This window comes from Stylophora pistillata, chromosome 5 (assembly GCF_964205215.1).
Source record: "Stylophora pistillata chromosome 5, jaStyPist1.2, whole genome shotgun sequence".
In the NCBI taxonomy this organism is placed as follows: Eukaryota; Metazoa; Cnidaria; class Anthozoa; order Scleractinia; family Pocilloporidae; genus Stylophora; species Stylophora pistillata.
This window is the reverse complement of record NC_142523.1, coordinates 26,895,677-27,039,855: the sequence shown is the minus strand read 5'-3', so window position 1 is coordinate 27,039,855 and position 144,179 is coordinate 26,895,677. Positions and strand designations below refer to the sequence as shown.

General features: G+C 38.1%; 3 protein-coding genes, 3 long non-coding RNA genes, 1 other non-coding gene and 1 pseudogene across 11 annotated transcripts in view; 3 read left to right on the top strand and 5 right to left on the bottom strand.

Annotated features, from left to right (window-relative positions):
* Positions 1 to 10,709: 10,709 nt before the first annotated feature.
* Positions 10,710 to 10,782, bottom strand: Trnan-auu (transfer RNA asparagine (anticodon AUU)). The gene has a single exon. It is a non-coding gene; the product is annotated as a tRNA-Asn (tRNA).
* A 33,234-nt stretch (positions 10,783 to 44,016) lies between these two features.
* Positions 44,017 to 45,059, bottom strand: LOC148731162 (uncharacterized). Its single transcript, XR_016002079.1, has 2 exons — positions 44,838 to 45,059; positions 44,017 to 44,278 (listed from the first exon to the last, which is right to left on the bottom strand). It is a non-coding gene; the product is annotated as an uncharacterized LOC148731162 (long non-coding RNA).
* Positions 45,060 to 45,844: 785 nt separating this feature from the next.
* On the top strand, positions 45,845 to 88,902 carry LOC148731161 (TNF receptor-associated factor 5-like). Its single transcript, XM_088759495.1, has 4 exons — positions 45,845 to 46,066; positions 47,300 to 47,773; positions 86,390 to 86,564; positions 86,678 to 88,902. The coding sequence occupies exons 2-4, from the start codon at positions 47,373 to 47,375 to the stop codon at positions 86,915 to 86,917; spliced, it is 816 nt and encodes a 271-aa protein (XP_088615621.1). The 5' UTR covers positions 45,845 to 46,066; positions 47,300 to 47,372; the 3' UTR covers positions 86,918 to 88,902.
* Positions 88,903 to 100,771: 11,869 nt separating this feature from the next.
* On the bottom strand, positions 100,772 to 104,042 carry LOC148731160 (uncharacterized; annotated as a pseudogene).
* A 7,443-nt stretch (positions 104,043 to 111,485) lies between these two features.
* On the top strand, positions 111,486 to 112,731 carry LOC148731159 (uncharacterized). The gene is made up of 3 exons (XR_016001791.1): positions 111,486 to 111,796; positions 112,422 to 112,459; positions 112,592 to 112,731. It is a non-coding gene; the product is annotated as an uncharacterized LOC148731159 (long non-coding RNA).
* Positions 112,732 to 115,540: 2,809 nt separating this feature from the next.
* Positions 115,541 to 128,731, top strand: LOC148731158 (inactive serine protease PAMR1-like). Of its 3 annotated transcripts, XM_088760938.1 has the most exons (7): positions 115,541 to 115,697; positions 116,076 to 116,185; positions 117,640 to 117,704; positions 118,854 to 119,099; positions 119,377 to 126,131; positions 126,491 to 126,562; positions 127,129 to 128,731. In XM_088760938.1, exons 3-5 carry the CDS (start codon positions 117,662 to 117,664, stop codon positions 119,391 to 119,393), a joined length of 306 nt encoding a protein of 101 aa, XP_088617064.1. In that variant the 5' UTR covers positions 115,541 to 115,697; positions 116,076 to 116,185; positions 117,640 to 117,661; the 3' UTR covers positions 119,394 to 126,131; positions 126,491 to 126,562; positions 127,129 to 128,731. The 3 variants fall into 3 exon arrangements, 2 of the variants coding, with proteins under 2 accessions (XP_088617064.1, XP_088617063.1); XR_016001548.1 differs by having other exon boundaries at positions 118,857 to 119,099; positions 119,377 to 126,562; XM_088760937.1 differs by having other exon boundaries at positions 119,377 to 126,562.
* Positions 117,574 to 129,725, bottom strand: LOC148731157 (uncharacterized). 3 transcript variants are annotated; one of them, XR_016001549.1, is made up of 3 exons: positions 129,441 to 129,725; positions 121,363 to 121,563; positions 117,574 to 119,688 (listed from the first exon to the last, which is right to left on the bottom strand). It is a non-coding gene; the product is annotated as an uncharacterized LOC148731157 (long non-coding RNA). The 3 variants fall into 3 exon arrangements; XR_016001550.1 differs by having other exon boundaries at positions 117,574 to 119,541; XR_016001551.1 differs by lacking the exon at positions 129,441 to 129,725 and adding an exon at positions 122,395 to 122,507.
* A 12,318-nt stretch (positions 129,726 to 142,043) lies between these two features.
* LOC148731156 (methylglutaconyl-CoA hydratase, mitochondrial-like) overlaps positions 142,044 to 144,179 on the bottom strand; it is a 5,594-nt gene continuing 3,458 nt past the window's right edge. Inside the window, exons 5-7 of the mRNA XM_088760074.1 lie at positions 143,695 to 143,933; positions 142,694 to 142,741; positions 142,044 to 142,460 (exon numbers count right to left, since the gene is read on the bottom strand). Coding sequence (XP_088616200.1) covers positions 142,383 to 142,460; positions 142,694 to 142,741; positions 143,695 to 143,933 — 365 coding nt within the window. The 3' untranslated portion in view covers positions 142,044 to 142,382. The remainder of the gene's footprint in view (positions 142,461 to 142,693; positions 142,742 to 143,694; positions 143,934 to 144,179) is intronic.

The window sequence follows — 144,179 nt, the reverse complement described above, 5'->3', positions numbered from 1 at the left end:
TTCAAAATTTCCTCCAAGATTTTAATGTTCTTGCGGGCTGCAAAAACAATAGCATCATCGGCGTATAATAATGTATTACATTTGCTGATAGCAGTAGGTAAATCATTGATGAACAGCACTAACTACAATGGTCCAAGAATTGAACCTTGCGGCACACCAAAAGCAACATCACAAGGGTCTCACAAAGGAATGGCTAAGCGTAACGTAGAACTCTCAGTTTACGCTGGGCTAAGTGTCAACAATCATGAGGCGTTGGTTGGCACGATTTGATTCTGATCACTTTTCTTTGAGGAAATTTAAATTCACCTGCACGGCGACTGATAGGAAATTACCCATCATTTTCTTGTCTCAATCTTAAGGTCTTCCTTTACTACAGATTCACTCGCATTCGACGGGCGATCACTAAGCACATGGTTTGTCCAAATTGGGAAGTGTCAATCACACACATGACATGCCTTTCCTCAAATTTGATTGTTTCCCCTTAACTTCGGCGAAATCTATCTCGCCATGAACGAAATATTAAGCCTGCAAACAGAAGCGTATGGGTCATTGTGTGAAATGGTTGTATCAACATCCTGAAGGTCTCAAAATCCAACAGTCTGGAATCTGGAATGAGTTTTGACATATCAGGACCTCGGCACATTAGATTACAGAGGTACACAAAGGGAAAAAGGGTGATTAGCATGGTAACGGCACAACAAAACTATTCCTACATTGTACAAGACATGACGCTATCGACATTGCCGATCCTCGGTGGCGAGCAGTTTCCAAAACTGCTGCTGTGAAACCGTGTTTTCACAAATAGATGTACATTAAGGTATCGGATAGACAATATCCAGAAGAACAAAAAGTGTCAGAAGTCAGCTTTGCAGTTTTAGCCATGTCATCAGAATTGTAACAGACTAGGAACGGCACTTCCATTGAATAAACTGGAAGTGAACTCATGCGGTATCAAAAGTAATTTATGGGCGGTGTAACTAATCGCAAAATTATAAAGTTGCAGACAACCACCCCTATATAAGGCACATGTCAGCTGGCGCGTCGACGAATCCATTAAAGGAAAGAAAAAGAAGAAGGAAAAGAGGCAAGAAGAGACGAAATTGATGACCCTTGTTCTGCCCGTATCGTAATTAAATGTGTTCTTGAATAAAATTAATAAAATAACCAAAAACAAAAAAAAACAGATTTAAATAACGCTAAAAATTATGCGCATGTTTAAAAGCGCCTTATCATTTATCGAGAACTAGAAACCAAAGCTTTCCTACAAAGAAAAGCTTTGAGTTCTTTCTTAAAAGTAGCTACGCGGCTAAAGGATCTGGTTGGTAACGTACGGCAACGAATGTCATAGGGCAGGAGCAGCAGGAGCAAAAGCGCGATCCCCCGAGTCTAGAGCAGGTCACAAGGAAACGAACAGAAGAGATTTTGTAGGTTAGCGAAGAGCATAGTTGGAGGCAGGTTGTAGAGATAACAGATCTTAGATTGTTTAACGACTTAAAAGTAGAAACAAACAGATTTTAAATTGAGCTCTGAATGATACAGGAATAATAATAATAATAATAATAATAATAAAATCTTTATTACCGTGTCAATGTATTTAGCTCATAGAGCTAATTGGGGACACCTACTTTTACAAAATTAATAAAAAAAACTATGTACAGTATCATAATAAGTAACAATACAGCCGATAAACTATGCATTAAAATTTTAAAATATTTAGAAATATCAACAGTGTTCAGATAACATAAAAATACTTGTACCATGCAGATAATTTAAAAAAAAAAAAAAAAAAAAAAAAAAAATCACGTGCTGCAAAGATTGCAGCAGTTGCCACTGTCTTCCACTAGGCTTACCAGGTCAACTCTACGGATTCTAGTTTTAAAGATACTAAGGCTTGGTAGTTCACGCATACCATTTTCTAATTTGGACCAAATATATGGTCCTTGATACCTTAGTGTGTGTTTACCATAGCGTATAGTGTTAAATCGTGGAAGCCGGCAAGAGTAAGTCTAGGAGAGCTGGTGTAATGTGTTCAAATTTCTTAGTTTGTGCAATTATCCTGGTTGTGGCATTCTGAAATTTCTGTTAACGATCAAATTGATACCTAGGTAGACCGTGATCTGGGGATCTTAGACCGTTACGCAATACTGTTGAAACTTTTCCTTAAAATCTGTCTAGAACGATGTCAGCCTTACAAATCCTTCAAGCTCATCACAATGCTCTGTTCGGCGGCTCAGGGACTCGAGTTTTATACACAGTAGTGGAAAAGTCCTCTTAGCTTAAATAACTACAATTGGTCACGCGAAAAGGTGCATTACAAAAGGAAATATAAACATCGTTTGTGCCGCAAATGAACAAAAAAGTCTTCTTCAAGGGGAGTCAAAGTAAAATCGATCACAAGACTTTTAGGGAGAAAATAGTCCAAAGAGCAAAATATTACTTCACCACAGTTAACGGTGAGAGACTATCAACTGAGATGATTAAAAGTACAGCGTAAAGGTAATTTTCTTCCGATATATGTCACTGATGTATCTCTACAGCAATGTAACAATGAGCGCCCAGCGCTTTATCGCGATTTATGGCTTAAGCAAAATATATCACTTGGACTCGATAAGGTACCTGCTGGGAACACTTGCAATGCGACAAGGAGCTTCGACGACTTTCTTGATTTCACTTTTGATGTTAAAACTGGGCCTAATGCCAAATATATGCTGTTCGAGTGAATGGAAAATCAAATCGACGAATATGAACTCGTAAGTTACTTTAATGCATGATGGCAGTCCGATGGTTAAAAGGAAAAAAAGATGAATTCAGTTGTATTGGAATAGTCTTTAGTTATTGCAGTAAGTCCAGTTAATTCCTTTCCCATCTTGATCGATATCTCAGGACGAATGAAGTTCGGGTGCCGTACGAATATAACCTTACTATGACACTTTTTAAAATGTTAGACCGGGTTTGAAAGATCAGAGTATGCCATTTAATTACATTTGTGCAAGTGTTTCTCACAATTTTTAGCGATTGTCATTCATGAAGCAACACATTCGATTTGAGGTTATAGAATGGAAAATCCAAACCGCCGCAGCTTCATTGTCTGTTTTTGATTTTGTTTGTTTTTCTTTTTTGTTTTTTTTTTTAATTGTGGCTGATTGACAACCTTCCTCACCGAAATATTAGTTGGAGTCTCTTATTTGCTAAAATTAGTAATTCCTTGGAAAAGGAAATAGAAATGAAAAAAAAAGAGAGACTCGCTTATTCTAGTGATTTTTCCGTCTTGACTGTTTCACTTTTGAAGACTACCAAAGGCTGAGAAAGTCAGATAGCATAAGGTTTCTTTAATTTTGACCGCTGACGTAAACCCCTTTACGACTTCTTACACCCGGCGTGGGCTATTAAGCCAGTAAAGCGATAGAAAGTGTGGTCTTTTGCTTTAATAATTAACTCGCTTGGACCATTTAGAATCAGTTGTTCACGTTGGGTATAATCATATAATATCAAAAAAGTAAATGTGTGAAAAACGATGTGTGAAAAGCTTCAGTTTACCTAATAATCCGTTATCAAGTCTTTGGTGAGCTTTACAAAATGTTGCTCAATTTTCGTTGTCTGCGACGTAGATTTTATCGATGGGATTTTAACCATTCTAGCTTCCCACTTCATATTCATCGAAAAAGCCTTCCTTCAAACCTAATCGATCAATGTTATTTGTCTCAGATGAGATAGGAAATCATAGTTAGCTGGAATTTGTTAAGGTTAAGGCCCATCCTTACTCATGTATTTCAAGATGAAAATTAAATCAGCAGCTTTTTTGAGTCCTCTCCACCCGGTAAGAGACATATAGAGTTCTACGCGTTTTCTGACATTGCAAATCTGGCCATCTGACGTGATGAATGACATCTTGTTGACAGGGACTTATCCAATAATCAGTTAAAGAACTTACCCGTGGGAGTTTTCGACAGGACTACAGAGCTCGCAATACTGTAAGTACCAAACGACATAAAATCTTTATTTATCGCTGTAACGTTGGAGGGACTGAAAAAGTCTCACGCAGAATTGTACAAATATAACCTGACAGTGACATTCCGATGACAGTCCGATATGTGATGGCGAAAGAAAAAGGTGAACTGATTCAGTTGTATTTGAATAATCTCGATCGCTATATCAGAAATAATTTAGTTCGGGTGCCGCACGAATATAACCTGACAATGACGTCTATAGAAGTCTTAGACCGGGCTTCGAAGATCAGAGTTTTTCATTGAATTACATTTGTACGAGTGTTTCTCGCACTTTTAGCGATCGCCATTTATCCAGCAACAAATTCGTTTAGAAGCGATTTGAGGTAATAGAATGGAGAATCCAAACCGCCAGCAACTCTACTGTCCTTCATAATACACTGACGCCTGGTTTTTAAACTGGGGCGGACTGACACACGTCTGGCACCCGTCCTTACCGAAATATTAGTTGGAGCCTCTTGTTGGCTAAAGTCAGCAATCCTACAAGAGGAATCTTGCTGACTCTTGGAATTTGTACGTCGTGACTGTTTCGGTTCTTAAGACTAGCAAAAAGCTGATTCGACCGGATAGCCAGACGTTTCTTTTAATATCCTAGAGACACGTGCTACTTTATTCGCTGAGAGAATGATATACTCCCAGTCTGAGCGATTCTCTCATATGCTAAGCAGAGAACATTCCAATTGCCAGGAGCGAAGAGACGGTGTGTTTCTCAATGAAATATGTGTTTGGGCGAAAATTGTAACACGGAGAATGATTTTTAGTTAGCATATTTTGAAACATTTGGAGACTGGCCACCCAGTCTTCAGATCCAAGGAGCCCTTGAGATCCAGAACTGATGAGCAGTAAAAATAGTGAGATCTGATAGACTTTCATTGAAGCTATTTGACGGTCACTGATATGTTCAGATAAACCATACCGGCATAATTTTTTGCGTAATACTGTAGTCAGAGGATCGAGCATGATTCCGGCATGATTACCAAAATTCTTGGGCGTAAATGCGTCAAACTGCATTGCACAAACTCTGTGAAATCTTGAACTATTTGTAAATGTAATAGTCCTATCAGAAAAACTTATTTTGAGAAGTTGCATGGCCTCTTTCAAACCTAATCAACCAATTCTGCTTAATGTACTTCCTCAAATAAGCGCTTGGGCACTTCTGCAAAATATCGGCGGAGAAAAGGGGAGCTTATTGGAATGAGGGTGCTTTATAGGAGTGGAAACTTATTAAGTAGATATTAGCCTGTTCTCATTCAGCCGTAATTAGAAAGCTGTAGATAAAGTGGCAATAGAAACAGGTTTTATTTGTGTTCAAGATAGCGAGGGAGGGGGTGGGGAGCAAGTTAAAAGCCTTATGTAACAGTGCATTTGAAACTTTTTCACTTGATGATGCCTTTTTAATTGGGTACATAAAATTGAGAACTAAATAGGTTTCGGGCGCATTCAACTTTATAGGAATCGATTTAATTCGTCTTGGTCACAAAAGTCTCTGTTTCGCTAATTATAAAGATAATCGTTAATTGACATCATTCAATTTTTCGCGTCCACTTAATTAGCACTCTACTGTAATGTCTATCGGTTTTTGTCATCCCGATCCTATTGTGTAACAAAAGGCAAGATTCGCTGGTTCGTCTTTTGTTTCTGTTGAAGAGCTAATTTCCTGTTTTTCAATTCACTTCTGAGAGGGTTTTGCTAATGAGTGATTTCTGGGTAGCCTCTCTTTAGCAAATGCGCTTCATTTGTAATTTTCTCCTCGAATATTTAAGAGGAGTTTGTTCTTAGAAGTCTAAGGGTCTCCCCTTTTAAGAAGTCTTTTTTTAGTTACCTTGGCAACGCAATATATCTGATAACTCAATCACTATGAACAATAAAGTGTCTGCTCCGAACGCGCAGCATCGCAGGCTCATTTGACCATCATTCAGATGATCATTGTCAAACCCGCTTTGTTCTATATGCCAAAAAAGAGAACTCTTTTCAATATGCTTATCTAATTAATTCATATCTTACAACGCGAGGTCTGTCACGTATGTAATACTAATTGAATTCCACTAAATTCTTCCACTTGTTGGCTATTCATTTTTATTAAAAAGTGGATCATTGGATAATGTAATTCAAGACCTTTTATTGGCTTAGCCACTATGGTATACGAGCCAATATACCACAATCTCATATCTGTACATCGTCACATCCGGTTTCTTCTGACAAAATAAAGTCGAGAAGACTTCTCTTCTATCTTGGGGGCGTTATTTTAAATAAAAAAATTATTCCACTCGCGCTTGTTGGATATGACATTATTCTAGCCAACTTGGTGCTACGCGTCTCGTTGGCTATCTATCATCTCATATCCAACGCGCGCTCGTGGAATAACTGTTAAATACATGTCTAAAACCAAAATATTGTTCCGAACCTCATTTTCAACGTTCCGAGAACTATAAGACAATTCACCTCTCATAATATGAATTATCTTATTATTTTTTATTATATGAACGTTACGAGACAAACTACAATTTCTGCAGTTTGTCTCGTAGCGTTTTCCCACAGCTACCCCAAACAATGTCACAGTAATCAAAGTGAGGTTTTACTAAAGCTTGGTAGATGAGATGTAAGGTTGATGCTGGGATCAGGTGCCTAATTCGCTTTAGGGCCCCGATACCAGAGGCGATCTTTTTCGTTAGTTTTTCGATGTGACTATGCCAATCGAGTTTATCGTCTATTATTACACCAAGCGATTTTGTAGCTGTAACCTGGCTCACTTGAGTATTATTCATTCTAATTGTTGGTGAAGCTGTGAGAGTATTCATTCTCTGCCTCGACCCTATTAGCATGAATTCGGTTTTAGTCATGTTCAACGTGAGTTTGTTGGCTTGTATCCAGTTGAAGACGTTTTCTAGGTCTTTATTTAGACAAAACTGAACGTTCTCAAGATTGCTTCTCGCATATGTGAGGTGCGTGTCATAGGTATACATTCTCGGTTTACAATTTGATAAGCAATTTGGAAGATCGTTGATATATAATAAGAACAATAATGGACCGAGGATGGTCCCTTGAGGGACGCCGCAAGTCAACGAGTACCTACTGGATAGCGACCCGTTCACAGAGCATTTTTGTGTTCGGTTTTCCAAATATGACTGAAACCATCTGAAAGATTTTCCATGTATACCATAACAGTTTAGTTTCGATAGAAGGATCTGATGATCAACAGTGTCAAAAGCTTTTTTCAAATCTAGAAAAATGACTCCATTGATTTTCTCGTTATCAATATGATATGCCCAAAAATCTGTCGCTTCCAACAAAGCTGTTACAGTTGAATGATTAGCACGAAACCCTGATTGGTTTTGATATAGAATATCGTGCTCTTCCAAAGAGGTATATAACTGTTCATAAACTATCCTTTCAAACACCTTTGCCATTATTGGAATCACCGATATTGGGCGGTAATTGTTAGCATCACCGCAGTCACCCTGTTTATAAAGAGGGGTAATCCTTGCATATTTCCAGTCGTCTGGGAACGTCCCTTGGCTAATAGACTGATTGAAAATATCACATATCGGCACACAAATAAGATCAGCACATTCCCTGATAAACCTAGCAGATATTTTGTCAAGGCCCGTTGCCTTTGGCTTGTCTAGTTTATTTAAAAGTGAAAATACTTTAGTTGGATTGGTGGGTTGGAGCTTAGACCGTTTATCTGTTGTGGTAAGATATCTTTGATAGCTGCCACTATCACAATTTATCTCACTGGCAAGTTTTGGACCAATATTAGCAAAGTGGTTATTGAATTCGTTTGATAGCTCCAACGGATTAGTTATCGTTAATCCGTTCACTTTTAGTGACGCCACTGGCGTTTTGCCAGATTTTCGAGAGGTTAGCTCGTTTATAGTCTGCAAGGTCTTTCGGGAGTCGCTGGTTTGCTTATTAAAACTATTTTGGTAATAAACTTGCTTAGCTGAGCCACAAGGATTTACAAAGTCGAAAAAAGCTCTCTCGACAGGGTAAATACATCTGCATTTTTAATAAGATAGCACACACACCTTAGAAGTGCTTCTCAAGGCAAATGATTGTGATATGGTACCTTCTCTCATATCGATGTCTAATCACAACTGAACCCCCATAGCTAGTTTACCCATTTTCATATGTTGCAATTTCATTACTCGTGAGCTTTTATGAAGGGTTTGAAATGATATGAGGAAGTCGCGTGTCAAGTATTCAACGAATAAATGAGTTAACACTGCACCCTTATCAGTAATTTTTGTTAATTAGGTTAAGAATTTTGTTAATTGATTTTGACTGCACACCCTGGCACTTTGAGGAAAGCCTAATTTATAAAACACTTCTAGGGAACAGTATAAACATTTACCTCAAGAGATAAAGAATGTTAAAAGAACGTTAACAAAATGTTAAAATTTCTGTACAGAATTGTGAAGAAATATCGAAATATGTCCTATTCTCGTCATTTGTGGAGCGCGACCGATGAAAACTTTAAGGAGAAATACAGCGTAACGCCAAAGCGATAATGTACATAGTGATTGAAAGTGATTGGTTTTACGAAAATGACTAAAAGTTTAAGAAACTGAGACAGCCCACACAATCCAAACTATTACATTTCGACGAGGAACGCTTAAGCGATACTGAAGAGATTTATAGCTTTTATATATAACGCTCAGGTTACGCTGGACTAAGTCTCAGCAATAAGGCGTTGGTTGGCACGATTTCATTCTAATCACTGTTCTTTGAGAAAGTTCCAATTTACCTGCATGGCGACTTATAAGAAATGATTCATCACTTTTATGTTTCAATCTTTAAGGGTTTTCTTTCTACAGATTCACTCACATTCAATAAGCGATCAGTAAGCACGTAACATAACCAAATTGGGAAATGTCAAACCTTTCTTCAAATCTGACTATTTCCTCCTAACTTCGACGAAATCTGTCTCGATATGAACGAAATATTTAACCTTCGAACAGGAGCGTATGGGTCAGTGTGTAAAATGGTTGTATCAGCATCCTGAAGGCGTCAAAAGCCCAAGCGTCTAGAATCTGGAATGAACATTAGCATTTAGGGGACCTCAGCGCATTGTAACACAGAGCTACACAGATGAAAGGACTATCTTTTGCGGCTGATTGCCACGGTAACGGCACAACAGTATTATTCTATTCACACTGTACGCTATCGACATTGTCGATCCTCGGAGCGAGCAATTTCCCACCCGCTCCTGTGAAACGGTATTTTTACAAAAAAGAGTTACATTTAGGTAATCCTTTCTCGCAGATTGGTATCGGATAGACAATATCCGCAAGAACGAAAACTGTCTGATGTCAGTCTTGCAGTTTTAACCGTGTCACCAGCGTTGTAACAGATTAGGAACGGCACTTTTATTGCGTAAACTGGAAGTGAACTCATGCGGTATCAAAAGTAATTTATGGGCGGTGTAACTAATCGCCAAATTATAAAGTTGCAGACAACCACATATCAACTGGCGCATCGACAAATCCATTAAAAGGAGAGAAAAAGAAGAAGGAAAAGAAGCAGGAAAGGGTGAAACAAACTTTGGTTCTGATGAGCCTTGTTCTGCCCGTATCGTAAATGGGTTCTTTCTTATAATTAATAAAATAAACCAAAAAACATTTAAGTAATGCTTAAAACTATGCATACATTTAAAAGCGCTTTATCGTATATTATAAACTGAGTTATTTCAGTCTTACAGATTCCCTCACATTCAAAGGGTGATCAATAAGCACATGGGATGTCCACATTGGGAAGTGTCAATCACACGCATGATATACCTTTTATTTAAATTTGGTTGTTTCCTCCTAACTTAGGCGAAATCTCGCTGTGAACAAAATGTTCAACCTACAAACAGAAGTGTCTGGGTCATTGTGTAAAAGGGTTGTAACAGCATCCTTAAGGCCTTCAAATCCAACAGTCTGGGATCTGGAATGACATTTGGCGTATAGGGACCTCGGCTCACTGAAACACAGAGCTACACGGAGAGAAAGGACTATTACGTATGATGCACGATCCTCGCAGTAGAGAGCGCTATTTATGCAATAGCGAAAATCGGACCTGAAAAAAATCAGGCCTGCACGAGATTCGAACCACTGACTTTTTTTTTTTTTTTTTTTTTTTTCAGGTCTGATTTTCGCTATTGCATAAATAGCGCTCTCTACTGCGAGGATCGTGCATCATACGTATCTACAACCACAGTTCAAAATATATGAACTTCATATATTCATTGCATCACAAAGGACTATTGTTTGGGGCTGATTACCATGTTAACAGCATAACAAAATTGTTCGTACATTGTACAAGACATGAAGCTATCGACATTGCCCATCCACGGAGCGAGCAAATTCCAAACCCGCTCCTGTGAAACGATGTTTTCATAAATAGATGTACATTTAGGTATCGGATAGACAATATCCAGAAGAACAAAAATTGTCTGAGGTCAGCTTTGCAGCCTTAGCCATGTCATCAGCGTTCTAATAGACTTGGAACGGCACTTCTATTAAATAAACGGGAAGCGAACTCATGCACTATCGAAAGTAATTTATGAGCGGCGTAACTAATCGCCAAATGAGGTGCAATGAATATATGAAGTTCATATATTTTTTTTTTTTTTGAACTGCGGTATTAGATACGTATGATGTGCGATCCTCGCAGTAGATAGCGCTATTTATGCAATAGCGAAAATCAGACCTGAAAAAAATCAGGCCTGTACGGGACTCGAACCACTGACCTCTGCGATAATAGTGCAGCGCTCTACCAATTGAGCTAACAAGCCAACTGGGAGCAGGCCGTTAAGTGGATTCGTAATAAACCCGTGAAAGTGGTTAATGAGATGCAATGAATATATGAAGTTCATATATTTTGAACTGCGGTATTAGATACGTATGATGTGCGATCCTCGCAGTAGATAGCGCTATTTATGCAATAGCGAAAATCAGACCTGAAAAAAAAATCAGGCCTGTACGGGACTCGAACCACTGACCTCTGCGATACTAGTGCAGCGCTTTACCAATTGAGCTAACAAGCCAACTGGGTGCAGGCCGTTAAGTTGATTCTTAATAAACCCGTGAAAGTGATAAATGAGATGCAATGAATATATGAAGTTCATATATTTATTGCATCTTCATTGCATCGCCAGTAACTAATCGCCAAATCATAAAGTTGCAAACAAGCACCCTCACGCAAGGCACATGTCAACTGGCGCGTCGACGAATCCATGAAAAGGAACGAAAAAGAAGAAGGAAAAAAGGCAGAAAGGGGTGAAACTCAGACTTTGGTCCTGATAAGCTTTGTTCTGCTCATATCATAAAAAAAAAACATTTAAATAACGCTAAAAACTATGCGCACGTTTAAAAGCGGTTTATCATTTATCACAAAGTAGAAACGAACGGTTTCCTACAAAGAAACGTTTTGAGTTGTTTCTTAAAAGTAGCTACGCAGCTAAAGGATCTGATTGGTAACACACGGCAACAAGTGCCTTAAGGCAGGAGCGGCATGAGAAAAAGCGCGGTCCCCAAGTCTAGAGCAGGTGACCAGCGAAGAACATAGTTGGAGGCAGGTTTTAGAGATAACACATCTCAGATTGTTTAAAGACTTAAGAACAGAGAGAAGCAGATTTTAAATTCAACCCTGAATGTTACAGGAAGCAAGTGCAGGTCTATGAGAGCTGGTGTAATGTGTTCAAATTTCGTAATCTGGACAATCATCCTAGCTGTGACGTTCGGAACGTTCTGTAAACGCTCAAACTGATATTTAGGTAGACCGCGATCTTGGGATCTTTGACCGTTACGCAATACTGTTGAAAATTTTCCTTAAAATCTGTCTAGAACGGTATTAACATTCAAGCTCATCAGAATGTTCTGTTCGGCAACTCCGCGACTCGAATTTTATATATAGTTGTGGAAAAGGCCTCCCAGCTTAAGTAAATACAATTGGTTACACGAAAAGGTGCATTACATGGGGAATGTTAACATCGCTTGTGCGATGAGTCAAATTAAAATCGATCATAACTCCTTTATGAGGATTATAGTGCAAAGGGCAAAAAATTACCTCGGCTCATGTAACGGTAAGAGACGATCAACTAAGACGATTTAAAGTACAGCGTAAAGGTAATTTTCTTGCGATATATGTCACTGGCATGTCTCTGCAGCAATATAACTAAGAGCGCAAGGCACGTTATCGCGATCTATAGCTTAAGCGAAATATATCACTTGGACTCGATAAGCTACCTGATGGGAACACTTGCAATGCGACAAGGAGCTTCAACGGCCTTCTTGATTTCACTTATGACGTATAAATTGGACCCAATGCGAGATAAATGCTTTTTAGAGTGGATTGAAAATCAAATCGACGATCTTATGAATATCATAAGTTACTTTAATACATGATGGCAGTCCGATAATTAAAAGGAAAAAAAGTTGAATTCAGTTGTATTAGAATAATATTATTATTCATCTTTTTTTCCTAATATTAATAATATTATTATTAATATTGGAATAGGTATTGTAGTTAGTCCAGTTAATTCCTTCTCCATCTTGATCAATATCTCAGTAAGAATTAAGTTCGGGTACCGTGCGAATATAACCCGACTGTGACATCTATTGAAATGTTAGACCGGGTTTGTTCAAGTGCTTCTCACAATTTTATCAATTGCCATTTATTGAGCAACACATTCTATTTAAGGTTATAGAATGGAAAATCCAAACCACCGCAATTTCATTGTCTCTTTTTTTTTAATTGTGGCTGATTGACCCCCGTCCTAACCCAAATATTAGTACGTTGGAGTCTCTTGTTTGCTCAAACCAGCAATCCTATGATAAAAAAAGACTCGCTTATTCTAGGTATTTGTCTGTCTTGACTGTTTAACTTTAGAAGACTAGCAAAGGCTGAGAAAATCAGAGAGCATAAGGTTTTTTTAATTTTGACCGCTGACGTAAACCTCTTTACGAGTTCTTATACCCCGCGCGGGTTATTAGACCAGTAAACCGATAGTAGGTGTGGTCTTTTGCTTTAATAACGGACTCGCTTGGACCATTCAGAATCAGTTAATAATCCGTTATTAACTTTTTGATAAGCCTTAGATAGTGTTGGTTTAATTTCATTGTCAGCGACGTAAATTTTATTGATGGGATTGTAACCATTCTGGCGAAAGTGGTGGCAATAAAATATTTCACAGAGGAGGGATAGGCTTTTAAAGTGGACTATGATCTCTAACACATTGTCGACTTACTTATTATTGTAGCTTATTCAAAAAGTCGTCGATCACGAGTGAGGGGGGAGGGGAGGAGGGTAATGGAGAGCCGGTTAAACTATTACCTTTTGTTGCACCAGTCTAGAAAAATCTTGAATAATCTATCTATATACTTCTACCAAAGAGTTTTATCTTGGCTAGTTATTTGGAGAGTCTCACTTCAAAATTCATCGAAGAAACCTTCCTTCAAACCTCATCGACCGATGTTATTTGTCTCCGATGAGAAAGGTAACCAAAGTTAACTGATATTTGTTCACTTTAAGGCAATTCTTACCTATGTATTCTGAGGCGAAAATCAAATCAGGAACTTTTTGAGCCCCCTCCACCCGGTAGGAATCCTACAAAGTTCTAAGCTTTATCTAACAATGCAAATCCAACTATCCGATGTAATGATTTCTTGTTTACAGGGTCTTGTCCAATAATCAGTTAAACAACCTATCCCATGGAGTTTTCTGGAGTAATTCGCGCCTCGAAAGACTGTAAGTGCCAACGTTATTCATTATTTACTACTGTAACATCCATGCAAGCAATGGGAAGGACTGAAGCAGTTTCACGCAGAATTCCACTCTTTGTAAAGGAAAAATGTAAATTCGGTGGACAAAACAATCTATGGCGAGAAATAAAACACCGCCGGTCTAATTCTACATCCTCACCCCCATGCCTCTGGAAAGAAACTCTGCACTATAAACGCTCGCAGTACGGACTGCATGCAACAGCTTAGAGTCTGGTAGTTCTGGATTGTTGAATCCCGATGTTTAAATTTGCCTGAAAACAATCGTTTTTATGTGGAGAAAGTTAGCACTTTTTCAGGTTTTATCAAGACGAGAGCAATCGATAAAAAAGTATCGTATTTATCGCTTGATTTGTAAAAAGAATATCATAACGGTGATTTTCATGGAGTTTTGCAGTTTCTAAAACTAAGTTTTATTGAACGTAGAATTGCCGGAAGCGATTACTGATTGTAATCATACACTGGATATGACCTTCACTAGAAATGATAACTACAGCGTTTGTTCGGTACATGTCGATCGCGATCTTGGGATCTCGGGCAATATATAACAGAGTGCAGAACACGTTATTACGATTTATAGCTAAAGCGAAACATCACTTGAACTCGATAAAGAATCTGATGGAAACAATTGCACTGAGACATGGCGCTTCGACAGCTCTCTTGATTTTATGGACAATATTTAATGAGCAGGTGGACGGTGTGGCCATGGGCTCGCCCCTGGGACCCCTTATGGCAAACGCTTTCCTGTGCTCCATTGAAGAACAACTGGATCGCAACAACAAGTTACCAAGTTTCTACAAAAGGTACGTCGATGACACATTGGCCACGATGCCAAATATTCAAGCCGCAACAGCTTTCCTTTCAACATTGAACGAATGCCATCCTGCCATACAGTTCACAATGGAAATTGCTGAAAACAACAAGCTTCCATTCCTCGGTATGATGATTGAGAAAAACGGTTGCCACCTGACAACAAGCGTATATCATAAACCAACTGATACAGGACTGCTCTTACATTACCAGAGCCATGTCGATCAGCGTTACAAAAGATCTCTGCTGAATACAATGCTGAACCGAGCTTACCGCCTGTCATCAACGAAATAATCTTTTACGAAGGAATGCCAGCATCTCAAGCGGATGTTTACTAAGCTTAAGTACCCAGTGAAACTCATCAACTCAGCTATCACCTGGTACACGAGTTCTACGATCCAAAGCCGTCACGAAACCCCAACTGAACTTGACGCGGCTACACAAAAACCTGTCAGAATAACTTTACCATTTAAAGACCAAAAATCGGCCGACACAGTAAGACATCAGCTGAAAGATCTTGGCCGGAAAATCGGAACTGACCTACAACCAGTTTTCACGAGTCGTAAGATCGAGGGAAAGCTCAAGATACAAGAAGAGAAGCCCGCTTTAATTAACCACCAATGCGTTGTTTACACTTTTAAATGTGATTCGTGCGATGCGGATTATATCGGTTATACCACACGCCATCTTCATCAACGCATAGAAGAACATAAAGCCTCTGTCATTGGCAGGCATCTGAAAGAAGCCCACGGTGTAGAGTCCGCTGGCCTGGGGGAAATGTTTTCCGTTCTCAAGAAATGCCGCGGGAAAATGGACTGCCTAATTCACGAAATGTTATTCATTCGCGAACAAAAACCAAAGCTAAACACGCAGTCTGACTCAATACGTGCAAAAGTATTTATTTAAACATATACTGCACGATCTGACATGCTAAACACCAATAACAATGAACGCTCATTATTCTAATGAAGTTATCACATTTTATTTGTATATAATCTCTGAGCTACAATTTTACATCAGTTTTAACATTTTACTTGATAATGAGGTCATGCAGACTTCGAAACGTCGTAGTTTTTTACCGTTAATTTTTATTATCAAATATTTAGATAGTTACAGATGGGAACGCATCCCAAATAATTGCTTTGAAGGTAAGTGGAACCTCCAATTGACGACCTTAGGAATTTCATAAGAAACTTTAATACACGATGACAGTCCGACATGCAAAAGTGAAGAGATAAAGGGAACTGTTCTAGTTGTATTTGAGTAATCTCTAGTTATTTGAGTCTGATGAATTCCTTTCTCATCTTGATCGCCATCTCAGGAATAATTAAGCACGGGTGCATTAAAAATATAACCTGACGGTGACATTCCGTTGACAGTCCGATATGCAAAGGCAAATAAAAAAAAGGTGAACTGATGCAGTTGTATTTGAATAATCTCTAGTTCTTGATCACTATCTCAGAAATGATTAAAAACTGGATCATTGGATAATGCAATTCAAAACTTTTTATTGGCTTAGCCATTATAGTATACGAGCCAATATACCATAATCTACAAATATGTTAAGCGTACAGGTCAGCTTAAAATCAAACGGGAGCTAAAAAATCCGGTTTCTTCTTACAAAATAATAATTACTTGGGGGCGTTTTTAATAAAACAATTATTCAGTTCGGGTGTCATACGAATATAACCTGACAGTAATATCCATTGAAATGTTGGACCAGGCTTCAAAGATCACAGTTTTACATTTCATGACACTTTTGCGAGTGTTTCTCGCACTTTTAACGATCGCTATTTATCTAACAGAAAATTCGTATGGATGCAATTTGAGGTTATAGAATAAAGAATGCAAATCACCGGCAACTCTTTTAATTTGTCCTTCATAATATACTGACACCTGATTTTTAAATAGTAGCTGATTGACACCCGTGATAGGCTCAAATGAATAAAAGTTTGTATGTAATACTGTAGTCAGAGGATCGAGCATGGGTCCAGCATAATTACCAAAATTCTTGAGCGTAGATGTATGAAACTGTGTTGCAAAAGCTCAGAGCAATCTTGAATTATTTGTAAATGCAATAATCCTATCAGGGAATCTGATCTTGACAAGTTCAATGGCTTCTGTTAACCAAGTCTGTCGAACGTACCTCCTCGAGTAAGCGCTTGGGCACTTCTTCAAAGTCTCGGCTGAAGAAAAGGGGAGCTAATTGGAATGAGGGTGCTTTATAGGAGTGGCAACTTATTAAGAAATTATTGACTTGTACTGTTTCAGCTGCAAAAAGTTGTAGATAAAGTTTCGCGCGTTAATCATTATGTGAATCGGTCTAGTTCGTCTTGGTCCCAAAAGTTTCTGTTTTGCGAAAGGTAATCGTTAATTGATATCATTCAACCTCAGTTGTGCGTCAGCTCAATGTGCACTCTATTGTAATGTCTATCGGTTTTCGTCATCCCGATCCGGCCCTTCTCTTTACTAGAATTGTTATAATCCTTTAAATTGAAAAAATTAACATCACGTGAGTAAGGTATTTGACACCCCCGGCAGACAGCTATGGCGAGTCTCGACTTAAACCTATGGTTAGGGTTGGAGTTGCAGAAATCACTTGAGTTCCATTGACCTTTTTCCAGTATTTTGATGTTAGGGTTACAGTCGGGTTAGGGTTACAGTTGGGTTAGGGTTAAAAATCGACGAATATGAATCTCGTAAGTTACTTTAATGCATGATGGCAGTCCGATGGTTAAAAGGAGAAAAAGGTGAATTCAGTTGTATTGGAATAGTCTCTAGTTATTGCAGTAAGTCCAGTTAATTCTTTTCCCATCTTGATCGAAATCTCAGGACGAATGAAGTTCGGGTGCCGTACGAATATAACCTTGCTATGACACTTTTTAAAATGTTACACCAGGTTTGAAAGATCAAAGTATGCCATTTAATTACATTTGTGCAAGTGTTTCTCACAATTTTTAGCGATTGCCATTTATGAAGGAACACATTCGATTTTAGGTTATAGAATGGAAAATCCAAACCGCCTCAACTTCATTGTCTGTTTTTGATTTTGTTTGTTTATCTTTTTTTTTTTTTTAATTGTGGCTGATTGACAACCTTCCTCACCGAAATATTAGTTGGAGTCTCTTATCTGCTGAAACTAGCAATTCCTTGGAAAAGGAAAAAGAAAAGAAAAAAAAAGAGAGACTCGCTTATTCTAGTGATTTTTCCGTCTTGACTGTTTCACTTTTGAAGACTACCAAAGGCTGAGAAAGTCAGATAGCATAAGGTTTCTTTAATTTTGACCGCTGACGTAAACCCCTTTACGACTTCTTACACCCGGCGTGGGCTATTAAGCCAGTAAAGCGATAGAAAGTGTGGTCTTTTGCTTTAATAATTAACTCGCTTGGACCATTTAGAATCAGTTGTTCACGTTGGGTATAATCATATAATATCAAAAAAGTAAATGTGTGAAAAACGATGTGTGAAAAGCTTCAGTTTACCTAATAATCCGTTATCAAGTCTTTGGTGAGCTTTAGAAAATGGTGCTCTATTTTCGTTGTCCGCGACGTAGATTTTATCGATGGGATTTTAACCATTCTAGCTTCCCACTTCATATTCATCGAAAAAGCCTTCCTTCAAACCTAATCGATCAATGTTATTTGTCTCAGATGAGATAGGAAATCATAGTTAACTGGAATTTGTTAAGGTTAAGGCCCATCCTTACTTATGTATTTCAAGGTGAAAATTAAATCAGCAGCTTTTTTGAGTCCTCTCCACCCGGTAAGAGACATATAGAGTTCTATGCGTTTTCTGACATTGCAAATCTAACCATCTGACGTGATGAATGACATCTTGTTGACAGGGACTTGTCCAATCATCAGTTAAAGAACTTACCTCTGGGAGTTTTCGACAGGACTACAGAGCTCGCAATACTGTAAGTACCAAACGACATAAAATCTTTATTTATCGCTGTAACGTTGGAGGGACTGAAAAAGTCTCACGCAGAATTGTACAAATATAACCTGACAGTGACATTCCGATGACAGTCCGATATGTGAAGGCGAAAAAGAAAGGTGAACTGATTCAGTTGTATTTGAATAATCTCGATTGCTATATCAGAAATAATTTTGTTCGGGTGCCGCACGAATATAACCTGACAATGACATCTATAGAAGTCTTAGACCGGGCTTCGAAGATCAGAGTTTTTCATTGAATTACATTTGTACGAGTGTTTCTCGCACTTTTAGCGATCGCCACTTATCCAGCAACAAATTCGTTTAGAAGCGATTTGAGGTAATAGAATGGAGAATCCAAGCCGCCGGCAACTCCACTGTCCTTCATAATACACTGACGCCTGGTTTTTAAACTGCGGCGGACTGACACTCGTCCTTACCGAAATATTAGTTGGAGCCTCTTGTTGGCTAAAATCAGCAATCCTACAAAAGGAATCTTGCTGATTCTTGGAATCTGTACGTCGTGACTGTTTCGGTTTTTAAGACTAGCAAAAAGCTGATTGGCTATCTTGCTATCGACTGGATAGCAAGATGTTTTTTTTTAATATCCTAGAGACACGTGCTACTTTATTCGCTGAGAGAATGATATACTCCCAGTCTGAGCGATTCTCTCATATGCTAAGCAGAGAACATTCCAATTGCAAGGAGCGAAGAGACGGTGTGTTTCTCAATGAAATATGTGTTTGGGCGAAATTTGTAATACGGAGAATGATTTTTAGTTAGCATATTTTAAGACATTTGGAGACTGGCCACCCAGTCTTCAAATCCAAAGAGCCCTTGAGATACCGAACTGACGAGCAGTAAAAATAATGCTTATCTAATTAATTCATATCTTACAACGCGAGGTCTGTTACGTATGAATACTAATTGAATTCCACTAAATTCTTCCACTTGTTGGCTATTCATTTTCATTAAAAACTGGATCATTGGATAATGTAATTCAAGACTTTTTATTGGCTTAGCCACTATGGTATTCGAGCCAATATACCACAATCTAATGTCTGTACATCGTCAAATCCGGTTTTTTCTTACAAAATAAAGTCGAGAAGACTTCTCTAATATCTTGGGGGCGTTTTTTTAAATAAAAAAATTATTCTACTCGCGCTTGTTGGATATGACATTATTCTAGCCAACTTGGTGCTACGCGTGTCGTTGGCTATTTATCATCTCATATCCAACGCACGCTCGTGGAATAATTGTTAAATACATGTCTAAAACCAAAATATTGTTCCGAACCTCACTTTCAACTTTCCGAGAGGTATAAGAGAATTCACCTCTCATAATGTCGAAATCCTCTAGCAGGCATTAAAGAGAGGGGTCAAAAGTTTTCCTTTAACTTTTTAAATCCTGTCTATAATCTCAACAACATTCTTTTCAAGCTGCTTACTGATTCCATAAACATAACCCAGGAAAATTGTGGAAGCTATTCGGAGCCACAAGGATTTACAAAGTCGAAAAAAGATCTCTCGATGGGGTAAATACATCTGCATTTTGAATAAGATAGCACAAACACCTTAGAAGTGCTTTTTAAGGCAAATGATTGTGATATGGTACCTTCTCTCATGTCGATGTCTAATCACAACTGAACCCCCATAGCTGGTTTACCCATTTTCATATGCTGCAATTTCATTACTCGTGAGCTTTTATGAAGGGTTTGAAATTATATGAAGAAGTCGCGTGTCAATCATTCAGAGACTAAGTGAGTTAACACTGCACCCTTATCAATGATTTTTGTTAGTTAGGTAAAGAATTTTGTTAATTGATTTTGACTGCACACCCTGGCACTTTGAGGAAAGCGTCATTTATGAAACACCTCTAGACAACAGTATAAACATTCACCTCAAGAGGTAAAGAATGTTAACAGAAGGTTAACAAAATGTTAAAATTTCTGTACAGAATTGTGAAGAAATATCGAAATATTTCCTATTCTCGTCATTTGTGGAGCGCGACCGATGAAAACTTTACGGAGAAATTAAATACAGCGTAACGCCAAAGCGATAATGTACATGGTGATTGAAAGTGATTGGTTTTACGAAAATGACTAAAAGTTTAAGAAACTGAGGCAGCCCATACAATCCAAACTATTACATTTCGACGAGGAACGGTTAAGCGATACTGAGGAAATTTATAGCTTTTATATATAACGCTCAGGTTACGCTGGACTAAGTGTCAGCAATAAGGCGTTGGTTGGTACGATTTGATTGTAATCACTGTTCTTTGAGAAAGTTCCAATTCACCTTCATGGCGACTTATAAGAAATGACTCATCACTTTTATGTTTCAATCTTTAAGAGCTTCCTTTCTACAGATTCACTCACATTCAATAAGCGATCAGTAAGCCGCGTGGCATGACCAAATTGGGAAATGTCAAAACTTTCTTCAAATTTGATTATTTCGTCCTAACTTCGACGAAATCTGTCTTGATATGAGCGAAGCATTTAACCTTCTTGATACTTCTCAAACTGTATTTTATACTTCTCTTATTGTATTTTATTGTACAATAAAATACAATGCCACAGGTTTTTGATACTTCTGTTATTGTATTTTATTGTAGATTACACTTTGCGGCTTTTATTGTAGTTATCTTAGAGTAAGAGACAATTTATTCCCATTGTAAAGTAAGTCGTATTTCAGCCGGCCCGGGGGCTGCAATGATTTTACCTCCTAATAAAGCTATCTAAGCTATCTAAGCTATCTATCTATCAACCTTCGAACAGGAGCGTATGGGTCAGCTTGTAAAATGGTTGTATCAGCATCCTGAAGGCCTCAAAAGCGCAACCGTCTAGAATCTGGAATGAACCTTAGCATTTAAGGGACCTCAGCGCATTGTAACACAGAGCTACACAGATGAAAGGAATATTTTTTGCGGCTGATTGCCACGGTAACGGCACAACAGTATTATTCTATTCACACTGTACGAAATATAACGCTATCGACATTGTCGATCCTCGGAGCGAGCAATTTCCCACCCGCTCCTGTGAAACAGTGTTTTTACAAAAAAAAAGAGTTACATTTAGGTAATCCTTTCTCGCGGATTGGTATCGGATAGACAATATCCACAAGAACGAAAACTGTCAGAGGTCAGCCTTGCAGTTTTAACCGTGTCACCAGCGTTGTAACAGATTAGGAACGGCACTTTTATTGCGTAAACTGGAAGTGAACTCATGCGGTATCAAAAGTAATTTATGGGCGGCGTAACTAATCGCCAAATTATAAAGTTGTAGACAACCACATGTCAACTGGCGCATCGACAAATCCATTAAAAGGAGCGAAAAAGAAGAAGGAAAAGAAGCAGGAAGGGGTGAAACAAACTTTGGTTCTGATGAGCTTTGTTCTGCACGTATCGTATATGGGTTCTTTCTTATAATTAATAAAATAAACCAAAAAAAACCATTTAAATAACGCTAAAAACTATGCATACATTTAAAGCGCTTTATCGTGCATTATAAACTGGTACTGAACGCTTTCCTAAAAACTGAACGGTTTTGAGTTCTTTCTGAAAAGTAGCTAGGTGCCTAAAGGATCTGATTGGTAACGCATGCCAACGAGTGCCATAAGGCAGGAGCAGCATGAGCAAAAACGCGGTTCCCAAGTCTAGAGCAGATGACCGTGGAATGAACAGAAGATATTGTGTAGACAAGCGAAGAGCATAGTTGGAGGCAGGTTTTAGAGATAACAGATCTCAGATTGTCTAGTGACTTAAAGACAGACAGAAGCAGACTTTCAATTGAACTCTGAACGATACAGGTAGCAAGTGTAGGTCTGTGAGAGCCGGTGTAATGTGTTCAAATTTCGTAATCTAGAAAATGATCTCAGCTGTGGCGTTCTGAACTTTCTGTAAACGATCAAACTGATATTTAGCTAGAACAAAAAGAAGTGAGTTACAGTAATTAAGTTGCGAAGATACAAAAGCGTGGATCAGTGTCTTTGTCGATTGCACACTGAGAGAAGAATTTTTTATTTTGTCTGATGCTTGCAGAGTCCACGAAAAGCCTTGCTTGAGATCTTACTGATATGAAAATCCATCAGCTTCTGAAGCATTTTGGTCTCCCAAACACTGAAAACTGAAAATACAACAGGAATCATATTCCATAATGCCTGGTGTAGATTAACACCTTTTAGTATAATTTCAGAGCTGAGCAAAGAGTTTCCAGCAACCTGATTGCTCGAGCGGTTCCTCAGATGACGCTATATAAACGCTCCACCCGGTTTATATAAAATGTTAAAATAAAATGTTAATAAATGTTACTAAAACGTTATGATTTTAGAAATTTCTCTGTTGTTCAGCTCTGAAATTATACTAAAACAATTATTCGCCTCAGGTTCGGTGAATATATATATATCTTATTAGTCGTTTTGTTATGTAGCATCGCTGAGTATTTTTACGAGCTGTGCCGTAATTTGACGACCCGTAAGGCGGGTCAAAATGCAAATAACGAGCAAAAATACTCAGCGATACTCCACAACAAAACGTCTAATAAGTTGTTTATTATCCAACACGCCAGACTGTTATTTCAGTGTGCGCGTATTTCGCGGATATTTATTTACGAGGAGTGCGTGACAGAATTATACGAAGCGGAACGGAATTGGCGCGTTGTTGTGTCGCTGTTTCTATTTTCTTCATTAAATGAAGAGATTTTCTGGTCGTCAAGCTGTTTTTCTTCGTTCGATTCATCTAATGAACTGGGACCTATATTTTCCAGCCATTCTGACTCTTCGTAGTCGGAAATATGATTCAAATTGTCCGCCAGTTTTTTTTTTTTTTTTTTTTTTCGTCACTACAATCCAATTCTTCGCTCGCGCGATGCGAGAAAACATGTTTAACCGGTACTACAATAGACGAGTACAAATACCGCGTGATATTTGTTCTCGTCTATGGCGTTATTTGTACTCGTCTAGGTGTAGTTGGATAGTAATGTCGAAAAACCCCCTCGACTCCGTCTCGGGGATTATTCGACGATATTCACCTCGCCTTCGGTGAATAATTGTTAAGTATAAGACTCGAGCTTTATTCTGTAGTCTTGAACTTGTGAGCGATATTCCTCGGTTATTCCGTATTCAAACCACCCAATCGGAGCCTCAAGCGCCACTCTACTCAGAGATTCTTGTGTGTTTCACAGTTGTTTCACTGAAATAGCACGTCCACATGTAAAGAATTTCCGCTTTCAATATTGACCAAAGAGAGATAAAAGTCAAGTTATTGTACGCAACAAGGAGCATGTTCGTATTCGAAGTGGCGGGAAACTAGAGGACGAGTGCCTATCTTGACCAGTTTCCTATTCTATGAGATACGTTTTACGTTAAAACTACCTTTACGACCCTATTCCAGATCGTTATCATTAACACCTTGAAATATCAATAAACTCTAAAATAAGATGAAAGTGAAATCTGTTAGACACTATTTTCTATGTGAAACTAAATGTCCAGAGTAGGAATTTCGACAAATACCGTTTAAGTAGACGTACCGATTTTGAAAAACAACGCCTTGAAGGTTTGATAGGGCTGTGGATCATTTTCTCACCTTGCCTAACTCTATTCGTATGATTTTTATAAAAATAACTGTTTGTTTCTTGGCCTTCTCAGAAGGACTGGTTTAAACCAAATTGAATCATATGGCTGGCTAAAACCATAACCTGACAGTGAAATTCCGATGACAGTCCGATATGTAAAGGCCGAAAAAAGGGTGAATTGATTCACTTGTATTTGAATAATCGCTAGTTCTCGATCGCTATCTCAGAAATAATTTAGTTCGGGTGCCGCACGAATATAACCTGACAGTGACATCCCTTGAAGTCTTAGACTGGGCTTCAAAGATCAGAGTTTTTCATTTAATTACATCTGTACGAGTGTTTCTCGCAATTTTAGCGATCGCCTTTTATCCAGCAACAAATTCGTATAGAAGCGATTTGAGGTAATAGAACAGAGAATTCAAACTGCCGGTAACTCCATTGTACTTTATAATACACTGTCGCCGCCTGGTTTTTAAACTGTGGCTGATTGACACCCATCCCTGACGAAATATTAGTTAGAGCCTTTTGTTTGCTAAAACCAGAAATCCTACAAAAAAAATTCTTGCTGATTCTTGGAGTTTCTCCGTCGTGACTGTTTCAGATTTTAAATCTAGCATAGAGCTGACTCAATTTGAAAATTAGATAGCAAGACGTTTCTTTTAATATCCCTGAGACACGTGTCACTTTATTCGCTGAGGAGATGATATACACCCAGTCTGAGCGACCAGTAAAATTAGTGAGATCTGAAAGACCTTAATTGAAGCAATTTGACGGTCACGGATAGGCTCAGATGAATTATACTGGCATAAATTTGTGTATAATACCGTAGTCAGAGGATCGATTATGATTCTGGCATAATTACTAAGAAATTATTGGGCATAAATGTGTCAAACTGCGTTACAAAAAGTCAATGAAATCTTGAATTATTTGTAAATATATTAATCTTATCAGGGAATCTTATCTTGAGAAGTTGTATGGCCACTGTCCTGAACTGGTCAATCAATTCTGTTTAAGGCACTTCCTCAAATAAACGCTTGAGCACTTCTTCAAATTCTTGGCTGACTGAATGGAGAGCTTATCGGAATGAGGGTGCTTTATAGGAGTGGCAACTTATAAAGAAATTATTATTAGCTTGTGCAGATTGAGCTGTAAAACGTTGTGGATAAAGTGGTGATAGAAACAAGTTTTATTTGCGTTAAAGAAAGCGAGGGAGGAAGGGGATGGGGGAAAGTTAAAAGCTTTATGTAAGAGCGCATTTCAAACTTTCTCACTTGATGATTCCTCTTTAACTAGGTAAATAAAAGTGAGAGTGAAATAGGTTTCGGGCGCATTAATCATTACGTGAATTGGCTTCATTCGTCTTGGTAACAATAGTTTCTGTTTCGCTAAAGATAATCGTTTATTGATATCAATCAATCTTGCGCATCAGCTTAATGTGGACTCTACTGTAATGTAGACCGCCAAATAGGTCAAATGCTTCCCAATAACAGCCTTTTGCGAAACTGAAACGTATGCTTATGAGCAAGCGACAGATGAAACGGGCGGCGGTAATGGGTGAGATAAAACTATTTCTGGCGTGGATAACTTGCATCGCTCTCCTCTAGTTTCGGCTTTACTTTTTTGGAAATTGTCAGGGTCAATCCTAAAAATATACAATGTTTCACTGATTTCCCTTCCTCATTCTTTTTTTCTTTTTTTTTTTTTTGAACAAACGTAATTCCAAACTCGGAGATGCGTTTGCAGAGAAACGTTGTTTGCTTTTTTAGGACTGAGTCTGGCAATTTCTGAGGGTTTTCCCGGACTTTCGTCTAAGATCTCGATTTGCATATTTCGTTAACAGTTGTATTGCACCGCACAAAAGAAGGGAACCATGATTTGTCACGTTTCCCAAAGCATTGAGATATGAGTCATGTTCTTCAATCTCTGGGTTTCAATGCCCAGAGCCTGTGCAGCCAAGGTATAGAAGCAATCCCCGTAATCAGGCGGATTGAATGTCACTTCAAACCCTAAACTCTCAAGTTTATTTTCCATATCTAGCAACCCAGCTTTCAAAAGACATCCAACAAATCGAAACATAGATTACTTAGACAGTAACACGCTGTCAAAAATCCTTCCCCTACGAACTTTATAACGCACTGAAACATGTGCAAGTAGAAAAGAAGAGACGCGCGAGTTAACTTCCGCGAATTTCTGACATGTAAAAATAAGAAAAAATAAAGTCAATGAATAGATAATAGATAGCGATTACTCTTCTTGAACCCTTCACACTTTATCCTTGACTTTCGACAAAAACCTAAACTCAAATTTTTTGGAGGCCGCAAACTTGATGTTTGTTTCAGTTAACGAATTCAAAGTGTATGTAGTTTTCTCAGATTTTGACGAGTATTGGCTGGAATATTGGTGGAAACATTTTCTTTTGTCCGACTTCACTATTGATGGATTCTCTTTGGAACCAATAGGAATATCAAAAAAGCCTCACATCTTTTTTAGCCTTTGATCTGCTAAGGTATACAGTTTAGTTTGTTTGGATGTCCGTGAAAGCTTAAAGGCTGGTAATTCAATTAAACAAACGCAGTCAGTTTTATTAGGTTTTCACGTGCCGAACCAAAAAAAAAAACAAAACATCAAAACTCTTGTTATTTTTAAAATCTATACGTTATAAGCCTTAGTTTTGCAAGCGCGTTCAGAATTTCCTCATGCATACTGTTACTTAATAGTTTTTTTTCGCTGATTTTCCTGCCTATATGAAGAATATGTTTTCACTCCAGTCCTCTTCCTATAATCTTCGTGGCAACTACATTCTTCCACTTAGTAAACCTAAAACAACTACCTTTGGTCTTAATTCCTTTTCTTACTTCTTAGCTAAGCAGTGGAATGCACTGCCAGACTATTTTCGTAATAGTTTCTTTGCAGAGTTTAAAACCAAAAAAATACAGGATGTTACCTTTAAGTGGATTTTTTTTTTTTTCATGACATCCTTAAACCTAAGATTTAGAATTTGTAAATAATATTTTTTCCTTACTTTTATGTGTTTTTTTATCATCATTATCGTTATTATCACTATTTTGTATACATATATTTATAGATTACCTTTATATTTACATATTACCTATATATAGCTACTCTAAAATTCGAGTATAGATAAAGTTTACATATGTAGGTATCATGGTTTATTGTATAGAAGAGCACGTGGGACGATGTTTCCGGGTGGGCACCGTCTCATATTGACAGTAACCCTAAATCAGCAATCCAGCGAAAAAATCTAGCTGAGTCCCAGAAATAGTCCGTCTTGACCGTTTCACCTTTGAAGACTAGCAAAGGCTGAGATAATTTTAAAAGTTAGAGCGAATAAGGTTTTCATTAATCTTGATTGCCGGCGTAAACCACATTAAGACTTCTTACAGCCTGCGGGGGTTATCTTTTCCTTTAATAATCAACTCGCTTGGACCACTCAGAATTAGTTGTTTACGTTGGGTATATTCATATTATATGAATAAATAAAGTGACCTTCTCAAGAGAAAAATGGACACAAATCAAAAGAAAAATGTGTCATAAAACCTACGATGTTTACTGGAAAATGGCACTTCATCTAAGACGGTCTTGTGCATAGTGGCGGGTAAAAAATAAACACGTAATTGTAGCGAGAAAGTACAATAGTTAGTTCAAGGAGAACTTTCAGAGGCAAAAAAACGGATATTAGCAAGGCAGTTAACGCAGAAATTAGAAATAACTTGGTGGTCTTTTTGCCCTTTGCAGCAAGAGCAACCACGAGGCAAAAATAACATTAACAATCAAATATGGTTTATGCAAATGCTTTTCGCAACTTTTACCTGAGTCAGCAAAACTAGCCCTTCCAAAACGTTGTCTGCATTATTAGTCAAGGACCAGTGCACAAAACACGTTTTTACTTGTACTAATGGTGGACAAATTCCGGCCTGACGACCTTTCTAATCTTGACCGGTCACGTCGAAAAATTCCTCACGATGGACATGAACCATTACACTGGGTAGATGAGCTCACGATTCTTGTTAATATCACTCTTGGTGTGTGTCAATGTTGGGTTGATTTCATCGCAACCTACCCTGGTACCTTAATTTCCTGATACGATAGGCATGAGGAACAGCATTCTGAATTGTGCAAGCACACCCCAAAGCTGTGATCTAGTTGGTACGTGATTCATACCCTAATGCGGTAGTCTGATTGGTTTGTGACAGAACAAAAATGCGGCAATCTGATTGTTGCCAGCGAAATACCACTCTTTACGCTGACATATAGTTTTTTTTGGATATTTCAAAAATCATAAAAGTCTGAATTTTCACTTTTCCTTTTTGTTGCACTAATCCTGAAAAATCCTCAATTATCTGTCTATAGCATACTTCTACCAAAGAGTTTTATCTTGGCTAGTTGTATGGAGGATCCCACTTTATATTCATCGAAAAGATCTTCCCTTAAACCTAATCCATCAATGTCACTTGTCTCAAATGAGATAGGAAATCATAGTGAACTGAAATTTGTTAACGTTAGAGTCCATCCTTACCTATGTATTCCAAGCTTACCTCTGCAGAGAAAGTCTGCACCATAAACGTTCACAGTACGAATTATATGCAACAGGTTAGAGTCTTGTTGTTCTGGATTATTGAATCCCGATGCTTGAATTTGTCTGAAAACAATCCTTCTTATGTGAAGAAAGTCGGTACTTATTTCAAGATTCATCAAGGCGAGAGCAATCGATAAAAAAGTATCGTATTTCTCGTTTGGTGTGTAAAAGGCATCTCAGAAAGGTGATTTTGACGGAGTTTTGTTGTTTCGAGAGCCACGTCTTAATGAACGTAGAACTGTCGGAAGCGATCACTGATTGTAACCATACACTGGATATGACTATCACTAGAAGTGATAACCACACCGCCTGTTCGGTATATGTCGGCCGTGATCTTGGGATCTCAGACAATATATGACAAAGAGCGCACTGCACGCTACGGCGAGGTATGGCGAAACATCACTTGAACTCGATAAAGAACTTATAATAGCTTTTAAAGGTAAATGGAGCCTCAAATGAACGATCTTGTTGATTTCATAAGTTACTTTAATAGATGATGACAGTCCAATTTGCAAAAGCGAAAAAAAGTGAACTGATTCCGTTGTATTTGAATTACCTCTCGTTATTTCAGTCTAGTGAATTCCTTTCCCATCTTCATCACTATTTCCGGAAAAACGGAAAAATTGTGGAAGCACACGGATTTACAGAGTCGAAAAAACTACTCTTGACAGGGTAGATACATCTGTATTTTGAATTAGCACACACAACTTAGAAGTGCTTTTCAAGGCAAATGATTTTGATATGGTACCTTCCCTCATGTCGATGTCTAATCACAACTGAACCTCCATAGCTAGTTTAACCATTTTCATATGTTGCAATTTCATTACTCGTGAGCTTTTGTGAAGGGTTTGAAGTTATATGAAGAAGTCGCGTGTCGATCATTCAGAGCAAATGAGTTAACACTGCGCTCTTATCAATGATTTTTGTCAATTACATTAAGAATTTTGTTAGTAGATTTTGACTGCACACCCTTGAACTTTGAGGAAAGCCTAATTTATGAAACACTTCTTGAGAGCAGTACAAACAATTACCTCAAGAGGTCCTTACAAAAGAAAGAATGTTAACGGAACGTTAACAGAATGTTAATATTTCTGCACAGAAATGTGAAGAAATATCGAAATATGTCCTATTCTCGTCTATTTGGAGCGCGACCGATGAAAACTTTACGAAGAAATACAGTGTCACGCCAAAGCGATCATGTACATGGTAATTGAAAATGACTGGTGTTACGAAAATGACTAAATGTTCAAGAAACTGAGGGAACGTATACAATCCAAAATATTACAGATCGACGAGGCACGGCTAAGCGATACTGAGGAGATTTATAACTATTATATATAACGCTAAGGTTACGCTGGGCTAAGTGTCAGCAATAAGGTGTTGATTGGCACGATTTGATTTGATTCACCATTCTTTGAGAAAATTCTAATTCACCTGCATGCACGGCGACTTATAGGAAATGATCTATCACTTTCATGTTTCATGTTTTCAATCTTTTAGTAGGCTCGACAGGGTTTTCCACAATTAACAGCAAGTGCGTGAGGCATTATCTGTTGCCATGGCAACAGTACAGTAGTGCTGAAAGACCTTCTAAAACTCAGTTTTTGAAAGATATCTCAGAAACCAAGTCGGTGACCTAGTTTTTTTTTTTAATCTATTTAACATCATCACATTCTCTATCTGTATACGTGATATAAAAAAAAACTAACTAGTAGAACTTGAATTATATAGGAAACTGCTGTTTTAAAATGTACAAAATTTTCCACTAGATAAATTTTTTTAAAACGTTCTTCAGGAATGCGTAATGATGAAAATAATTTGTACACAAAAAATCAGGGAAGATCAGCGAACTAATTTTCGAGATATTAGTTCATCAACTTAGCAGGCTTTATCTCCGCTTTTTACAATTTTAGCTCACACTTTTATATCCGGTCATTTTATATCCAGGGCTCATTTTCGCGAGGATGAGTCCGTGTCCGCGCGATTAATCGGTGGATGCCCTCAGCGCGGAAAAAATCGTACATCCTGAGGATAGATTCACATTGTTTCGTGATTTTACACATTCCTGAAAAATAAGTCATCATTTGAGACTCAGACTGCTTACCGTTACGACAGTTGGAAATGTAAGAACATTCCGGAGAGAATTCTCTTGCGGAATTCGATATATGATGAGAAGTTGATTTTGAAGGTGGCGCCAATGCCAGTACAACATTGAGACCGTTAATGTTGAGTTTCTCGTACAGAGATTGTAGTGTAACATGAGACAAACCAGGCTCTGCCAGCTTCTGGACCATGTTTTTCGAAAGATGAAGCTTTCCATTAGACGTCTGGATGGTATCCTGACGTTGTTCCGAGAAGATGGCTTGATCGAAGGCTTCATTCGGCGATGCACATTTGCCATGATTGACCGTATAATTGTTTGTGTGAAATTTGAAGTGGAGGAGTGAAAACAATTTAGAGTTACTGAAAGAATTTGCTTTGACGTCTTCTAGATTGTCATGAGCGTCAAACTAAGCGGAAATCAGGGTTTCATATACAACAGTAATTTGTTGGTCGTCACAGATTTCGCGAATTTCTATATTTTCAAGGCACTAGAGGTATGAACAAGCCTTGGCTTCATTTTCCTTTTTTTCTCTTTGCCACTGTCATGGCCGTGAACTTTCATTATTCCGTTTTAAATGGAAAACAAAAAAAATTTTGCAATGTTTTCTTAACAAATGCGAGTTTGCATTTTCGTAGTTGTAATTTACAGTTTATCGAGTGAAATATCAACAATCTTTCTCACAAGTTTAAGATAAATATTTTATTTTAATTTTACCGTTTCTGGTTGAATTAGAATTAAACTCTCATCTACATTTTTACGATCTCTTGTTTACTGAAAATTGTTTTTTTTTTCTTTATGGCAACATTTACACTTCTCCATTTCCGTTCATAAAACATACTTTCAATGTTTACCATCCTGGATCCAACAATGATTTCATTTTGCTTTTCATCTTCCGGTGAGTTGTTTAGGAAAGTTCTCGGTCATTTCATTTTATTAGGAATCAAATTCAATGCGAAACAAATCGTAGCACTCAGAAGTATTCACTTAAATTTTTCTTGGAACAAAGTAAGACGTACCGAATACACTCGTCGCGACTTTATTCATGGGGTGTTGACCTCACCATCCTCCTTTAGCTCGTTAAATAAACTTTTTTTGACCACTTTCGGCAAAAGTCCTGCCATCAAAACATTTTCCTACCTACTTTCAAGAAGTAAACTTTCCATTTTTGTTTCTCAAACAACCACTTGTGCTGGAAACAATAGAGGTAACCGGCAATTTTGAAACACTCATGGCGACAATGTTTGTTTACAACTCGGCCGCGGATCTGATCGCGCGAGCCATCACTTATTACTCTTGCGAGTAATTTGCTTGCGTGTATCTTGGAATTCACTCTCCGCGCGGTCAAAAAAACCCTGTCGAGCATCCTTAAGGGCTTCCTTTCTACAGATTCACTCACATTCAACAAGCGATCACTAAGCACATGGCATGACCAAATTGGGAAGTGTCAATCACACACATGATACACCTTTCTTCAAATTTGGTTGTTTCCTCTAACTTCGACGAAATCTATCTCGCTATAAACGAAATATTTAACCTGCGAACAGGAGCGTGTGTTTCAGTGTGTAAGATGGTTGTATTAGCATCCTGAAGGCCTAAAAAACTCAACAGTCTGGAATCTGAAGTGAACTTTAGCATATAGAGGACCCTGGCACATTGTAACATACAGCTACACAGAAGGACTATGTTTTGCGGCTGATTGCAATGGTAACGGCATAACAAAATTATTCTATTTACACGGTATAAAGACATGACGCTATCGACATCGTCGATCCTCGGAGCGGGCAATTTCCCAAACCTCTCCTGTAAAACGGTGTTTTCACAAAAAAAGAGTTACAGTTAGGCAATCCTTTCCCGCGCATTTGTATCAGATAGACAATATCCAGAGGAAAGAAAATTGCCTGAGGTCAGCTTTGCAGTTTTAGCCATGTCACCAGCGTTGTAAAAGACTAGGAACGACACTTTATTGAGCAAACAGGAAGAGAACTCATGCGGTATCAAAAGTAGTTTCTCGGCGGCGTAACTAATCGCCAAATTATAAAGTTGCAGACAACCTGCACGTGTCAACTGGCGCATCTACAAACCATTAAAAGGAAAGAAAAAGAAGAAGGAAAAGAAGAAGGAATGGATGAAACTTAGACTTGGGTTCGGATGAGCTTTGTTTTGCCCCTATCGAAAATGGGTTCTTGCATATAAATTAATAAAAATAATAATGAAATAAAAAACATTTTAATAACGCAAAAACTATGCGCATGTCCAAACGCGTTTTATCGTGTACCATAAATTAGTGCTGAACGCTTTCATAAAAATAAACGTTTTGACTTTTTTCTTAAAAGTAGCTAGGCGGCTAAGGATCTGATTGGTAACGCATGGCAACGAGTACCATAAGGCAGGAGCAGCATGAGCAAAAGCGCGGTCCCCAAGTCTAGAGCACGTGACCGTGGAACAGACAGAAGAGATTGTGTAGACTAATGAAGAGCATAGTTGGAGGCAGGCTTTAGATATCTTAGATTGTTTAACGACTTAGAAACAGAAAGAAGCAAATTTTAAATTTAACTCTGAATGATACAGGAAGCAAGTGTAGGTCCATGAGAGCCGGTGTAATGTGTTCAAAGTTCGTAATCTGGAAAATTACCCCAGCTGTGGCATTCTGAACTTTCTATAAACGATCAAATTGATATTTAAGTAGAACAAGAGGAAGTGAGTTGCTGTGATAAAGGTGCGGAGATACAAAAGCGAAGACAGGTGTCTTTGTCCATTGCATTAGAGAGATATTTTCTTCCCTTTCTGATGCTGCAGAGTTCACGAAAAGCCTTGCTTTAAGTCTTACTGATGTGAAAATACATCAGCATCCGAGGATTTTTCAATCTCACACACACTGAAAACTGAAAATACAACAGGAAACATGGTCCATTATACCTGGTGTAGATTAACACCTTAAATAAGACTCGGGCTCTATTCTGTAATCTTGAAATAGTGAGCAATAATCCTTGGTAATCCCATACTTAAACAATCCACTCGGAGCCTCAAACGTCACTTTACTCCGAGGTCTCTGTATCTTTTAAAGTTGTCTCACTGAAACGGGACGTCCACGTGTGAAGGAATACCCTCCCTCAATAATGACTAACCAGAGATGAGGGAACTAGAAGTCGGCTTATTCAGTGTACGCAGCAACGAGTATGAGTAACTTTATTATGCATTTTCTTATTCGAGGTGACTGGAAACCAAAGGACGAGTGTAGATCACTACCTCTTCCTTATTCTATAGTGTGCGTTTTGCGTTAAAACCATCTTTAGGACCCTATATTAGAACTGTTTCATTAACACTTCTTTGAATATTAATAAACTTTATCAAAGGATAAAAGTAAAATCTCTCAGACACCATTTTCTATATGAAATAAAATGTCCAGAAGAGGAATTTTGACAAAAGACCCCTAAAGTAGTGGAAAATTTATTAAAAAACAATTCGCCACAGGCCGATCTTAATATAAATGCTAAATTTAAAAAGTTAAGCATATACCTTATATAGGATTCGTGTAAAGCCTTGTCCAATTTTCGTATGACCCTTACTTTAAGAATGCACTCTAGATCTTCTATATACCCTCCGGTGAAAAGGCTTGCATTATATTTGCGTGCATTATGAACAATGTACAAAAAGCTACAGCCTGGTAGTTGTTCTGGACTGTTGAAGCACGATGATTCAACTTCCAGTTTTCCTAACTGAAGTAACTGAAAAATTGCTTTGTCAAACATTCCTGGGTGAAATAGCAGGGAACATACCAATATAGCTCGCATGATTTTTGCATGTTTTAGTTGGTGCTTGCTGAATAATGTAGTAAGCAATCTCGATCACCGAAGACGAAGAATCTCACAATTTATATGCTTAGACTTCCAGAGCGAGGGTAACGCACTTTTAAAAAAGTTATTGTCAATACTGATACCTTTACCTCATCTCGAGTGTGGACTTCCTGAGGTATGTTTTTGGAAGGACTAGTAAACCCTAGCAACTCTGCCTCTGATTAGTAGCAATTAGTATATACTTAAACAGTGGATAGCGTTGAAGGCGCGCTCTGATTGGCTAGTCAAACTTTGGTGAATAGTTGTTAATTAGTGCGGCATATGCTGCAATCATTCGCATTTGTATTAAACTGATTTACTCCAATCCTTACAATCCACACAAAACTCTCTCGTATCTATGATATGGAAGAAGGGAAGATATTTGCCTGGGTTCAGTTCTCATTAAAAACTATCACATCGCTGGGTCATTCTCAATGACCAGTTTTGACAACAAAATTACTTCAAAATATATATATCATTGCTTCCAATGTGACATATAGCTCAGCCATCCCAGGCTTATTTCTTTGGAAATATCATATTAAATTATCAATACAAGCTGTAAGCGTTAACTTTTGGACCAAATAAAATATCTCGAAAACGTGTGATATGTTTCCGACTCTACACAACTTTTATCACAAATAACTTACCGGGACTTGTGGGTGATCCAGAGTCAACTGATTGGTATGGGAATTCACAGTTGGTAAAGCGTACCATACCACGTCTATTGGTGACCTTTCAAGCTGGGAGAGGCTGTAGAGCTTATGTCATGAAAAAGTTGACTTGTTTTTAGTTTAATGGCTATCAAAGAATACAGGATTTCTGGGTTGTAGTAACAGTACAAGGAGTATTAAAGATCGAAGCGAAGAAAACCTTTGAAAAATGAGGGAAAATGGGGTGAGGGGTTGAAGAGAGAGCAGTCATCTTAAGACATTCGACACGTCCTTTTTTTTTCTTTTTTCCTTTCAGTTGCGTCTTTTTCAATTGGAACTTTTCTTTCTCTCAATCTAGCTGGCTATAGGTAGCCTGCAGCGTAGTATACTTCAATAAATAACACTTCAATCAATCAACTTTATTAATGTGTCAAACTCTTCTAGCTGGCCACAAGTGGCCTACTAATCGGGGACACCTAGTCAATCAAATCTATATAAAGCTTAAGGTTACATTTGATAATATTTAAAGTAGAATATTTACTATAAAAAATTCATTAATAGCATTAAAATATTAAATCTGTATATAAAATAAATAATAATGATGACGATAAAATGGTTTACAATGTAATATAATTAATCTGAAAGTAAGCGAGAGATGAACTTAATAAGTAGAGTCTCAAGTGTTACACAGGTAACAATTTGAACATTTGTTCTCAACTATAAGACTTTAAAGGCCGATAACGATGCTAGGGCCCTATCCTTCTTAGACAGTTTGGACCATAAGAGTGGTCCAATGTATCAAATGGAGTGCTTGCCATATTTTACAATATTAAACCTAGGGATGAAGAAGTCTGAATTTCGTCAATTATAACTAATCTATGATACGCTGAAAAGATAACATTCAAAGCTGTTAACTTATCTTTCACTTTATACATGAGGATTGCAATATACTGCAGGTGTCTTTTGTAAAGACTAGTCATCCGTGCACGTGTTAGTAACTTGCCATATGACGATTTCTAATCACAAAATACAGCTCGCACACGATGTTCATTGACCCTCTCAAGCTTTCTTTGATCTGAGCCTCTGCAAAAGTGCCAAACGAGGCTGCAGTTTGTCAGATATGGCAATATGGCGGTCTTGTTTATTCTTAATTTTACTTTCATTGAAATCATGTTGCGTATTCTCATTCGGCTGCTCACCAGCATACCATACTCCAGCGATATATTTCATTATAACTAAATCATAGCCAACGCAGCCTATTTTTTACCCTTGTTGCCCTCATCCACTTGATTATATTGAATAAATTCTCATCAATTTTTCTGTTCCTCTTGCATCACTTTCTTGCATTTCAAGATTCGTATACAGCCAATTTCCCATGATATATGATATATAGAAGCTCGTTTCAAACGATTTTTTTCTTCAGTCTTCGAGTCTCTCATCCCCTATATCTCCTAAAATTGGATTTTCCTTATTCATTCTGGTGTAGCGACTTGTCCTACAACCAACTGGAAAAGTTACCTTCAGGAGCCTTCTTTCATTGTCCGTATATCTACGAACTGTGAGTAAACGTTTGTTTCGCTTGCTATAGGGTTACAAATCATCTTCTCACCTTAACTAACTCTACTCGCGTGATTTTTGTAAAAATAGCTCTTTATTTCATGGCCATATCTCGGAAGGACTGGTTTAAACCAAATTGAGTTATCTCGCTGGCTAAAAGCTGATATTGACCGCGGTCTAAATTTTTCCATCTAGAGCGATAACTTTTTAACATATCTTTTAAAAGTGCAACAGGTAGGAAAAAAAAGGAGAGAGTTCACGTTGAGCAGAGGAGTGTTTTCGTTTGTTTCATTTTGTTTTGTTTTGTCTCTCTTTATTGCGCCAATGTGGTTACTAGGACGGATACTTTGTCTTTATTGTTTGGACATACGATAACCATATTATCAACTGAGCCAATTAAGTCTGTATGAGAGAGTTATGACACCGTTTATTGACACAGAAATTCCTGCGTTCATTCTATTTAAGATATCTGTCGTTCACGGTGGTTCAAAACTTGTAGACCACCCGCTTGGGTAGACAGATCCGATTATAAAGTGCCTGCGCAATAAAGCTTTTTCAGGTTTCCACTTCAACTATAAATTACTTGAAGGTCATAAAGTGCTAGTTGGTACTAGTTCTTGGCAACATGCAGCGCTGTGTAACTTTCAAATTTTGATTTTTTTCCATCGCTTTTCTGAGTTCAACGCCACGCCCTGTCAGGAAACAAGTATAAAGGCAATTTGAAACCTCAACATGAAAGAAATATCTATGGTCATTTTGATATTTTGGTGAAGTAGATATGGTCATTAGGAGGTAAATTGTGATTGGCAAGTCTTGCGCTTTATAAAGAGAAAAACCCAGCTCTCAGACACACATAATCAACTCTTGGTTAATATAATGGTATTAAGCTGATCAAAAACTCTTCCGAAGAGTGAACTGCAAATAGTTCATTGAAATTTTTAAACAACTTTTAGAAAACTTTTTAAAACTCAAGAAAGATTTAGTGTCCTATTAGGATAGTGAGTGCAACAATAATTTCCTTAGGTTTCTCTGTTTGGCGCCTTCGGAATAATCAAAAGGATTCTCTTTCTCGATTTCTTTTCTTAAAAAATAACTCAAAGTTTATAACGCATCATAATGCTATTGAGTCAACTTATGATATTAAGCTGGAGGTAACCACGGTTTTCTCGCAGTATTAATTGAGGATGTTTAGTTTGTGGTTTAACTGGCGGTTTTCACTTCCAGGGAATGTAATGCATTCTGAACCTTCTTCAAATACCAAAAATCCAAATTGGAGCCCTAAACTGAGCAAGTTAGAGAAGACGAAAAAGAAAGTGGTCGTAACAACAAAAACTATGAGATCAGCGGTGCCCTTTGCTTAGTGGCAATCAATCACTTTTCTCTCTCCCACAATATTTCTTACTTCAAATCTCTTGGGCTACATAAATTCCCAAGGATACTATCCCGAGGCAAAAATTGTCGCGCCGAATTTATTCTTGATGCCTGCCAGGCGCGATCTAAACCATCCGGTATAAGTCTCAGAGGATAACGAACAATAGGGCTATTGGCCGAAAACGAATCATACCAAAACAATAAGCAAAGTTTAATAGGACAGAATTGATCAACTTATATATAACTGATAATTGTTAATGAGTGTTGTTGACCATCAAACTGTTCTCTGTAACATAGTTAGACTAATTTGAAATTCACTTGAATCTTCCTTCTTTTAAATCATCAGTGGACGCTGTAATGAGTTCGTTTCACTTGCATTGCTGAGAAATGTCTAAGCTTTTGTTCAAAAATCTTTATTCTTGTTACTTTCAATGTTAACTTTGGTGTGCAACCACAGTTTGTCTCTATTTTGTTTTACATCTGTGGACAAGATCAAAAGAGAATCGTACACTCTCAACTGAGTAATCGAGGAACGTCGAGAAAATAAATCTATCTTTTTATAGCAGAACTCTGGACTTCAACACACTGGAGACTCTTCCAAGTGATCTCTTCAAGGGCTACAGGCTTAATGATCTGTAAGTTATTTGCTTTTTAATGAATTTTGAAAATCGGAATAAAATACTAACAAATGACTGCATTTGAAAAACATCGGGTACCTGTATAAATCCTCTTTAACAACATAGTTAATAATTAGGGGGAAAAAGATCCTTTCTATCACTTTGAATGGCATATCATTTAGACGTGAGATAATTCATTCCAAAACAATTCCATGTTAACCGGCCTCAGGTTTAATCCGTTCATGTTCCTCTGTCCATCGAGAACAAGCCTTTGGCAAACAGCTGCGCATTTTGCAAGCTCTAGTCAGTACAAGGAATGAAACTCTTTCTGATACTAACGGGTATTTAACTTAATGTGTTTTACAGGTGGCTGGGAAATAACAACTTAAAGAACTTGTCTGAAGATTTCCTCGCTGAGCAATATTGGTTAAAATATGTGTGAGTAGCAATTATTTGGCACCTTTTTGAACAAACATTAGAGAAGTAATTCAGTTTTCTCTCTTTTGTTTCTGACGGGATAGCATATGTCAGCAGCGTGAACATGATCTCATTTGAAAAAGTTTAGTTTTCAATCCAAAGTGTAATCATTCAAAAGCGTAACGTTTTCAGATTTAAGTAGGTCGTATGTGTGCTGGTGGTACCAAGTAGTTACATGTTTGTGCGTGCGCATTTCTGGGTGCTTGTGCGAGTGTGCTGATTACAATGGTTGTGCAACACATTTATAAGTATCTAAACGTGACCAGCACTACAGAAATGAAAAACAGTTCAGCCTGGAAATCTCGAACAAGTTACACAGTCAGATCATTTGAAAGGGACAACACCGATGTATCCTTCGGGCTCAAGTATCTTATTAAGAGTCGATGAAAACGACAAACAAAGATGGTAAACACAATGGTTCTATCAATAAATTGTCCGTTGCAAAAAGGAAATTTGGATACCCTTGCAAAAGGAAATCTGGACACCTTTCGAACGCTTAGAAATTGCTTGAATCGCGAGCGTAAGATCTGCCGGGCAAAGTACAACGAAGCAAAGGTTAGCCATTTGAGGGAGTGTAAGCCATCGGTGCGGTGGAAAGAGGTGAAAAAGCTCAGCAGCTATCCATTGTTTCTTTGATATTCTCATGACCTAATAAACAGCCGGTTTAAGGATTTTAATGGCAAAAATTACTTTTTAAAATAGATGCAGAAAGTAAGAATCATTAACTATCATCTTTCTTAATTAAAATAACGCAACATAAGGAGGATATTACATGGCCACGCGAAGATACGAAATTTCCCTTCGAGTTTTGAAAACTACTTTTCGGCACGAGACAATAAATTTCGTATTTCTAAGCGGCCATGTAATATGCTATTTATCATATAATCACCAATAAAAATCCTAACCATTTCGCTTTGGCTGCAAAAAGGTGCAATTTATTATGGAACTTTAGAAACGGCGATATTTTTTCTTGGAAAATGTTAATTTCATACTTTCATGTTACTTACATACTTTGGATGTTACTTTCACTGTGCGCGAAAGCTCGCAAGGTATTTCAGAAGTGTTTATACACCAAAATATAATACAACCCACTTTTTATTGACGCCTCCCCATGAGGCTATAAGCGATATATGATAATGATAATGATGCTGAAAATCGTACGAAAGCAAAAACAGCGCGGTTAATCAAGTGGGTTAATAGTTATCACAAAACATTTGAGTTTATTGCTTTCAAAATCTCTTGGAAAAAACGTCTACCAGATAGTAGGGATTCATCTCAAAATCTGAACTTAACGTGGAATGTTAATCAGGACACAAAGTCTATAATTTTCAGGTTTTTTCAAGGAACAAGGGATGTTCAAAAGCTTCCAAATCCGTATTCCAATAAGAAATGTAAATACGAACTTTTGCTCGATCGCAGAGTTAACTAATCACAGCTAGTTGACATCGGCTTAACGACGATTTGCAGCCCGGGTATATACCGTTGTTAAGCCATTATTTAACCGGCTGTCAGTACAATCAGTGCGGTGTGATCAAAATGTTTTCGTCTCGGTGAAAGCAGTCTAGCGATGCTCTTAATGAAGTCTCGGACAACTTTGATGAACAGTAAAACAGTTTGCTGAAGAACAAGGCACGAATAATTTAAAAGGAGAACGTTTATATGAATTGAATAAATGATAGGAATGATCTTAGCCAGATCCGACGATGAACGTTTCTTAGCCCAAGCAATTATTTAAAACTATATTTACAGTTAAATAGTGATACAGAGCGTCTAATGCATTTCATTTATCGCGTAGATACATGGAGAAAAACAGCCTCGTAACCCTGTCACCGGATCAGTTCCAAGGCCTGTCCAAATTAAAAGACCTGTATGTAAACCTACCAATATTATATGAACGAGATGGCGGACGGAAATTATACCTAACTGCACTAGTAAAAATTATTGACCTTACAGGAGATATCTGATCATCTGTAATCAGTGTTCATTAGCGGCTGTCGTATTATTTGGTTCATTTAAATTTTCTGTTAGGGGATGTGCGATTGCGAAAAAAAAGAGCATGTACTTGAGGAATAAGTAACTCTAAATTGTAAGTTAAATTGTATCTGCGGTAGCATGACACAAAAAGTGAGCAGACTTATTCCTTCACCCACTTCTGCTTAAAGTTTCGTTGAATTACTCAAACTAACGTGCCTTGGCTGGCTTAGATTCCGACACCTTGGAAGTTACCAGAGTCACGTATGACATTGCTCGAGTTTGAAGTCGCTATTACATCCAAGATAGCAACTGCCAACTCTGATCTCATTGGCATGATGTCACAAGACAGAAAAGAAAGACAATTATTAGAAGGATGTAGCAATTCTTCACCATATATGAATCAGCGCGTACTTATACTCGGATTGAGCGAGGCAACCGCTAACTGCCATTAGCTAATTTTTTTAAGTAGTCCCAAGCACTGAGTGAAGTATTTTCAATCTACTTTTTGGTGTCACATATTTTATAAAGATATTTTAGTAATAAGACATGGAAGAGTCCATAAAGCTATTAAAAGGCTTTTTTGCAATGGAGGTTTGCTTCTAGAGTTTTCTGTACTTTAAGTAATAATGATCTGTCTTCTTTGTCGTTCAAGGGCTGTTTATGAGAACAATATTCAGTATCTACCGCGTGGAGTTTTTAAAGGTTTAACAAACATGCAGTCCATGTAAGTCTCTGTTTCTCATTATCATTTTTAATCGACGCTAGTGAAGCACTGCAAACCTGGGGTCTTGTGAGAGTGCAGTCGCCGACATGTTCTGCATCTCCGTCATTTGAGTAGGTTGTGTCAAAAGTTACACACGAATGACCACGATTGACAGCGAATGACCACAATTGAACACTAACGACCAAGGGTGACCAAGAAATTATATATTTGGCTGACATCATAATCTCATTATCATCAGCTGACTTCATCCAAAAACTTATGATTTCAACGTAGATAAACCATTCACGGAGACTGACATATGCGAACAATGTATCACTTCCTTCATTGAAAGCGTAGTTCCCAGAGCTACTTCGCTTTCAAAAATTGTTACGCAATGGGCCCGTTTCCGCCCAGAAACCTAAGACAGAAGGAAGGAAGTTAGGGAAATTAATGGAAAGAAAACAAGCAATAAATACCAAAAATATGTTACAATATAAGATAAAAGATGAAAACAAAACACAAAAACAGCAAATATGAAAATTTAACGGAGAAGAGTGACGAGTGATTGAAACCGCATAAAACTTTTATCGCGTGGCTGGAAGCAGAAAGATGACACCACTCCTTCCTTCCTCCCTCTAGTTACTACTTACTAGTTACTCTCGATCACATGAGTCACTAATGGCAAGTAGTGGTCATTCGCGGTCGCACATGGTCACTCGGAGTTACTCGTAGTTACTCGTGGTCACCGTGGTCGCTTGTGGTTACTTATGGTCACTAGTGGTCAATCATGTTCGCTCGGGGTTACTCGAGGTCATTCATGGTCACTCGAGGTCATTCGCTGTTACTCGTGCTCTCTCACAATCACTTATCATGCTTTTTTTAAAATCAAAATCAATGTTTTCATGTTTGTCATTAACGAGTTACCCTTTCATTCTATCGTCATTTTACAGGAGCTTTTATTCCAATAAAATCCGTACAGTGAGCAACGAGCAATTTAAAAATATCGCGCCAAGTATTCGATTCCTGTGAGTATGAACAAACTGCTATTATTCAAGGTGTACGCGTGTTAAGTTTCACGGAGATTTAATCACAAATTCAAGAGAGAAAATGCCCATAACTCTCGGATTAGCGTCCCTTCCTATGGCGTTCGTTACTGTTCAAATCACTTTGAGCACATATTTGACTTTCTGACACCTTTTTTACGTTCAAGGGGATCCAATTCCTCTGTCAGATATCACGTCCTAAATTTTACGACGTAAAACCTTGTATTCTATTGTATGGCGTCAAATACACCGACGTCTATTTTACGGAGAGAATCCAATCATCGTTTAGTGGACTTTCAACGTCTTCAAAACGAGGAGCTTCGCGCTACGACGTAAAATTCAATTTTGACTACACGTTACGTCGTAATTTATCAAATAAGTTTTACGTCGTATCTTTTACGACGTAGAATTTATCACCTTTATAACTTGTCAATCAAAACCTTGTCAAATAAGCTTTACGTCGTAACTTTTACGCCGTAACTTGTCAATCAAAAATGCTTACAATGTTTAATGAGTTAACTTCAAAGTCTTAATAGATTACGTAACCTCAGTCTTAATACGTGCAATATTATATTACGTAACGTCTTTAAAACCCAAGAATTAGCACATGTATATCTCATTTATTACTTGGCCAAAGCTTTGTTGTTTGCCTCGTTTTGTCATCAATTGATTAATTGTCATCATGTGTTTTTTCAATTTTTTTTTTTGTTTTTAAGGTAGAACGTTTAGTTAAAAAAAAGTGCAAGATACTGTACAAGGCAAATCATCCCCTCACCCCCTCCCCCCCTCCCCCGATACACACACACACGCTTCCTACGCCCTTTACCATCCTTGTATTTTTTAGCCCATATATTCTAATATCGGTTTAGTCAGATAAAACGTTCCCTTCATTGAATATCAATGAAAAAAGCCTAGAAAATAAAAAAAGAAAAAGAAAAAACTAGCTTTTCACAATCCTTTGCACCAGATTTTGCTATGGCAGATCGTACAAATGAAAATATGACAATGTTTTGAAAAAGTATGATTTATAAATCTTGCACTATGATTACGACAACGGAAACTGGTTCAGAGAAGACTCCACGAAGAAAACCGAAAAATCTGGCTATGGATCTGATTCGTCGTGCATCTCTATAAATAGAAAAGTATGACTGTTTAAGGAAATTTCAGACAAAGAGGAACCATCGTTATGTATCGATGGCCCTTGATGTCTATGAAGCACAAAGTCTTGGCTTGGTAAAGACAGCAATGCAAACGCCGTCCTGAAAAGCACCTGAATCATTAAAAAAAAAAGATGACGTCAGTGAAGCACTTGCTAGGCTACTAAGTACTATCTCATCCCATTTTCAAGCTTTAGGACAGTATTCACTCAACGTAAGTAATACAAGAACATTTAAAGATGAATCTGTGACTAGGGGCTTCTTTTAATCGGGTAAAACGCTAATATTATCAAGAGAGTTTATAATTTTTCATCTGTTTATATAAGGTGGTAATTTATTAATTAGCCCTTTGGGAAATTGACTTCTTTCTTTCCACAAACTTTGTCCCTGTTTAGTGTTAATTACACTATCTTCCGTGCTAGTCCTGGAGTTCAAAAGAAGCAAACAAACACAGCGGCCACCTACATTGCAGAACTTCAAGAATTTGAACCACTGAATTAACTTCGCGTATTACCATGGATAGCAACTGCAGGTAATTCGTTTGCAAACCATCCCTAATGCTTTACACCAGTTAACCTCCAACTCAGGGTATCTAGATTAGAGTATTGACTGACACATGATCGAAAAACCCTGCAAAACTTCTCTCACTGACTGGGTGATAAGCAGTTTTACCTGTGTGGTGTCATAGTCAAAAAAGGTCCTCTGGATAGAATTTCCTCTGGGGCCACGGATTCTCAGGGTTATGGTGTTTTCACTCTCAAGAGGTTCATGAGGTAGCCCTGCTCCTGCCTCACATATTGCCTACAAGATGAGAGTGCGTTTTAACTTTTACTGGTGATAATTGACATTTCTCTTGCATCAGGCATTATTCTATTGCTATTTATCAAAATCAGCTCTCTGTTAAGGTGAAAGCACAACTTAAAAACTGCATTTATTGCATGTCTAGTAGTTGACAGAGTTTCCTCTAAAGCCTTGCCCACAAGCATGAGCATCAGAGGAAGCATAACACTTGAACAGACATGAGCATGATATTATTAACAAGGTATTGGTAGCCAAAATGTCATTTATCGCAGAGTGGAAATGCATATGTTTGTCTAAAATCCCTAATATCTGAAAATCTGGAACAGCCAAGGGGGAGACATCCTTTCCTTGGATATTTTTTTACCTCAGCATTTCGGCGTTCTGCTTCCATTCTAATTCTCTCTACTTGTATAAGACGCTCGCCCTAAATACAGTTAAAGACAACATGTTGCTAGACTACAATGCAATGCTGCTTACTGATATATATTAAATAAAGATCATGGTAACATAAAAAGTTAAGATTTCAATTTTACCAGCAGTTTCCACACAATGACAGGAAAAATTTCTGCTTTCTTATTGATTTTTAATGATGGCTCCTGAAGATCAAAACTATTGACCACAGACCACACTTTGTATGGGTTTCCTGGCATGATAACCCACACAGGATGTTGGGAGAACATGAGAGAAGCATCTGGGCAAGCGGTTTACAAGCTTTCCGAGTGGTGCTCTATTGCTTTTGTAATGTAAAATAATAAAAAATGACTTTATTTATACAGGGTAGCCCAGCTCTTTAACTCGAACTGTGAGTTTACCGGCACAATAAACCATAGGTTTTTAACCAATCAGAATGCATGTACCATCTCAGTTATTTTGTAATATGCAATTCAATTAAACTGACAGGTTAACAGACCCATTTGTAAAAATACACATGCAAAAGGTTATTTAGCTGTTATTCTTCTCATTATTTCTCTACTTTAAGGATTGATTCTAAGGACAATAACACAATACTTTGTTTCTGCAGTATATCAAGCAATGTTACACAGAGCAGTTATATTCAAAAAAAGGAAACTTGGAGATCAACCCTATATTAACTAGCTCCGGTTTGTAAAGGGTTCCAAGGTCCCAGCGGCACATCCCCACCCACAAAGTCCTAAAGTTACCCCCCCGGTTATATTCAACAAAACACTCTCAAAAGTCCCCCTTCCCCATCATCGTGCATTAGGAGTTTGTATTTCAGACACGAGCTAATGCCTCACTCTGTGGGACATTTGCTCACATTATTTACATATCGGCGCTTTAGAATAGTAACGGTTAAATTTAGCCCAGCGGTAAGTTACATGCAAAAATCATATTTGTAGAAACTAAAAATACCTTACAGGAAAGTAAATGTCTAGCGTCGACATGAAACGTTAGGTTTCCGAGTTCGACAGTAGTCTGTGGTGTTGTAGAGGAGACTGATGTTGTCAGCCACAATCTGACGTGCACCTCACTTTTTATATGTCATTAGTAAGAACAACACGCATTTTCTTTAGGCAATGCTTTGTTGTTTCATACATATATTTTAAGTCACAAGCATTTTTATAATTAGTTGTGAGATAAAAGTGTGTAGTGTCCAGTAAATACTTTTGTTCCTGACTCCTTTCTATATTTCTTAGAGCTCCCCTTACTCGAGCGAAATCAATGTGAGCCTATTGTGCTTAATTAGTGGTTTTCACTGTCACTGTAAACCAACAGAAACATCTGTTTTTGAGTTGAGATAATTTCCTATCTATGAGTGAATTCTTCCCTTGATGAACTCACAAAGAACTTGATGAAGTCAAAAAGCCCCCCAAAAAAATCCCTGGAAAAATAGTTAGCCTCTAAGAAATTGATTGTCGAGACATATATAAAATTACATAGTGCGATAAATGATAGCAAATGGTACAAACCCCCGCCGCCCCCACCCCGCGCGCGGCCTCTTATAAAAAATTCCTACGCTCAAATCAAGCCATCAAACTTTTTTACCCCTCTCTCCCCTCTCCCCCTAAAAAAATTAATTAATAATTAACAAAACCCTTACATCTGGCTATTTATTGACATCCGGAGTACTGTATAGTAAACACCCTCTCTCTCTGGAATTTAGTAATGAATCAGTGGCTTTGATATTTTATAATCATTGTTGAATTCTTACCCCTCCCCCAGCGTTTTCATTTTTTTGGCAAAGTAGGGAAAAAGAGAAAAAACGTATGTGGAACCTTGATCCCAGTTCATTTCAGTCTAATTGGAAAGGGGGGTAGGGGAATTGTCCCTGTAAAATATACTTAACGAATTATGTCATTCTCTTTCCCGTACAGTCAATACGTCATACTTAAAGCAGTGGCATGCAAAGAGGGACACCTTTTTTGCCGCGGCTGTCTAAGGCAATGGATGCATTTGCATGGTAACAGAAACTGCCCTGTCGGAAGGCAACCCCTCCAAGCCTCGGACGTGAGGGGCATAATCACTTTCGACAGGGTCGTGGATTCACTGGAAGTGTACTGTGTAAGGAGAGCAGAGGGGTGTAATTGGACGGGCCCATTGGAGAAAATCTCTGATCATCAACAGCAATGCCTCCATGAGCCCGTCCAATGCACCCACCAGGGTTGCATACAGACGTTCCCTCGCGGAGAGGTTGAAAGGCACGCCGGCGAATGCGACATGCGTCCCCAAGATTGCGGGTACTGCGGAGTTACGCTGCCCTTTCGGCAGTATCACCAACACCAGGAGTTGGAATGCCGGAAGGCTCCTGTAACGTGCCTGTTCAATTGCAACGTGGTTTCCATACCTCGGTAAGTCTGATTATTTTAATAATGTAAACTGATGTTTAAAAAACCACTTCAAAAACCGTGAACGAACGACGTAGCTCAACTTTGGATAAAACAGAAATAAAATAGAATTAGAGACAAATACTGATCAAACAACATAAAAAGGGCTGAGGAAAACAACATATTCGACTGCCCATGAGTTTTAAGTCTCTTGCAATCTCTCCGACTATCAAACGAAAGAAATCCTCTCATAAATTGTTAATATTTCTTCGTTTAATCTAAACGTTGTATACATGACGACTAATGGTGTAAACAAAAGGAAATTATCTTTTCCAAGGACCAATTGAACGGGCACATTGCCTCCGGATGTACCCGCGCTTTTGTTCCCTGTCCATTCCCGGTGTGCAACGATGTGATGCGCAGAGAGGAGCTTGCCAGACACGAGGCAGAAAATACGGAGAGCCTCCTGCAGTTGCTTCTAGCAGAAAGGAGGGCAAACCAACTCAGCGATGTAAGTACTAGCAAAAGAAAATAGTTGATTGCCACAAATTCTTAAAGGCAGTGGCTACAAAAATGGTTTATACAACTTAAGGTGTTAATGAAGATTCAACCATTGCCCTTCTGGTGACTCCACGTATGACGCCGGGAAGAGTGGCGACCTTCCAAGGGAGCATCCCTGGGTTAGAGGAACAGTCAAACTCCAAGACCCTGGCGGTGGGCATAAAGAGTCCTTTAATTGCAGGCCACTTCAGGGCGATTATATTACCCAAGATGTCCGCTGCCGGGAACACGGGGGTTTTCTTTGAAAACGCAGGCTCAGATCCCGTGTTCCTCAACTTAAGGTTAAAATTCTATCTGCTGTGAAGTTTTGTAAAATTAAAAGATCGATTGTTTGAGAAATACAATCCAACGATAAAAATAACAAAATCTACTTTTTTCTCAATCACCAGCATAACTCTCCGCCAAGGAAGTGACGCCTTCGCTCGCCGATCGCCTGTCCTCAGATGGCTTCTGCAATCTTCACCGCTAGGATGGGAGGATTTCCTCCCTCTGGACGAAGTCAGGAGCCGTTACTTAGACGAGAATGGAACCCTTTCTATTCATATAAGCTACCAGTTATATACTTGAGTAGGATTGTTTCATTCTCGTTTAAGTAGATTGGGTTAGGGTTATTTGGCGGGGTTTTAATGGACTAGAATATTTTTAGAAACAATTTAGGAAACAGATTTCCCACGAAAATAGAATCTGTAACGGCCACCATGTCTATGAGCGTATTCTAAGTATAAGATATTACTCGTATGGAAAAAAAAAAACGAACACATAATTTCGGTCGAAAGAAAGTCACATCTAGATCTTTTTGCAAACATAAATCAACTTTTTGTCTTATTTAAGTGGCAAGTGGTAAGTAAGGAGGGGTGATCTTTTAAGTTACATATCTTATAGTATGCATGTTTAGTTAAGGTAAGACTGAAAACCACTGCAAAAACCTTGTTGGAACAATCTTGCCCCACGCACAAATACCAGAGGTTGTGATAATTAATATTTTCAATGTTGCAAGAAGGGGAACAGCTTTAATTAAGTACAAATACATAGTTAAAATTGGATATTTAAATTTCGAATAAAAACTGCAGAACAATATCCTCCCCCCCTCCCCCCATCCACAGGAGCGATCATGGAGGATTTACTGTAATTATAAAATTTATAACTTTCTTATAGTATTATAATGCATGAGGTAACTCAGTCCAAGAGATCAACCTGAATACCTTCAACATCTCAGAAATATTACATACCACTAAGTAGAATTCTTTTCGTGCATAGCTTTGGCCAAGAAATAAATGATGCATGTGTTCGTTCTTGGGTTTTGTCAAACTCCAGGGGAAGATAGAACAAATTTTTATGAAAGATTTGCTCCATTTTTTGATCCTTTAACATTTTCTCTTGATAAACCCAGGTACGTATTTCCAGTGGAAAAAGAAAATATATATTAGCAAAGATGTCAGGTTAAAGAAACTATTGGGCTGTGTGGTAAATGTTTCGTTTACTACCAGCTATCAGGTTCTACATTGCACCAAAAAAAACAAAACAAAACAAAACAAAACAAAAAAACAGCAAGATCTATTAAGATAGATTAGTGCGTTTTTCTTTATAATTTGTAGATTAAAAGCGAAAAGCAAAACCAAAAAATGTTAATGGCAAAATCGGCACTTGCGTTGTATTTTGTGTTTGTGATAAAAGCAAATTTTCGTCCAAAAATTATGCACGCAAATGAAAACTGGAAGAGATTATAATAAATTTCGGCTCCAATGATAACTATCTTAAAAACGGTAGCCAAGGAAAGAATATACTTAATATTGTACGTATTAGGACTTTGAGGTTAAGTAATCTATTAAGAAACTTGTTAAAATTACAAATGGTAATCTATTAAGACTTTGAAGTTAACTTATTAAACATTGTGAGCATTTTTGATTGACAAGTGACGGCGTAAAAGTTACGACGTAAAACTTATTTGACAAGGTTTTGATTTACAAGTTATAAAGGTGATAAATTTTACGTCGTAAAAGATACGACGTAAAACTTATTTGATAAATTGCGACGTAACGTGTAGTCAAAATTGAATTTTACGTCGTAACGCGAAGCTCCTCGTTTTGAAGACGTTGAAAGTCCACGAAACGATGATCGAATTCTCGCCGTAAAATAGACGTCGGTGTATTTGACGCCAAACAATAGAATACAAGGTTTTACGTCGTAAAATTTAGGACGTGATATCTGACAGAGGAATATGATCCCCTTGAACGTAAAAAAGGTGTCAGAAAGTCAAATATGTGCTCAAAGTGTTTTGAACAGTAATGAACGCCATACCTTCCCCATCTTTGCGGAAAAGTAATCCAGTTAGCCTAATCCTGCAAGTTGAGAATTGCGTTGTTCGAGTTGCCCATAGAAACCTCTACGAGTGTAAAACTAAGGATGGGCTTTGTATATTAATGCACCGTTTTTACCGTTATACACACACGAGTTTTCAGTATAATCCTAAAACCAATCAGATCCGGCCACCGAAAACTTTTAGGAAAACTAAACTAGGGCTTCCTTTCAATTAAACGTCCCCTCTCAAGTAGATTACAGTTGCAACATTGCATGGATACACATTTCGAGATATTAGGCATGTTTTACGTACTCAGTAACGAATTATTCTTATTCAGATAAGGGTGACTATGTTGGGAAGGGGGTCTCAGCTGGTTACTCTCTCGTGTTCTAAAATGCGCATTTTTCCCATTAATGAGGGTCCTAACTGAATAGTTAACGACGAAATTGAGACAACATTGTTCATTGACAATGGTATACCATTCCGTTCCTTCCAGCCCCCTAAATCTTAAGGAGTCTCATAAGGTGTTAAGTGTGAATGTTTGAATTGACCTAGTTAAAACCGAAAAATGTGGCACATGATCGAACAATTGAAAACCTTCATATTTTGCCCAGAGATAACTTACGGTGAATTCAGAAACGTGGTAAGGATTTTTTTCCCCAGACTTGCTTCTCTATCCGATCCTAGAGAATACACGAAAACTAAAACGAGCGTCCGTAGCCGTAAAATGGCGGAAATCAGTGCCCAGAGTAGAGGCAAATGAACTTTGCTCGTGAAAAGCACAAAGGAGAACAAGCTCGTATCAGTTTGACAAATTTTTATAAGAGGGATTGAGGTATGGCTTAAGTCTAAAACGGGACCGTTTCATTTAATTTTGACATCACGGAACGCTTTCAAAAATTACCGATATTTCAAACTCCAAATATCGCATTTTATAACACATAGAAAAAACCAGGAAAGATTTATTACTCGACGTTTCGGGGTCATCGTGACTCCATTATCAAGAGACTAGTTTAAAAACATGCAAATAAGGAAAGGTACAAGAATAGCATAAATTAGACTGAACGGCTTAAACAAACACCTTGGCGCGGATGGAATCCGTTTGCACGTTCAGTGTTGGCTATACACGTGGTCACTTACACGAGCGCGTAGAAGGGCACAAAAGGAAATCATCTTCTATCTACAAACACTACCACCTCCAGCACAATAGTGAAATGCCTGAACGCTTGATCGAGCAATTCAACGTCATCACGAAATGTAACGGCAAATTTGATTGCCTTATTAATGAAATGTTGTATATTCGCATGCGTAAGCCAACACTGAACGTGCAAACGGATTCCATCCGCGCCAAGGTGTTTGTTTAAGCCGTTCAGTCTAATTTATGCTATTCTTGTACCTTTCCTTATTTGCATGTTTTTAAACTAGTCTCTTGATAATGGAGTCACGATGACCCCGAAACGTCGAGTAATAAATCTTTCCTGGTTTTTTCTATGCCTTTGCTTTAGCAAATCCCTGCTGATCAAGTGTTTTATAACACAGGCGGTATAACTCAGAATCGATTCAGGTTAAGCTCATGATAAGTGGATATAGTGCTGTTTTTGAGGATATAAAAATTAATTTGGGCCTTTCATTTCCGCACGGAAAAACCAGGTGGAACTTTGTGAAAATCGCATCATCGTCATTTTCGTCACGAGATAATCTAATTAGGCACCAGGTGGTTAAATCCGGAATTCAAGCACATTTTAGAAGTTAGCACCGTGGTCGATCAGGAGATCAATACAGTAAGCTAGCCTTGCACAGCTAACCACGGCAGACTGCCGGTTTTTATCTCTGCTTTCGTTTCAAATTCTCGTCCATTTCCCATGGCAGAATTGTTTACAATAACACATTCCTTACGCGAGCGGAAGGTGTCTGTTTTTCTTTGGGTATTCGAACACCTATAAGTCCTAAGAAAGTTCTGGGGTAAACTTGAGCTTCATTGTCGACTTAAAAGAGGACAATCCAATCATTTATAACGGCAGGTTAAATGTTCTCTGCCGAATACGTTGAAGACGGGAAGCAATCTGTGTGTAGATGTGACGTACTCAAGCATTTGTCACGCAAAGCTGAAATTATTTCAATCTTGTTCCCATCTTGAGATTTCATGGCCACGAATATCGATGATAAGTATATACTAAAACAGTGGATAGCGTCGAAGGAGCGCTCTGATTGGCTAGTCAAACCCCGAATATCCTGTGCTAGTTACCTCCCAGCAACTCGGGAAAAAATGGCGTCCCGTTTTGCATCCGTGACAAGGGAAGAAATCCCTGAGATTAATTTTGGTGGTGTATATTATCTCACTGTTTTAGTATGTACTAAAAAAACTATTCACCTCAGTATAATTTGAATATATCAACAAAGTTGAAATGGTAAATTGGCCACCGTTACGATTATAAAAGCTGACGTTTCGAGCGTTAGCCCTTCGTCGGAGCGAAGGGCTAACGCTCGAAACGTCAGCTTTTATAATCGTAACGGTGGCCAATTTACCATTTCAACTTTGTTGATATATTGAAATTATTTCGTTACCCCTACCGACGCAGCCCCAAACAGTTCCTTTAGAAGCTATCAGCCTTTATTCACCTCAGTGTCGGTGGTTAGCGGTGGATATTTACCTCGCCACTTCGCGGCTCGGTAAAGTATCCATCCCTAACCACCTCCACTTCAGTGAGTAATTCTTAAATAGCGTTTTTTAACAAACTTGTCTATATGATAATTGTTCTTATCAGCTATTCATTGCTGTGAAACTTGTTAAGTTAGCAGAGGGGACCTCATGTAGAGTTGAATGTGATAGTAACATTACTTAGAAGAGCTAATAAGCAGAACACAAAACCAACAAATAGCTAAAGAAAAAAGGATAAGGAATGGATCAAAGTTCAGAGTAAGGGCGAAATAGAGGCAAAGTACGAAATGATCGGAATAGAAGAAGAATACCGAGTATGTAGCTGGAAACAGAATAAAATAGATAGGGTGAACTAGACCTGAGGACAAATGTATGATAAACAATATAAAAAATGTGAGATTTGAAATCACTACCACAAACAAAAAATCTTAGCTCATTTAAGAACGTTCTTCCCAAATTGAAAGTACTGGTTACAAAACTCACGGAAATTGGTTGGGCTCGAAACTGTTCTCAAATTAAACCAACTAAGTTGAGAAAAAGGTAATTCTTTTGATATACCGATGTTGAGCTAACGTCGTTCCGTAAAGTCATTTCTGAACATTTAAAGAGTGTCGGCAATACCGATGTTGAGGCCGAAATAGTTTTAATTTTAGATCGAGCGGCAATTATTAACACACTTTCCAGCAATCAGACTAGATCACCAGTTCCGGGCAGCACTGTTTCTGAGGCATTAGATGAAGGAGAGGGTCACCAAAAAGGCCATGAATTCTAGAAGAGCTATCCAGCCATGCTAAAGGAAAAACGCGCAGGCCTTATCGCAGAATTAGTAAGGCACTTTTGAGATGAATTTTCTAGCTAACCCTTTTTTCAGGTTTTCATTGTTAAAATGATCATTTCGAGGAGGATTTCCAAAATGCTGCAAAGCGGCGGTCTAGTCAAACTGCCAAAATGGCGCGGCATGTTGTTCGGGATTTTCTTTAAATTTGTGGTTTGCTTATAGCGACTTAACGTGTCAGCCTTCTTAATTACAGAGGCTGTGGACAGGAACACAATTGAGCAGTTGACGCAAAGAATTACTTCTTATTAACCAAGCGCGAGGGCCGTACTTATTATTGGCCCAAAATCATAGTAGTATGGAGTGAGCGCAACGAGGTCCGTACAAAAATACCGAGGGCCAATATTTCCCAATACAGCTCAAGTAAGCGATGTTACTAAGTATTTTATCATGACGTTCGGGAAAACCTCTTTAGTTTTAATTTCTCGGCTTTCGCGAATCAAAATATACGGCTAATGACAGCGTCCGTGGAAATGGTCCAGCAAATCCCGCTGATATTGCATGTAAAATGAGAAGTCAAAGATCCTCAAATGGAGATAAATTGTTTTCAAAGTAAGAATGCCTCTCAACACATCAAGCTGCAAGATATTTCAGCAGGCTGTTAGCCCTTAACAAGAGTGGTGTCTTGAAGCGAAATGTAACTGCTTCCCAAGAGGAGAAAGAGGACCTTGATGATTGTATCAGCGAAGTAGAAGCAATGGAGACAATATTCCAAATAGGAAGGGAACAAGAACTTTCATTTAAAACGTGTATTTTAATCGAAGTAGTCTCTGTTTAATTATGAATAACCTGCAAAAGGCACTCATGGATACTGTGAGGTAAAAATTACTGTCTGTAATATCTGGCAAGGAGCCTGGCAAAACAGAGGAAAGCAAAGCCCTCTACATTTGAGTACCACAACGCTACTAGCAACTCTTTGCCACATAACATGTATAACAATGAGAATTCAATTGTAACTGCAATGAAACGTGGAAATAAGCTTAGCACTTATGTCCACTAAATACATAGAAGAGGCTGGCTCCAGTCCTAACGTGAATAATTGTGAGCAAGACTACTACTATGGGATACTCCACAAACGCTTACCAAAACAAAATAAACTGCAACAACTAAAATAACAGGGGCATCTTTCAATCCAGCATGTAGACTTGAGCAGCTCTTTCCCTACTTATTAAAATTTTGTAGCAACTGAAGTATTTTGTAGTAAGTTCTCAGTTACTTCGTTCGCACTTCTGTTCTTTCAAAATTGAAAATATTACATAAGAAACATGAATCTTCGAATGCCGTTTTTTATTGTTCCCGGACTGGTTAATAATACCACAAAACATAATTTAAAGGATTGATTATGGCGCGAAGATATTAATTTACCGTGAAATAGTATCTAACAGTAAGTGCGTGGCAGTCCAACCTAAAAGAAAAAGAATGGAATTAAATTAAATGTAATTAAATGAAACTAAAAGAAAACAATGGAAAAAGTACGTAATACTAACCAATAGTGCAATAACTACAATTTCATGGGTCTAGTTAATCACCCTAGTTCCCACATCATAGTTGAATAGAAATAGAGAAAACTATGATGAATACAAGCACAAAGTGGCAAGGAAACTGATCGATTACGTGCTTTCTTTTATCTTTGTTTACTTTTCATGGCGATAGTTTTTAAATTCACCTGAGTTCAGAAAAATGCTCATGCCATTAGATTTTAGTACAGTAAACAAAAATAACTTGAACTTAAGTGGAATATGGATTGCCTGTCAAAGACAGACTTTTATTTTTTTCGAGCTCAGTGAATTTTATTTCTGAATTCATGCATTGAAGTACATGTAACAGAAACACGTGTCACGCCGCACACCTAAATTTACATGACGGCTGTTTTTTCTTCGGTAAGGAAATTACTTTAAGCGCGCTCCATGTTTGAAGATAAATTTAAGAAGTATGAAAAGAAAAACATTTACAAAAAATAGTTGGCATACTTTGCTTTCAGCTGTCGACTTTCAGTATATAAACACGAAGCGGTGTCATTAGATTTGCTAGGAGATCTTCTTAAGATACAATGAATATATGAAGCTCATATGATCTATCATCACGGGTTTATTACGAATCAACTTAACGGCCTGCTCCTAGTTGGCTTGTTAGCTCAATTGGTAGAGCGCTGCACTAGTATCGCAGAGGTCAGTGGCTCGAATCCCGTACAGGCCTGATTTTTTATCAGGTCTGATTTTCGCTATTGCATAAATAGCGCTCTCTACTGCGAGGATCGTGCATCATACAGATCTTCTTAAGTAACTATCAGTGAATTGGGTCTATATCTACGAAGTGTACAATTAATTCAACGCCTTAGCTATGCAACTAAACATCTGTTAATATCTTTAGAGCCGAAAAACAAACATTTCGCGTCACATATCCCCCTAAACGATTTGATTCGCCTTGTTAACCAACAGCTTGTGGTCAAAAAGTGGTTAAATCAACTTTGACTCCCGCGCACTTCGGAGGAATCTGATCACAAATATGTCAAGGAGGCCAAAAATTTTGTATCGCTTCTCGGGCAAATATTTGTTTTAAGAACATCAAATTTCCGCGGGGCAACTATCAGCCGATATTTCCTCGACAGAAACACTCTATTGTTTAAATACGGGAGTTATGTCTATTTTATTTGTAACTGTAAAATTATCAATAAAGTTTTCAAAAGTTTTGTCCAAATTTCAACGAAAACGAATATGAGGAGTGATCAGTTGAAATATAGTCATATTCCTTAAGAGTGTTTGAGCTTCAAGGCTGAGAGCTAATAAATTTCCTGATGATTAACACATTATTTTTCTGCCGTCAAATTGAAAAAGCCAAACCCCCTAGCAAATGTCTGTAAATTTCTTTACATAGAGCCAAGTTGATGCACATTACCATTTAAGGTTACTTCCCACCTTCGCGGGTGTCCTTCAGGAAAAAAAATTTGTACGCACACTAGTTTCAAGAAAACCCTAACAAACTTGGCATCAAAAGAAAGCTGAATAAATGCAGTTTGCGATAAAAATGTAATTTAGGCAATATTTTTATTTAGGGAATATCAGAAGCCGGTAAGGCGTGAAAATACCGAGGGTCCTCCTTTTGAATTTATTGGGTATCGGATCCTGCAGCACGAGCAGTCTTATTCACAAGCTATCAATCAACAAGAGTGTATTAGGCTTTTCCGATATTTTGATTGGTCGTCTAGATATCTGCATCCAAAGTTAGGCCCCGTCCACACGAAGACGATTGTAAACGCAAACGCTAGTAAACGTAAACTTTTTTTATGCGTTTAGGCCTTCCGTCCACACGAAGAAGATGAAAACGCTGACCGTAAACGCATAAATTCGAAAACGCTCTCCAAAGTGCATAAATTTGAAAACGCCTTTTATGCGTCTTCGTGTGGACGGCCGTAAACGTGTATTTTCGTAAACGCTGTGGAACGTTGACGTCAGATGTCAGCGCCAGTCTCTTTTATCGAGTGCGTTTCCAACATGGCGTACACACGAGTGTTGAGCTGTGTCATGCTTGTGCTTATTTCAGTCCAAACAAAGTTGTCTGCCTTAGTTTTATCACTTTTTTCTTTCGGTTTCTTGCCAGCAGACTTCGATATTTTTCTTCTCTCTCGATCATAACAAACGCACGTGGGAACTTTACAACAGGGACGCTAACACTTGATAACAAGGCGCTGAAGCAAAGATTGCAGGCTAGAATCGATAGAGCATGCGCGTTCGGTGTATGACATTGTTTTATGCGTTTACGAGCGTTTTCGTGTGGACGGGTGAAAACGCTACGTAAGCGATGATCGTTTTCGTGTGGACTGAGATAAAAATATGCGTTTACTAGCCTTTGCGTTTACAATCGCCTTCGTGTGGACGGGGCCTTAGAGCAGCGTAAAATATGCGAAACGTGTTGCATAAATGGATCACGTAAAAAATATTTCAGATATTAAAATTTTCTGTCACACTTTCGTTTGTCATTATCCCTGGAATGTTTTGGCGAGGCTTCAGGAAAATCGGTCAAATCTACATAGCCCATGAATTCGCTCGAAGTGTATTTATTCCTCTCAAAACCAAATGCAAGACTTTAGTTCCTAAAGGTTTGTCAACAAATAGCGCCAAACCAAGAGATTATCTCCTGAAACAGCGAACCAATGGGAAGACGGGACCTCCTGGCATCAATGACAATCGGATCGAAATTTTCCCAGGAAAAGTACTGCATAGCAGTCACGTTTATTTTTATCTCGTTCTGTTGAACAGTGAGTAATGGGAAAAATTGGCGAAGGAAAACCCGCGGCAAAAAAAAGTGAAGTTGGGGAAACTGCTGAAAGCAAATCAGCAAATCGACAGACAGCTTAACTTATACCGTTATCGCTGAAATGAGTTTCCTTGGGTAGGTTTATTCATGATTTCATACGATTCGAGGCAATTGCCTTTGTTTGGTATCAAGACCGGTACTTGCTTATTAAAGGACCCTCGTTTTTAACCTTATGTAGGACAAATGTTGGTTTGATGGCGCTTTCTTGTTTTCTTTGCAGTCTGGATCCCAGCGTGGAGAGGAGTGCCGTGACTGTTTTTTCCTTAAAAAAATGGTGCCATTTCTCTCTTCTTTAGACCTTGTTTTTTTTTCTTTTTCTTTGCTCGGGGTCACCTTCTTAATTTAAATTTATGTTTTTTAAGAAAAGACTTTCCACTAGCAAAGGAATTCCACGTGTGGCTTTTGATAAGTGCGCGATGTTAACAAATAATTGTGGAAATAACATGAAGTTGCCGCCAATATTCCCGCCGGGAATTCGCCTCTTTACCAGATTATGACGCCTTCCTTATTTATCAACTTTTATCTGAAAATACGTTTTCCTAAACAAGTCGGCAGCTTTTTGAGATTTTTAAATTTTTCTTTTTGTATCTGGGGCTCGGATTTTTCTATTACACTAAAAATTATTTCATCTTCACATGCTCACTTTGGAGGTTGGTTGGCCGCATCTTGATATGCTTTAATGTGACAGCGTGATGCTGTTAGTGAGTTTCACAGGCGCTTACCAATACTTGGCTGTGTAGCCGCGCGATGCGGTTCCAGCCGAGGCCCACAAATTGGCCCTTACTCACCATAGAGTCTCCAGTAGCTCAGTGGTTAGAGCATCCAAGTAGATTACGGAGGGTCGTGGGTTCAAGTCCCATCTGGGGCTCGGAGTTTTCTATTACACTAAAAATTGTTTCATCTTTACATGCTCACTTTGGAGGTTGGTTGGCGGCATCTTAATGTGCTTTAATGTGACAGCGTGATGCTGTTAGTGAGTTTCACAGGTGCTTACCAATACTTGGCTGTGTAGCCGCGCGATGCGGTTCCAGTCGAGGCCCACAAATTGGCCCTTGCTCACCATAGAGTCTCCCTTTAGCTCAGTGGTTAGAGCATCCGACTAGATCACAGAGGGTCGTGGGTTCAAGTCCCATCTAAGGCTCGGAGTTTTCTATTACACTAAAAATTGTTTCATCTTTTTGTAAACGATAGGTAAAATGTTTAACTTCAATCTAGTGCAATAAAAGAAAAAATATTTTTTCAGCTTTTGAAGGTGGGAAGTAACCTTAAAGAAACTTGCAGCCGAAGATAGCCTTGATATTTGAAAAGCCAAAGGCATTTTTTTTCTGCCCTAAGTTGATGGCCTTAAGAGAATAATCTTATTTTTATTTAAAAAGAGTCCAAAATAACCGCGAATACTAGTGGAATGTTAGGAAAACGACTCTGAACCTCGGCGTGCTTCCGATTGGGAAATTTGGATTTAGATTTGGAACTCCAGATTTGGGATTTTTCACTAAAACACGAAAAGCACCAACGAAAAAGCTGAAAATCCGTCCTTAAGATGGATTTGTTCTTAAAATCCAGAGCTAATGAATAAAAGCTAATATCTTTGCCGTTTTACAGCTCACTGTCAATCTCACTGAGACCTCACTGAGACCTCTCCGACAACAGCTGTAGTTTTGCAAATCCCTCTTTAGATTTCCCAAAGTCGTGAAACATAGACATCCTTGCGATCCGGAGTTGGATTTCATAATTTAAATCCACCTTGAGGACGGTTTTCTCAACGTCGTATTCCGTTTAGGATTTCATGTTTTTACCGTAAAATCCGAAATCTGGATTTGAAAATCATAATGCAGATTTTGCAATCAAAATTGTTGATTAAACGAGACTTACCTGTAAGTTAAAGTTTTATTGGGATTCTAACATGTCATCAGTCCGGAACGAAGGAGTTACATGAGATGCGCATGCGCAATACCGATCAGTCTTTAACGTGAGTGATACAGAGCTAAGGAACGAAGGAGAACGGGAAGGGTGGGCTGGGCATGTGACTCCTTTGTTCCGGAAAGATGACATTGTAGAATCCCAATCAAACTTCAACTTACAGGTAAGTCTCCTTTAATCAACAATTCTACCATGTCATCAATCTTGCATCACTACGGAGTCACATGAAAGTTCAAAGACCTGTAGAGCGAACTCATAAACAATAGTCCAATTTATTGGGTCTGCGAAGCTTTACATGAATAAAACGTGTCATATTGTATAACACTCTCTAGTTACTGGTTGTAGAGTTCAACAAAACTGTTCCGAAAGTTGAGATCATCTGTGTCTAGGGGCTTAACATAATATCGTGCAAAAGTACGAGCATTTGACCATCCTGCAGTTCTCATGATCTCTGTTAAGGTTAGTCCTTTGGCTTTACAATGCGAAGTTGAAGCGGCTTTGCTACTGTGCGGGGAGTATTTTTTAACACCTATACCCGACTGTTCCAGCACATCTCTGGCCCATCTTGCTATGGTATCCTTGGTAACCGGTTAAAATGATTTAGCATAACTGATTAATAGCTGAGTGACTTCTTCCGGTGAGTCGTTTAGGAAAGTTCTCGGTCATTTCATTTTATTAGGAATCAAACTCAATGCGAAACAAATCGTAGCACTCAGAAGTATTCACTTAAATTTTTCTTGGAACAAAGTAAGACGTACCGAATACACTCGTCGTGACTTTATTCATGGGGTGTTGACTTCACCATCCTCCTTTAGCACGTTAAATAAACTTTTTTTGACCACTTTCGGGAAAAGTCCTGCCATCAAAACATTTTCCTGCCTACTTTCAAGAAGTAAACTTTCCATTTTTGTTTCTCAAACAACCACTTGTGCTGGAAACAATAGAGGTAACCAGCAATTTTGAAACACTCATGGCGGCAATGTTTGTTTACAACTTGGCCGCGGATCTGATCGCGCGAGCCATCACTTATTACTCTTGCGAGTAATTTGCTTGCGTGTATCTTGGAATTCATTCTCCGCGCGGTCAAAAAGACTCTGTCGAGCATCCTTAAGGGCTTCCTTTCTACAGATTCACTCACATTCAACAAGCGATCACTAAGCACATGGCATGACCAAATTGGGAAGTGTCAATCACACACATGATACACCTTTCTTCAAATTTGGTTGTTTCCTCTAACTTCGACGAAATCTATCTCGCTATAAACGAAATATTTAACCTGCGAACAGAAGCGTGTGTTTCAGTGTGTAAGATGGTTGTATCAGCATCCTGAAGGCCTAAAAAACTCAACAGTCTGGAATCTGAAATGAACTTTAGCATATAGAGGACCCTGGCACATTGTAACATACAGCTACACAGAAGGACTATGTTTTGCGGCTGATTGCCATGGTAACGGCATAACAAAATCATTCTATTTACACGGTATAAAGACATGACGCTATCGACATCGTCGATCCTCGGAGCGAGCAATTTCCAAAACCTCTCCTGTAAAACGGTGTTTTCACAAAAAAAGAGTTACAGTTAGGCAATCCTTTCCCGCGCATTGGTATCAGATAGACAATATCCAGAGGAAAGAAAATTGCCTGAGGTCAGCTTTGCAGTTTTAGCCATGTCACCAGCGTTGTAAAAGACTAGGAACGACACTTTATTGAGCAAACAGGAAGAGAATTCATGCGGTATCAAAAGTAGTTTATCGGCGGCGTAACTAATCGCCAAATTATAAAGTTGCAGACAACCTGCACGTGTCAACTGGCGCATCTACAAGCCATTAAAAGGAAAGAAAAAGAAGAAGGAAAAGAAGAAGGAATGGATGAAACTTAGACTTGAGTTCGGATGAGCTTTGTTTTGCCCGTATCGAAAATGGGTTCTTGCATATAAATTAATAAAAATAAGAATGAAATAAAAAACATTTTAATAACACAAAAACTATGCGCATGTTCAAACGCGTTTTATCGTGTACCATAAATTAGTGCTGAACGCTTTCATAAAAAGAAACGTTTTGACTTTTTTCTTAAAAGTAGCTAGGCGGCTAAGGATCTGATTGGTAACGCATGGCAACGAGTACCATAAGGCAGGAGCAGCATGAGCAAAAGCGCGGTCCCCAAGCCTAGAGCACGTGACCGTGGAACAGACAGAAGAGATTGTGTAGACTAATGAAGAGCATAGTTGGAGGCAGAATTTAGATATCTTAGATTGTTTAACGACTTAGAAACAGAAAGAAGCAAGTTTTAAATTTAACTCTGAATGATACAGGAAGCAAGTGTAGGTCCATGAGAGCCGGTGTAATGTGTTCAAAGTTCGTAATCTGGAAAATCACCCTAGCTGTGGCATTCTGAACTTTCTATAAACGATCAAATTGATATTTAGGTAGAACAAGAGGAAGTGAGTTGCTGTGATAAAGGTGCGGAGATACAAAAGCGAAGACAGGTGTCTTTGTCCATTGCATTAGAGAGATATTTTCTGCCCTGTCTGATGCTGCAGAGTCCACGAAAAGCCTTGCTTTAAGTCTTACTGATGTGAAAATACATCAGCATCCGAGGCTTTTTCAATCTTAGACACTGAAAACTGAAAATACAACAGGAAACATGTTCCATTATACCTGGTGTGGATTAACGCCTTAAATAAGACTCGGGCTCTATTCTGTAATCTTGAAATAGTGAGCAATAATCCTTGGTAATCCCATACTTAAACAATCCACTCGGAGCCTCAAACGTCACTTTACTCCGAGGTCCCTGTATCTTTTAAAGTCGTCTCACTGAAACGGGACGTCCACGTGTGAAGCAATACCCTCCCTCAATAATGACTAACTAGAGATGAGGGAACTAGAAGTCAGCTTATTCAGTGTACGCAGCAACGAGTATGAGTAACTTTATTATGCATTTTCTTATTCGAGGTGACTGGAAACCAAAGGACGAGTGTAGATCACTACCTCTTCCTTATTCTATAGTGTGGGTTTTGCGTTAAAACCATCTTTAGGACCCTATATTAGAACTGTTTCATTAGCACTTCTTTGAATATCAATAAACTTTATCAAAGGATAAGAGTAAAATCTCTCAGACACCATTTTCTATATGAAATAAAATGTCCACAGGAGGAATTTGGAAAAAAGACCCCTAGAGTAGTGGAAAATTTATTAAAAAACAACTCGCCGCAGGCCGATCTTAATATAAATACTAAATTTAAAAGCTAAGCATATACTTTATATAGGATTCTTGTAAAGCCTTGTCCAATTTTCGTATGACCCTTACTTTAAGAATGCACTCTAGATCTTCTATATACCCTCCGGTGAAAAGGCTTGCATTATATTTGCGTGCATTATGAACAATGTACAAAAAGCTAGAGCCTGATAGTTGTTCTGGACTGTTGAAGCACGATGATTCAACTTCCAGTTTTCCTAACTGAAGTAACTGAAAAATTGCTTTGTCAAACATTCCTGGGTGAAAGAGCAGGGAACATACCAATATTGCTCGCATGATTTTTGCATGTTTTAGTTGGTGCTTGCTGAATACTGCAGTGAGCAATCTCGATCACCGAAGACAAAAGAATCTCACAATTTATATGCTGAGACTTCCAGAGCGAGGGTAACGCACTTTTAAAAAAGTTATTGTCAATACTGATACCTTTACTTCATCTCGAGTATGGACTTCCTGAGGCATGTTTTTGGAAGGACTAGTAAACCCTAGCAACTCTGCCTCTGATTAGTAGCAATTAGTATATACTTAAACAGTGGATAGCGTTGAAGGCGCGCTCTGATTGGCTAGTCAAACTTTAGTGAATAGTTGTTAATTAGTGCGGCATATGCTGCAATCATTCGCATTTGTATTAAACTGATTTACTCCAATCCTTACAATCCACACAAAACTCTCTCGTATCTATGATATGGAAGAAGGGAAGATATTTGCCTGGGTTCAGTTCTCATTAAAAACTATCACATCGCTGGGTCATTCTCAATGACCAGTTTTGACAACAAAATTACTTCAAAATATATATATCATTGCTTCCAATGTGACATATACCTCAGCCATCCCAGGCTTGTTTCTTTGGAAATATCATATTAAACTATCAATACAAGCTGTAAGCGTTAACTTTTGGACCAAATAAAATATCTCGAAAACGTGTGATATGTTTCTGACTCTACACAACTTTTATCACAAATAACTTACCGGGACTTGTGGGTGATCCAGAGTCAACTGATTGGTGCAGGAATTCACAGGTGGTAAAGCGTACCATACCACGTATATTGGGTGACCTTTCAAGCTGGGAGAGGCTGTAGAGCTTATGTCATGAAAAAGTTGACTTGTTTTTAGTTCAATGGCTATCAAAGAATACAGGATTTCTGGGTTGCAGTAACAGTACAAGGAGTATTAAAGATCGAAGCGAAGAAAACCTTTGAAAAATGAGGGAAAATGGGGTGAGGGGTTGAAGAGAGAGCAGTCATCTTAAGTCATTCGACTCGTCCTGTTTTTTTCTTTTTTCCTTTCAGTTGCGTCTTTTTAAATTGGAACTTTTCTTTCTCTCAATCTAGCTGGCTATAAGTAGCCTGCAGCGTAGTATACTTCAATAAATAACACTTCAATCAATCAACTTTATTAATGTGTCAAACTCTTCTAGCTGGCCAAAAGTGGCCTACTAATCGGGGACACCTAGTTAATAAAATCTATATAAAGCTTAAGGTTACATTTGATAATATTTAAAGTAGAATATTTACTATAAAAAATTCATTAATAGCATTAAAATATTAAATCTGTATATAAAATAAATAATAATGATGACAATAAAATGGTTTACAATGTAATATAATTAATCTGAAAGTAAGCGAGAGATGAACTTAATAAGTAGAGTCTCAAGTGTTACACAGGTAACAATTTGAACATTTGTTCTCAACTATATGACTTTAAAGGCCGATAACGATGCTAGGGCCCTATCCTTCTTAGACAGTTTGGACCCTAAGAGTGGTCCAATGTATCAAATGGAGTGCTTGCCATATTTTACAATATTGAACCTAGGGATAAAGAAGTCTGAATTTCGTCGATTATAACTAATCTCTGATACGCTGAAAAGATAACATTCAAAGCTGTTAACTTATCTTTCACTTTATACATGAGGATTGCAATATACTGCAGGTGTCTTTTGTAAAGACTAGTCATCCGTGCACGTGTTAGTAACTTGCCATATGATGATTTCTAATCACAAAATACAGCTCGCAGACGATGTTCATTGACCCTCTCAAGCTTTCTTTGATCTGAGCCTCTGCAAAAGTGCCAAACGAGGCTGCAGTTTGTCAGATATGGCAATATGGCGGTCTTGTTTATTCTTAATTTTACTTTCATTGAAATCATGTTGCGTATTCTCATTCGGCTGCTCACCAGCATACCATACTCCAGCGATATATTTCATTATAACTAAATCATAGCCAACGCAGCCTATTTTTTTACCCTTGTTGCCCTCATTCACTTAATTATAATGAATAAATTCTCATCAATTTATCTGTTCCTCTTGCATCACTTTCTTGCATTTCAAGATTCGTATACAGCCAATTTCCCATGATATATGATATATAGAAGCTCGTTTCAAACGATTTTTTTCTTCAGTCTTCGAATCTCATATCCCCTATATCTCCTAATATTGGATTTTCCTTATTCATTCTGGTGTAGCGACTTGTCCTACAACCAACTGGAAAAGTTACCTTCAGGAGCCTTCTTTCCTTGTCCGTATATTTACGAACTGTGAGTAAACGTTTGTTTCGCTTGCTATAGGGTTATAAATCATCTTCTCACCTTAACTAACTCTACTCGCGTGATTTTTGTAAAAATAACTCTTTATTTCATGGCCATATCTCAGAAGGACTGGTTTAAACCAAATTGAGTTATTTCGCTGGCTAAAAACCGATATTGACCGCGGTTTAAATTTTTCCATCTAGAGCGATAACTTTTTAACATATCTTTTAAAAGTGCAACAGGTAGGAAAAAAAAGGAGAGAGTTCACGTTGAGCAGAGGAGTGTTTTCGTTTGTTTCATTTTGTTTTGTTTTGTCTCTCTTTATTGCGCCAATGTGGTTACTAGGACGGATACTTTGTGTTTATTGTTTGGACATACGATAACCATATTATCAACTGAGCCAATTAAGTCTGTATGAGAGAGTTATGACATCGTTTATTGACACAGAAATTCCTGCGTTCATTCTATTTAAGATATCTGTCGTTCACGGTGGTTCAAAACTTGTAGACCGCCCGCTTGGGTAGACAGATCCGATTATAAAGTGGCTGCGCAATAAAGCTTTTTCAGGTTTCCACTTAAACTATAAATTACTTGAAGGTCATGAAGTGCTAGTTCTTGGCAACATGCAGCGCTGTGTAACTTTAAAATTTTGATTTTTTTCCATCGCTTTTCTGAGTTCAACGCCACGCCCTGTCAGGAAACAAGTATAAAGGCAATTTGAAACCTCAACATGAAAGAAATATCTATGGTCATTTTGATATTTTGGTGAAGCAGATATGGTCGAAGGAAAGTTTGGGCTCCCCTTTTGCATTTTTTGGCGAGGTCCGACAGATAATAAATGATTTTATGGGGATCATCCTTTTTAAATCGCAAAGGTCTTTACCTGACATTAATTCTGTAAATTTCAAGAAGACGGATACCTGGAGAGCGTTCTTTTCCCAGTTAGATAACAGAATTCAAACCACTTAGCAGTTTATTTCCAGCTTTTCCAAATACTATTCTTCAGACATTTCTCCCGTAAACTTCTTTTGTAAATGAATTCTAGTCCATTTTGATTGGTCTGTTTCCATCACTAATCTGTTCAACCTCCTAATTACCAACTGATTCAAAGACATTAAGAAAAGGAAATAGTTTTATATTGGCATGTGTTGTATAACGTGGCAAAACATCAATAAAAAGTGAACTTTTTAAAACACAGAAGTAAATTAAGTAGTGATAAAAGTAAATTGAAACTGAGTGCGGCAGATATTATCATGTTAAAAAAGAGAGGCAACATTTTCATCGCGAGGATGCATTCTGAAAATGGATTCCCATCAGTCTCTTTTCTTTGGCAGGAGAAAAGCCAAAACAGACAGAGCTCGCGTTCCAGTCATTTACGCCTTAGTTTAAGGAAAATCTCTCCAAGAGCAGTTGTTAATTCCTGTTGTACGAAGCGTCCAGAAAGATGTCTGATGTTGTCACATTTCTCAGTTGTTATCTAGTAAGAGTGAAGTAGCAGCATACAAGGAAATCAACCTGTTGTTTTTTCCTTCTTTCTAAATTGACGCAGTTTCCTGAACAACAACAACATAAAGAACTTCTCCTCTGACCAACTACCCCCTGTATATTCGGGGAGGAAATACCTTGAAAACCTGTAAGTTCTGTGGCTTTGGATTCTTACTCCATTCTAGATCAGTAGTTCTACCAAATCTACAGCTCTGAAATACATATAGCAACATATCCTCCTCCGAGATACTGAGTGGGAATATGAACACTTTTGCACCTCCAATCCTAGGATAATTTGAGTAATTTTAGTTTAAATATGTTGGTGATTCTTGAACTATAAAATTGTTCAAAAGGAATGGCGATGACTGTACTTGTAAATTTGTGGTCGCCATACTGTGAAGGATTCATGAATTGGAACTGGCAGCGGGCGAGGCGTGCTCAGCGTAGACTTACATTCCTCGAATTAAAGAGTTTTAGTTGGTAACACATGAAGTTGAGAGAGATGTGGTCCTAACTTTTGGAAAGAAAACTGTCTATTTTCAAGGTGAAAGTGGGTTGTTTCCATCCTTGTGCGCCACAAAATGAATAGGCTAGTTGCTTAATGCTGGTTACATCGCTACTGGATTTCTGTAGCTCCTTTAAAAAGCTCTTAGATGTTCAATTTCTATAGTTGGCTGTGAGTAAATTATTTGAGTAGCTCTGCTCTAAGCCGCTTACGCAGTGACGTACCTGTTGCTCGAGTTTTAAAATTGAACTCGCAGAGCGAGCACAGCACTTAAATAATGACTCTACATTTGCATCTTTTTCTGAATATATGTGTGGTCAGATTTCTAAACGATGGTCGAGTTTGTGATTTGAAAACTGCAATTTCACGATGTATCAGCATTGAACATGATAAGAAGTTTCACTCATTAGGAAGTAAATTGTGATTGGCTAGTCTTGCGCTTTATAAAGAGAAAAACCCAGCTCTCAGACACACATAATCAACTCTTGGTTAATATAATGGTATTAAGCTGATCAAAAATTCTTCCGAAGAGTGAACTGCAAATAGTTCATTGACATTTTTAAACAACTTTTAAAAAACTTTTAAAAACTCAAGAAAGATTTAGTATCCTATTAGGAAAGTGAGTGCAACAATAATTTCCTTATGTTTCTCTGTTTGGCGCCTTCGGAATAATCAAAAGGATTCTCTTTCTCGATTTCTTTTCTTAAAAAATAACTCAAAGTTTATAACGCATCATAATGCTATTGAGTCAACTTATGATTTTAAGCTGGAGGTAACCACGGTTTTCTCGCAGTATTAATTGAGGATGTTTAGTTTGTGGTTTAACTGGCGGTTTTCACTTCCAGGGAATGTAATGCATTCTGAACCTTCTTCAAATACCAAAAATCCAAATTGGAGCCCTAAACTGAGCAAGTTAGAGAAGACGAAAAAGAAAGTGGTCGTAACAACAAAAACTATGAGAACAGCGGTGCCCTTTGCTTAGTGGCAATCAATCACTTTTCTCTCTCCCACAATATTTCTTACTTCAAATCTCTTGGGCTACATAAATTCCCAAGGATACTATCCCGAGGCAAAAATTGTTGCGCAGAATTTATTCTTGCCCGAACTCGATGCCTGCCAGGCGCGATCTAAACCATCCGGTATAAGTCTCAGAGGATAACGAACAATAGGGCTATTGGCCGAAAACGAATCATACCAAAACAATAAGCAAAGTTTAATAGGACAGAATTGATCAACTTATATATAACTGATAATTGTTAATGAGTGTTGTTGACCATCAAACTGTTCTCTGTAACATAGTTAGACTAATTTGAAATTCACTTGAATCTTCCTTCTTTTAAATCATCAGTGGACGCTGTAATGAGTTCGTTTCACTTGCATTGCTGAGAAATGTCTAAGCTTTTGTTCAAAAATCTTTATTCTTGTTACTTTCAATGTTAACTTTGGTGTGCAACCACAGTCTGTCTCTATTTTGTTTTACATCTGTGGACAAGATCAAAAGAGAATCGTACACTCTCAACTGAGTAATCGAGGAACGTCGAGAAAATAAATTTATCTTTTTATAACAGAACTCTGGACTTCAACAAACTGGAGACTCTTCCAAGTGATCTCTTCAAGGGCTACAGGCTAAATGATCTGTAAGTTATTTGCTTTTTAATGAATTTTGAAAATCAGAATAAAATACTAACAAATGACTGCATTTGAAAAACATCGGGTACCTGTATAAATCCTCTTTAACAACATAGTTAATAATTAGGGGGAAAAAGATCCTTTCTATCACTTTGAATGGCATATCATTTAGACGTGAGATAATTCATTCCAAAACAATTCCATGTTAACCGGCCTCAGGTTTAATCCGTTCATGTTCCTCTGTCCATCGAGAACAAGCCTTAGGCAAACAGCTGCGCATTTTGCAAGTTCTAGTCAGTACAAGGAATGAGATTCTTTCTGATACTAACGGGTATTTAACTTAATGTGTTTTACAGGTGGCTGGGAAATAACAACTTAAAGAACTTATCTGAAGATTTCTTCGCTGAGCAATATTGGTTAAAATATTTGTGAGTAGTAATTATTTGGCACCTTTTTGAACAAACATTAGAGAAGTAATTCAGTTTTCTCTCTTTTGTTTCTGACGGGATAGCATATGTCAGCAGCGTGAACATGATCTCATTTGAAAAAGTTTAGTTTTCAATCTAAAGTGTAATCATTCAAAAGCGTAACGTTTTCAGATTTAAGTACTACTCGTATGTGTGCTGGTGGTACCGAGTAGTTACATGTTTGTGCGTGCGCATTTCTGGGTGCTTGTGCGAGTGTGCTGATTACAGTGGTTGTGCAACACATTTATAAGTATCTAAACGTGACCAGCACTACAGAAATGAAAAACAGTTCAGTCTGGAAATCTCGAACAAGTTACACAGTCAGATCATTTGAAAGGGACAACACCGATGTATCCTTCGGGCTCAAGTATCTTATTAAGAGTCGATGAAGACGACAAACAAAGATGTTAAACACAATGGTTCTATCAATAAATTGTCCATTGCAGAAAGGAAATTTGGACACCATTGCAAAAGGAAATTTGGACACCTTTCGAACGCTTAGAAATTGCTTGAATCGCGAGCGTAAGATCTGCCGGGCAAAGTACTACGAAGCAGAGTTTTGAACCTCTTACCCATAATCCTTTTGATCCACCACAAACCAACGACGAAAGTCATGCCGTAAATACGATATCAGAGTTTTCAACCTTTATGAAACTGTCCGCACTCAACCCCTCCAAAGCACAAGGGCCAGACAGCATCCCGGTATGATTATTAAAATAAAACGCTGATCTCTTGGCGGGACCAGTCTCTGTGATCCTTAACTCTTCGTTCCACGAATCCCGCCTTCCGCCTTCCTGGAAAGAGGCTGATGTAGTTCCGGTCCCAAAACAAAGGCCCATTAATGATATTAACAAGCACCTCCGTCCCATTTCTCTCACGCCTATCTTGTCCAAACTCGCTGAAGACCACATTGTTGAGAAATATGTTAAACCAGCCGTGTTACAAATTATCGACCCTCGCCAATTCGGATCTATTCTCAGATCGTCTACCACACATGCTCTGGTCAACATGACGCATAATTGGCTTGTTAACACCGACGGAAATGTTGCCACGGCAAGAGTAGCTCTACCTGACTTCCGTAAGGCTTTTGACCTTATCGACCATAGTGTTCTCGTTGAAAAACTAGCAACATATGATATTCCGAGTCAAACCAAAAGCTGGATTGTTGACTTTTTGATGAACCGGAAACAAAGCGTTAAACTTGCTCAAGATTGTCACTCTGAATGGGGCTCTGTACCATCCGGCGTCCCCTAAGAAACAAAATTAGGTCCCTGGTTATTTCTCATCATGATTAACGATTTGGACACCCTTTATCTTTATCTTTATTTCTTTATTTATACACGATCAATTCATCAGCCTATAAAAATACATATCACATACGCTAAGATATTTAAAATTAAAACTACATACTATAACACTAAAGCTGTTTTCCGTGAATGCCGTGCGTTAGACTTAAAAAATGTCATTGATCTTCCGTTTAAATAACCCCAGAGACTCTGTGTTCCTTATATCGCGTGGTAAACTGTTCCATAATGTGGCGCCATTGTAGCTAAAGCTTTTTCTGTGATAATTAGTGCGCGGTAGTGGAACATTAAGCTTATTTTCAGAGTCCCTGAGGTCATAAGCAGAGTCACGCCACGTAAACTTTGAATATAGATACCTTGGAGCTAGCCCGTGCAGACATCTAAACATCATGGTGGCTTTATGGATTTCCTGCTGGCGTGCAAGATTTTTCCACCCTAAAAACTCGAGTAGCTCAGTTGCATCAGCATCATAGTAAGAGAATGTCAACACACGGGCTGCTCTATTCTGCAATTTCTGCAGTTTGTCTCGTAGCGTTTTCCCACAGCTACCCCAAGCAATGTCACAGTAATCAAAGTGAGGTTTTACTAAAGCTTGGTAGATGAGATGTAAGGTTGATGCTGGGATCAGGTGCCTAATTCGCTTTAGGGCCCCGATACCAGAGGCGATCTTTTTCGTTAGTTTTTCGATGTGACTATGCCAATCGAGTTTATCGTCTATTATTACACCAAGCGATTTTGTAGCTGAAACCTGGCTCACTTAAGTATTGTTCATTCTAATTGTTGGTGAAGCTGTGAGAGTATTCAGTCTCTGCCTCGACCCTATTAGCATGAATTCGGTTTTAGTCATGTTCAACGTGAGTTTGTTCGCTTGTAGCCAGTTGAAGACGTTTTCTAGGTCTTCATTTAGACTAAACTGAACGTTCTCAAGATTGCTTCCCGCATATGTGAGGTGCGTGTCATCGGCATACATTCTCGGTTTACAATTTGATAAGCAATTTGGAAGATCGTTGATATATAATAAGAACAATAATGGACCGAGAATGGTCCCTTGAGGGACGCTGCAAGTCAACGAGTAGCTACTGGATAGCGACCCGTTGACAGAGCATTTTTGTGTTCGGTTTTCCAAATATGACTGAAACCATCTGAAAGATTTTCCATGTATACCATAATAGTTTAGTTTCGATAGAAGGATCTGATGATCAACAGTGTCAAAAGTCAAATCTAGAAAAATGACTCCATTGATTTTCTCGTTATCAATATTATATGCCCAAGAATCTGTCACTTCCAACAAAGCTGTTACAGTTGAATGATTAGCACGAAACCCTGATTGGTTTTGACATAAAATATCGTGCTCTTCCAAATAGGCATATAACTGTTCATAAACTATCCTTTCAAACACCTTCGCCATTATTGGAATCAGCTGACTCCAGCTGACTCGTGGAAATACGAGGACGACACATCTTGTTCCGAAATAGTTACTAAGGGCAGTGAGAGCAAACTCCAAGAAGCTGTGGATGACCTTTCAAGACAAGCGAGTATCGATGGAATCCAACTGAATGAGGCCAAGTGCAAAGAACTAGGAATTGGATTCTCTAACTGTAACTACGATTTTGAACCCCTGGTCCTAAATGGCAAACCCCTTGAATTAGTCACCAGTGCCAAAGTGCTAGGCGTAACCATTAGCCACGATTTAAAGTGGAACATGCACACCTCTGAACTAAGTAGAAAATTTTCCTCTCGTCTCTACTTTTTGAGACAACTGAAGAGATCCGGAGTTGCACCAAGCGAACTTGTGCAATTCTATGTGACATGTATTAGGCCCGTCTTGGAATACGCAAGTCCTGTATTCCACCGTTCTCTACCAAACTACATCAGCGAAGATTTGGAACGGATCCAAAGAAGAGCACTCAGAATCATCTATCCTGACCTGTCATATAGTGTAACACTAGAAACAGCTGGCCTACCGAAACCTCACGAGAGGGAAAATATTTCAACCAATCTGTTTGACGAGATATTCCGTAACCCCACCCATAGACTCCTCAGCCTCCTCCCCCAAAGGAAGAGTTCTAGATATGCATTGAGGCGCAAAAGTGATTTTACTCTCCCCATATGCAAAACCGAGCGCTTGAAGAACAGTTTTATTTTTACCCGTATTTATAAGATGTAGATAATTTTCCTTCTTTCTTAACGACGAGGTTATAATATTTTATACCTCCTTTTTCATCATCTGTATTTGTAAATATTCCCTAACTCAGCCTATGACTGCAAGGTGTTTATAATAAAGTATCTATCTATATATCTATCTATCTATCCATGCTAATTTAGAGGGATTAGTGTGCTGTACCACGTTACTTTCTAACCATGCTCAAGATTACTTCAGATGGACCAAGAGGTTTTTGGAAACGCTGTGTTGTTTGATGAAAATCAGTTGTAATATATTTGATGACTCGAGTTAAAAAGTAAGAATCGAATGGTAACTTTTGAAAAACCCGTATTAAAATCCCAGGTGACGTGTTGGAAAATAGACACCATAGCGAGGCTGACAGTGACCCGCAGAACATAAACAAAGGAATCAGGGCTCTTTCCTGCAACGATATCACGGAACTAAAACCGAATGATGTAATGGACATTTTGCTCTCTAATACAGACTCAAACTAAAAAACCACGCCGAAAATGGGGATAGTGTTTATGACTTGGATATTCTAAGTACAATAAGATAACCGGAAAATCTCTCCGCTAAGTTTGAAGCATCTTTCATCCAATTAGATCTTTTCTTATCGTTTTCTATATGTCGGCGGTTGAGTGCTAATCGGCTAGAAAAGCTGCCTCGAAACATTTTTCAAGAAATGTACGCCTTGGAGGAAGTGTGAGTATACGTTTGTGATTTCTTTTTAAAAATTCCTCGTCAAAGTTAAACATTCCCTTCCTCTGCAATGCATTTTTATGTGATTGATCGCGCTCAAGTCGTTCTAAATATGGCTTAAAAACCTCTCGTTCCTGATTTATCGATCGGTAGTAGTCCAGTAGTTAACCAGCCGGTTACGGAGTTTGATCAGTTTTGTGCGAGTAGTTAATAAACCGTAGGTTCCAAAATTATAGGACTGCACGATGAAGTTCTACTTTCGTTGGAGACGAATAACGTACAGGTCTCGAAAACAAAAACTTGCACTTTGTTTTTTTGCATATTGAAAGGAGACTTGAAAAATTCAAATCGCAAATTTTAACAGAACAGTTTTTTTTTGTTATGGGTCATATGATATTGGGCGTGTCCAGATGACTTCACCAAGGGGATTGCACTCACTCCTTAAACAAGTGTCCAAAGCTAGTCCAATAACAAAAAGATAACCTCGAGTTATGGCCAACTGAATCCATCTTCTCCCTTATTGACCAGCAAACATTTTGTTTAATGCTTCCATCTTTCCTCGCTAATATAAAAAAAAAAAATTACTACGCAACTCACAAATCACCCGTCCACCTTACAAGTCTGTTAAACCATAGTTAATAGAGCTGTTAAACCATCGGACAAGGTGCATTTATTTATTGAACGTAACAAAAACCAAAACAAAATTGAACGGAAAATTTTTAGCTTTTTCTAGGGAGGGACGCTTCAAGTATAAAATCATGAGTTGGTAGTAAGATTTTGAAACTGATGTGAAAACCTTTTTTCAAGTTCAACCCAATATCTCTCACTTAAAATAAGTTTTTTTTAATGAATGACCATGATTTTTGTTGTCAATACAACGATTACTGGAACTGATTAACGAACTGCATCTGCCTAAATTCTATCAGATAAAAACTTCGGCACAAAAAAAAATTAATCCAACAGAGATCCACATCGCCCTTGGAAATATAGCTAGTTAAATGAATTTTCGTTTGTTTGTTTACTTTTTTTTCCTAACTGGCAATCATCTCGTTCTCCAAACACTTTTTTTTAGGGACTTGTCCTACAATCAGTTGCAGAGTTTGCCTTGAGGAATACTAAGCAGTAATATCAAACTGAAAGTAATGTAAGTAGGATTCTTTTTGTACGAAAAAAAAGAAAAAAAACCTTTGTAGGTCAGTGTGAGCATTCTTAGATGGTGGTCCAAACTAGTTGAGAATATCGCTTATTTCTACCTTTCTCGAACTAAGTTTGTTCGTTTGAAAACTATTGAGTGTTATTTAGAGATAGATGGCATAATACAATGAAGTGTCTCCCTGCCATTATTGTCTTAACAGAAGGTCTCTTAGCCTAAAGCGTGGAATAAATATGTTCTTTGGGTACAGTTGCTGCATATTGGAGATTCTTGATCATAATTGATATACTTAGAAACACACAAAAAAGCTTTTCATTTCCTGATTTGGTAAAAAATTACTACTATTGCATTATTAGCTAGCTGATTTGGCTCGCATTACAGAAACCTTAAGTAGCGGGAATTTCCCATCTTCCAAGTAGAATTTAGGTTCTTAAATGTTAGCTTACTATTTGCCTCAAAGGGATTTGTCAAACAACAAAATTCAGCGTCTTCCCGAAGATGTTTTTGGCAACCTTCCTCAGTAAAAAAGGCTGTAAGTGGCATTTTTTACACCTTTACAGCGAGTGAAATCATACATTTTATTTTAAAGATTTTAGTAAACCTTTGCTTTGTGGCCATTCCAAATAAAATGCTATTACAATAAACATATCAAAGTAAACTGCTGCATGCGCTTAATTAGCTCCAGTATATAACAGAGTGAAGAGAGGTCGAAACCTCTCCGCGTTCTGGTATACAGTGCTAACTTTAGTGAACTTGGTCACCATCAGCAGTGAAAAGAAATATAGATTAACAAAGTGAGATTGACTGTCTCTTGTGACTTAATTTTTTTTTGCAAAGCGATCAGGGAAGGTTTAATATATTACAGCCCAACTACCACAAAATTGATTTGCGATATGAGCAACTCTTCGAATTCATGGTTTCAATGTACCAATACAGAGAATCGAATTCGTGTCATGATATGCAAATGACCCTTTAAACAGCGGAAATACAAATGGCACCATTTTTTTCACATTCTCAAGTCCAGGAGTAGAAGGTTTAGCGACTCAGCTAAGATGTATTACTTTGAAAATAAACAGGTAAGTTTTATTGTCAGTTCACGAGGTCCCTTTTGTGATAAAAAAAAAAAAAAACTCTCCGAGAGTCTCAAATACCAACGCAGTTAGCTTGCTTTTCAATTTTTTATTCCAATTTGTTTTTTTCTTTTTAAGCTTTCTCTCCAATAACAAACTTCAGCGTTTGCCAAAGTTCAAAAACCTTTCCGAGATAGAAACATTGTAAGTGATTCGAGTTCGTAATGAAAACTGTTTCAGTATGTGTCTTATCTAATGAGCATTACTAAAAAGGGAGCTTTGGCAAGAAACAGAGGATCAGTGTGCCTATCCATTGTTTCTTTGATATTCTCATGACCTAATAAACAGCCGGTTTAAGGATTTTAATGGCAAAAATTACTTTTTAAAATAGATGCAGAAAGTAAGAATCATTAACTATCATCTTTCTTAATTAAAATAACGCAACATAAGGAGGATATTACATGATGGCCGCGCGAAGATACGAAATTTCCCTTCGAGTTTTGAAAACTACTTTTCGGCACGAGACAATAAATTTCGTATTTCTAAGCGGCCATGTAATATGCTATTTATCATATAATCACAGATAAAAATCCTAATCATTTCGCTTTGGCTGCAAAAAGGTACAATTTATTATGGAACTTTAGCAGCGGCGACATTTTTTCTTGGAAAGATACCTTCATGTTACTTTCACTGTGCGCGAAAGCTCGCAAGGTATTTCAGTAGTGTTTATACACCAAAATATAACACCACACACTTTTTTATTGACGCCTCCCCATGAGGCTATAAGCGATATATGATAATGATAATGATGCTGAAAATCGTACCAAAGCAAAAACAGCGCGGTTAATCAAGTGGGTTAATAGTTATCATAAAACATTTGAGTTTATTGCTTTCAAGATCTCTTCGAAAAAACGTCTATCAGATAGTAGGGATTCATCTCAAAATCTGAACTTAACGTGGAATGTTAATCAGGACACAAAGTCTATAATTTTCAGTTTTTTTCAAGGAACAAGGGGTGTTCAAAAGCTTCGAAATCCGTATTTCAATAAGAAATGTAAATACGAGCTTTTGCTCGATCGCAGAATTAACTAATCACAGCTAGTTGACATCGGCTTAACGACGATTTGCAGCCCGGGTATATACCGTTGTTAAGCCATTATTTAACCGGCTGCCAGTACAATCAGTGCGGTGTGATCAAAATGTTTTCGTCTCGGTGAAAGCAGTCTAGCGATGCTCTTAATGAAGTCTCGGACAACTTTGATGAACAGTAAAACAGTTTACTGAAGAACAAGGCACGAATAATTTAAAAGGAGAACGTTTATATGAATTGAATAAATGATACGAATGATCTTAGCCAGATCCGACGATGAACGTTTCTTAGCCCAAGTAATTATTTAAAACTATCTTTACAGTTAAATAGTGATACAGAGCGTCTAATGCATTTCATTTATCGCGTAGATACATGGAGAAAAACAGCCTCGTAACCCTGTCACCGGATCAGTTCCAAGGCCTGTCCAAATTAAAAGACCTGTAAGTAAACCTACCAATATTATATGAACGAGATGGCGGACGGAAATTATGCCTAACTGCACTAGTAAAAATTATTGACCTTACAGGAGATATCTGATCATCTGTAATCAGTGTTCATTAGCGGCTGTCGTATTATTTGGTTCATTTAAATTTTCTGTTAGGGGATGTGCGATTGCGAAAAAAAAGAGCATGTACTTGAGGAATAAGTAACTCTAAATTGTAAGTTAAATTGTATCTGCGGTAGCATGACACAAAAAGTGAGCAGACTTATTCCTTCACCCACTTCTGCTTAAAGTTTCGTTGAATTACTCAAACTAATGTGCCTTGGCTGGCTTAGATTCCGACACCTTGGAAGTTACCAGAGTCACGTATGACATTGCTCGAGTTTGAAGTTGCTATTACATCCAAGATAGCAACTGCCAACTCTGATCTCATTGGCATGATGTCACAAGACAGAAAAGGAAGACAATTATTAGAAGGATGTAGCAGTTCTTTACCATATATGAATCAGCGCGTACTTATACTCGGATTAAGCGAGGCAACCGCTAACTGCCATTAACTAATTTTTTTTAAGTAGTCCCAAGCACTGAATGAAGTATTTTCAATCTACTTTTTTGTGTCACATATTTTATAAAGATATTTTTGTAATAAGACATGGAAGAGTCCATAAAGCTATTAAAAGGCTAACTCTGCAATGGAGGTTTGCTTCTAGAGTTTTCTGTACTTTAAGTAATAATGATCTGTCTTCTTTGTCGTTCAAGGGCTGTTTATGAGAACAATATTCAGTATCTACCGCGTGGAGTTTTTAAAGGTTTAACAAACATGCAGTCCATGTAAGTCTCTGTTTCTCATTATCATTTTTAATCGACGCTAGTGAAGCACTGCAAACCTGGGGTCTTGTGAAAGTGCAGTCGCCGACATGTTCTGCATCTCCGTCATTTGAGTAGGTTGTGTCAAAAGTTACACACGAGTGACCACGATTGACAGCGAATGACCACAATTGAACACTAACGACCAAGGGTGACCAAGAAGTTATATATTTGGCTGACATCATAATCTCATTATCATCAGGTGACTTCATCCAAAAACTTATGATTTCAACGTAGATAAACCATTCACGGAGACTGACATATGCAAACAATGCATCACTTCCTTCATTGAAAGCGTAGTTCCCAGAGCTACTTCGCTTTCAAAAATTGTTACGCAATGGGCCCGTTTCCGCCCAGAATCCTAAGACAGAAGGAAGGAAGTTAGGGAAATTAATGGAAAGAAAACAAGCAATAAATACCAAAAATATGTTACAATATAAGATAAAAGATGAAAACAAAAAACAAAAACAGCAAATATGAAAAGTTAACGGAGAAGAGTGACGAGTGATTGAAACCGCATAAAACGTTTATCGCGTGGCTGGAAGCAGAAAGATGACACCACTCCTTCCTTCCTCCCTCTAGTTACTACTTACTAGTTACTCTCGATCACATGAGTCACTAATGGCAAGTAGTGGTCATTCGCGGTCGCACATGGTCACTCGGAGTTACTCGTAGTTACTCGTGGTCACCGTGGTCGCTTGTGGTTACTTATGGTCACTAGTGGTCAATCATGATCGCTCGGGGTTACTCGAGGTCATTCATGGTCACTCGTGGTCATTCGCTGTTACTCGTGCTCTCTCACAATCACTTATCATGCTTTTTTTAAAATCAAAATCAATGTTTTCATGTTTGTCATTAACGAGTTACCCTTTCATTCTATCGTCATTTTACAGGAGCCTTTATTCCAACAGAATCCGTACAGTGAGCAACGAACAATTTAAAGATATCGCGCCAAGTATTCGATTCCTGTGAGTATGAACAAACTGCTATTATTCAAGGTGTACGCCTGTTGAGTTTCACGGAGATTTAATTACAAATTCAATAGAGAAAATGCCCATAACTCTCGGATTAGCGTCCCTTCCTATGGCGTTCATTACTGTTCAAATCACTTTGAGCACATATTTGACTTTCTGACACCTTTTTTGCGCTCAGGGGGATCCAATTCCTCTGTCAGATATCACGTCCTAAACTTTACGACGTAAAACCTTGTATTCTATTGTATGGCGTCAAATACACCGACGTCTATTTTACGGCGAGAATTCAATCATCGTTTAGTGGACTTTCAACGTCTTCAAAACGAGGAGCTTCGCGTTACGACGTAAAAATTCAATTTTGACTACACGTTACGTCGTAATTTATCAAATAAGTTTTACGTCGTATCTTTTATGACGTAGAATTTATCACCTTTATAACTTGTCAATCAAAACCTTGTCAACTAAGCTTTATGTCGTAACTTTTACGCCGTAACTTGTCAATCAAAAATGCTTACAATGTTTAATAAGTTAACTTCAAAGTCTTAATAGATTACGTAACCTCAAAGTCTTAATACGTGCATTATTATATCAAGTAACGTCTTTAAAACCCAAGAATTAGCACATGTATATCTCATTTATTACTTGGCCAAAGCTATGCAGGAAAAGAATCCTTCTTGCTGGTATGTAATATTTCTGAGATGTTGAAGGTATTCACGTTTTTCTCTTGGATTCAGTTACCTCATGCATTATAATACTTACAATAAAGTTATAAATTCTATAATTACCGTAAATCGTCTATGATCGCTCCTGTTGATAGGGGGGGGGATATTTTTTGCAGCGTTTATTCGAAATTTAAATCTTGCCGATAAATGTCCAATTGTAACGATTTTTTTGTAATTAGTGAAAGCTCTCCCCCATCTTGCAACATTGCAAATTATCCCAACCTCTGTTAAGGTGCGTAGGAAACACCAAACCGAAAAACAAGCTCTACCAAACAAAAGAGTAAAATTCAAGATAGTGCCGGGAAGTTATCAACGGATTTAACTATCATTGAACCAACAGTTTGAAGAACTCGTCCAAGGGGAGTCGACTGCGAAGAGAAACTTTCCAACACACAGTTATATATCCAAACTGGAAAGGTCACGCCCCTCCCGCCCCAGCCACCCTCACACACATACAGTTACACTTAAATGACACCAACAGTTGATTTATTTCTGCAAAATGATCGTTACATATTTTCTTTTACCGTGGAAATCTTTGTGTTCACGAAAGAGAAAAAGAAGAAAACGGCTGGAAAATCTTAACTATTAACTACAAGTGCAAACTATTTTAAAATGTTTGCGTTATTGCAAACTTATATACTTGAAAATATTTTTCACGGAAAGATATGAATAAATAAAAAAAGATATATAAATAAAGTTAGCCAAAATTTAGGATTATAAAATGATTCTTACTCCACTAACAGGAGATATTCCATGTGAAAAGCTTTTAAGCTTCAACATAACAAATTAAACAAAAGAAAACTTGCAAAAGAAAACGTAAATATCAGGCGGACTGAGCTGCCGTATAATGGCACAAACTCGTGCCAAAATAATAGATAGTCCAATATCATCCCATAAACCCAAGCCCTCTATATCAAATCCTTTAAATATTAATTTCTGACTAATTCGTTCCCATGTCTCTAAATCGTCTTTCTGTCCCAGTGGTCCTCATTTTCCCTCGGGGATAGTAGAGGAAGCAAAACGCGAGCGCGCGTGAAACTCTGATAGCCATTTTCGTAGGCTAAAATTATTTGCAAGATCCTAGAGATATTCACGTTGATTCGTTCGCACAAACATTGTTTTTGAAAGACATGCACGCATTCCACGGCTCATTGTAAAGGTCACCTTGTTTCTTTTTTTATACAGGGAGTGACGTTGGGCTTACTCTGACGAGAACTGAAAAGAAACATTCGTTGGTCCCAGCGACCTTTGACATCTTTATCTATATGAGTGTTTCATGTTACCCAAGGAAAATTTAAATGCCTACAAAAGAACCTAGATTAATTGCCATCATGTGTTTTTTCAATTTTTTTTTGTTTTTAAGGTAGAACGTTTAGTTAAAAAAGTGCAAGATACTGTACAAGGCAAATCATCCCCTCACTCCCTCCCCCCTCCCCCGATACACACACACACGCTTCCTACGCCCTTTACCATCCTTGTATTTTTTAGCCCATATATTCTAGTATCGGTTTAGTCAGATAAAACGTTCCCCTCAACGAATATGAATGAAAAAAGCCTAGAAAATAAAAAAAGAAAAAGAAAAAACTAGCTTTTCACAATCCTTTGCACCAGATTTTGCTATGGCAGATCGTACGAATGAAAATATGACAATGTTTTGAAAAAGTATGATTTATAAATCTTGCACTATGATTACGACAACGGAAACTGGTTCAGAGAAGACTCCACGAAGAAAACCGAAAAATCTGGCTATGGATCTGATTCGTCGTGCATCTCTATAACTAGAAAAGTATGACTTTAAGGAAATTTCAGACAAAGAGGAACCATCGTTATGTATCGATGGCCCTTGATGTCTACGAAGCGCAAAGTCTTGGCTTGGTAGAGACAGCAATGCAAACGCCGTCCTGTAAAGCACCTGACTCATTAAAAAAAAAAAGATGACGTCATTGAAGCACTTGCTAGGCTACTAAGTACTATCTCATCCCACTTTCAAGCTTTAGGACAGTATTCACTCAAGGTAAGTAATACAAGAACAGTTAAAGATGAATCTGTGACTAGGGGCTTCTTTTAGTCGGGTAAAATGCTAATATTATCAAGATAGTTTATAATTTTTCATCTGTTTATATAAGGTGGTAATTTATTAATTAGCCCTTTGGGAAATTGACTTCTTTCTTTCCACAAACCTTGTCCCTGTTTAGTGTTAATTACACTATCTTCCGTGCTAGTCCTGGAGTTCAAAAGAGGCAAACAAACACAGCGGCCACCTATATTGGAGAACTTCAAGAATTTGAACCATTGAATTAACTTCGCGTATTACCATGGATAGCACCTGCAGGTAATTCGTTTGCAAACCATCTCTAATGCTTTACACCAGTTAACCTTCAACTCAGGGTATCTAGATTAGAGTACTGACTGACACATGATCGAAAAACCCTGCAAAAGTTCTCTCATTGACTGGGTGATAAGCAGTTTTACCTTTGTGGTGTCAGTCAAAAAAGGTGCTCTGGATAGAATTTCCTCTGGGGCCACGGATTCTCAGGGTTCTGGTGTTTTCACTCTCAAGAGGTTCATGAGGTAGCCCTGCTCTTGCCTCACATATTGCCTACAAGATGAGAGTGCGTTTTAACTTTTACTGGTGATAATTGACATTTCTCTTGCACAAGGCTTTATTCTATTGCTGTTTATCAAAATCAGCTCTCTGTTAAGGTGAAAGAACAACTTAAAAACTGCATTTATTGCATTTCTAGTAGTTGACAGAGTTTCCTCTAAAGCCTTGCCCACAAGCATGAGCATCAGAGGAAGCATAACACTTGAACAGACATGAGCATGATATTATTAACAAGGTATTGGTAGCCAAAATGCCATTTATCGCAGAGTGGAAATGCATATGTTTGTCTAAAATCCCTAATATCTGAAAATCTGGAACAGCCAAGGGGGAGACATCCTTTCCTTGGATATTTTTTTACCTCAGCATTTCGGCGTTCTGCTTCCATTCTAATTCTCTCCACTTGTATAAGACGCTCGCCCTAAATACAGTTAAAGACAACATGTTGCTAGACTACAATGCAATGCTGCTTACTGATATATATTAAATAAAGATCATGGTAACATAAAAAGTTAAGATTTCAATTTGACCAGCAGTTTCCACACAATGACAGGAAAAATTTCTGCTTTCTTATTGATTTTTAATGATGGCTCCTGAAGATCAAAATTATTGACCACAGACCACACTTTGTATGGGTTTCCTGGCATGATAACCCACACAGGATGTTGGGAGAACATGAGAGAAGCATCTGGGCAAGCGGTTTACAAGCTTTTCGAGTGGTGCTCTATTGCTTTTGTAATGTAAAATAGTAAAAAATGACTTTATTTATACAGGGTAGCCCAGCTCTTCAACTCAAACTATGAGTTTACCGGCACAATAAACCATAGGTTTTTAACCAATCAGAATGCGTGTACCATCTCAGTTATTTTGTAATATGCATTTCAATTAAACTGACAAGTTAACAGACCCATTTGTAAAAATACACATGCAAAAGGTTATTTAGCTGTTATTCTTCTAATTATTTCGCTACTTTAAGGATTGATTCTAAGGACAATCACACAATACTTTGTTTCTGCAGTATATCAAGCAATGTTACACAGAGCAGTTATATTCAAAAAAAGGAAACTTGGAGGTCAACCCTATATTAACTAGCTCCTGTATGTAAAGGGTTCCAAGGTCCCAGCGGCACATCCCCACCCACAAAGTCCTAAAGTTACCCCCCCGGTTTTATTCAACAAAACGCTCTCAAAAGTCCCCCTTCCCCAGCATCGTGCATTAGGAGTTTGTATTTCAGACACGAGCTAATGCCTCACTTTGTGGGACATTTGCTCACATTATTTACATATCGGCGCTTTAGAATAGTAACGGTTCAATTTAGCCCAGCGGTAAGTTACATGCAAAATCATATTTGTAGAAACTAAAAATACCTTACAGGAAAGTAAATGCCTAGCGTCGACATGAAACGTTAGGTTTCCGAGTTCGACAGTAGTCTGTGGTGTTGTAGAGGAGACTGATGTTGTCAGCCACAATCTGACGTGCACCTCACTTTTTATATGTCATTAGTAAGAACAACACGCATTTTCTTTAGGCAATGCTTTGTTGTTTCATACATATATTTTAAGTCGCGAACATTTTTATAATTAGTTGTGTGATAAAAGTGTGTAGTGTCCAGTAAATACTTTTTTTCCTGACTCCTTTCTATATTTCTTAGAGCTCCCCTCACTCGAGCGAAATCAATGTGAGCCTCTTGTGCTTAATTAGTGGTTTTCACTGTCACTGTAAACCAACAGAAACATCTGTTTTTGAGTTGAGATAATTTCCTATCTATGCGTGAATTCTTCCCTTGATGAACTCACAAAGAACTTGATGAAGTCAAAAAGCCCCCCAAAAAATCCCTGGAAAAAAAGTTAGCCTCTAAGAAATTGATTGTCGAGACATATATAAAATTACATAATGCGATAAATGATAGCAAATGGTACAAACCCCCCCGCCCCCACCCCGCGCGCGGCCTCTTCTAAAAAATTCTTACGCTCCAATCAAGCCATCAAACTTTTTTACCCCTATCTCCCGTCTCCCCCTAAAAATATTAATTAATAATGAACAAAACCCTTAGATTTGGCTATTTCTTGACATTCGGAGTACTGTATAGTAAACACCCTCTCTCTTTGGAATTTAGTAATGAATCAGTGGCTTTGATATTTTATAATCATTGTTGAATTCTTACCCCTCCCCCAGTGTTTTCATTTTTTTGGCAAAGTAGGGAAAAAGAAAAAAAATCCTATGTGGAACCTTGATCCCAGTTCATTTCAGTCTAATTGGAAAGGGGGGTAGGGCAATTGTAAAATATACTTGACGAATTATGTCATTCTCTTTCCCGTACAGTCAATACGTCATACTTAAAGCAGTGGCATGCAAAGAGGGACACCTTTTTTACCGCGGCTGTCTAAGGCAGTGGATGCATTTGCATGGTAACAGAAACTGCCCTGTCGGAAGGCAACCCCTCCAAGCCTCGGACGTGAGGGGCATAATCACTTTCGACAGGGTAGTGGATTCACTTGAAGTGTACTGTGTAAGGAGAGCAGAGGGGTGTAATTGGACGGGCCCATTGGAGAAAATCTCTGATCATCAACAGCAATGCCTCCATGAGCCCGTCCAATGCACCCACCAAGGTTGTATACAGACGTTCCCTCGCGGAGAGGTTGAAAGGCACGCCGGCGAATGCGACATGCGTCCCCAAGATTGCGGGTACTGTGGAGTTACGCTGCCCTTTCGGCAGTATCACCACCAGGAGTTGGAATGCCGGAAGGCTCCTGTAACGTGCCCGTTCAATTGCAACGTGGTTTCCATACCTCGGTAAGTCTGATTAGTTTAATAATGTAAACTGATGTTTAAAAAACCACTTCAAAAACTTTGAACGAACGACGTAGCTCAACTTTGGATAAAACAGAAATAAAATAGAATTAGAGACAAATACTGATCAAACAACATAAAAAGGGCTGAGGAAAACAACATATTCGACTGCCCATCAGTTTTAAGTCTCCTGCAATCTCTCCGACTATCAAACGAAAGAAACCCTCTCATAAATTGTTAATATTTCTTCGTTTAATCTAAACGTTGTATACATGACGACTAATGGTGTAAACAAAAGGAAATTATCTTTTCCAGGGACCAATTGAACGGGCACATTGCCTCCGGATGTACCCGCGCGTTCGTTGCCTGTCCACTCCCGGTGTGCAACGATGTGATGCGCAGAGAGGAGCTTGCCAGACACGAGGCAGAAAATACGGAGAGCCACCTGCAGTTGCTTCTAGCAGAAAGGAGGGCAAACCAACTCAGCGATGTAAGTACTCGCAAAAGAAAATAGTTGATTGCCACAAATTCTTAAAGGAAGTAGCTACAAAAATGGTTTATACAACTTAAGGTGTTAATGAAGATTCAACCATTGCCCTTCAGGTGACTCCACGTATGACGCCGGGAAGAGTGGCGACCTTCCAAGGGAGCATCCCTGGGTTAGAGGAACAGTCAAACTCCAAGACCCTGGCGGTGGGCATAAAGAGTCCTTTAATTGCAGGCCACGTCAGGGCGATTATAGTACCCAAGATGTCCACTGCCGGGAACAAGGGGGTTTTCTTTGAAAACGCAGGCTCAGATCCCGTGTTCCTCAACTTAAGGTTAATATTCTATCTGCTGTGAAGTTGTGTAAAATTAAAAGATCGATTGTTTGAGAAATACAATCCAACGATAAAAATAACAAAATCTACTTTTTTCTCAATCACCAGCATAACTCTCTGCCAAGGAAGTGACGCCTTCGCTCGCCGATCGCCTGTCCCCAGATGGCTTCTGGAATCTTCACCGCTAGGATGGGAGGATTTCCTCCCTCTGGACGAAGTCAGGAGCCGTTATTTAGACGAGAATGGAACCCTTACTATTCATATAAGCTACCAGTTATATACTTGAGTAGGATGGTTTCATTCTCGTTTAAGTAGGTTGGGTTAGGGTTATATGACGGGGTTTTAATGGACCAGAATATTTTTAGAAACAATTTAGGAAACAGATTTCCCACGAAAATAGCATCTCTAACGGCCACCATGTCTATGAGCGTATTCTAAGTATAAGATATTACTCTTATGGAAAAAAAAAACCAACACATAATTTCGGTCGAAAGAAAGTCACATCTATATCTTTTTGCAAACATAAATCAACTTTTTGTCTTATTTAAGTGGCAAGTGGTAAGTAAGGAGGGGTGATCTTTTAAGTTACATATCTTATAGTATGCATGTTTAGTTAAGGTAAGACTGAAAACCACTGCAAAAACCTTGTTGGAACAATCTTGCCCTACGCACAAATACCAGAGGTTGTGATAATTAATATTTTCAATGTTGCAAGAAGGGGAACAGCTTTCATTAAGTACAAATACATAGTTAAAATTGGATATTTAAATCTCGAATAAAAACTGCAGAACAATATCCTCCCCCCCCTCCCCCCATCCACAGGAGCGATCATGGAGGATTTACTGTAATTATAAAATTTATAACTTTATTATAGTATTATAATGCATGAGGTAACTCAGTCCAAGAGATCAACCTGAATACCTTCAACATCTCAGAAATAATACATACTACTAAGTAGAATTCTTTTCGTGCATAGCTTTGGCCAAGAAATAAATGATGCATGTGTTCGTTCTTGGGTTTTGTCAAATTCCAGGGGAAGATAGAACAAATTTTTATGAAAGATTTGCTCCATTTTTTTATCCTTTAACATTTTCTCTTGATAAACCCACGTACGTATTTCCAGTGGAAAAAGAAAATATATATTAGCAAAGATATCAGGTTGAAGAAACTATTGGGCTGTGTGGTAAATGTTTCCTTTACTACAGGTTATCAGGTTCTACATTGTACCAAAAAAAACAAAACAAAACAAAACAAAAAAACAGCGAGATCTATTAAGATAGATTAGTGCGTTTTTCTTTATAATTTGTAGAAAAAAAGCGAAAAGCAAAACCAAAAAATGTTAATGGCAAAATCGGCACTTGCGTTGTATTTTGTGTTTGTGATAAAAGCAAATTTTCGTCCAAAAATTATGCACGCAAATGAAAACTGGAAGAGATTGTAATAAATTTCGGCTCCAATGATAACTATCTTAAAAACGGTAGCCAAGGAAAGAATTTACTTAATATTGTACGTATTAGGACTTTGAGGTTAAGTAATCTATTAAGAAACTTGTTAAAAATTACAAATGGTAATCTATTAAGACTTTGAAGTTAACTTATTAAACATTGTAAGCATTTTTGATTGACAAGTTACGGCGTAAAAGTTACGACGTAAAACTTATTTGACAAGGTTTTGATTTACAAGTTATAAAGGTGATAAATTTTACGTCGTAAAAGATACGACGTAAAACTTATTTGATAAATTACGACGTAACGTGTAGTCAAAATTGAATTTTACGTCGTAACGCGAAGCTCCTCGTTTTGAAGACGTTGAAAGTCCACTAAACGATGATCGCATTCTCGCCGTAAAATAGACGTCGGTGTATTTGACGCCATACAATAGAATACAAGGTTTTACGTCGTAAAGTTTAGGACGTGATATCTGACAGAGGAATATGATCCCCTTGAACGTAAAAAAGGTGTCAGAAAGTCAAATATGTGCTCAAAGTGTTTTGAACAGTAATGAACGCCATACCTTCCCCATCTTTGCGGAAAGGTAATTCAGTCAGCCTAATCATGCAAGTTGAGAATTGCATTGTTCGAGTTGCCCATAGATACCTCTACGAGTGTAAAACTAAGGGTGGGCTTTGTACATTAATGCACCGTTTTTACCGTTATACACACACGAGTTTTCAGTATAATCCTAAAACCAATCAGATCCGGCCACCGGAAACTTTTAGGAAAACTAAATTATGGCTTCCTTTCAATTAAACGTCCCCTCCCAAGTAGATTACAGTTGTAACATTGCATGGATACACATTTCGAGATATTAGGCATGTTTTACGTACTCAGTAACGAATTATTCTTATTCAGATAAGGGTGACTATGTTGGGAAGGGGGTCTTGGCTGGTTACTCTCTCGTCTTCTAAAATGCGCATTTTTCCCATTAATTAGGGTCCTAACTGAATGGTTAACGACGAAATTGAGACAACATTGTTCATTGACAATGGTATACCATTCCGTTCCTTCCAGCCCCCTAAGTCTTAGGGAGTCTCATAAGGTGTTAAGTGCGAATGTTTGAATTGACCGAGTTAACACCGAAAAATGTGGCACATGATCGAACAATTGAAAACCTTCATATTTTGCCCAGAGATAACTTACGGTGAATTCAGAAACGTTGTAAGGATTTTTTTTCCCCAGACTTGCTTCTTTATCCGATCCTAGAAAATACACGAAAACTGAAACGAGCGTCCGTAGCCGTAAAATGGCGGAAATCAGTGCCCAGAGTAGAGGCAAATGAACTTTGCTCGTGAAAAGCACAAAGGAGAGCAAGCTCGTATCAGTTTGACAAATTTTTATAAGAGGGATTGAGGTATGGCTTAAGTCTAAAACGGGACCGTTTCATTTGAATTTGACATCACGGAACGCTTTCAAAAATACCGATATTTCAAACTCCAAATATCGCATTTTGTAACACATGCGGTATAACTCAGAATCGATTCAGGTTAAACTCATGATAAGTGGAAATAGTGCTGTTTTTGAGGATATAAAAATTAATTTGGGGCTTTTCATTTCCGCACGGAAAAACCAGGTTGAACTTTGTGAAAATCGCATCATCGTCATTTACGTCACGAGATAATCTAATAGGCACCTGGTGGTTAAATCCGGAACTCAAGCACATTTTAGAAGTTAGCACCGTGGTCGATCAGGAGATCAATACAGTAAGCTAGCCTTGCAAAGCTAACCACGGCAGACTGCCGGTTTTTATCTCTGCTTTCGTTTCAAATTCTCATCCATTTCCCATGGCAGAATTGTTTACAATAACACATTCCTTACGCGAGCGGAAGGTGTCTGTTTTTCTTTGGGTATTCGAACACCTATAAGTCCTAAGAAAGTTCTGGGGTAAACTTGAGCTTCATTGTCGACTTAAAAGAGGACAATCCAATCATTTATAACGGCAGGTTAAATGTTCTCTGCCGAATACGTTGAAGACGGGAAGCAATATGTGTGTAGATGTGACGTACTCAAGCATTTGTCAGGCAAAGCTGAAATTATTTCAATCTTGTTCCCATCTTGAGATTTCATGGCCACGAATATCGATGATAAGTATATACTAAAACAGTGGATAGCGTCGAAGGCGCGCTCTGATTGGCTAGTCAAACCCCGAATATCCTGTGCTAGTTACCTCCCAGGAACTCGGGAAAAAATGGCGTCCCGTTTTGCATCCGTGACAAGGGAAGAAATCCCTAAGATTAAATTTGGTGGTGTATATTATCTCACTGTTTTAGTATGTATTAAAAAAACTATTCACCTCAGTATAATTTGAATATATCAACAAAGTTGAAATGGTAAATTGGCCACCGTTACGATTATAAAAGCTGACGTTTCGAGCGTTAGCCCTTCGTCGGAGCGAAGGGCTAACGCTCGAAACGTCAGCTTTTATAATCGTAACGGTGGCCAATAGCGCTTTATACTAATGACGTCATGAAATTTTAGACCCCCCGCGTGACTCAGACAAACAAACTCCACTTCTTTGAGAGCTACAAGGGAAATGGCGAGTAGTTCGCTTATTCTCTTACAGTTCTGACCGAAGAGGACGGCGTTCCTGGCTCCAAATTTGAAAGAGAACCGGAAGAATACACTGTAGACCAGCTAAAACGGTGGTTAAAATGTAGGGGCTCAAAATTAAGCAGTAAACGAGAAGATCCTGTATAGACTGTGTGAGATGCGGGAACTATCACACCCTTGATCCGGCAATCGATCTTGGAAAATGGTTTGCAGCCAAAGTTTTTCAAGAAAATTCTGACGTAAACAATGTAAAAAGGGGGTTGACAGGCCGACACGACTCCCCAGCGCGTATTTAGAATAGCCTATTCAAAGTTTGGCCCTCACGAGCATGTCTTTGAGCGATCGCCCTCTTTTGTAAGATACGAGCGGCGGATTTTTGTATATTTCGCTCAATACTGGCTGTTTTTCTATTAAATGCCAGTTCATGTAGTTTATGTAGTTAATGTTCATGCAGTTGTCATTGAATAATTTCTGTTTCTTTGACGCTGAACTTTCTCTTTCTTTCGGTGCTTTCCTCTTAGGAGCATGTGCTCAACTTACTTGCGCTGGTCTTAGATTTGCCTTCAGTGGATCGGGAAATTCGGCTGTTGGACCTTTTCCGCCGGGCCAGTGAAAAGCACAAATATAACTTAAGTGTTTCTTGTTATGTTTTTCTCCGTAAAAGACTCACGCGAACAAGCCACTAGCCAACGCTTGCACTTTGCCATGTTTTGCGAAGATTTTGGGAAAGGAATGAATACTTTCTTCCCTAATTCCTTTCACTCTTTTAGTGATTTTGGCCATTTATCAGCATATCTTGAGTCTGTCTTACACTCACCCCAACAACAGTGTTTGGTACCAGCCAAACAAGTGGGAATCTCCATGAGTGGCTGATGGATTATTTGAAAGACAGATTTCAATACACTGTGGTAAATGACCACCCTTCTAACTTGGATGAAGTGAAATATGGTGTTCCCCAAGGATCCCTCCTGGGTCCAAGGCTTTATACTATCTACGTCAATGACCTCCCTAATGCTATTACATCTGGAGACTCGTTCATGTATGCAGATGATACAACATTATATTGTGTGGGGAAGAACTTTGATCAGGTCTGCTCACAATTAAATAACATTCTCGAGCAACTTCTGCTTTGGAGTACAACGAACAAACTTTGTATTCGTCCTGTAAAGTCTGAAGTTATGATCCTTAGCAAATCGGGCTTCATTGGTCCTGCTCCTCCAATATGCTTCGGAAATAATTTTATTAATGTTGTTAATAAGACTACTTGTTTGGGATTAATCATTGACAATAGGCTTACATGGGCATTGCATGTGGACCATGTAAAAAAATCTTTTGCACAGAAAGTGGGCGCATTAAAAAGAATGAAGAAGCTTCATGTGAAAGCGCTGGAGGAAATTTACTTTAAATCTATTGTACCTGCGGTATCGTATGGTATTGTGGTGTGGGGAAACTGCAATTATTCTATTATGGAATCCTTAAACCCTATACATGCAAGAGCTGCACGAGTTATCCACCAGGATAAAAGTCTTGAAGAGTTAAATTGGTTGCCAATTTCTTACATATATAAAAGAAGACTCCTTTTTCTGATGCACGATGTTTTAAATGATAAAATCTTATATGCCCCTTTTAATTTGAAGTTACGCAACAGACCATCACGTACAGGAGGGTTACAGGTTGAAATCCCTAGAGTGAACTACAAAGTGGGAAAGGAATCAGCACAATACAGAGGACCTGTAATCTGGAATTTTATTGCTAGGCTGGCAAATTTTAATGTGAACATTCAAAAAGACACTTTTAAAAATATTTTACGTAAGCTCTCACAGAACATAAATAGCTTCTCTTTTGAAGCGCCTATGATTGCTATGAAAAACAGAGATTTTGTATATTTTTAAGTTTTATTACATTGCATGTAAATTTTTGCATTAATTCGTGACTTGTTTGCTAATGAATTTTATTACAATGATCATATTGAATATTTAAATACCATAGGGTGACTTTATGAATTATTTTAGTTTTACATTTTATTAGTTCGTTGTAGGTCCACATCAGCCTTATGGCTGCCCCCTTCCTTACAACCTGCATTACTAAATAAAATGATTGATGATTGATTGATTGATGCCGCTTCTTTTAGAACGCCAAGTCATTTTTTGACGAAATTTTCCGTCGTTTTGTTTTAATTTTACAGCTCTCGCTCATACATTTCCTTAAGCTGGTCGCAATGTTTGTCTGAGTCTGTGCGGGGGGTCTCATAGGTTATCACGTAACAAAATCTATTTTTAGTAATAGTATAAAGCGCTATTTACCATTTCAACTTTGTTGATATATTGAAATTATTTCGTTACCCCCACCGACGCAGCCCCAAACAGTTCCTTTAGAAAATATCAGCCTTTATTCACCTCAGTGTCGGTGGTTAGCGGTGGATATTTACCTCGCCACTTCGCGGCTCGGTAAAGTATCCATCCCTAACCACCTCCACTTCAGAGAGTAATTCTTAAATAGCGTTTTTTAACAAACTTGTTTATATGATAATTGTTCTTATCAGTTAGTCATTGCTGTGAAACTTGTTAAGTTAGCAGAGGGGATCTCATGTAGAGTTGAATTTGATAGTAACATTACTTAGAAGAGCTAATAAGCAGAACACAAAACCAACAAATAGCTAAAGAAAAAAGGATAAGGAATGGATCAAAGGTCAGAGTAAGGGCGAAATAGAGGCAGAGTACGAAATGATCGGAATAGAAGAAGAATACCGAGTATGTAGCTGGAAACAGAATAAAATAGATAGGGTGAACTAGACCTGAGGACAAATGTATGATAAACAATATAAAAAATGTGAGATTTGAAATCACTACCACAAACAAAGAATCTTAGCTGATTTAAGAACGTTCTTCCCAAATTGAAAGTACTGGTTCCAAAATTCACGGAAATTGGTTGGGCTCCAAACTGTTCTCAAATTAAACCGACTAAGTTGAGAAAAAGGTAATTCTTTTGATATACCGATGTTGAGCTAATTACGTTCCGTAAAGTCATTTCTGAACATTTAAAGACTGTCGGCAATACCGATGTTGAGGCCGAAATAGTTTTAATTTTAGATCGAGCGGCAATTATTAACACACTTTCCAGCAATCAGACTAGATCACCAGTTCCCGGCATGACTGTTTTTGAGGCATTGGATGAAGGAGAGGGTCACCAAAAAGGCCATGCATTCTAGAAGAGCTATCCAGCCATGCTAAAGGAAAAACGCGCAGGCCTTATCGCAGAATTAGTAAGGCACTTTTGAGATGAATTTTCTAGCTACCCTTTTTTCAGGTTTTCATTGTTAAAATGATCATTTCGAGGAGGATTTCCAAAATGCTGCAAAGCGGCGGTCTAGTCAAACTGCCAAAATGACGCGGCATGTTGTTCCGGATTTTCTTTAAATTTGTGGTTTGCTTACAGCGACTTAACCTGTCAGCCTTCTTAATTACAGAGGCTGTGGAAAGGAACCTAATTGAGCAGTTGGCGCAAAGAATTACTTCTTATTAACCAAGCGCGAGGGCCGTACTTATTATTGGCCCAAAATCGTAGTAGTATGGAGTGAGCGCAGCGAGGTCCGTACAAAAATACCGAGGGCCAATATTCCCCAATACAGCTCAAGTAAGCGATGTTACTAAGTATTTTATCATGACGTTCGGGAAAACCTCTTTAGTCTTAATTTCTCGGCTTTCGCGAATCAAAATATACGGCTAATGACAGCGTCCGTGGAAATGGTCCAGCAAATCCCGCTGATATTGCATGTAAAATGAGAAGTCAAAGATCGTCAAATGGAGATAAATTGTTTTCAAAGTAAGAATGCCTCTCATCACATCAAGCTGCAAGATATTTCAGCAGGCTGTTAGCCCTTAACAAGAGTGGTGTCTTGAAGCGAAATGTAACTGCTTCCCAAGAGGAGAAAGAGGACCTTGATGATTGTATCAGCGAAGTAGAAGCAATGGAGACAATATTCCAAATAGGAAGGGAACAAGAACTTTAATTTAAAACGTGTATTTTAATCGAAGTAATCTCTGTTTAATTATGAATAACCTGCAAAAGGCACTCGTGGATACTGTGAGGTAAAAATTACTGTCTGTAATATCTGGCAAGGAGCCTGGCAAAACAGAGGAAAGCAAAGCCCTCTACATTTGAGTACCACAACGCTACTAGCAACTCCTTGCCACATAACATATATAACAATGCGAATTCAATTGTAACTGCAATGAAACGTGGAAATAAGCTTAGCACTTATGTCCACTAAGTACATAGAAGACGCTGGCTCCAGTCCTAACGTGAATAATTGTGAGGAAGACTACTACTATGGGATACTCCACAAACGCTTACCAAAACAAAATAAACTGCAACAACCAAAATAACAGGGGCATCTTTCAATCTAGCATATAGACTTGAGCAGCTCTTTCCCTACTATTAAAATTTTGTAGCAACTGAAGTATTTTGTAGTAAGTTCTCAGTTACTTCGTTCGCACTTCTGTTCTTTCAAAATTAAAAATATTACATAAGAAACATGAATCTTCGAATGCCGTTTTTTATTGTTCTCGGACTGGTTAATAATACCACAAAACATAATTTAAAGGATTGATTATGGCGCGAAGATATTTTTTACCGTGAAATAGTATCTAACTTTTCTTTTAGGTTTGACTGCGTGGCAGTCAAACCTAAAAGAAAAAGAATGGAATTAAATTAAATGTAATTAAATGAAACTAAAAGAAAACAATGGAAAAAGTGCGTAAAACTAACTAATAGTGCAATAACTACAATTTCATGGGTCTAGTTAAATCACCCTAGTTCCCACATCATAGTTGAATAGAAATAGAGAAAACTATGATGAATACAAGCACAAAGTGGCAAGGAAACTGATCGATTACATGCTTTCTTTTATCTTTGTTTACTTTTCATGGCGATAGTTTTTAAATTCACCTGATTTCAGAAAAATGCCATTAGATTTTAGTACAGTAAACAAAAACAACTTGAACTTAAGTGGAATATGGATTGCCTGTCAAAGAGAGACTTTTATTTTTTCGAGCTCAGTGAATTTTATTTCTGAATTCATGCATTGAAGTACATGTAAAAGAAACACGTGTCACGCCGCACACCTAAATTTACATGACGGCTGTTTTTTATTCGGTAAGGAAATTACTTTAAGCGCGCTCCATGTTTGAAGATAAATTTAAGAAGTATGAAAAGAAAAAATTTACAAAAAATAGTTGGCATACTTTGCTTTCAGCTGTCGACTTTCAGTATATAAACACGAAGCGGTGTCATTGGATTTGCTAGGAGATCTTCTTAAGATACAATGAATATATGAAGCTCATATGATCTATTGTCACGGGTTTATTACGAATCAACTTAACGGCCTGCTCCTAGTTGGCTTGTTAGCTCAATTGGTAGAGCGCTGCACTAGTATCGCAGTGGTCAGTGGCTCGAATCCCGTACAGGCCTGATTTTTTTTCAGGTCTAATTTTCGCTATTGCATAAATAGCGCTCTCTACTGCGAGGATCGTGCATCATACAGATCTTCTTAAGTAACTATCAGTGAATTGGGTCTATATCTACGAAATGTACAATTAATTCAACGCCTTAGCTATGCAACTAAACATCTTTTAATATCTTTAGAGCCGAAAAACAAACATTTGGCGTCACATATCCCCCTAAACGATTTGATTCGCCTCGTTAACCAACAGCTTGTGGTCAAAAAGTTGTTAAATCAACTTTGACTCCCACGCACCTCGGAGGAATCTGATCACAAATATTTCAAGGAGGCCAAAAATTTTGTTTCGCTTCTCGGGCAAATATCTGTTTTAAGAACATCAAATTTCCGCGGGGCAACTATCAGCCGATATTTCCTCGACAGAAACACTCTATTGTTTAAATACGGGAGTTATGTCTATTTTATTTGTAACTGTAAAATTATCAATAAAGTTTTCAAAAGTTTTGTCCAAATTTCAACGAAAACGAATATGAGGAGTGATCAGTTGAAATATGGTCATATTCCTTAAGAGTGTTTGAGCTTCAAGGCTGAGAGCTAATAAATTTCCTGATGATTCACACACTATTTTTCTGCCGTCAAATTAAAAAAGCCAAACCCCCCAGCAAATGTCTGTAAATCTCTTTACATAGCAGCCAAGTTGGTGCACATTACCATTTAAGGCTACTTCCCACCTTCGCGGGTGTCCTTCAGGAAAAAAAATTCGTACGCACATTAGTTTCAAGAAAACCCTAACAAACTTGGCATCAAAAGAAAGCTGAATAAATGCAGTTTGCGATAAAAATATAATTTAGGCAATATTTTTATTTAGGGAATATCAGAGGCCGGTAAGGCGTGAAAATACCGAGGGTCCTCCTTTTGAATTTATTGGGTATCGGATCCTGCAGCACGAGCAGTCTTATTCACAAGGCATCAATCAACAAGAGTGTATTAGGCTTTTCCGATATTTTGATTGGTCGTCTAGATATCTGCATCCAAAGTTAGGCGTCCACACGAAGACGATTGTAAACGCAAACGCTAGTAAACGCAAACTTTTTATGCGTTTAGGCCTTCCGTCCACACGAAGACGATGAAAACGCTCACCGGAAACGCATAAATTCGAAAACGCTCTCCAAAGTGGATACATTTGAAAACGCCTTTTATGCCTCTTCGTGTGGACGGCCGTAAACGTATATTTTCGTAAACGCTGTGAAACGTGGACGTCAGATGTCAGCGCCAGTCTCTTTTATCGAGTGCGTTTCCAACATGGCGTACACACGAGTGTTGAGCTGTGTCATGCTTGCGCTTATTTCAGTCCAAACAAAGTTGTCTGCCTTAGTTTTATCACTTTTTTCTTTCGGTTTCTTGCCAGCAGACTTCGACATTTTTCTTCACTCTCGATCATAACAAACGCACGTGGGAACTTTACAACAGGGACGCTAACACTTGATAACAAGGCGCTGAAGCAAAGATTGCAGGCTAGAATCGATAGAGCATGCGCGTTCGGTGTATGACATTGTTTTATGCGTTTACGAGCGTTTTCGTGTGGACGGGTGAAAACGCTACGTAAACGATGTTCGTTTTCGTGTTGTCTGAGATAAAAATATGCGTTTACTAGCGTTTGCGTTTACAATCGCCTTCGTGTGAACGGGGCCTTAGAGCAGCGTAAAATATGCGAAACGTGTTGCATAAATGGATCACGTAAAAAATATTTCAGATATTAAAATTGTCTGTCACACTTTCGTTTGTCATTATCCCTGGAATGTTTTGGCGAGATTTCAGGAAAATCGGTCAAATCTACATAACCTATGAATTCGCTCGAAGTGTATTTATTCCTCTCAAAACCAAAGGCAAGACTTTAGTTCCTAAAGGTTTGTCAACAAATAGCGCCAAACCAAGAGATTATCTCCTGAAACAGCGAACCAATGGGAAGACGGGATCTCCTGGCATCAATGACAATCGGATCGAAATTTTCCCAGGAAAAGTACTGCATAGCAGTCACGTTTATTTTTATCTCGTTCTGTTGAACAGTGAGTAATGGGAAAAATTGGCGAAGGAAAACCCGCGGCAAAAAAAAGTGAAGCTGGGGAAACTGCTGAAAGCAAATCAGCAAATCGACAGACAGCTTAACTTATACCGTTATCGCTGAAATGAGTTTCCTTGGGTAGGTTTATTCATAATTTCATACGATTCGAGGCAATTGCGTTTGTTTGGTATCAAGACCGGTACTTGCTTATTAAAGGACTTCGTTTTTAACCTTATGTAGGACAATTGTAGATTTGATGGCGCTTTCTTGTTTTCTTTGCAGTCTGGATCCCAGCGTGGAGAGGAGTGCCGTGACTGTTTTTTCCTTAAAAAAATGGTGCCATTTCTCTCTTCTTTAGACCTTGTTTTTTTTTTTCTTTTTCTTTGCTCGGGGTCTCCTTCTTAATTTTTATTTATGTTTTTTAAGAAAAGACTTTCCACTAGCAAAGGAATTCCACGTGTGGCTTTTGATAAGTGCGCGATGTTAACAAATAATTATGGAAATAACATGAAGTTGCCGCCAATATTCCCGCCGGGGACTCGCCTCTTTACCAGATTATGACGCCTTCCTTATTTATCAACTTTTATTTGAAAATACGTTATCCTAAACAAGTCGGACGCTTTTTGAGATTTTTAAATTTTTCTTTTTGTATCTGGGGCTCGGATTTTTGGATTACACTAAAAATTGTTTCATCTTTACATGCTCACTTTGGAGGTTGGTCGGCCGCATCTTGATATGCTTTAATGTGACAGCGTGATGCTGTTAGTGAGTTTCACAGGCGCCTACCAATACTTGGCTGTGTAGCCGCGCGATGCGGTTCCAGTCGAGGCCCACAAATTGGCCCTTACTCTCCATAGAGTCTCCAGTAGCTCAGTGGTTAGAGCATCCAACTAGATTACGGAGGGTCGTGGGTTCAAGTCCCATCTGGGGCTCGGAGTTTTCTATTACACTAAAAATTGTTTCATCTTTACATGCTCACTTTGGAGGTTGGTTGGCGGCATCTTGATGTGCTTTAATGTGACAGCGTGATGCTGTTAGTGAGTTTCACAGGTGCTTACCAATACTTGGCTGTGTAACCGCGCGATGCGGTTCCAGTCGAGGCCCACAAATTGGCCCTTGCTCACCATAGTCTCCCTTTAGCTCAGTGGTTAGAGCATCCGACTAGATCACAGAGGGTCGTGGGTTCAAGTCCCATCTGGGGCTCGGAGTTTTCTATTACACCAAAAATTTTCATCTTTTTGTAAAAGATAGGTAAAATCTTTAACTTCAATCTAGTGCAATAAAAGAAAAAATATTCTTTCAGCGTTTGAAGGTGGGAAGTAACCTTAAAGAAACTTGCAGCCGAAGATAGCCTTGATATTTGAAAAGCCAAAGGCATTTTTTTCTCTGCCCTAAGTTGATGGCCTTAAGAGAATAATCTTATTTTTATTTAAAAGAGTCCAAAATAACCGCGAATACTTGTGGAATGTTGGGAAAACGACTCTGAACCTCGGCGTGTTTCCGATTGGGAAATCTGGATTTAGATTTGGAATTCCAGATTTGGGATTTTTCACTAAAACACGAAAAGCACCAATGAAAAAGCTGAAAATCCGTCCTTAAGATGGATTTGTTTTTAAAATCCAGAGCTAATGAATAAAAGCTAATATCTTTGCCGTTTTACAACTCACTGTCAATCTCACTTAGACCTCACTGAGACCTCTCCGACAACAGCTGTAGTTTTGCAAATCCCTCTTTAGATTTCCCAAAAGTCGTGAAACATAGACATCCATGCGATCCGGAGTTGGATTTCATAATTTAAATACACCTTGAGGACGGTTTTCTCAACGTCGTATTCCGTTTAGGATTTCATGTTTTACCGTAAAATCCGAAATCTGGATTTGAAAATCATAATGCAGATTTTGCAATTAAAAGTGTTGATTAAACGAGACTTACCTGTAAGTTAAAGTTTGATTGGGATTCTAACATGTCATCAGTCCGGAACGAAGGAGTCACATGAGATGCGCATGCGCAATACCGATCAGTCTTTAACTTGGGTGATACAGAGCTAAGGAACGAAGGAGAACGGGAAGGGTGGGCTGGGCATGTGCTCCTTTGTTCCGGAAAGATGACATTGTAGAATCCCAATCAAACTTCAACTTACAGGTATTGAAGTCTCCTTTAATCAACAATTCTACCATGTCATCAGTCTTGCATCACTACGGAGTCACATGACAGTTCAAAGACCTGTAGAGCGAACTCATTAACAATAGTCCAATTTATTGGGTCTGCGAAGCTTTCATGAATAAAACGTGTCATATTGTACAACACTCTCTAGTTACTGGTTGTAGAGTTCAACAAAACTGTTCCGAAAGTTGAGATCATCTGTGTCTAGGGGCTTAACATAATATCGTGCAAAAGTACGAGCGTTTGACCATCCTGCAGTTCTCATGATCTCTGTTAAGGTTAGTCCTTTGGCTTTACAATGCGAAGTTGAAGCGGCTTTGCTACTGTGCGGGGAGTATTTTTTAACATCTATACCCGACTGTTCCAGTACATCTCTGACCCATCTTGCTATGTATCCTTGATAACCGGTTTAAATGGTTTAGCATAACTGATTAATAGCTGAGTGACTTCTTTTCTAAACGGCTTCGTCCTGGTTAGGTATTCCTTCAAATAATCCACGACGCAGATTCTCTTGTCATCCGGGTATGCTATTACCTTAATAGGAGCCAAATGTTTACCTGGCTTAGTTTGTTTAAGCTTTTCGTTAATGATAATTCGGAAGCCATCGTCTAGTTCCTGAATAGAACGTGTGTCCATGTAAAGTAGGGTTTGTCCTCTTTGTCCAGCTTTTAGACATAATAACATGCTTAAATTCAACGTTAGGTACTTCAGGGCTAAGGAACCCTTAATAGGACTAAGTCTTTAAAGGTAGTTTAATACATTATTAACATCCCAAATTTCCGTGTACTTAGGTGATGCCGGTTTTAACTCAAAAATGCCTTTCATACAACGGATAACGAGAGGGTGCTCACCGAATGGTATACCCTCGGATAAGATTGTAGCTGACAGTGCAGATCTAGCTGCATTAACTGCGCTGTAGCCCAACCCCGACCAGTATAGTGAAACTAAGAACTCGATCCCCATGGCAACTCCTGGGCAATAAATGTCGTTGTTTCTGTGTTCACAGAAGCTCTGCCAACGCTTTAAGTATGTTTGGTATTGTTTTGTTGTACCCTCTGGCCACGAACCCATTAACACCTCCGTTGCCGAGGGTGACAATTGATATTGGTCTAATTTGTGCCTGATAAGTGGTAGATCATGAGATTTAGTTTGTGTCAGATCGGGTGAATTTCTGACGGAGTGCTTGGCAGGGTTAGTAGGGTTCTGCCTGCTTTCAGGTACACTGCTGTCTGTAGCATCAGCTGAAGAGCATTGGCGTACCATGGCTGGGTTGGCCAGTCCGGGAGCACGCAGATCCCCGATGCTTTCTCGTGAAGTATTTTGCTCAACATGGCGGGGATGACGCTAAATGGTGGTAAAGCATAGAAGTCTAATTCTGACCAGTCCAATTTGAAAGCATCTATGGCAAAAGCTTTAGGGTCAGGCCTGAACGAAACATATTTATCAAACTGGTAGTTGATGCCTGAAGCAAAACGGTCTACATCCGGGTAAATCTCAGTTGGCGTAAAGCTCTATTTAGGGACCCCGGATCAAGTTTCCATTCAGATTAGACTCTTTTTGGTTCCTTCTTGACTCAAATCTGCGATCAAATTTTGCTTCCCAGGCATATGTGCAGCGCTTAGCCATAAATTTCGTAAAATGCACCATTCCCATGTTTCCTTAGTTAAAGCATTGAGTTACTCCGAATGAATGGTGCCCATATTGTTGAGTGCATTAACAGCAGTGGTGTTGTCACTGAGTATACGGATATGTGTCTTTCTGGTATGTTTGACAAAACACTACATCCCCAGAAAAATGGCTAACAGTTCAAGATAGTTAATGGATTGATCACTCTTGATTTTTCCATAGTCTTCCAGAGGGTACACCATTATATTCTGCCCCCCACCCCTTTTTGGAAGCATCGGTGGTGATAATGTGAGATGGTTTGTCATGTGCTATCACATTGTACGCCGCATTTATCGACCTCTGAGTCCACCACTGGAGTTCCGATATCGCATTTTCTGATAACTGCATGGTGTGTTCAAAATTACCTTTTGATTTGGTCAAATATAGGGTTTTATCCTTTTCGAGGCAACGATAATATAGGGCACCATGCATGATACCCGGTAAGCTGGATATAATTTTCCCAATAACTCTAGCTAAATCCCTAATAGTAGGGTGCTCAGAGTTCAGAAGCATCAGTCACAGTCATGCAGTAAATGAACTTTCTTATCCGGTGTTAACCGTATGGTCATGGTGACACAGTCAATAAGGAACCCCAAAATTGTCAAGGTTTGTGTTGGTTTTGGGCACGATTTTTCAGGGTGTATAACAAACCCCAGTTTAGTCAGTAGTACGATTGTATCTGTAACATTTGCAACACACCCTTGAAGACTTTGGCCTTGAAGATATATATCGTCAAGGTATGCTACTGACATGCTCCCTGATTTGCGTAGACATGAGAGTGGGGGCTTCAGCAACTTGGTGAAAATTCGTGGTGCACATGAAAGCCCATTAGGGAGACATGTAAATTCATAAATTTGATTTTTCCATAAAAATCTTAAAAACTTCCTGTGCTCTACAGAAACAGGGACAGAGTATTAGCCATCCTTGAGATCAAGTGAAGCCATGTAACAATGTCTGGTTATTAGTTTTGTAATAGTAAAACAGGAGTCCATCTCAAAATTATGATAGGTAAGTGATTCGTTAAACCTTTTAAGGTTCAATATTAACCTATGCGTGCCGTCTTTTTTGGGCCGTAGGAAGATGCTAGACAATATTTGCCCCTTCTTATGTGACGCTGTTACTATGAAGCCTTTCTGAAGCAGTTTAGAGATTTCTCTTTCAATAATTTCATGCTCAGCATCAGTAACTAGCATACAAGGCAGGGTATGCTGTTGTAGTTTCTCAAATAGGTCAATCTGTGTACCAATTACATGAAATAGCAACATTCTATCATTACTGATTTCATTCCAAGCTGAAAGGCAGGTAGCTATTTGCCCGGCCTGGAATGATTGGCACATCTCAGTAAAGTGTTCCACAAGAGTGGGTAAAAATTCATAGAATAGACTTACATTTGTTTTAAGTTGCAAAAGTGTTTCTCTTATTTTCTCTCCGCTGACTGCTGTTCGAGTTTCCTTTTGTAAGGTTTGTTGTGGCCTTTCCACAAAAAATCTCTCCTCGCTTTAAAGACGTTGTAGTTCTTTGACCCAGTTGTATGGCCTTGGCCTTTATGCCCTTCCTGAGTGATATAGATAGCCTTCCTAACTTTACTAGCTTCCTTGGCATCTCTGAGTTGTTTAGCTAGATTGTCTCCAAAGAGATATTCACTGTCGATTGGTATGTCTGCAGAGCAGATGGTGTTGTATTCCGATTTTAAGGCTGGTTTAATTTGTTCCCTCCTGAGCTGCGAGAGCTGCGTGTGTACATGACTTAACATGGCTAATCACTCAACTTGAGGCTCAAAAATCTTTCAATTACATTCCCCGGTGGGGTTGCTGAGTAGTAGGTTAGTTGTTTGTAAGTTTGCACAAATGACTTTGCCTACAGTCTGTTGCATATTTGACAGATTTAAATCAGCAGATCGTTTTTTTAGAACTAAGCTGTGTCCAGATTTCACTGTTTACCTTAGTTCCCTTTATTGCTGTGCAGTTTTCAGGGCATTTTGTACTTTTCAGCAAATAATTTAATTTTTGCAGCAGCTAAGGTTTTCCCCCAACGCTTTTGTGCTATTTGTGCATGCTCTGTTTTGATTTTGTCACCGGTGGCTTCGTCATCGTCTAGCTGGTTAGCGAGTTCTTGCAACAGAGTTTCACTAGCGGACGCTTCCCGCTATTTTAGGCCGGTGGCTTTCGATTGCTTGGTGAGCGTGTGGACGTCCTTATCGACGTCCAAGTCATCCTCAGCGTGGAGGCTTGAATTATCATCAGAGTCGTTTTTGTCGTTTTGATGCGGGCCCTTCATTATCAGTGTCAGAGTCACTCATCTGATCTGGTTTTCGTCGCTTCGACGACGATGTTGCTTTACCAGATACCCCGGTGGGGTTGTTTTGTTTCATTTCGAGTAAGATTTCTGCAATTTGGCCCATATTTTCGTTCATGGACTGGAGCGCTTTAGCCAAGTCTTTGTTTATGATATCGTCCTCACCGTGAGAATATCCACGGGGAGTTTCAGCAGGGACCTCGTGGGCGTCGCTGTAGCTGGTAGGTTCAATCATTGTCCTGTGAAAAAAGGCAAGAAGGAAAAACGTAAACCTGCAAAAATTTAAGTAGATCGTATGCCTTACGAATCTGTAGGGTATGAGAAACAGCGATGGCTCTGATTGAGTGAGAAAAATGATATTTTGGTTCACTCACGTCTACGTAAAGCACTGACTTTGGCAAAGGCGCCTGCACTGATCGGTATTGCGCATGCGGATCTCATGTGACTCCGTAGTGACGTAAGACTGATGACATGGTAGAAGCCAAGATTTCTTTGAACGCGCTTTCTTATTCCTGATTGGCCGTGATTACCTCTCGACCCAGTTTCCTCGGAACCACATTCAAAATGGTGGACGGAATTTTACTCTGGTCGTGAAAGAACTGATGTCGCGCTATTTAGTCAGGACTGTTGTTTGGACAGCTGTGTTACATTTGGTAACCTGTTCTAGAGAAGAATTATTCTCCTATTCATTTTGTACACCGAATGTGTGAAATAGCTATCACCCGCCACGATGAAAATTCTAATTTATACTTCGACAGGTGAGAGGTCTTGAAAAGATTTTCAACCGATTCAATGTCTATGAAATGTATCCTATTAGGAGAATTACGTACTCTCTAACATATGTTGAAAGAACTGATCACCAAGCAATGGGTTGGTGGACAAAACAATGACCTCAAGTCCACGGACAGAACCTCATTGGAGTACTCAAACAGGGACCAACCATTTGACTATTAATTTTGGTTTTCTTTTTCGTTAGTCACGACGTACAAACACCACGAAATTTGTGAGATTATTTTAAACATTCAAAATCCTTCCTTCGAAATATAGTGCCATGTCATTTTACCTCCCTCAATATCGGTCATGAAATGAGGCGGGAAATCGATAAAATTAATTGTTTCCTTCTTAAGTATAGTAGATTGACGAACGAGAAACAAAATGTATCAAGCAACTACCTGAATGCATAAAAAACGCCGAATCTGTTGACTCCTTTAAACGCCTATTGAATACTTATCTTTTCAAAAATTAAGCCACCAGATTTTTTGATATCGCACGTTCTCAAATATATGTATAACACGTAATATTTCATTAGTTTAGATAGAGTAGCGAAAATTGCATGTATAGGATTTTTATTGAAATTTTGTTCATTTGTAATTGTAAAGCGCATAGAGTTCAATTTTAATGCGCTATATAAGAACTTATTATTAAATTAAATTAAATTAGATTAATTGAAAATGTTTAAATCGTACAGCATTTTCTTTTACTTTAGTGTTCTCTTTCTCTTGTTGTTTGGAAAATGCATTTACATCTTTGTCGCTCACCACATTATTACAAATCTTGCAGCCATTATTCCAAACAAGAATCAAAGCAAGTTCATTCAGCAAAGTTCGAGAAAGCGGGAATGGTGACATGGTTGCTCAATATCACCACTCGTGTTACATAGTTGTGTAGGATGGTCATATTGATTCTACAGAATTCGATGTTTTAGTTGCTGGTACAGCACTCCCCTCTGTAATTATAATAAATAACAGGGTACATGCATGTAGTGACCTCAATTCCAGTCATTTCAGTGACTTTTTTTGGACAGCAGGAGATAATTAGATGTTGATATTTTTAATGGCAGATTGAGGTGATAGTGCATGCTGCTGACAGAGATGACCAGCAGGGAAAGTTTTGGTGCAAATGACAACATACTGGATTTGTTTAAAGGAGTGGCTTCATGCAGGTAACAATAAAAACTCTTTCGTGGGAGGAGGAGGAGGGGATAATGTAAACTGCCACATACACATGTTTAACCCTGGCTCTCAGTTATTTGCCCATCTACTTGTGAACAAGAAAATACATAAATCTGATTTAAACAAGCCCACTGACCCCCTGGATATTAAAGCCCTTCTTCAGCTTTTCTTGTTTAGATAAAAATAAAGTTGGAAGCACCACTGCTGTGAATAAGACATTGAATTTTTAATAATTAAGAGAAAAGATAAGCTTCAAGGAGAAAGTCTGAACTTCTTTTTTGTTATGTTCCAGTTTTGTTCAGGTTGTCAGTTTTAAATTTAATTCTGATACAAATGTATTGAAATGAATTCAATTTGCCACTGCAAAACTTTTTTTTTCATTTTTCTCATAATCTACTTCCCTTCTCTTCTTCCTCGTGTAAGTATCTAAATGGAAATTACACATTATTCATTATAATCCATAAAGTAGCTTCACTCAAATTCTGTTGGTCTAAATGCATCACATGACTGAGAGTGCCCCAACTAACACTGGGGAGTACTGGTGATCTTTCTCATGTTCATAAATTTTCAAACTTAACATTTGATTTGAGAAAAGACTTGAAGATAATAGGGCATACTGACAATATTACAAGCCCATGCCTTTTTCTTGAACTTCAATCTTGAAAAACATTAATTTTTTGTTCCTCTATTCAGATGAATTCTATAGACAAACACCTGTGCACATTTTTGTACCAAATGTCTAGAAAAGCTAGTACAAATTGGCAGTGCCTATACCCTACAACACATCAAGTTCCTACCTTAAGGAAAAGACCTGAATTGTTTATCTGCATGTCCATTATCCCCAAATGTCTTCTGGACATGGATGTGTCCTGCGGATGTGATATCGAGTTGATGGTGCTGAATATTTGTTACATTTAATTCCTTACTAAGTTTGCTACAATTATTTTTGTACCTGCTGTAAAATATATATATATATTTTAAATTTTTTAATTTAAATTACTCACAATCCCCTATCACGGTTAATACTTAACTTATAATATATTATACTAGAGGGATAGTCATAGCAAAAGACATCACAGACACAGTGCAAATACTTCAATTCATAATGGTGCCTATCTTTTCCTAAATTCTTGATGCTTCTTATATCTTAAGGCAATAAGTCTTTCACTCTCTTTCTTGGCTACTACTTTCGGTACAAAAATGAAACTTTGGGAATAATTGACTTGTTTCTCCTGAACTCCCATATACACAGTTTACCAAGCATTGTCAGATAATTTAGTAGTTAATTTCTAAATAAAATGCCAATTAAAACTTCTTTTAGAGATAGCTTCAGATTTTCACAATGAGAATTACACCACCAATTGCAAAACCTGTTCCAAAAGGCTTATGCATACTGAGCAGTCATAAAACAGATGATACAAGTCTTCTTTGTATATTGCACGGAAGGAACACATTTATGACTAAATTAAATATTATGGTATTTGTAAACAAGATGCGATTGAATAATTTATACTGAGAAGACCAAGGCTTGGAAAATATCCCATTATTTTAAACTCAACTCAAGAAGTTATTATTGAAGGTTTAATCCATCTTATTAGGTGGCCCTCTGACAAGGTGCGCGAAAAAAATTAAAATTGTGCACTTTTTTTAGAGGCGAATTGTCCGGGAGAAAATGTTAATTGTGCGGGTAATTGAGCAGGATTGCGTAATCTTGCGTCGAACAAAATATTTCGTATCCCACTCCCTGTTAAAGTAAACATCGGGTTCTCCTCATAAATCACACCTTTTCTTGTAATATCAATGTGAAATTCCTCCTGTAATGGCTAAATGACTTTTAGATTTTACTTTGAATTATTTTTATCTTATTGACCGAGCTTTAGGACCTATTTTGAAGCAATTCTTTGTTCGTCAAAGCGATCGAAAGAGCTAAACGAAAACAGTCGAGGAGATCGCCTCATAATTTGAGTTCGCCAGTAAAAGTTACTGCCGATGGAAGCCGTGTTTTCTTATTCCACTACGATTTACGAAAGTCTTAATATCTGACAACCCATTCGTCCTGTAAATGCCAAGAATAAACATTGCTTTCTTTCACTTTGAATGAGAAAGCCACAGCGCCAGCGGCCGGCCTTTTTCAACAACACCTCTGACTCGTTATTTGGAAAGCAAACCGCCAATGAAAAATAGAGTTAGAAGTAGACTAGTGCCCAGGAAAGCGCAGGCTACGGTAAGAACGCCTTGTTGTTTGAATAATGCAATCGACGAGTTGTTTGATGAAAGCCTGGAAACTCTAGAGTATTTTTGAAGGTGAATAGTCTGAAAATTGTCTAAAATATTCTAGAAATCTTGATACTCGACAGAAATACCCGTTTTGATTGAGATTTCAAGTAAAAACTTCTGTATTGTGCGGGACTTTGCGAAGTTCCGGGACTTTGCGAAGTCACAGATTGTGCGGGACTTTGCAAAGTCCCGGGACTTTGCGAAGTCACAGATTGTGCGGGATTGTGCGGGTTTGACCGAATTGTGCGGTTCCGCACCCGCGCACCCTGTCAGAAGGCCTGTAATAATTAGGGTCAGACAAAAATTGAAGTCCTCTAGTGATTGATAATGAAAATCCCAGTCAATAGATTCAAAGGCCTTTTCAAAATCTGTAAACAGTAGAATACCAGACATCTGAAACAATTCAGCATGATCGATAATGTCGAGAATTGAGTGAGCCACCTCTCCAATAAATCTACCCTGGATAAAACTCGACTGATTATAGTGAATTAGTCGAGGAAGAAATTATTTGATTCTCATGGTAATGACCATAGAAGCAAGGGTAGAGTTAGCATTGACTAATGAAGTCAGCCTCAAGTTTCCAAACACATTTGATCCTTACCTGTTTTATCAGCTAATGTGATAATTGCCAGCTCTTGTGAATTTAATATTTCTCGTGAGTCAAAAGAAGAATTACCTGTAAAAGCCGTGTATAATGCGCACTTTTTTCTACAAAAATAACCATCAAAATCGCGTTGTGTATACTCGAATTCCATTGTTTGTCACGCACATCCCAATTTGCATATGTTAAAAACACAACAAAAAAGTAACACATTTCAAGCTTTGATATAAAGGCGAAGCATAATTTAAAGCTTTGATATAAAGGCGAAGCATAATATAATTTCTACCGAAATTATGCTTCGCCTTTATAAAACATTTATGTTACCCCATTTTCACTACTGTTCAATGATATGGCACTTTTGTAATTCAGAGGACTCTATTAAACTGGACACCTTAAATAGACTATTTTAAGCTTTTTTTTGAAGGACTGGGACTCGCACTATGATGATCTTTTAGACAAGGCAGGTGTGTGTGGTTTAGCCAACAGAAGGATACAAAATATGATGATTTGTATATTCAACTGTCTCCATCTTGATCTTGATAAATATCCGTGCTATCTGAAACAACTGATCAAGCTAAGATCCACTGCTTACTCCCTAAGGGCATAGTAAATGCTAACGGGCACCAATATTTTATCACTTCCTAAGCCGTTTACAACCACATAGGGTCTAAATTCTTTTAGCTATTCATCTGTTAAGTACTGGAACTCCCTCCCTGACCACTTTAGAAAGACTGTAGATTATAGTGAATTTAAGCGCAAACTATTAGTGCACGGTTTCTGTAACTTTTAAAATTAGTACTTAGGATAATCCGAGGATAAATAAAGCTTATGTATGTATGTATGTATGTATGGATGTATCAGATTTCAGAGTGAATATGCAAATTTGGCCGCTTCTGAAGAGATCTCATGTTACATGGAGTTTTTCGATGAGAAGCAAGAAGAAAGCGAGCGAGAAATATTTCAGGACAAAAGCTTTATTTAAAGCAGTTCTTGATTTGCTGTTATAGGCGAAAACACGCAAATTTCTTATATGTACTAGGGGCACGCAGTGGAATTCATCGTGGTTATATTGTTGTTTACTTGATTTTACGGCCAGAAAATTTGAAAATTCTAAAGATACGATGGTATGACACAAAATCATATTGTTGCTCACTCATAATATTTACCGGGCAATGGAATCGTAAAAATTAGCTAGGCCTCGCTTGAAGTTCTTAAGTTTGATTTCAATAATGTCATACATAACTAAGTAGCAAATTAAAGATATTGATATTCACGATATAGTAAGTTTCTCATTGTTGTTGTCTTAATAAATAATTGTACGAATATTTAACTTGTCTTTTTTGTCGTGAAAAACTTTTTTTTTCTGATAAATTAGGTTAAAAACAAGGGTACGCATTATACATGGGCGCGCATAATACAGGGGTAAATACGGTAAAAGCATATCTGTCATGAGCTCACCCACAGAGCTCCAAAAAGTTTTGTAAAATCTGGCAGGTTACCGTCATTACCAGGAGTCTTTCCATTTCCAAAAGTATCCAGTGTTTTGGCACATTCTTCAATTATAGTTATTTGTCCTTTACAACCTAGTTTTTCTTCCTATGACAACTCTTGAATGTTGACTTGACCACATATCATGGAATAAATATGAATATTTCTTCTCTTTCTCAATATGTTTGTCACCACCTGGAAAATATTTATGATGTTGATTGTAACAGGAGATCTGTTACCAGAGTAACAACGTGGTGTAAGCCAAAAAGCCACTCTTTTAGCAATGATGAACAAGCAGATTCCATGTTTCCGTGCATCGGTTCTGTAGTAGGTCACAGGTAACGTCATAATGTGATAAGAACAAAGTCTTTCCACATTTGAACGTCTTCTGTGACCTACAACTGCAACTTGAAATCTATTTATTTTATACGGTTATAAAGCAAATAATGTAAATGGTGACGTCATCTATGCGTCTCTCTTCTAATAGATCATAAGTAAGAACCAATCAGACTGCACGAGTTATTCAGCTTATCATATAAAGTGCATGTATATTCTTTGTCTTACAATGTGTCTACTTCCGGTTTGGATCACGACGATTCTACTGCATGGCACTTATGTTGTTGACATGATTTACAGTAGACAACTTATACCCACATTTCGTTGCAAGTGGTGAATGATGGAGGCTATCCAAACTTCCTTGAAAGAATATGAGGTTAAAAAACAAAATATCATCCATGAATTATAAGAAAGGTGAATCAATGATTATGGAAAATACACCAACACGCAGTTAATTTTTTTTTTTTTATATTAGGATTGTGGCAGACTTGAGACTTGGTGTTTACTACCAGAAATGCCACGACCACGACTGTAGAGGGATTGACTATCGTTCCCCTGGTATGTTCTGGCTGCCGAGAACACATCATTTTTTAGGATTTGTCGGGGAGCAGACTTAAAATCGAGAGTGCGGAAGAACGATTCAGGGACAGTTCTCGCACAGATTCCAATTGAAATGCAAAGTATGGCACGGTTTTTTCCAGGAACTGGAGAAGCAACCAGTTTCTATCTACCTACCTATCTAATCTCTATTTATCTAATTTATCTAATCTATCTAATCTATCTATCTATCTATCTATCTATATTCAGATCTTTACCAGCATTATTTAAGCTTTTTACAATCCTTCAACAAGATAGTCAAGAGACGCTTACTCTTAAAATTAAAAGAAAGGTGTGGATTCTTGCGAAACATTTTCAAGACTTTGCAAAAGTATGAAAATAATGATGGAGCCTTAAAAAATAAACGGGGAGAAGTCTGGAGTATATTCCTAACGGCGGGAAGTGCTTAACTAAATTTCAGATTCATCCATTAATTACTCAAACATCGGGAAAGCTTTATCGGTTGCGTTATTTGAGGAAGCATTGAAGGGGTAAAAGTCTCTTTATCATAGAAACTAGTCATAGCCTACTGTCGTATGTTCAAAAAAAGGAGTTTGCAAACCCTGTATCGTTTGGTTACTTTCAGAAAAGTCACAGGAAATCAATCCGTTGTCAAGTTGTGAGGTAATTGAATAATCACTCTCCTGTGTAAAAGATTTGAATACGATTCATGAAGTGTAGTTTATTAATCTCATCATGAGCTCTTTTGTTACTTCATTTAAAAATCTTTCAAAACCGTGTATTTTCATTTTTCAGTTTGACGAGTTTTCAACTAATGATTTTGATGATCCAGAGCTTTGTAAGTTGTTATCTGAATGCGAGCAGAGGCTAAGTGATTCTAGGAATGATGAAATGGAAGAGATGCGTAATACAAACGAGAACAACTTGAACGAAGATGGTTTTCCAAGAAATAAATAAGATGTAACGCAATTTGACAATAGTGGTTGTGTTACGCAACCTAAAGTTGGTGATTGTGACTTCGGTAATGACTTGAACGATGCATTACTGCTTGAGCTTCAGGTTCCACACCACAGTTGGGATAGCAAGGGTGCAGTTTCACATACAAGAAGCCTTAGGGATCACAACAAGCATTCGTGACAATCTTGTCAAGAGAATGAGAATTATACAAACGAAATGTGGAAGTTATCAGACGAGGGAAGCAACAAAACCAAATTAAATAAAACGGCTGGAATGGACCTCTCGCCAAATTATGCCGGATTTGTCAGGTTGAAACACAAGCCCGGATGAGTGAAAAATATATGTGTGGCGGGGTGTTAACTGAGAATTATTGCGAAAAATTTTTATCAAAAGAGGAAGTTTCTGAGTGGTTAGATGAAGAACCTCTTGGTGATTTAGAGTTGTTCATGGCTGCGGAGGAGGCCGAAAGTACTGCTTCACTCAAATGTATTCTACTAGTTTAGCACACTAGTTATTTTATGTGATAACTCTTTTCAGTACCAGGAAAAGCTTTAAAGATAGTGTAAGTTATTTGTTAAGTTCAATTCGATGTTCTCCTGTAGAGCCCAGATTTCAAAGGCGGTTTCGAGAAGTGTTTGCTAAATACATAAATAAGTGATAAGCGATGTAGCGCTGAGATATCTCAGTTCTCAAATATGTGATAAGCTGGTTTTAACGGAAAAGAAAAGTTTGAAAAAGAGAGGCTTTCAAAAGAAGCTGTAAGGGCCTAAATAAAAAAAAAATTTAAAGAAGAAGTTTTAATGAGAGAAAGTTTTTAATGAGCTAACCGCCTCCCGGTTAGCTCAATTGGTTAGAGCGCTGGACTGGTGTGCGGGAGGTCGAGGTCGATGGTTCGAGCCCCGGCCGGACCAACACTCAAGTTCTTGAAATAACTGAGAAGAATGCGCTACCTTTCTATATAATATCAAGAAATCTCAGATAAGGACGAATAAACCGTAGGTCCCGTCTCCTGGATCTAGTAATTAGTTAATTTGTTAGGCAGGGGATGTTAAAGAACCCACTCACGAGATTACTGTGATGTGGTCTGGCCTGTTTACTGGGAATTGGGGGGAGGGGGCATCTTCAAATAAGTTTCCTTCGATTGTTTGTTTGTTTGTTTGTTTGTAAACTGCTGATGCAGTCCGGCCAAAGTCCCCCGAAAAGTGTTGTAATGCGCATTTGATCATATCCACATGTTAATTTGCGCAATATAAATATTAAATTCTTACTATTAATTTTATTATTATTATTATTATTATTATTATTATTATTAAAATCACTCGCCTTCCTCTCTTCTCATCGTCTCCAGTTATTTTATTGTGTTTTGGAGCCAGGAAAAACGCTTTTCATTGCTGTTATGACATAACTAGTTGTCGCCGATCAAATGCGTGCCCTATAATAAAGCATCCGCTTGGAAACTGAACTGACCAATCAGAAGATGCGTACTGTGTTCATTTATGTTTGAAAGCATCATATAAAAAAGATGGCCGGTTTAAGGTGTTCAATTAGTAAAAGAAAACGTGTTATTAAACTGAGCGACAGTGGCAGGGGAGTATAAAAACGAGGGAGGATTGGGTGGGTGTCGCTAATCTTACCTTCTATCCCTCACAATCCCCCCCCCCCCTCCTTCTGCAAAAAAAAAATAAAAATGACTATGATATTCGGCAGTTGGGTCGGGCATCAGTACATACTTTGGCCCACAAGAGGCGATGTTGAAGCTTTGAATTGATCGAGGCATAACATCTATTCTCCGAGTGTGATTTCAAAGACTTTTAAGTGTAAATCATTTTATGTTATTGTAGTTCTTAGCAATAAGATGTAAACTGTTTTTTCATTTTCTCTTTCATGATCACTGTGCCGCATCGTGCCTAATAGTGGTAAGCGAACGAGGTGGAGTGTAAATTGGTCGCAAATCATACATGTGATTTCAAAATCTTTGTTGAATATGTTTGGATTAAGGCAAGAAAACTGGGTCTAGTTCATAAACTCGGCTAACTTCTCGAGTGTAATTTAGAATAAAAGACGTAAAATCTATCTCCATGGCGACAGCATACCTCAAAATGATCAATTCAATTTCCAAGTTTGCTGGTTTTACTGTATTGTGTCTATCGATATATGTTTTCTAAATTACTGTAAAACCCGTTAAGAAGCCTCCTTTGGATAAAATGTTACTGGTTTTTTTTTCGTTGTCAAACAGTAATATTTGATAAATATTTCATAAATATTTCATTGTATCTGATTTATCACTTTCACGGGTTTATTACGAATCAACTTAACGACCTGCTCCCACTTGGCTTGTTAGCTCAATTGGTAAGAGCGCTGCACTAGAGGTCAGTGGTTCGAATCCCGTACAGGCCTGATTTTTTTCAAGTCTGATTTTCGCTATTGCTTAAATAGCGCTATCTACTGCGAGGATCGTGCATCATACGTATCTAATACCGCAGTTCAAAATATATGAACTTCAAATATTTCATTGTATCCACACAGTAATAAGCTGGTGACTCATGCCATTTAAAATTGACAAATTTTACATGGCGTGAGTCATTTTACATTCGCTCCGACGACGGACTAACGCTCGAAACGTCAGCTTTTGTAATCGTTACGGTGGACAATTCACCATTTCAACTCTGTTGAAATATCCAAATTATTAAAATTGACAAAACCTTTTATATCTATAGAAATGTAAAACTAGCTGAAGGCACAGTTCCTGACGTTATAGCACATATGTTTGAGGATGTCGTCCATTGTGACTTGAAATGAATGGAAAACTCACTAATTAGAATGTATTTTTATGATAATGATCTTGACAAGCCGTATGCAGCCTGCTTTTTGCGTATGACTTCATTTCTGTTTGAAAGGCACTCGATCTGAATCGAAGTGAGGGAGCAGCGAAAATATATTTCAGGTATTTATTCCTTTTCGATATTTAAAATGTACGAAGAAAGATAAGATTAAATGACAGTGAATTATGACATCCAAAGAACCGAGTGAAGGATGATGATTTCAATTCCACAGGGGAAAAAAAACATTTTTTGCGTCCATGGAATTTAAACATGGCAATTATTTATTACTGCCTCTCCATTTTTTTCGTTGAAAGGGCTGATAGAGAAATTCGTAGTTACTCAGGCCTGTCATCAAAAACTTCGCCCAATCCTCAGAAAAGGAATCGAAGTTCAGAAATTTTAAAACTGATTAACGCTGTTTCCCATACTACGTTTTTAGTGGTTATTTAGAATTTGTTCGCAGGGATAATAACAACAATATGTCCACATTTTTTATACAGTGAATTGTTTACCGCGACACGTTCTTTCTGGCGCTCGAATAAAGTAGAAATACCGTAGAAGATTAAAACAACTTTGAAGATTACATCACTGGAGAAAATGTAATCGCAAGGTAGGGGAGAAATTACTCTTTTCAAGAATTTCTTTACCAACCTTCTTTTCCAGTTTAGGGATAATTTCATAATATTGTGACAACATAAATCGTTTTTATTCAGTTGTCAAATGCGCTAAAATATGGTTCAGAGAAGTCCCAGTTAAAGCTTCAGTTCTGCACAGCAGTGTCTTCAAAAATTTATATAATACATGACGATTATGATATGGCTACATTTTATCATTTTTAACTTCTTTGTGAGGAAGACAGACGCGGCATCTGAGACCTGTCGTGTATTACGAGATTCCACAAACATACAGTGCGCTTCACCTGGATAATAAATGCATTATCCACTACTTTACTTTATTATCCAAATGTTCTTCGTGAGTACAAATAACACGCGAGACAAGTACAAATATCACGCGATATTTGTACTCCAGAAATACCCACGAGATTTGCTCGCACTGAAATGACAATTTGGCGTGTTGCATAGTAAATCTCTTATCAAACATTTGTTGTGTAGTATCGCGGAGTATTTTTACTCGTTGTTTGTATCCAAACTCGCCCTACAGGCTCGTGAAAATACGGCACAACTCGTTAAGATACTCAGCGATACCACACAACAAAACGTCTAATAAGATGTATTTATTTTCTAACTACACCTAGACGAGTACAAATAACGCCAAAGACGAGTACAAATATCACGCGGTATTTGTACTCGTCTATTGTAGAGTACCGGTCAAACAGGTTTCCTCGCATCGCGCATGCGAAGAATTGGATTGTAGTTACGAAAAAGAAACAAATGGCGGACAATTTGAATCATATTTCCGACGACGAAGAGTCAGAATGGCTGGCAAATATAGATCCAAGTTCATTAGATGAATCGAACGAAGAAAAACAGCTTGACGACCAGAAAATTTCTTCATTTAATGAAGAAACTAGAAACAGCAACACAGCAACGCGCCAATTCCGTTCCGCTTCGCACTCCCCGTAAATAAATATCCGCGAAACTCGCCCTCGCTGAAATAAAATTTCGGCTTGTTGGATAACAGATAACCTATTAGACGTTTTGTTGTGTAGTATCGCTGAGTATTTTTACTCGTTATCATTATTTTGACTCGCCCTACGGGCTCGTCAAGATACGGTACAACTCGTAAAAATACTCAGCGATACTACACAACAAAACGTCTAATAAGATATATTTATTATCCAAATGTGCTTCATAGGGTACAAACAATGCGCGAGACGAGTACAAAGATCACGCGATATTTGTACTCCAGAAATATCCGCGAAATTCGCCCGCAATGAAATAATAATTTGGCGTGTTGGATAATAAATCTCTTGCCCTACGGGCTCGTCAAAATACGGCACAATTCGTAAAGACACTCAGCAATACCACACAACAAAACTTTTGATAAGATATATTTATTTGACTATGTTCTGAAACTCTACTCGATCTTCAAACTTCCCCTCAGGCCATCCGCAGAAAACAGGAAGATGTTGTCCAAAAGGACCTTCTGGGCTTTCATTATTGCTTTCTGTAAGCACTGTTCTCTTTATCTAATGGAGTATCAAGTTAAGAGACTAAAAGTGTTATTTAAACCTATTCAATAGGATTGGAATTAGTTAATTTTAGACACTCGGTTTTTGTTCTCACGAAAATAGCCCGCATGTCAATTCCTTAAATATCCAGGCGTGCATTAAATAACTCGCGAGAAAGTAAGTGATATGCGCACGGGAGACACACTGTGGATAACCCCGGCTGGAGAGCATTAAGAAAATAGAGTTACTGCTCCTTGGGAAACTACGAGAAAACACAGCACTCAAGTTGATTTCTGATTCTCTCTGAGTCTGATTGGTTTTATTAGCAGCGGATCACGACCATGTTTGTCTCGTAATTTATGCGGCGCCCGAAGTCAACAAAAAAAAATGCATTAGCGGTTTAACTGTTTCAATTTTTGCCTACATTATACTGAAAAACGATCATTTCCAAAATTGTACAAAAAAGAAAAAATTCACTGCGCTCAGAATCTTTAACTTTTCAGTTTTGTTGTTTGGCATCAAACGCGCGCTCGCGTAGTCATGTCATTTACATTTTATACGAGAACAGTCTGTCCAAAAGGCGCTTAATTAAAAATTTCATTCATCAAATTTTGATAGCAACCTGAAACAATAAAAGAAAAAAAGTGTGTATCTTACGAATTGAATTATCGTAACAAAAATAGACAAGAACCTCGGATGCCGGCTACGATGTCTTCTCGCTTTTAATTTATTTATTTATTTTTTTTTTTTGCACTAAGAAAGAATCTGCAATATGTTTTGGGTGCTTAATTTCAAAATCAGATGGTTAAAGACATCTAGATTTATCTGAATATTTACCAGTTAGATTTCAGTGAGTAATCCGTCTGAGTTACGTTGGCCAATTTCGCAATCGTTTAATGTAATGGTCTCCGAATGGCTGGTGATCATTTCCTTTATTCTCGTGACCTCCATGTTTGATTCAGGGTGACAGTGTAGGGGGGAAATTAGGGTTCATCAAAACGTCATATTGAGCGTTCCCTGAAACGACTTTGAAAAGAGCTTCTCCTCGAGATGCTTCCTTTTCATAGCTTTGGCAACATTGACATATTTCACGATCTCAGTTAGGAATCTTACTGACTGTCCTATCTTTTTCTCTTGATTTCATAAGCAGCTGGGCTAATGGCAGAAGTATGCCTTCACAGAGTTGTGCCACTGTTTCCCTTGAGCCAACTTTTGCAAGCTCCAAAAGGGCATTATGTGGAGCTGAATTTCACCTTGAAGATTTCCGATAGAAAGCCCTGCAGTGATGATATGTACCTTGAGTTTCGTGATGGATACAACGTGTCGGCCAATCTCCTTGGCAGATTTTGTGGAAGAAACATTTCTGGTATCGTGCGATCTAGTGGACATCAAAGTAATCCTAAGAAATTCTTTACAACTTTAAGTTTTCATATTCACAACATTCTTGTAGTTTTCAGAGTGACTTTTACTCATAAAAAGACCAGTCCTTGCTTATCCTGTGTGTCAAACTGACATGCTCTTTTTAAGGTGTAAAGTACCTTAGAGACTACCCTTATCATGAAACTATCTCTAAAGCTCTCCCTCCCATTGCCGATGTTCAAACAATTTCTTGCAATCTAATACAACAGTACTACAGTTTACATCGCTAAATCTATGTACTCATTAATCAGTTTTCAGCTCCCATTGACTACTAGCCAAAACTTCCAGTTCCTGACTAGATCCTCACAAATTGGTCCACTGCAAGTTCCAACAGTCCACTCCAGTCCACTCCAGTCCACTCCACTGCTTCCCAGCTAACACATAACAAGTCAAGGCTGACTCCTTCCAGATTGATTCTGAAGGAGAAAATACAAAGATATGGGGAATTGGACTGTTTGGGAAGATGAGACCACAAATCGAGTTTCTCGTCACTTCTTTCCAATGTCTGCTACATCTCTACATTTACTCTGATGATCATCTGGGAATGAGTCAGTAAGAAGACACTGATGGAAGACAAACACAACAGGTCAGAGAATTCCTTGTGGGTTGGACGAGAGGGACTATAATATAAAGCACTGGTTGAACCTCATTTCAAATTTCAGACAGAAGTCTGGGGACTTCTCATTCGGCTTAATTTAATGTAGTTAGCTAAGTTAGTTGGGTCCCCTGGGGTTGGCTGGGCCTCCCTTTCTTCTTCCCTTAATTTTAATAGGGTTCCTTTTCAGGTACTTCCGGCTTAGGTTAGGTTTCGGCTTAAGATTCTTCTTTATACAATTTCGGCCTTGATTCTACATCACGACTGCATCAACTGTGCACATATCCTCCAGGACTACAATGGCTCTTCAACCATGGACATCAACATCCACTCTTCCGCGCTGGAGCTCCCTGCTTAGTAGCGCCTCAAATACCAATTTTATAATGTTTCACCCGATAGCAGCAATTCCATAGACTGCAATCTAGTGAAGCATTTTCAACCAAATTATATTGTAAAAATTATTGCGGCAACCCATTTTGGCCAAAGGTTCAACCAGACATCGATTTAGTTACTATATATCTAACTGGATAAATTAGGCCATTCAACTGGGAAGTGTGCTCATTTGCCACTTCTATCATGTTTAGTGGTTTAACTCCAGTTGAAGCCGCTTGTCAAGGCTTCATTTAGTGGGAAATAGGGAACTGCACACACCAGCTTAGGTCACAGAGAAAATAAACTAGGCTAAGTGTATGCTGTATTTTGATAGCATAATAGCTGTCAGTCCAAATTGCGGGCCAATTAATGTCGAAAATACAACACATCAACCAACATCATGGAGCAGAAGAGGAATCACACTGGAGAGGAGACCACATAATATAGTTTTAAGAAATGGCCCAGTATTAATATTTGCTTTTCAATCATACATTAAGCCAATTGTTTGACAAGTCAGCTTACAGGCTGTCACCAAATTTTGTAAAATCAACTCTTCACTCAACATCCCAGCCTCTTGTGTACAGCAACCAACCCACAGAAAGGTAGGGCAAGATCTGCCAGATGTCACCAGGTGGGTGGGTTTTATTTTATTCCGAGTTCGGCTTTCAGCTTCAAATTCACTTCAGCTATCACTCCGGCCTTCGATTTCAACACCTATTGGCATCCAATTTACCGTATATAGGCTTGGTAACGACCTTGACTCGTTAGCTAGCTACCATCTGGGACACCATTAATGTTTTAATCGGGATGTCAACATTTACTGACACAAGAACACTTGAGGTTTCCACAGATGCTAAATTTTTCATGTAGGAAAGCGCATCCTACCCTAGACGATTAACTAATAAACGATTCATGTAACATTTTCAAAAATAAAAAATCGCAAAGCTCTGTGTTTTTGTGTCTTACTCTGAAATAAATTGGCTACACAGTACAATTAACATAACATTAACTAATACCACATTTTTTCCAGAAAGAAGGTAAGTGCTACTAACATCTTTTATTTCAGAATTTCTGGGCCCATTTGGAAGCAAAATTGCACTCAACTTTTCTTCTAGGGCAGCATGAAGAAGTCCATTTTCGGGGGCAAATGTACTTTTCGGCAGTTCAATGACCCTCGCTCTGTTTGAGAAACCACTTTAAGTGCACTTTACAGACTAGCTCATTTTCGGGAGCTAACATTTCCACCTCGATAAAAGATGATATTACTAACCGTTACTAATTCCAGGAAGGATGATGAAGTAGCTGATCTCATGGACCAGTTAAGATAGATATGAAGAAGAGAACTCTATTCATCTCAAGCTCTTTCTGCAGATGGTAAGTTGCAGTTGACTGTAGCTTTGTCTGTGTACATAACAGCATGCATGCTTTGGTTTTTTCAGGTCGTCTTTTTAGTGAGATCATCAATACAAGGCTATGGAAAATCAGGTAAAAAATAACAAAAGCATAAAGATATCTGTAGCCATTTTACCTGCTAATAGAAAATTCAGATTTCAAACAGTTGAATACCTTTAAGGGGTAAATTATGCAACAAGATAATTAACAAAGCATTTAAAGGGAGTTTTTCAGAATAAGTTGACGGAGTATTGGTCTCATTTTAAAAAAATAATTCAAGCATTTTGGGGGGCATTAAGCCACTAGAGAAAATTCAGTGACTAAGTTATTAACAGTTAGCTTTAAAAAAAAAAAAAAAAAACTATATAATTAGTCAATCACGTGCAAAAAGTTCAAGTACACTTGGCATGCTGTAGAAGGCATGCTGTAACCGCCTCCCGGTTAGCTCAAACCGCCTCCCGGTTAGCTCAATGGATAGAGCGCTGGACTGTTGTGCGGGAGGTCGAGGGTTCGTGCCCCGGCCGGACCAACACTCAGGGTCTTAAAAATAATTGAGAAGAATTTGCTACCTTTCTATAACATCAAGAAATGGTTAGATATTCTAGTCTTCTCGGATAGGGACGAATAAATGGAGGTCCCGTCTCCTGCAGGGTTGGGGTAGGAGACGTTAATTTCCCACACACGAGATTACTGTGTGATGGATGTCCTCCCCTGGGGTGGGATGGGTGGGATATAGGGCGCACTTAATTTGGAGCCTCGCTCTGTTGTGCGACCCTCACCACACTCTGGTGAAAGTGATTAAATAAGAAGGAAATCTCTTATTAAACCTTTGCATAGTTTTAATCTTACTAGGCCCTTTGCAACTAGAGAAAAAATGGTTAACTTGAAATACAACAATACAGCTGCTTACTACCCAGAAGAAACCAGCCTACAGCCCTTAAAACACCATGTCCCTTCTCTGGATCAACTGCAACTATAGGAAGTCCATCAAGCACCACCTATTCCTTCACTTCAACCCCTGTGGAAGGCAACAAAATTAAGCCCAAGAGGCAAGAACTGGTATAATATGTCCTTCCGTCTCCCGTTTAGAAGATCAACAAGACTTAAGACTAGGAGGGGAACTGGAACCTTTATCCCTCCTTACAGCTTCTATTGAAGACTAAAACACTTAGAGCTACGAGGCAAGAACTGCAAATGTTAGACCTCTACATCGCTCCAATGCAGAATAACAAGACTTGGACACAAGACTTCACTTAGTGGGAAATAGGGAACTGCACACACCAGCTTAGGTGATAGACAATAAACTACTTGTATAATTGTTTGATAGCATAACAGCTGTCAGTTCAAATTCTGGGCAAAAATAGAACACATCAACTAACATCATGGAGCAGATGAGGAGTCACAATGGAGAGGAAACCTCATATTAGTCTTAAGAAATGGCCCAGTTAAAATATTTGCTTTTGGTTCATACAGTAAAGCAATTGTCTTAAAAACTCAGCTTCCAAGCTGTCTTCAAAATGTTGGGGAATAGAATACTCTTCTCTTGACATATTGGATCACAGAGACCAGATGTGTGCAGCAACCAACCCTCACAAAGGTAGGGCAAGGTCTCCAAGTTGTCACCAGGTGGGTGTGTTTTATTCTATTCCGAGTTCGGCTTTCGGTTTGAAACTCACTATGGCTATCATTCCGTCTTTCGATTTCAACTTCAATTGGCATCAGATTTACTGTCTAAGAGCTTGATAACGACCCTTACTCATTAACTAGCCAACCTCTTAAACCTGATCTGGGACACCCTGAGTGTTCCAATCAGGGTGTTGACATTTACTGACACAGGAACAATTCAGGTTTCTGCAGATGCTTAATTTTTCATTTAGGAAATTTAAAGTGCATCCCACCCTTAGCAAGAATTTAACAAGCAACTGATTGTAATATTTTCAAAAAGTAGAGAAAAACAACCTGTGTGTCTGTCATTCTTCTTCAGAAACCTACCTTAAGACTTTAACTACAAGATTACTAATTTATTTACTTTTCAGGGATTTAATTCTAGCAGCTCTGAGTCCAATTTTTGGAGCAGACCTGAAGATTGATGGTTCCATAACATAACAAAAAATTAAAGTGTCACCAAAATATACACATGCAAATTCATTAAAAACTTAAGAATGATGTTCATATAAAAAATTATTAAAAAAAGACTGTCTCTCTGTGTGTCACTTTCTTAGAAAGTCATAGTTACTAACAACTAACTTTTTTCAGGAACAAGGTAAGTGCCATAAATTGGGGCTGACAATTTATTGCATTTTTTTTCAGGACAAGATAAGTGTACTAGCCTATTTTGGTTGCACCATCATTCTCTTACTAATACATACATCATTTTACTTGTTATTTATCACTATGTTAACAAACATTTCTTCAAACAGCAAAAAAGGTGAGTGCTACTAATGCCTCCTACATGTACATGCAGATATCAGTGGATTAATCAAGTTATTAATCAGTATGTTCTCAAACATTTTTTTCAATAGCATTAAAGGTTAGTATCAATAATACTTCTAATATCAATCTATAACCCATCATGTTCCTAATCAGTATGTTCTCAAACATTTTTTCAAACAGTGAAAAAGGTGAGTATCAATAACACTTCTTATATCAGTCTATAACCCATCATGTTCCTAATCAGTATGTTCTCAAACATTTTTTTAAACAGCAAATAAGGTGAGTATCAATAAATATATCTTATTAACCAAGTGCGAGGGCCATACTGGGAGAATATCAGCCTGAGATCTTGACAGTATGGACCGAGTGCAGCGAGTCTGTACAAAAAGGCTCGAGGGCCGATATTCTTCCAGTACAGTCCTGAGCAAGCTTGGTTAATAGGAGATTTATTATAAGACTGAAGTTCAAAGGGACACAAGTGCGGTATCATTCGGGACCATTCGGGACAGTGCCCGGTCCAATACTTAGAGAATATTGACCGGCAATAGAGCATTTTGATTGGTTGATTTTAGTTATTGGCCCTCTGACTACCCGAGTCGTGTAATAATACTTCTTATATCAGTCTATAACCCATCATGTTCCTAATCAGTATGTTGTCAAACATTTTTTTAAACAGCAAAAACGGTGAGTATCAATAATACTTCTTATATCAGTCTCAATAACCCATCATGTTCCTAATCAGTATGTTCTCAAACATTTTTTTAAACAGCAAAAAAGGTGAGTATCAATAATACTTCTTATATCAGTCTATAACCCATCATGTTCCTAATCAGTATGTTCTCAAACATTTTTTTAAACAGCAAATAAGGTGAGTATCAATAACTATATCTTATTAACCAAGTGCGAGGGCCGCACTGGGAGAGTATCAGCCTGAGATCTTGACAGTACGGACCGAGTGCAGCGAGGTCCGTACAAAAAAGTTCGAGGGTCGATATTCTTCCAGTACAGTCCTGAACAAGCTTGGTTAGTAGGAAATTAATTATAAGACTGAGGTTCAAAGGGCCACAAGTGCGGTATCATTCGGGACCTTTCGGGACAGTGCCCGGTCCAATACTTAGAGAATATTGACCGGCAATAGAGCATTTTGATTGGTTGATTTTAGTTATTGGCCCTCTGACTACCTGAGTCGTGTAATAATACTTCTTATATCAGTCTATAACCCATCATGTTCCTAATCAGTATGTTGTCAAACATTTTTTTAAACAGCAAAAAAGGTGAGTATCAATAATACTTCTTATATCAGTCTTAACAACCCATCATGTTCCTAATCAGTATGTTCTCAAACATTTTTTTAAACAGCAAAAAAGGTGAGTATCAATAATACTTCTTATATCAGTCTATAACCCATCATGTTCCTAATCAGTATGTTCTCAAACATTTTTTTAAACAGCAAATAAGGTGAGTATCAATAAATATATCTTATTAACCAAGTGCGAGGGCTGTACTGGGAGAATATCAGCCTGAGATCTTGATATAATACTTCTTATATAATACTTCTTATAATACTTCTTATATAAGTCTATAACCCATCATGTTCCTAATTGGTATGTTGTCAAACATATTTTTGAACAGCAAAAAAGGTGAGTATCAATAATACTTCTTATATCAGTCTATAACCCATCATGTTCCTAATCAGTATGTTCTCAAACATTTTTTTAAACAGCAAATAAGGTGAGTATCAATAATACTTCTTATATCAGTCTATAACCCATCATGTTCCTAGTCAGTATGTTCTCAAACATTTTTTTAAACAGCAAAAAAGGTGAGTATCAATAATACTTCTTATATCAGTCTATAACCCATCATGTTCCTAAACAGTATGTTCTCAAACATTTTTTTAACAGCAAAAAAGGTGAGTATCAATAATACCTCTTATATATTCTATAACTCATCATATTACTAACCAGTATGTTCTCAAACATTTTTTTAACAGTAAAAAAGGTGAGTGCTAGTTATGCCTCTTATTTCTGTCTATTTCTCATCAAAACAAGGTTAGTCATGGTAAAATTTTTATATTGGGAGCTTGAAGTCTTATTTCCAGGGCAAACAACTAGATTAATAACAGGAAAAGGAATTCAGACTACAGACAAACAAACAAAAAAAAATTCTTAATATTTTTCCAGCTAAGACACTCATTCTCAGCCTTTTCAAAAGGTAAGTAAGCTTAACTGTCACAAATACAGTATGTAGAACAGCCTGAAGGCTTTAATTAGTTTCCAGGAAATCTGATCATTTGAGAGCACCAAAATAAACCAGAAGGAATTCATAGATCCTATCCAGGTCAGCATTGAACCCTTAAATTACCTCAAGGAAATTATGAACATACAACTCTCCCAAATAATATCACTACAATATCCAGCAAACAGGTAATGAGAGCACCCAAACTTGTCAGATAGAAGTTTTTTAGGCAAAGGAACTTAAAAAAAAAACTTATAACACTCTTGAAATATATAGAGACTACATGAATCCCAAAATGGCATATAATTCTTGTTCTGGTTATACCCATTTGACAGCCTATCAGACCAGTGATGAGCAAACAGTCCTTAGCAGCTAGAAAGCCCCATGCTGGAAACAAAAACTTAAAGGTTGGTCCTTTCTCTTTGAGTTTTTAGGATGTAAGTTACACTTCAAGAATAAGGAAGAGACAATCACTATTCATGAGACAAAAATTAAGAATTTCTGAGAAAGTATCCAGCAATCATACAGGTTCATTGCTCTGGACTAACTTTCAAATCTAACTCTTGTAACACCCTTTAACAAAAATCTCCGTCTTCAAATAAAACAAATCATGTATTCCTTACACTGCTGCTATGTTATTTTTAACGAAAAAAATTAGATAATGGGATTTTGACATTTAAAAGAATTTTGGCACAGTACCTTGAGGTACATTGTTATTATTAGCATACACTTCACAGAGTGTTAGTGTGTTCTTCCACTTTGAATTCAAAGAATCTGCAGATGCTCTGAATACAGTACATCAACCCAAGCAGCAAATGTACATTTAAAAGATATAACTGTGAGTGAAAATTTTGAGTGTTGGCAAAATCAACATTCCAAATAATTCAAAATAGGTTACAAAAATTTAGCACTTAACTAATACTACTTTCTTCACAACATTATTAAAATTATCTGCTGTTTTATTTTTTTTCAGCCTCTACAAATGTAACTACTGGTGGCTAACAAGAAGATAAGGCATTTTTATAAAGGACGCTAACAAACAAAGGCTGTGTAATTGCAGTAGTAAAACATTTTAGGGTAAAACATTGTTAAGCAACCTTTTTTTGGGTTTACATGTCTGGCCATGGTACAATCACCTTTTACACCTTAAAATTAGTGTGCATATTCTCCATACTTTTTTCTTGAAATTTCCAAAGGCACTGACCAGGAGAATTTGAATAAAAACCAAAAGCTTCCTCGCCAAAATTTTTTATCCAAAATTGATACTGCAAGAACTAATTAGATGCTCTCAATATGTTGCACAATGTAACACATATTTCACCTAGCTGAATGACAATCAACAAAATAATATCAAAAACTTTAACTTGGTATGAGATAATAATTGTGTTCAAGAAAACATGCTTAGACTTGAGTTAAAATCAGGGGTGTTTTCCAAAATTTCCAAAAATTTGGGCAAAAGTTTTCCAAAATTTGGGCAGTTTGCACTTGGAACATTCTGAGCTCTCCATAATTTTCTTTAAAGCTTATAATCTAACAACTAACCTTTTAATCCACTAATTACTTAAGGAGAAATCTGAGTGTTTCAGGTAAGGGGATAAAATCCAAAATTAACTAGGTTTTTTTTTTTTCGGAAAATGATTCAAGTCTTAGCACATTACAATTTTCTTGAGGTAGTTAGCTGAGGTTAAAGGTCAGATTTCTCAATCAACATGTTATATAGATTATTTGAACCCTAAAAATTGCTGAAAAGGTTTAATAAACGACTTCTGTAGCAACTCTACATGTAGTTAGATCCAAAAAAGCATATATTAAGTAAAGAACTGTATTTTTGAATATATCATCATATTACACTAATTTAGAGACTGTTGGACATTCAGGAGGAGATTTAGAATGTTGTTCCCATATAACAGACTGATGTCAAAGCAAAGTAGGTTTGAGATAACTCAAATGTTTTGGGTGGAAGGTATGGGCGGTGGAGTGGTGGTGATGGTAAGGACTAAGAAACAGATTGGGACGGAGGGAGGGCTACTATTGTGGGCAGGGGTTTACAAATGCGGCTATGACTGAAAAGGATCATGGGAGGTTGGGGAGGTAAAATGTTGGGATGGGTTGGGATTAAATGGGTTTGGGTTAGAGACAGGGAGGGTTACAGGCTAGGGTGAGGGTTTTAACTTGGGTAAAGAGGAATAGGGTGGTTGTTATGGTGTTTGGAGATGGTGGGTAAGTGTTTGGCTGGAGTTTTGGTGGGCAGGCAGGCAGGCATTGATTTGAGGCTGAGTTAAGGTTCCTATTTAGGAATAAGGTGGAATGTTTGAGTTGTCTCAAATTCACTTTTGTGTTTTTCATCAGTTTGAAACTTTTTGAGTCATTACTTGTAAATCTTTCAAGACTGTTTCCAATTCTTTGAAGGAAATTAGCACCCAAGTTCTTAAGTACATAATTTTATCCAGTTCTCTTTAAGTTAAAATTTCATTCTTGCTGAGTTAAAATGTTGTGGTATGTTTTCCCTTCAATTCAATTATTTACAAAAGATTCCTGTGTTTTAATAAAGTAAGAATATCACAGTTTGATCAAAAGATGTCTTTTTGTTTTTTTCCTCCTAATCCCAAACTTCCTATTCTTATGAATTTTTAATCCATGGAATCCTTAGCATGGTCATTTTGTGGAGACTCAAATGTGCTCAAAGAGCCAGAGGAGGTTCTAGACAGTAAATCCAAAATAACAATTTTGGACAGTTGCATAATTAAAGTATGAAGTGTTATCATCTGAATAACGGGGGCTCTGGAATAGACTGTTATGGGTGATGGCAACCAACCCCTTAAAGATTTGAGTGAAAGGAAGAGCCAGTTGACTCTTATTTCAAATGTCCTAAACCACTGACTGCTATTCCCTGGTTCAAACCATTCACTGTAGTTTCAGGTCAATTGAACACGAGTAACTGTATATAAGATTAATCGGTGGTCGCCATTAATAGATGTCGCACCCTTGAATTTCTTGATTGGGTTACTATTGCTTCAGACATATTTAACTTGCACTCTGGAAGTCCTAGCGATTAAAATTAAATCTCTCATCTTAGGTAACGTCTACTTAATCGTTTTAATCGCTCGGGGCTTTCTTCTAAATGCAAAAGATCGAGGCACTAGAGCGCGTCTACAAAAGAAGTAACGCATTGATCGATCTTTGGCACCTTTTGCTGTGATGTCAAGATATCATTAGAGATCGACACTTTACCATTACTGCGTATGTTAGTTGAAGTGTGGTTATAATACATGTTAGGAGGCTTACTTGTGATCGTAAGCTGTCTGCTTCCCGCATCAACACAAGCTGAATTTTTCTTAACAAGCGAGCGAGGCGCCAAGTAACCCCTCGTGTACGTTTCACGTTCTTTTGGTAAGACTTCGTAGACACTATCCCACTCGCTGCTTTCGACGCAAAGCAGCTTCAAAAAGTGAAGTGTCAGAAGATACTTAAGGGCTGTAATAGCCGAGATTATCAGTGTCTGGCCATAACAGCGTGTACATTCATGGTCAGGCGCCATTTTGACTAACGCGCAAACGATCCCAGAAGCACTAGCAGATTGCCTCCTTTGATGTCTGGAAAAACGTAAATGGTTTATTTACTTGCATTTAGCCGATTTCTTTTATATCGTGATAATTTTTTTCCCAAAGATTCTCACTTTTGACGGAATATTACAAGCACACCTCTTCAATTAACGATCAGAATCAGGGCTACCGCGCTTGCTAAAGACGACAAGGAAATATGCATGAACACGGAAGACGGAGCAAAAATTCCTTACAGCCACATGATTGCCAGAGGAGAAACCTTGCGCAAGACTTCTGTAGACCCGTGGGAGAACCATGGGCACCAAGTCATGCCCTAACACTCTGGGTCCTTCCTCCACCCTACACCTCTTCGCAAACATCTTGCAATTAATATTGTTTCATATGTTTGTTGTTAATTAATATTTTATTAAAAATCAGATCATACCAATAAGGAAAGCAAAATATTATTTAAATAATTCGTGTACAGATCGTTTACTTTTTGGGAAGTTATTAAAAGAGATCAAGCGATAAGTAGTTCATAGAGGGCCAAACTACGCACACACCCAACATGTGTCCAGAACGAAATGTACCAAAACGAATACATTTTGCGTCCGTGCGCAAGAAAGCAATGCACTACACTAAAACATTGCATTTCTACCACGACGTTGTACATACACGAACAACAATACAAAAAATTTTCATTTCTAATCTGCAGAAAATCTTGAACAGGTGCAAGTGGACGCAGCCTAGAGATATGGGGGAAATTTTCCCCGAAAATTTACCATATTTTTGCATGTTATTAGGGAGGTTACAGTCGGAGCCCCATCGCTTCGGATCCGCCGTCCTTGATTTACCGTGAGTTACACTTAACTTGTCATTCTCTTATTCCGGTGTGTACGAATAGGTGGATAAAAAGTAAACTAAATGTGAAGAAAGACATTCTTCACCTTAAAAAGTATAGTTCTAAATAGCAATGTAAACAGATTCAATAAAATTGATATCAAATAGACATGCTTCATATGTGTTCTACTTCCACAGTGACCAGTTAAAATACAAAAACGTTACGAGGATCTACAGGCTCGCTCAAAATAAAGCTTATCTTGATTACTTTATCATAATAAGAATTCAATGTGAAATTGTCGCAAATCGTGGAAAAGGGAATGAATAATACTCTATAAATAGCCAGAGCAACTTCAACATGTTACCCCACGTATCTTAGGCGATTGTAAAATCAGTTTAGCAGAGAAATCCAGCAATTGGGAGAGAAGATATATACAAGCGCGAAGGTCTTCAGGATCCTGCGCATTAGAAATGCGCAAGCGTAACGCCCCCATAGTGGCGTTATACAAAATCGCCTTGGTATCCTCTTCACACTATATTAATAATACTTAGATGCAAAAATTTAACTCGACTCTCTATTCAAGCTGTTCTTTCGCCCGCATCACTTCAAACTGAGTTGTGCAGTGTCTTCCCTGATGTTAATAGTTACTGGAACTTTTCACTCAAACGCTTTTCCATTGATTTGCTCTTAAATGAGCTCAAAATGTATTTGCGCTCGCCGAGCGTGAAGACGGTTCGGAGAGACCTGTGGGCGACGTTCTACGACTATGACCCAGACCTCCTCTTCAAACAACGAGGCACCCTAGTACTCGTACGTGTTCTCGACAACAAGGCACTCTTGTACTCATACGTGTCCTCTCATAGCAAGATATGGGCACTTCTGAATGGAAAGAATGATTCTAACAAAGTTCAACTTTCGCATGAAGGTCCCTTTTCAAATCTGTACTGTGCCATTTGACAAATTCCTTACAAATGAACAAACGCTGCGGTCAGGACAAGGAAATGGAAGATCTGGCGGCTCTGAGACTAAATATAAAGTAGAGGAGTAACGGTTTCTAAAGAAACTGTGGCGCTGCATTGGTAGGAGGTATTACAAGATTTGATTTTGTCAGCTGAGTTGATTATGTGAGTTAGTCATTGTTTTCAAAGCTTACATTTCGAGCGTAAGTCAATAAAAATGAATTTAAAGAATTAATGGGTAGACTTAAAGCCGTAAGGGCAGGACTTCGGTGAGTTATCCAAACTATCTATCTTAGAAGAATTATGAGACATAATTCTAATACAGATATGATTTCTTGGTGATGTTTAGCAACCGAACTTCCAGTGCGCGGTTTGTCAGTTAAACCTGACGAAAGATAAAGAGCCCAAGAAACATTTAACAAAACTGATGATAAGAGCCGCAAAGGCTTGCTTACCCAGATGTCACACTTGCCGGGAAAAAATCTCTCAGGAATTCGAGTGGCATACGTAACGGCACTTGCAGTGTAGAGTAGACACATCAGAGCTACCCAGGCGCCCGCAGCTTCCCGGTACGCTAAAGTTACTCCATACAAACATAAGAGATGTATTACAGGAATAAATCCACAGTGGCCAAATCAAAGCATTATACCTGAAACGAAAATTTCATGCGAAATCAAATTATGTTTCCATTGTACATACCTAGTGCACATGACTAGCGCGCACCTAGCTTAAAAAATTGGCGGAATATTCTTTCTGAGATGAGCTCTCCCGTGATGCAAATTGTCATTTTATTGTAAAGAGATATGGCTACTGAATAAGAATCGGGAATAAATCTTCGAAAACAGTAATTGAGTACTTGCTGGTACATACAAAATTATAGTTTTATTTGAAACTGAAATGAGAATGAGTATGAAATAATAATATAAAAGAGCTAAAGGACACTTTTTCTTTCTAGTTCAAGTTTCCATAACATTTTATATCAAAGATTTTTAATGCAGGTTTCATTTTCAGAGAAAGATCAAGTCCTACATAGAAGAGGCTCTATTGTATATCAAAGATTTTCAATGCAGGTTTCATTTTCAGAGAAAGATCAAGTCATACATAGAGGAGGCTCTATTGTATAGCAAAGATTTTCAATGCAGGTTTCATTTTCAGAGAAAGATCAAGTCATACATAGAAAAGGCTCTATTGTATATCAAAGATTTTCAATGCAGGTTTCATTTTCAGAGAAAGATCAAGTCATACATAGAAAAGGCTCTTTTGTATATCAAAGATTTTCAATGCAGGTTTCATTTTCAGAGAAAGATCAAGTTATACATAGAGGAGGCTCTATTGTATATCAAAGATTTTCAATGCAGGTTTCATTTTCAGAGAAAGATCAAGTCCTACATAGAAGAGGCTCTATTGTATATCAAAGATTTTCAATGCAGGTTTCATTTTCAGAGAAAGATCAAGTCATACATAGAAAAGGCTCTTTTGTATATCAAAGATTTTCAATGCAGGTTTCATTTTCAGAGAAAGATCAAGTCATACATAGAAGAGGCTCTATTGTATATCAAAGATGTTCAATGCAGGTTTCATTTTCAGAGAAAGATCAAGTCATACATAGAAAAGGCTCTATTGTATATCAAAGATTTTCAATGCAGGTTTCACTTTCAGAGAAAGATCAAGTCATACATAGAAGAGTATTGTATATCAAAGATTTTCAATGCAGGTTTCATTTTCAGGGAAAGATCAAGTCATACATAGAAGAGGCTCTATTGTATATCAAAGATTTTCAATGCAGGTTTCATTTTCAGAGAAAGATCAAGTCATACATAGAAGAGGCTCTATTGTATATCAAAGATTTTCAGCGCAGGTTTTATTTTCAGAGAAAGATCATGTCATACATAGAAAAGGCTCTATTGTATATCAAAGATTTTCAATGCAGGTCTCATTTTCAGAGAAAGATCAAGTCATACATAGAAGAGGCTCTATTGTATATCAAAGATTTTCAATACAGGTCTCATTTTCAGAGAAAGATAAAGTCCTACATAGAAGAGAGGCTCTATTCGCTGTTGTACATACCTAGTGCGCATGACTAAGGCTCTATTCGCTGTTTTTCAGGCACTGTATCTGTGCTCAATCGCATGCGCATGCGCCTCCATAAATATTTTATGAATGTATCATCATTTTTATTATATAATACCGTCGCTGTGACACTCTCTTTTCAAATAAATACAATAAGGTTTGCCAATTAAAAGTGATTTTCTAAAGAATCTCATTAGTTTATATGCTTTGCAAAAAAAGAAATAGCTTGCCGTAATGTGAAACATTGGGCACCAGTCGCATAGCCAGCCAGTCTATATTGATAAGACCTCATAGCTTTACAACCTTGGCACTGTAAAAGACTTTGATTGACTGTCGAAAGTAATCCAGGATTACATTGGCTCTACTCAACTTCGCTCTGTGATTGGTCCAGAAAACTCGTAATCTCTTCATCCAATCAGATGGAAAACTAAAACAAACGCGTTTTCCCACGCTTTAAGCAGGTTGCGGTATTTACTTTGAACTCTCATTGACCACTGATAATGTAAACCTTTGTTTTGATTGGTCGCTGTGATTATTATTCAATATCCTTTTTCTTTTTGGACGCTTAATTGAAAACTGCTATATTAATTGAGTTTTGAACGACAAATTTACCTGCTCTAAATAGTCGGTAATGGGGCGCGCTGAATTTGTCCCATGAGGAAACAATGATGGAGATCACACCAAGAGAACAGATCATTGACACGTATACACTCTTCAAAACTCTTGAACGGTAGAAACCATTATATAACTGAGGCAGAAATGATCCCATGATGAATATTGCTCTCCCTGCGTAATCGAGCCTTGAAAATCAAATGGAACAAAGCACATCAACATTTGATCAAACGAATTTATATACGGCTCGCACAAATACGGGTCGCACGAGGGGAACTCGTTGAAAACCAAATAAGACAGAATTCCAACAACGCTAGAAGCATTTGGAAAACAATCAGGTCGTGTATTCCAAATACGGCTCGCGCAAAGGGAATTCGTTGAAAAACAAATAAGACAGAATTCCAACAACACTAGAGGCATTTATAACATAACCAAAGTAAAGTACGCGCTCTGATTGGTCAATTTAGCGTCCCCCATTTGCCCATGGGTATACGCTGCTGACGTGAGCAAATGCAAAGACTATTTTTCTGCGCTTGTTTGTTTTTTCTGGTCACGTAAGATTTGTTAAATAAAAGGGAATTCTTTAGCTACAATGTATCAATGTTATGTTATAAAACAAATGGTAAACACTACAGCGTACACTATTGAGTTATGGATGCACTTGGGAGGTTTGCTAAGCACTCAAGAAGCTAGAGTCGCTCTCGGCTATCGCCTCGAGCGACTCTTACGCTTCTTTCGTGCTTACCAACCTCCCGCGTGCATCCATAACTCAATAGAGTACGCTGTGGTATTACCATTTGTTAATTGGAAAACAATCAGGTCATGTATTCCAAAACAGTCCATGAATGTCAAGATTTTTACTAAAGGTGATCAAACCGTAGCAAACGAATTTAACAAGTTCTTTAGCTCGGTTGGGAAAATTCAACTTCTCGCTAACAAATTTAATTACGCGCCCGCCCCGGACACCTTCATTCCGAGAAACTTCATTCCAACTTCAGAACAGTTCTCTTTCACGACGGTGGAATGCTCTCAGGTTACAGACATTGTTAATTCAATACCTAACAACAAAGCTCCAGGAATTGACAAAGTACCATCTCGTGTAATTAAAGAGAGTTTGCAGACCATCGATCCTTGTATCACCTCCATCATTAATTCCTCTCTTGAAAGTGGTGTTTTTCCAATTTTCAAGAATGGAGATCATGAAGAAGCCAACAGACCAATCTCGCAGCTCCCAATACTCTCTAAGACATGCGAAAGAGCGGCATTAAATCAGCTGTCTTCATATTTAACAACTAAGCAATGAATATCATTGAAACAAAGCGGCAACAAAAGAAGGCATTCAACCGAAACAGCACTGATCTCCACTACTGATTTTATTCTTCGCGCGATCGAGCAGAAGAAAATCACGGCAGTCGTATGCCTTGATATGAGTAAAGCCTTTGACACTATCAACCACGTGATTCTTCTAAAGAAACTAGAGGACATTGGCTTATCATCTGCACTTCAATGGTTCGAAAGCTATCTTTCTCAAAGAAAACAGGCAGTCCACATCAACTCTGTATAGATTAACAGTAGTCAGTGGTGTACCGCAAGAGAGTGTAGTAGGAGCATTATCATTTATGTAAACAACCTACCAAACATCTGTCAGGATTGTCCAACTGAGTGCTATGTGGATGACACAAAGCTTCTATTATCCTTTAGTGCGAATTATTCTACTGAAGCTATAGAAAGAGTGAACTCTGATCTGCAACGGATACACGATTGGTGTTTCGACAATTGCTTAATGCTTAATCCTGAGAAGACTAAACTGATGGTCTTTGGCAGTCGAAGAATGTCTCTTAAAGTACCAGACTTTAAATTGTCCCTGCTTGGAAAGGAAATCATCCCAGCTCAAACAGTCAGAGACCTTGGTGTTACTTTCGATCCCACACTATCCTTTGACAATCATATCTCTGCGACTGTCTCATCTTGCATGTTGAAACTATCCCAACTAAGCCGCATTAGATTCGCTTTTAACAAAAATCTGCTTGAAACTATAATTAACGCACTTGTTTTTAGTAAGATGTCCTGCTGTTCGTCAGTAAGGTCGTCCACATCAGCTTGCAATGTTCATAAGCTACAATATGTTCAAAGTTTTGCCGCCCGACTTATTTGCAATGTAAAGAAGTATGATCATATTTCTTCCACATTAAGGAATCTACGTCGGCTACCGGCAAAAACCATCCTGTACTATCGTGATGCTACCTTATCATTTCAATGTATAAAGGGCCAAGTGCCTGAAGATTTGACATCCGAGCTGGTAACAAGAGGAAACGTATCTGGGCGTATAACGAGGAACTTTCAACAACTTAACATTCCTCTTTTTAAAACTACAACAGGTCAGAGGACCTTTTATCATAGAAGTGTAGCCATCTGGAATAAACTTGACCCAAGATTGAAACTATATGAAAAACCAGCTCCTTTTCAGAGAGCTTTGAAAAGGTATCTCCTGAATGACTCTTTATCTAAATAAGCATTCTATTTATAAAGTTATAATTAATTTATATTGTATATAACAGGTTATTAGTTAGTTTTGTATGTATAGTACCAAGTATGTAAATTATGTAATTGTTCACTGAAAAGCCCCAGACGGAGATGTGTTCAATAAAATGTATGTATTTATGTAATTTCGTAAGTACATCATCTTAGACTTTCTCGTAGAAACTATGGGAGGAAATGGCGCACTAGCTGGACAGGGTAACTAACTAACAACTGATTTGTAGACCAGTCAAACAGCGGGTTGACTATGTAGCCTGCCAAATGATCACCTGGCTGAAAAGCTGAGTAAATGATAGTATGACTTGCTCACTGACTGAAGGGCTGACTGACTTTAAGACTGACTGACTGGCTTACTCACTGACTGATTGATTGACCGACTGGTTGACTGACTGACGGACTGACTGACCGACTGATTGATTGACTGAATGATTGACTGACTGACTGACTGACTGACTGACTGGTTGACTGACTGACTGACTGATTGACTGACTTCCTGACTGATTGATTGACTGACTGATTGACTGATTGCTTGACTGACTGACTGACTGATTGACCGACTGACTGACTGACTGACTGATTGATTGACTGACTGATTGACCGACTGGTTGACTGACTGACTGACTGACCGACTGATTGATTGACTGAATGATTGACTGACTGACTGACTGACTGGTTGACTGACTGCCTGACTGACTTACTGACTGATTGATTGACTGACTGATTGACTGACTGACTGACTGACTGATTGACCGACTGACTGACTGACTGACTGATTGATTGACTGACTGATTGACCAACTGGTTGACTGACTGACTGACTGACTGACTAATTGACTGACTGACTGACTGACTGACTGACTGACTGACTAATTGACTGACTATGTTACTGACTGACTCACCGACCGACTGAAAACGAGATTTTGTTTGACCGATTCGTTAACTGATTGAATAACTGACTAACTACTGTCAGACGGAGATTGACTGACTGACCGAACCGAATGAGTGGTTGAATAAAGTAACAATTATGTGACTAACTTTATTGCACGCTGGCTTTTTTTTCGCTCATCCTCTTTAACGTTCGTTTTATTAAAGAAACGCGGATATAATCGAGACTCCATTAAGACAAGATTTACGAATGAACCCAGTTCAAGCCTCCGAGTGACTGCGCCATTCCTCAGCGTGGAAAAATATGACATGTTAAGTTACAGAAATACAGGCAAGCTTACCTTCGAAAAATTATCTTGGGGACCGTCTTTGCCAGAATGACAGTAAACAGTGTGAAAAATCCAGGAAACTCCCAAACACAAGATTGCGCCGACAAAGAAGCAGCTAAAGACAAGTTTCTCGTGCCAGTCTCCAGGGAATGGATTAGCGACAGTGACGGGTCGCACAGGCATGTACGATGTAATACACACAAACACAATAAAACCAATCAAATGAGTCCAAATATTTATTACCCGTTTCACTGTGAAGTTTAAAGATACTCTTAAAGCAGTATCTAAAACATGGCATCGCTGGTCTGTGGAAATTGGATGATGAAAATTAACTTCCGCAAGGCCAGTCTGGTAGTTCAGAATGGGACAGAAAGTGTTGTTCATTATGATATACCAACTCTGACTCCTGGCGAAATGATTTCTTCCTCTGCAACACCATTCCTAGTCTCTTGTGAATTTTCTTTTGCAGCGTTTCGCTTTCTTTCGTGTCTTTGAGGAGTACCAGTCATGTCTTTTCAACAATATAAGCCTCCTTTGAGCTCGTAAATGAGTACGATCCAACAGAGAAAAACCTAATTCTTCCCAGTAGGCAACCATCAAATGAATACCTACAACGCCGGTTTAAGAAATCTAAACAGTACTGACTATAGGTCATCGTATTCACCAGCTTCTCGCATGCATTTATGCAAAATACGATTCTATGTGCTATTCTTTTACCCAGTAATTCAAACCTGTCCTTAATTCTAAAACAATGATTTCTTGAATTAGCTTATCAAACGGAAACGCATGGTTGAAATCACGTTATCTCAACAATGCTAATGATTGAATCTATAGAAAATATTGTCTCTAATGACGCTATAAAATTACCTTCGCTTAAGGATGTAAACTTTTCTCTCTTAATTTAATGTATCAGCGTTTGGCATAAAAGTAAAGTCTCAAGAGAAAGTGTAAAGTTCAGTTATTCGAACGACTCAGAGATGTGTTGCAAAACAATACGATTTATAATACCATTCAGTGTTGTGATAAAGATTATCCTCAAGCTGTCACTTAATTGACTAAACCATCAACCCGGATATAAAAAATCTCCCTATTATCTTTCCGTGTGTAGTTGAATTACCTTTAGTTAGCTAGCAGTTTGTCGCCTCAGTTCACTGATGCTTGTCTGTTCTGCGGTTCAAATTTATAACAATTATATTGCTCCTTACGCTTTCATTTGAGCATTGAAGGATAAAGATATTTTCCGAGCATTTAAGACCTTAAGTTTATGTTGATTTCCTTTCTTGGTTTCATCGCTTCTGATTGTTAACCGACAACAGAAAGATTGCCCGGTCTTACCGAAGTCTTAATCTTCTCAGAACCATAGACAATGTTCAATAAATCATTCAAACGCATTACTAAGCGGTAAGGATATTTTCATTCTTATGGTTTTCAAGGCTTTGAAAACAAAACTTACGCTTCAAATCCGGACAAATCTTTCACGGACTCTAACAACTTCAGAAAGGTAATAACTTTGAACATATCCTTAGCTTTTATTAGATATCCTTACTTATCGCTTGGCTGTAGTAAGAAATTATTAAATTTAAGCTTCCCTTTTGGGTTATTGAGGAAAAATACACAAACAGTGTGGCGATAAAGTTTGGTGTAACTGAACCTGCGTCTCATTACCACAGACTAACCAACCGATTAAAATCCTTCTTATTTTGTGCCTATTTTTTTCCCAACCCGGCAATAAAAATTTGGTGAAAAAGAGAAGAGAAAGCAGTCCACCACTTTCTCGTATTTTGATATTTCCAAAATATTTGTCTTTTAATCTCCTCCAAAAGAAAAGAAAAAAAATTAATATTCAATTCAGTACCACCTTACGAAACATTATCAGTTCCCTTTATGGTTTCACAGGAGCTGGTTCCCAAAGCAACATGAAGAGCCACCGTAATTACATCACAGTCTTTCGCAGAAAAATTTGAATATTCCATGTCAAACACTAAAGGCCCACTTTTTCTAGTCAGTTCATTGTATTTCTGCACCATTCAATCGGCGTTCCAGAGATTTCAGTTTGCTTCCTGTTGAAGTGGGATGATTGGTATAATGTTAGAATCGATTCATCAACGAAGTCGAGAATCCAGTTAAAACCAAATAGCCTTATTGGCCTAGCAAACCCAGTGCAGGTTTAGTAAGTCCCTTCAGGTCGGGACAGCATCAAATAACACCCATGCACGTATTGCGGGCGCACAGTAAGCTCGCTCCGCGAGTTGCTATTGCGGTCAGCTGCATTATATAATCGGACTCTTTCCGAGTTCTCAAACTTCACACTTTCTAATTCTGGGATTTATCTGCATAAGAATTGAAAGTCATTTATATCTCAAAGGCTTCACAATTGTAATCAATTTAGAACAGAAGCCTGGTCTCAAGGTATCCCGGCCCGAAAACGACTAAACTTCTTCTCCTGGCTGGACATTAGTAAAATATATTTGAAAGAAAATTTAATTGATCCAAATATCGCCCGGATTATTTCATTTTGACGAGAATATTGTCTTCCAATGCACGAGTTTATATATTTTGCCTGACTTAAGTGTCAACTAATTTCGTTGTATTAATATTTCTTGCTTTCATATCCAGCTTTGAACTTGACCCTCCCCAACGTGTTTTGAGCTCCTGCAGGAGCAGTCATCACCTGAGTTTTGTTTTCGAAAACATTACTTTGACTCCAGGTTTATCTTTCTCTAAATCAAGAGCCAATAATTGGGACAGAGAGCGAATCTGAGGGCGTGGCAGGGATATGTGAATTTCACTAAAGTTATTTTTAGAGTTACAATTAAACGAAAGTCTAATTCCTGGGACGTCCGCACATCCTAATTGAAGCGCGCCAGCCCTTGTATTTATGATAGAGAGATTTGGAAAGAGGACGGGAAAGTCATTTCAGAACGGGAGAGCGAGCGGAATAGTCTGGACACGACACCATTCGACTTCCGGTGTTAGCGTTGCCGTTCTCCCAAACAAGTTTAGGACGTCACTTTGCTGGTTTTTCCGTCGTGATCAGAACGTCTCAGATTTCCGACAATTGTGCAATTGTAAATCGATCCAAACGAGATAATACTGTTTGGAAGTATTTCAATACTCATGTTCAGGATAATTGGGTCCCTTTCTTTGTTTTAATCGGTGTGTTTTTGAAAACTTGTCGCTTCAATATGCTGGTTCCCGAAAGGAAATTGGAACACAATCGTTGGCAAGTGATCCAAGATTTCAGGACTCATTTTGTTTTTGAATGAGCAAGGCTTTAGACAATGAGTGGGCTTTTCTTTAATACATTTCTTTAATAAGCCTATGTGAAAACTCTACGAATGGGATATATGCTGTTGAATTTTATCGTAAATCGATTCATCAATAACCATGCTGCATGTTGAGGTTTGGAGTAGTCAATAAAAATTAACAATCACGAATCTTACATACAGTAAAATTTTGAAATGATATAGCTTTACATGTATGCAGAAATAGCTATATGTAAATAGCTATATATGTATGCAGATATAGCTTTACATGTATGCAGAAATTCAGCCCCTTAAGTTTCTCATACAGTTTTATCAAATAACTAATTTGTTAATTTTTAACCCTATACACTTCAACAGTATCCAGATTCTAGATAATTGCGACTTTATCTCAGAAAAAGAGGTGGCAGTTAGTATTATTATAGCCTTTGAACTATAATGAGGTTATTGTTTGGTCTCGTCACGCAACGTTGGAGAGAAAGCGTTGTGTGACGAGTTCAAAATGAGGCTGTGGAGGGGACTGCAGGGAGACTGGTACCAATGCAGTCTATTTTTGCCATCAATTATTCAGACACCAGCACCAGTTACTAAGTGTCCAATTTCAACCCACAGATCCAAACAAATAACTCCTGCATGCATAGCATGCCTATGTTTTAACCTACAGCAGAATCAGTACAGGACAATAATAATTAGTGCCCCCCCCCTTGACTATTAGCACCCATCCTCCAATAAATTCCCCCTCTTTTACCCAACAGTTTAAATAAGCCCTTATGCACCTTCGAGGAAGTATAGTATTCAATTTTATAATTTCTCCTTTAGTTTCAACAAATAATACAGTAGTTAATAATGATTTCCATAATAAAAATCTGACAGGGTCCTTTTATTAAAAGCTGGTAAAGGGGGGGATGGGGTGCGGGTGTACATCAGTATACATATTCTCCATACAGATTTCTATGTATTTCTTAGGGTGCTGACAAGGAGAATTTGTTTAACAATCAAGAGCTTGTTTTGTTGGTGATCATTTCCTTTTTTCTCCTAACCTTAATGTTTGATTCAGGGGTGATATTGTAAGGAGAAATTAGATGCCGGTCACTCTTAGGGAGTCAAACAGTTCACCAGAGTCTTTGTTCTATTTTCCAGTCGCACATTTACTTCATCGTGTCCATGCTTTTCTGTCATGTTATTCTCTTCACTCCCCTGTGTATTGTGGTGTTCTTTTCTCTTTGAATGCTTTAAGACCCTCAAGTCTGTCTTTGGTGGGTATAACCTGATGGAAGAAAATTCACAACTTTTGACTCATGTAAACATTGTTTTACATAATTTCAATTTAAATACCAAAACATTGTTTTGTTTGACAATAATAAAGTGAGTCTTTCAGTGCATGGCATGTTGGAATATGACACATGGGCATGAGTACCATTGTATGTACTCTCTTATCAACAATGGCAAATTAGCCAATTAGATTGCCACATTACAGTAAAAAAATATTTGCACCCATACCTGACCATAACAACCTTCTTCAAATGACATGGCTGACGTGAGGTCAACCTGCAGAAAGAAAGAAGACACAAATCACATATTCTGGGAGCAAAACCATTTCATTATAACAAAACCTTGCTGTATTGAATGCATTCCATGGTTTAACATCAGCAATTGCATATCTTCCATACTATTCTCTACACATTTCTTATACTACCATCAAGGATGATTTGTTTAACAGTCAAGAGCTCCTCTAATTTGTGATCAATTCTTTTATTCTCGTGACCTTGGTATTTGATTCAGCACTAATATTGTAACGGGAAAACAGCTTCAAGTCACTGTTAACTGAATGATTAAGGGGTTCAACTTAATTACCTTGCAAAGGGTGTCATGATGATACTAAAAATGCTGGTTACTTTGAATAGATTTTATTTTTCCTTTTTTTGTTGTTTACTTGTCAGACTTGTCTAGTATGTATTTAGAAACCTCAGATGTGATCATGAGATTTGAGAATTAAAAAAAATGAAAGAAGAGAATCAAATAAGGGAAACCATACAACTACTCATTGATCATTAGTTGTGACCTTTTTAACCCTAACATGATCAGTCCACATGTTCTCCATACTGTCCGCTATACATTACCTAAGGTGCTGACCAGGAGAATTTGGTTAACAATCAAGAACTTATTTAGTTTGTGATCATTTCCTTCATTCTCACGACCAGGACCTTGACCCGTCGTTAACGTTAACTGCCACTCAATGAGAAATCCTGTGCCAACACAAACTGATATAACATTTTTCCAGAATTCTAGCTTGTTTCCAGTTTCAGTGGCCAGTTCAATCTACCTCTCCAGTACCAAAGATTTGATGGTTACTCTCTAACTTTTGACGTGTTGAGAATGTCATTGAGTAGGTCCAGCAAGCAGTGAAGAGGTTCATGTGTGATTCAGTGGTGATATTTAAAGGAGAAATTAGTCACTAGTCACTCTTGCAGATCAAAAGGTTAAAAAAAAAAAGGACTTACCTGGATTCCCTTGTTAATTGCTAGTTTGGCCATCTTCACAGCAACAGGTCCTCGGGGAAGAATTTCTTCAGCTAAAACAAGTGCTCTTTGATATGCTGCATCACCAGTTTCAGTTTGTTCAGCAACATAATCAGCCAAACCTATTTCTTCGGCTTCTGTACCATTGATCATTTTGCCTGTAAAAATCATTTCCTTGGCTTTTGAGATACCTAATAGCCTTGGTAGACGTTGAGTACCTCCTAATAAAAACAGAAACTGACAGGCTGTCAGACCATTTTGCACCAACTTTGTGAAGTGTGATCAAAGATGATAAGTGTTTGGACTAATTCTAACATCAATTAGTGTCTGACGTAAAAAAAAGTTACTCATTACTTTCCAGAATGCTGAAAATCTTGTCTTAGAGAGTTTCAAATTTCAAATCTTTCAGGGGGAGCATGCCCACAGAACCCCTCTCCTTGAGGGACCTGTTGCTTTGCAACCATCAC

Bases quoted from the DNA above. Each gene is read 5' to 3' on its own strand.
- LOC148731161 (XM_088759495.1), top strand. From the start codon at position 47,373: ATGCATTTGCATGGTAACAGAAACTGCCCTGTCGGAAGGCAACCCCTC. The intron at 47,774-86,389 runs GTAAGTCTGATT...TATCTTTTCCAG, and splicing joins AACGTGGTTTCCATACCTCG to GGACCAATTGAACGGGCACA. The intron at 86,565-86,677 runs GTAAGTACTCGC...ATTGCCCTTCAG, and splicing joins GGGCAAACCAACTCAGCGAT to GTGACTCCACGTATGACGCC.
- LOC148731158 (XM_088760938.1), top strand. From the start codon at position 117,662: ATGTTGTCCAAAAGGACCTTCTGGGCTTTCATTATTGCTTTCT. The intron at 117,705-118,853 runs GTAAGCACTGTT...TGATTTCATAAG, and splicing joins GGCTTTCATTATTGCTTTCT to CAGCTGGGCTAATGGCAGAA.